Raw genomic sequence first — 144,179 nt, forward strand, 5'->3', positions numbered from 1 at the left:
CATTTGATTCATTGCAAAAATTAACGGTTTACATTTTAGCATTTTTATACTTTTTTGCAATTTTCAAACATGTCACCTTAATTATCTTTTCTAATTAGAATACGTGAAGTGATTACTAGTTAATTTCGGTATGGATTTTGACTTTGTCCATCATTTTCTTTTGAACATATGCATATTTAACCCTACTTTTTGGATATGTCTCAACTTATAACAGATTAGATCCAAAGCCCTAAATGTGTAAGTTCAGCTTTTGGTGTGTACCCAAAACCACACATGATTTGAAAACATGCTTTGGCATTTTAATAAAAAAATTAAATTAAAAAAAAATATGTCCGATCACTGTTTATCAAGAACATGTTTTCAAATATTAGAATGGTTTCTTGTTTCTATAACTACGTTCTTGATGTTCTTTTTTTTTTTTTGAAACTTTTGCTTTATTTTTTCCAACCAAAGGTTAGATTGGACTTGTTTTCTAATTGCATTCATAAACGCTTGGGCCTTGTGGTCAATCTATTTTCGAGATTTCATACCTTTATTTAGGTCAATTGTTATGTTTCTTCCGCATTCCAAAAGTCATACTTTCAATGTCATATGTAAGATATGTTATCTTCTAGCTCCGAAGTTTGATCGTTGTTTCTCAAAAGCGTGGTTTCAAAACATGGTTTATCTTTCAGTAAAAATATGACTTTGAGTTAGGTTAACAAATATTGGAATGAGTTTTTACACATTCATTATATATCCTGCAATATATTTTGAGTCTTGCGATGAAGTTATAATACACTATTATGTTTTGAATAGTATGATATAACTGTTGTTAATGGATATATTTTGATTTTTGCGATGAATCTTAGCCATGCTTAATATATATATACATACATATGCACTCATTACCTGGTCAGTTCCAAGATAACAAAGCCGGTTCCACGGTGTTAATGGCCAGTTCCAGGATGTCGCTGTTAGACAGTTTTGTATGCCTTTAGCTTCAATCTGATTTGATGTACTTTTGATATTTAGTGTAAATAAATAAAGTGCATGTTTGATTCATGTTGTTTGGTATAACTCTGTGTAAAACCCTAAAACTGGACACTTATAGAGACTCGTGTTAGTTTTAAATGTTCACAGCCATTGGATAAATCTGGGGAGATTTATCCTGCCAAGGCTGATACTGGTCTGCCACCAAGTGTTGGGATGGCCTAACTCGGCCACTAGGGTAAGACCCAAGGCACATGCAGTATGGGATTACTCGAATCCTTGAACCGGACCAGATTTCTAGTGTTGCCCTGGACCTTGGAGACAGATGGGCAAAACTGGAAAGTTACACCTGACCTCTAGACTCGATTATGATACTTCACTAGGTGTCAGATCAGGCTGTCTTTGATATGCCAATCAGTGAGATCCTTAGCATGGATCAAAACCTGGGTATATTGGGACAGTCTAGGAATTCATCTGAGTGGGTGATCATAGTGACAGGATCAGCCCCTTTGTCGGACAAAGGTAATGATCGGGAAGGCACTCTCTCTAATGGAAACCAAATTGCCGGCAGTTGATTTCAATCGTTGGAATTTTGTTTTGCAAAATTAATATACATATATATATTTGTACGGTTTCAAAATGTTTGCAAAAGGTTTTAATTCCCGAGATCCATGTGAGTGGAGAGTGCGGCAATGTTCTTCGCAACCGAGGGAGAGGTCCTCTCTTGTCGGGCAGTGCTTGATCATTAAGGGCTGAGAGGTTAAGTGTAAGACCATTTAGGATAGTACCTGATGGGCTAATCTTGCACCTGCCAAAAGTCCTTGGGTTTTTATAAGATGGTTTGGCCTAGGGACCACTTAATGTAAGTGTTGGGCCCATAGGGTCCATGTGATGGGCTCAGGGGTTCACTGAGTTTTTCAGTGAATTCGGCTAGGCCTTGTAATAAAGGCTGGGCCGAACCCATGTGGTTGGTGTGTAGATCAATGCTTGGGTCCCACGCCATACAAAGAAGCCCAACTGGACAGCAGATTGGAAACTAGTTAAGCAATGAACACTTAATGGGCCAAAAGCCCATTTCGAGCTAGGCTGATATGATCACCCATCTATGGGGCGGATCTGAGATTAATGTTAGCAAAAGGATTGGGCCTTTAACCTTATCCACTCTAGGAGACCAAATTCAAATCAGATTTGAATCTGGTAACCTCCTGATAAGATCAGGAGTAAACTAACTTAATCTGCAGATAGGATTAAGATCATTCCCTATCCAAATACTGATTTGGATTGAGATAACTCCAAATTAGGAGGTTTCTTAATCAAGAAGAAAAGAGGAAAAACCCTAAGAGAGAAATATCATATTTCGAACCAAGGGTTGTAGGCAAGAAAGCATCCTGCGAATTGATATTAGATCTCATTCAAACTCTAGAGAGAAGAGAAAGCAATTCAGCCATCTTCGTCCCAGGAGTTCTCCTCCAGCCGCCGCCATTCTTTCTAGCAAGATTCGATCTTTGAAGAAGAAAGAAAACAAGAAATCAATTCTTGACATCAGTCTTGCAGAAAAGACTGAAAAAGAATTAGTGCTCAGAGTTTCCAAAGGATTCTTGAGAAGGATCCAGTGTGTAGGACGCACTCTGCTGGTTCCGTTCCACCTACAGCTGTGTCATCTTCAGTAGGAGCGGATCTTGGTGTCCTCTTTGGGCGTGAACACCAACTTTGGGAGATACTGCTTCTCTGGATCAGGTATAATTCCTCCCTTCCCTTTTGGTTTAGATCTGGATCGATTATGGTTCAAGTAGGATCCTTGAATATTGTATTCTAAATTTAGGGAATACGATTCCTAGTTGGGAGAAGGTAGGAAAATTTTTTGAAATTTTCCCACCCATTCCGCAATCTTTATGGCGTCCATTAGATGGATCCTACTGTTCTTTCAGTAGTATCAAAACAGGTTCGAATCTTGAACCAAAAGAAAATCAAATCTGAACCTGCGCAGATGGACAAAAGATGTTCTGTCAAGATTTGCGCAGATTGTTTTCTTTATTTCAAGAAACTGTTTCTTGTTAAGGGCGATTGATCTGAAATTAATTTCTGTTAAATCCAAAATTTATTTAGAACTGTTCTTTATTTATTTTGATTTAATGGACTGTTCGAACCTGGAGATTGCAGTGTAGATTTGGCGCAGATGGTCTGCGCACCCTTTTTCTTTTTTATTCATTTATTTTATTCAATTCGGTCTATAAATAATTTTTTTTTATTTTCTAGACTGAATGTATAGGATTTGATCAAGAATGTAATTAATTAATAGAAATAGGATTTCTGTAATTTTTATTTTCTTGATTAAAGAAGAAGGAAGAAGAAGGCGACGCTGGAGATTTGCAGATGGAGAAATCGCTTTCTAAGATTTGTAGTTTGTGAAACTGCAACCTCAGTGATTAACCTATGTTTTGCAGGTGGTGCGAACAGTCCATATTTGATTTGTGATTGTCTAAAATTAAAATTGTTAGTTTCAGATCTTTCATGAATTAACTCTTGAATTGAAAATCAGTTTCGGACAATTTCGGACTAGATTGGACCAAAACTGTTTCGACCAAATCTAAGGTTCGAAGGGGACTGTTTTCAGTCCAATTTTTTCTCACACTTGTTGTTCCAAATATGATGTTCAATTACAGGGATTAATTCGGCCCACCTGTAAAGCCCAATTTAAAAAGGTTAAAACTACAAAAGCCCACTCTAGTGAGAAAGCTGTATGGGCCGAACTGCTGACTGCAATTCAGCCCATACACCTAGTCAACATTAATTGTTAATGTTATGGAATTTTAAATGGGCTGTTCAATGGGCTTTATAGCAGTTAATTGATTGGATCAATTCTTCCTTTACATGTGATGTTTGGATGTTCGATGTGCTGCAACCATGGGCCATAAGCACTTGGCCCATGATGACTCGTTAGTGGCTCTTGCGCACACCATGGCTGAATGCACATCATTGCCATGGTGTCCCTTAAGGTCATTGGATGACCCCTCCTAACTTGGTGGGCCCCACAACCCTGAAAAAAGATACATACGAAAACCCTAGCCACTTAACGCCCACCAGAAATCTGACTTTATGAAAGTCAGTGGGAGCCACTCTGGTTTGACCTAAAATTAGAACTAGGGCGTAATTTTGTTCCCTCCAGCAAATATGAGTGCATGTGATAGGGAGATCCATATGATGGACTCTCTAAAGGCCTTCCGTCATTAGCACAATGATAGGTCCTTCAGTAATGAGGAAATGCACCATAAAATTGGGCTATCCATTTGCTGTTGGATCTGTCAGAGTGTTTCATAAGATGATAGGGGCGTCATAGACCGATGTGGGAGGGGCTTCACCAGAAAATGGGAACTCTCTCACGGTACCTTGGCATAACCTGAATATGATGGGTGAGCACTCACTGGACAGAAAGGTTTACCTGAAAACGGCTCTGAACCATGTCTGACAGAGGCCAAAGGGAAACTCATTCGATGAGTGGACATGATCTGTCACAAAAGGTGGTGGGGTAATGCAGCTGAAACAGTTGGCCTCACGCACCTCATGTGATTTCCCAAATTTCCAGAGACATTTCGTTGTCTCCGTCACTGAGAGAGGAGGGAAATTTCAGAGATTAACAAATGGGAATGGAACATAGATTAAAAACCATATCTATGTAGGTAACATGAATCAAACTAAGGTTGTGGTCCAACGTCTTTGCTGTTTTATAAGAAAATGGCAAACGGTCAATTTGCAAAACTTTTAGACGATAACAAGCTTAAGGGCCCAAACTATGCAGACTGGTATGGAAATCTTATGCTGGTCCTAACTTCTAAAAAGTTAGATAAGGTAGTGAAAAATCCTGCCCCGGAGCGTCCGGGTGATAGGGCTTCTGAGGCCCATAGGAGGGACTACCAAGATTGGGAGGATAGGAACTCCCTAGCCCGCTGCTTTGTCATTGCCTCATTGGACAACTCAATACAGAGGCAGTTCGATCAGATCGAACTAGCCAAGGACATATTGGACAGTCTTAAGACAATGTATGAAGAGCAGAACCGTTCTACTCAACAGAAGGTCCTGAAACTGTTCATGACTGCACAGATGTCCAAAGGGCAGAAAGTTCAAGACCATTGTCTTCGGATGATGTGCTACATTAACGAACTCAAAGCCCTTGGATTCGGGGCTAGATCTTGGCACGCAAGTAGATGCCATCCTGAATTCTTTGCCCTCTTCCTTCAATGCGTTCACAATGAACTACAACATGAATAAGCTGAATGTCAGCATCTAGGAATTCAGCAATATGTTTGCAGAGGGCCGAGGGTCAACTCAAGAAGGATGAGCCTGTGGTTATGCTTGCTGAAGCTAACAAATCGGGCAAGAAAAAGAGAAAGGCAAAGAAGCCCTAAAAGAAAGCTGCCAAGCCTAAGAAGAAGAAGAACAACAAGGCATCTGATGTCTGTCACTTCTGCAAGCAGACCGGCCACTGGAAGAGGAACTGTCCTGCCAAACTGGAATCTAAGAAAGGTAACGTCGAAACTTGTATCATAGAAACTAACATGTTAGTTACTTCTGTGTCCTGATGTGTTGACTCCGGGGCTTCAACTCATGCGTGTAACTCACTGTAGGGGTTCAAAGTTAGCAGAAGATTGAGTGAAGGCAAAGTGACACTATTCTTGGGAACGACTGCAAGTGTTGCAGCTGCGGCAATAGGAACCGTAGAATTAGTCTTTAGAGAAGGAGTGTTTGTACATAAAGATTGTCTTTATGTACAAAACTTAAGAAGAAATTTAATTTCTGTTTCTAAACTGTGTACTGATAGATATACTATTTATTTTAATAATATGATTACTGTTAAATGGAATAACAAATTCAACGCATGCGGGGAACTGGAGAACGGTCTCTATGTTCTACATCCTTCTCTGGAAACTAACTTGACCGAAACTACGTCGGTCAAAAATCCCAAGAAAATGACTCGTGATACAGTAAATCCCACGTGCCTCTGGCATTACGGACTTGGCCATATCGGTGTTGACCAAATCACAAGACTGGTAAGGATGGTCCTTTGGATTTTCTAACCGTAGAAGATCTTCCCACTTGTGAACCTTGCCTCCAAGGTAAGATGACTAAGCGGCCATTTGACGGTAAACCTGAAAGATCTACATGCACACTTGACCTGATACATACTGATGTATGTGGTCCCCTGAGTGTTAGGACACGGAATCAATACGTGTATTTCATCACCTTTACAGATGATTTTTCACGATATGGTTACGTGTACCTAATGAGACACAAGTCTGAGTCTTTTGAAAAATTCAAAGAGTTCAGACAGGAAGTCGAGAAACAGTTAGGGAGAGAAATTAAGGCCCTTTGATCGGATCTAGGTGGCGAGTATCTCTCTGACAAATTCAAGGACTACTTAAAGGTCAATAGGATAGTGTCACAATTAGCTCCTCCTGCCACACCTGAACTCAACGGTGTTTCTGAGAGGAGGAATAGGACCTTGTTGGACATGGTCCGGTCACTTCACGTACGCTCAGAATTACCCACATCATTTTGGGGATATGCATTAGAGACTGCTATCTACGTGCTGAATCGGGTTCCAACCAAATCGGTTCCAAAGACTCCATATGAATTATGGACCGGGAGGAAGCCAAGTGTAAGACACTTGAAGATTTGGGGTTGTCCTGCTCACGTTAAAACGACGAGTGCGGACAAATTGGAATCCAAAACCAGTCGTTGCATATTTATAGGCTACCCAAAAGAATCGGTGGGTTATCTATTCTATGACCCAAGTGAGTAGAAAGTGTTCTGTAGTCGAAACGCCCAATTCTTAGAAACCGAATACATCCTGGACACCCATCGTCAGGAAATAGTTCTTGATGAGGAGAGCTCAGGAACAGCGGGAGATGTCTCACAAGTTCCAGGTAGTGACCAACCTAGAAGATCCACTCGGGTATCCAGGCCACCAGTCCGATATGGTTATGACCAGGATAGTTACCTGGTGGAAGCCTTGACTAGTGAGGAGGATCCCGTGACTTACACAGAAGCTATGTTAGACATAGATTCCCAGAAATGGGTGGAGACCATGAGATTTAAGATGGAATCGATGGAAACCAATGGAGTCTGGACTCTGGTAGATCCGCCCTTAGGGGTAAAAGCAATTGATTGCAAATGGATCTACAAGAGGAAGAAGGACCCCGATGACAGGATTGAGACCTACAAAGCTCGATTGGTGGCAAAAGGGTATACTCAGAAAAAAGGCATCGATTATGAGGAAACCTTTTCGCCCGTGGCCATGCTCAAATCCATTAGGATCCTACTAGCTGTAGCAGCGTACCATGACTACGAGATTTGGCAGATGGATGTCAAAATCGCGTTCCTGAATGGAGATCTTAGTGAAGATATCTACATGCAGCAGTCACAAGGCTTCATTGCTGCTGGTCAGGAACACATGGTATGTAAACTTAATAGATCCATATATGGACTTAAGCAGGCTTCTAGGAGTTGGAACATCCGTTTTGATTCAGCAGTCAAAACGTTTGACTTTGAGCAGAATCCGGATGAACCCTGTGTTTACAGGAAGTCCAGTGGGGATAAGATCACCTTTTTGGTGTTGTACGTGGACGATATCCTACTCATTGGGAATGATGTAGGAATGTTGACTTCGGTCAAGGTATGGCTATCATAGCAGTTCTCCATGAAAGATCTTGGAGAAGCTTCATACATACTGGGTCTTCGACTCTATAGAGATACATCGAAGCGGATAATTGGATTATCCCAGGCTGCTTACATTAACAAAATTGTCAAAAAATACAGCATGGAGAACTCCAAGAAAGGAAACGTTCCTTTCAGGCACGGAGTCACTCTCTCCAAGAAGATGTCTCCAAAGACTTCTGAGGAGATTGAGGGCATGAGAGATGTTCCCTATGCCTCAGCCGTAGGGAGCATCATGTATGCCATGCTGTGCACTTGCCCGAACATTGCTCAGGCAGTGAGTGTGGTAAGCAGATTCCAGGCCAACCCAGGGCAAGAGTATTGGACTGCTGTAAAGAACATACTCAAATACCTTCGAAGGACAAAAGAGTTTTGTCTGGTATTCAAGTTCTAGGGTATACTGATGCCGATTTCCAGTCGGATCCAGATGATAGAAAGTCTACATCTGGGTATGTTTTCACAATAGGATCATGTGCTGTTTGCTGGAAAAGTAGCAAACAGGGGTCCACTGCAGATTCCACAACCGAGGTCGAGTACATTGCCGCAAGTGAAACTGCCAAGGAAGCCGTGTGGTTGAAGAAATTCATACACGAATTGGGACTGATTCCGTCCAGCACATCACCCATCCCATTGTTGTGTGACAACAATTGAGCGATCGCCCAAGCAAAAGAACCTCGGGATCACTCGAAGTCAAAGCACATCGAGAGGAAGTACCATGTACTGCGGGAGATCGTTGGTAGAGGGGACGTCCTAATTCAAAAGGTAGCATCAGCAGATAATGTGGCAAACCCATTGACTAAGCCACTGACACAGAAGGTGTTTGAAAATCACGTGAAAAGTGTGGGACTCTGGCTTGTACCAGATTGGACCTAAGTGCAAGTGGGAGCTGTTAGACAATTTTGTATGCCCTTAGCTTCAATCCGATTTGATGTACTTTTGATATTTAGTGTAAATAAATAAAGTGCATGTTTGATTCATGTTGTTTGGTATAATTCTGTGTAAGACCCTAAAACTGGACACTTATAGAGACTCGTGTTAGTTTTAAATGTTCACAACCATTGGATAAGTCTGGGGAGATTTATCCTGCCAAGGTTGATACTGGTGTGTCACCAAGTGTTGGGATGGCCTGTCTCGGCCACCAGGGTATGACCCAAGGCACATGCAATATGGTATTACTCGAATCCTTGAACCGGACCAGATTTCCAGTATTTCCCTGGACCTTGGAGATAGATGGGCAAAACTAGAAAGTTACACCTGACCCCTACACTCGATTATGATACTTCACTAGGTGTCGGATCAGGTTGTCTTTCATATGCCAATCAGTGAGATCCTTAGCGTGGATCAAAACCTGGGTATGTTGGGACAGTCTGAGAATTCATCTGAGTGGGTGATCATAGTGACAGGATCAGCCCCTTTGTCGGACAAAGGTAATGATCGGGAAGGCACTCTCTCTAATGGAAACCAAACTGCCGGCAGTTGATTTCAATCGTTGGAATTTTGTTTTGCAAAATTAATATACATATATATATTTGTACGGTTTCAAAATGTTTGCAAAAGGTTTTAATTCCCGAGATCCATGTGAGTGGAGAGTGCAGCAATGTTCCTTGCAGCCGAGGGAGAGGTCCTCTCTTGTCGGGCAGTACTTGATCATTAAGAGCTGAGAGGTTAAGTGTAAGACCATTTAGGATAGTACTTGATGGGCTAATCTTGCACCTGCCCACAGTCCCTGGGTTTTTATAAGATGGCTTGGCCCAGGGACCACTTAATGTAAGTGTTGAGCCCATAGGGTCCATGTGATGGGCTCAGGGGTTCACTGAGCTTTTCAGTGAATTTGGTTGGGCCTTGTAATAAAGGCTGGGCCGAACCCATGTGGCTGGTGTGTTGATCAATGCTTGGGTCCCACGCCATACAAAGAAGCCCAACTGGGCAGCAGATTGGAAACTAGTTAAGCAATGAACACTTAATGGGCCAAAAGCCCATTTCGAGCTAGGCTGATATGATCATCCATCTATGGGGAGGATCTGAGATTAATGTTAGCAAAAGGATTGGGCCTTTAACCTTATCCACTCTGGGAGACCAAATTCAAATCAGATTTGAATCTGGTAACCTCCTGATAGATCAGGAGTAAACTAACTTAATCTGCAGATAGGATTAAGATCATTCCCTATCCAACTACTGATTTGGATTGGGATAACTCCTAATTAGGAGGTTTCCTAATCAAGAAGAAAAGAGGAAAAACCCTAAGAGAGAAATATCAGATTTCGAACCAAGGGTTGTAGGCAAGAAAGCATCCTGCGAATTGAGATTAGATCTCATTCAAACTCCAGAGAGAAGAGTAGCAATTCAGCCATCTTCGTCCCAGGAGTTCTCCTCCAGCCGCCGCCATTCTTTCTAGCAAGATTCGATCTTTGAAGAAGAAAGAAAACAAGAAATCAATTCTTGACATCAGTCTTGCAGAAAAGACTGAAAAAGAATTGGTGCTCTGAGTTTCCAAAGGATTTTTGTGAAGGATCCAGTGTGTAGGACGCACTTTGCTGGTTCCGTTCCACCTACAGCTGTGTCATCTTCAGCAAGAGCGGATCTTGGTGTCCTCTTTGGGCGTGAACACCAACTTTGCGAGATACTGCTTCTCTGGATCAGGTATAATTCCTCCCTTCCCTTTTGGTTCAGATCTAGTTCGATTATGGTTCAAGTAGGATCCTTGAGTATTGTATTCTAAATTTATGGAATACGATTCCCTGTTGGGAGAAGGTAGGAAAATTTTTTGAAATTCGCCCACCCATTCCGCAATCTTTATGGCGTCCATTAGATGGATCCTACCGTTCTTTCAGCCACATGCTCCATGCGAAGGCCCTAGCAACCCTAGGTGCACTCTCATTCCCTAGCCGATTCCACTATGTTGCATGCTCCATGCGAAGGCCCTAGCAACCCCAAGCGCACTCATTCCCTGGCCGGTTCCAGGATGTCGCAGCTGGTTCCACGATGTTGTCGCCGGTTCTACGATGCCGCATGCTCCATGCGAAGGCCCTAAAAACCCCAGGCGCACTCATTCCCTTGCCGGTTCCAGGATGTCGTGGCCGGTTCCGCGATGTCGTGGCCAGTTCCACAATACTACATGCTCCATGCAAAGGCCCTAGCAGCCCCATGCGCACTCATTCCCTGGCCAGTTCTAGGATGTCGCATGCTCCATGCGAAGGCCTTGGAAACCTTAGGCTTGCACTAATATTCCCTAGAAACCCTAGGAAGGCCCTGGCAACCCCTGACACACTCTTATGACCTGGCAACCCCAGGCTTGCATATACTGCTTGGCATCCCCAGGAAGGCCCTAGCAACCCGAGGAAAGCCTTGGCAGCCCCAGGCATGCTCACACATTCCCTGGCAGCCCCAGGGAGGCTTTGGCGACTTCATGTATGATCTTTCTCCTATCGATAAATACAAATGCTTTGCCTACTTATAAATGCAATGGTCTAAGTAGTAACAAAGTTAAGTCATCTCACGCATAAAGCTCAACTAGTATTCTCATACGATGACCAAAACCTTAGCACAAAGGCAACGGAGGTCTAAACCTCATAATTAACCATTAGGGATAGTTGATGTGATTGTGATAAAACTCTTACTTATAATTATTTATACTGGCTGAACCCCAACTGTATCACCCATGAAGGGCCTCGTCGTCTCAAGGCACGACAACCCTCGATCCTTGTGTAGGTAACAAAATTGCATTTCCCTACAAAGTAATTCAACTTCCCTTTCTATGAACATGTTATTTATATAATGTTATTTGGGATAACTCCTTCGCACTTGATAATATCTCAGATATCGAAATAACACTGTTCATTTTTTTCCTCTAACGATCTGCAATAAAGTTCACTATGCCTGTGCTAATGCTTGATTGCGATAGAGTCCAATAGGTGCCTGATACTAAAATACTTGAATTCTATTATTTCCGATGTTACCTAAACACTTGCAAAGTCCTTTCCAATGTTATTGGACAAATTGCAACCCTCTTTCTTCTCAATGACACTTAACACTTGCGCTGAGCCTCCAAACTAAGGAGCGCACACAATTTCCTTTTCTCTAGTGGTTCGCAATTAAAGGCCGATTATATTCGCAATGGTACTCGATTGCAATTAACTTCTAGGATACTTAAGAAAAGTACTTGTTGGTGACAGAGTTCACAAAACGCCCAACTTTAAATGATTGGATGTTTGTTACCATCCGACATTTGTACTGATATAAGTTGCGATAAAAATTCACAGACCACGCGACTTCCAAGCCACATTACACACAACTTTGTTCCTACAAACTAATATGCAATAAAGCTTTACTACAAACTCAAAAATTCTTTACAAGTGACGAAGTTCTCTTGAATGTCGTTGCAAAGGCTCTCTTATATAGAGCTCTAATGTAATAGGAAAACCTTCCTCTACGTTTAAGTTTGCTATGCTCTAGAACCTGAACTTAATACACCAAGACCGGTAGCCCTTCGGCATTGCGATAAAGAAACTAACATATAAATTAGTCAAGGTACTTAGGAGACACAATCGACACCAGCATAAGACAAGAATCACATCTTTCCTTTTTCACAAAAACAATTTACAGAATGAGTAACTGGGGATATTCATATGGCAGCCCAACCTTCATTTTAATTATATTCTCTAAACCTTGACCCCGCACCTTGAAGTCCATCAAATCCTTCACCTCCGCTGGCGACCACACTCATCAATGAGGGCTTCCAGCTTCTTAGTAGCCTTCGAGAGATTGGCCTTGACCACCTTAAGACGAAGGTCACACACACCTAGCAAACCTCGCTTAAATGTTTCTTGATAAAAGACATTCTATCAAGATACAGGGGACCTGAACATTAAAGTAACCAACTATTCATTTCACTTGTTTCATGATACAATGACTTCTATCAAAAAACGAGGGGGCTAAAGTACGGGAATTATTGAGCTTCACCTTACAAAATGCTCCTATGATTTTACCATCACTTACAGAAACATCGTACATGACCCAAATGACCTAGAAAACAAAGTACAAGTTGACACGACACTGTCAAAAAGACAAGCTGAATCACAGAATGAAAACCCCCGATTCCCATCCAAGGACATTACTAAGTTGATTACCATAATGCTTATTGACAAGTTCACACTCACTAAGCAGGGGTTTATCAACATACCCAAATAAATTTTTTTGTACACAAAGTTCGCACATCTCATCAAGAACAAGAACGATCACTAGACCTAACGTGAAAATATCAGGATACCACAATAACTACAATCTTGTTCCTCATCAATCCATCACAAAACCCCAAAGCAAACGCAATGACAAAAATGCATATTAGTTAGTTCCCACTTACCGATAAGCAGGGGAGCTAATGTAGGTACATAGTGGTCGATAAGACCATCAAAGTATAGAGGGTATCAAACCAATGTTACATGGATGCCTGCGATGAATCCATAATCCATCACACATTTGTGATGAGTTCATCGCAAATCTATGATGAATTCATACTCAAAACGGATTCGCGATGAACTTCAGACGTGTGCAGAGTTGTAATGAACCCGAAACCATTATAGAAACGCGGAGTTATAGTAGATCAGGAATAAATGTCGGTTACACGTGCGCATTTAAATTACGCATACGAGTTCAATGAAAGCACGCCTGCCAAGTGATGACGTCACCTGTGCCACGTCAGTATAAAAGAGTTACATACGAAGAGAATCCGAAAGGGAAAGGATTCTCTAACAATGCTCCCTTAATAGTTAAACAAAAGGAAAGATCTCCTTTCCTAATAGAAAATATCTTTCCTAAAAGACTCCTTTCTTTATAGCCTTGACTTCCTCTCTATAAAAGGGGAGAGCAATTCTTCCCCAAGGAGACAACACAAAAATAACTTTGATATAGGGTTTCTCACAAGGAGGCAACTCCCTTCTCTCCTCTCTTTCCCACGTCCCCTCTCTTTCCTGTCAGCATCTCCGGACCATCGAAGACAGACCATCCCCACATTGCCTGACCACCTCCTACTTACACCTGGGTTTGTTTAAGTTAGTGTGTTTAGAGTAGTAATAAGCTTGGTTCTTGTTGGTAAAAGTTATTATGTCTTGTTTTTGCTTTGAATTGTTTTAGGTTATTTAAGCGGGATTGTATGGATTGATTCAGGTTTATTGGTTTTATTTTACTTTGAGTAGGTCTAGTTTCATTTTTTAAAGGAGTTAAGTTGACTTCCTAGTTTATCATGGTATGCTAGTTTCGTTTAAGTTAGAATAGAGGGTTTAGTGTTCCATTAAACTTGGTTAATGGTTATGGATTTGATTAGTAATCGATTGGATAGTCAGGTCTTGGTTAGTTTTGGATATGGTGTAATTGGTTCTACCTAGGTTTGGCTAGACTCAGTTACATGGGATTTGATAGAATGCATTTAACTAACCATAGCTATATCGGATGTGTAACAGATTGGTTAAGCTATGTTGAGTTGGATTCATTTGTATTTCGACAGGTTTCAATAAAAGTGAGTACTCTAAAATTGTTAGCATCTAGTTGTAATTTTGTTGAGTTTGATTTAGCTTTGTCTTGATATGTAGGTCGGTTTGGGTAATCTTGGGTTATTTGGATTTACTTCAGTTATGTTTTGCTTTGATGGTTTTGACTTGGCCATGTCTCGATAGCTTTGATTGGATTTGTTAAATAAAGTAGATTATTTCTTGATAGGTTTCTCTTATGTCGGTTACTAAATGACAGATTAGGCCGACATTATGTGGTTTTGTAGGTTCTAATTTGGATTGGCAATTTTGGCTTTCATTTGCTCTGTTGTAATGGATTCAGTTGAGAGTGTTCTTTTAAAATTTTGGGAGTCATGATGGTTTGAGTGATTCTATGTGGTTTGAATAATTATGGTTTTGAAGGACGAAAATCTCTTTATAAGGTTTTTAGAAGACTAGGAGAGTTCGTTTCGAATAAGGACATTAATGCAACCAATGCGGATTAGTTTGAATCTATTTGTATGGGTTTCTTGGAACTTATAAGTCTAAGTGAGTGGATTTGAAGGGATGGGAGATCCAACATATGCATGGCCGAACCCTATAGGAAGGTTGGGCAAATTTTCAAAAATTTCTTTACTCTCGTCCGAGAATCGTATTTCCAATTTAGAAAACTGCATTTCCAAGGTTCGTTCTTGAAACCAAACCGGACCAAATCTGAAACCAAGATTAGGGAGAGGTATACCTGATACGGAATCCATGCAAAAATTGCTCCTCCCAACGCATGTGTTCACGCCCAAAGAGTGTACCAAATCTTCCCTCCACTAAAGATGACACAGCTTAAGATGAGGCAGGATCAGCAGGTAGTTCTTCACCAAGAACCTTTTATTCTTCAACAAGAATCGAATGGGGTAGTGAGCACAGAAACAATATAAAGATCAAATCTTGATTAGTTTCAAGAAATGGAGATCTAACAGGGTAGGGCAGCAAGAGCAAGGAAAGAAAGAACTGAAGGTAGAAACAATCAAACTGAGTTGTCTTCTGTGTTGTGTATTTTTTCAGATCCGCCCTGCTCTCTATTTATAGCCTTAAAGAGATGATCTCCTAATCTAATTAGGAGTCTCTTGATCCAAATCTTTATTTGGATCTGAACACTTTAAGTGATAAGAATAACCCCTAATCTTATCTACAGATCAAGATCAACTATTCCTAATCAAATTAGGAGTTCCCTGATCCAAATCTCTATTTAGATCTGAACTCTTTAAGTGGATTAGAGTTATCCTCTTATCCTTATCTACTGATCCATACCCAGATTCGCCCCTATTTAGTTAATCCAATTAACCTAGTTCGAAATGGGCTTTAGGCTCATTAAACTTTCAGGTCCACTTCCTTTTAATGCTGTCTAGCTTGGCTCTCTTTGTATGGCATGGAACCCTATCATTGATCTACACATCAGCCACATGGGTTCAGCCTATCCTCTTCTACAAGGCCTGGTCGAATTTACTGCTGAATACAGTGAACCCCTGAGTCCATCACCATGGGCTCTTGACAGGCCCAACATTTACAATAAATGGTCATTGGCTCCAGCCATTTTATGAAAGCGCAAGGACTGTGGGCAAATGCAAGATTAGCCCATCAAGTATAACCCTCAATGATCTTGCACTTAACCTCTCAATCCATAATGATCAAACACTGTCCGACAAGAAAGGACCTCTCCCTCAGCTGCAAGGTACACTACACTCTCTACTCACATGGATCCCGAGAATTAAAACCTTTTGCAAACAATTTGTGAAAACATAATAGTCGATTCTCTCTTTTTGAGTGTACCCTTTCGCCACAAGACGAGCCTTGTAGATCTCAACCTTACCATTGGAGCCCTTCTTCCTCTTATAGATCCATTTACAACCAATTGTTTTTAGCCCAGAGGGTAGATCTACTAGAGTCCAGACTCCATTGATCTCCATTGAGTCCATTTCAGCTCTCATGGCATCTACCCACTTCAATGAATCTATGTCCAAAATAACTTCCGTATAAGTCGCGGGATCATCACTGGTTGTAGCTTCCACCAAGTAACTTTCTTGGCCATAGCCGTAACGAACAGGAGGCCTGGATACCCGGATAGATCTCCTAGGTTGGTTATTATCTGGAGCTTGTGGAACATCTCCCACTACCCCTGAGCTCTCTTCATCAAAAACAACTTCTTGATGATGATTTTTCAGGACGTAATCTTCCACCAAGAAATGGGTATTTCGACTACAGAACACATTCTGCTCTCCTAGGTCATAGAATAAATACCCTATAGAGCCTTTGTGGTAACTTACAAATAAGCAACGACTGGTCTTAGATTCCAATTTGTCAACACTTGTTCTTTTAACATGTGTTGGACAACCCCAAATCTTCAAGTGTCTCACACTTGGTTTCCTCTAGTCCAAAGCTCACAGAGAGTCTTTGGAACGGATTTGGTTGGAACTCGGTTCAGTACGTATATCGCAGTCTCTAATGTGTATCCCCAAAATGATGTAGGTAATTCCGAGTGGGTGAGAAGTGATCAAACCATATTCAATAAAGTCTGGTTCCTCCTTTCTGACACACCGTTTAACTGTGGTGCAGCTGGAAGAGTTAGTTGTGTTACTAACCCATTTTCCTTTAAATAATCCCTGATTAGAGAGATATTCACCTCCTCGATCTGATTGAAGGGCCTTAATCACTCTAACTATTTCTCGACCTCTTGTCTGAACTCTTTAAACTTTTCAAAGAATTCAGACTTGTGTCTCATTAGGTACATATAACCATACCGTGAGTGATCGTCGGTAAATGTTATGAAATAAGCATGCTGGTTACGTGCCATAACATTTATGGAACCACATACATCAGTATGTATAAGGGTCAAACGTGCCTTTTGATCTTTCAGGCTTACCGATGAATGATCGTTTTGTCATCTTACCCTGAAGGCAAGGTTCACAAGTTGGAAGATCTTCTATAGTTAGAAAATCCAAAGGACCATCCTTTACCAACATTGTGATACAATCTATGTTAATGTGGCCAAGTCGGTAATGCCACAGGCATGTAGGATTAACTGTATCACGAGTTCTTTTCTTGGGAATATTATCCGATGTAGTTTTGGTTATGTTTGTTTCAAGAGAATGATGGAGAACATAGAGATCATTTTCAAGTTCTCCATATGCGATAAATTTGTTATTCCTTTTGATAGTAATCACATTACTAAAAAGAACAGAATAACTATCAACACATAGTTTTGAAACGGAAATCAACTTTCTTCTCAAATTGGGTACATAAAGGCAATCTTTTAATATAATAATCCACTCTGAAATACAATTCTATAGTTCTTATGGTTGTAGATACAACACTTGCAGAAATCCCCAAGTAAAGAATCACTTCTCCGTCACCCAGTATCCTGCTTGTCTTGAACCCATGTAAGCCCTGGAATCAATACACCAGGAAGCAAAAGTAACCAGCATATTGGTCTCTATAACAAAGGATTCAAAATTACCTTGTTTCTTAGTCTCCAAGTACTGAGGACAATTCCTCTTCTAGTGGTCGGTCTGCTTGCAGAAGTGACAAGCATCTGATGCCTTGTCCTTTTTCTACTTTTTAGGCTTGCTAGTTTTCTTCTGAGGTTTCTTCTTTGCCTTTCTCTTCTTCTTGCCCAATTTGCCACATTCAACAAGCATGGCCATGGGCTCATTCTTCTTTATCAGATCTTCAGCCCTCTACAACATATTGCTTTCCTGAAGTCTAACATATACATTGTTCATATTATAGTTCATTATGAACTGATTGAAGGAAGGAGACAATGAGTTTAGGATGGCATCAACTTTGGTGGCATAATCTAGCCCAAATCCAAGAGCCTTCAGTTCATTAATGTATCCCATCATCTTAAGACAATGGTCATGAACTAGTTGGTTCTTGGACATTTGAGTGGTCATAAATTGCTTTAAGACCTTTTGAAGAGTAGAAAGATTATGCTCTTCGTACATGGTCCTTAGACAATCCAAGATATCATTGAACATTTCAATCTGATCGAACTGTCATTGTATCTGATTGTCTAAGGACGCTATGATGTAACACCGGGCAAGAGAGTTTTTCTCCTCCAATTCTTGATATTCCCTCATGCAGGCCTTAAAAGCCTTATCACCCAAACGATCTGGAGCAGGGTTCTTAGCAACCTTGTCCAATTTCTCGGACGTTAGAACCAGCATAAGGTTACAAAACCAGTTAGCGTAATTTAGACCCTTAAGCTTATTATCATCCAACAATTTGGGGAATTGTCCATTTGCCATTTCTAATAAAAGGCAAAGCAAATATTAGTCCACACCTTGATTTGATTCATATTATCTACATAGAAATGACTTTTAATCTATGTTCCATTTCCATTTGTTCATCTTTGAGATTTCCCTCCAATCTCAGTAACGGAGACTACAAAATATCTCTAGAAATGTGGGAAACCACATACAGTGCATGGAACCAACTATTTCAGCTGCATAACCCCACCACCTTCTGTGAATGATCATATCCACTCATCTTATGAGCTTTCCCTTTGGCCTCTATCAGACAAGGTTCATTGCCATTTTAGGTTAAACATTTTCGTCCAGTAAATGCTTACCCATCATATTCCTGAACACCAAGGTACCATGAGAGAGTCTTCCATTTTATGATAGGCCCCTCCCACATCGGTCTATGACGCCCCTATCATCTTATGAAACAATCCAACAGATCCAACAGCAAATGGATAGCCCAATTATACGGTGCATCTCCTTACTGAATGACTCATCTTCATGCTAATGATGGAAGGCCTTTAGAGAGTTCACCATATGAATCTCCCTATCACATGCACCTATATTTCATTGGAGGGAACGAATAATTACGCCCTAGTTTTATTTAGGTCAAACCAAAGTGGCTTCCACTGACTTTCTCAAAGCCAGATTTAAATGGACCCTAAACGACTAAGGTTCCGCTCGGTTCCTCTTGGGGAGGAAACTGATATGGGGCCCATCAAGCAGGGAGAGCATCCAATGATCTTATGGACACCATGGCAATGATGTGCATTCAGCCATGATGTGCGAAAGAGCCACTATTGAATTAACGTGGGCCAAGTGCTTATGGCCCATGTATGTAGCACATCACACATCCATACATCACATGCATGAAACAAGTTGATTCAATTAATTAAAATATCTAAAAAACCCTAGATTAGTTAGGTTAAAAGGTATCATCCCATTAGAGCCCATAACACCATCACATAACATTATCTAGGTACATGGGTTGTACTACAAAAAGTAGTTTAGCCCATATAGCTAAATCTGGGCTAATGCAGTTTTAACATATTAAATCTGGGTTTTACAGAGGTGGGCCAAATTAAAACATGAAGTGGGCCATCAACCCTCTGGCCAAAATCGAATTTGGGTCAGAATAACCAACCCCATCGAACCAAGAATTTGGTCCAACTAGTTTGGACCAAATCTGGTGCAAATCGGCCCAAGTTTTGGTGTCTAGTTCAAGATTTAATTCAAGAATAATAATTTGAAAATTAAATTAAATCTAGATAATCAAATTATCAAGAAAATGAAATCAGAGGGTTGCACTGTGATTTTCTTGGACATCCTACAAACCTGCAAAGAAAAACTACTTGTATATTGTAGAATCAATATCTACAAAATCACAGATCACAGAACTTCTTTCTGCGAAATATTCTTGTCCTCCGTCGCACACTCCAGTAATCTCCAAATGAAAATAAAATAGAAAAACCTAATTTTTCTATTATTACATTATATTGAATTCCTATACAATGTCTAAAAATAAAAAATATATATATTTACAGACCAAATCAAATAGAAAATAAATAGCAGGGTGCGCAAATATTGGCCCCAGAAAGATTCGATCTCCATCACACGTGCAGCCCAAGAATTCAAAAACATTCATAGAACAATTCTATAAATATAACAAAATAATAAAGATTTATTTTCCAAACAATTCGCCCATAATTTGGTTCAAGACTTGAACCTGGCTCTGATACCACTGAAGGGATGGGAGATCCATCATATGGATTTTCCGAACCCTGCAGGAAGGTTGGGCGAAATTTCCAAAATTCCGTTACTTCCATCCGGGAATTGTATTCCCATTTTGGAAAACTGCATTTTCAAGGTTCGTTCTTGTAATTAAACTGGACCAAATTTGAAACCAAGATTAGGAAGAGGTATACCTGACACAGAATCCATGCAAAAATTGCTCCTCCCAACGTAGGTGTTCACGCTCAAAGAATGTAACAAATTCTCCCTCCACTAAAGATGACACAACTTAGGATAAGGCAGGATCAGTAGGTAGTTTTTCACCAAGAACCTTTGATTCTTCAGCAAGAATCGAATGGGGTAGTGAGCATAGCTTCAGAATTGTTTCTTCTAGCAAGAAACAATATCAAGATCAAATCATAGTCAGTTCCAAGAAATGGAGATCGAACAGGTTAGAGCAGCAAGAGCAGGGAGAGAAAGAACTAAAGGCAGAAACAGTCAAACTGAGTTGTCTTTTGTATTGTGTATTTTTTCAAATTTGCTCTACTCTCTATGATGATCTTCTCCTAATCTGATTAGGAGTCTCTTGATCCAAATTTTAATTTAAATCTGAAATCATTAAGTGATAAGGATAATCTCTTATCTTATCTGCATATCAAAATCAATTATTCCTAATCAAATTAGGAGTTCCAAGATCCAAATCTCTATTTCGATCTGGACTCTTTAAGTGGATAAGAGTTATTCTCTTATCCTTATCTGCTGATCCATACCCATATTCACCCATATTTAATTAATCTAATTAACATAGTTCGAAATGGGTTTTAGGCCCATTAAGCTTGCAGGCTTACTTCCTTTTAATGCTAGCTAGCTTGGCTCTCTTTGTATGGCGTGAAACCCTATAATTGATCTACACATCAGCCACATGGGTTCAGCCTAGCCTCTATTACAAAGCCTGGTAAAATTCATTCCATCAGAGAGAGTGCATTTCCCCGATCATTCACTTTGTCCGACAAAGGGGCTGATCCTGTCACTATGATCACCCACTCAGATGAATTCCTGAAATGTCCCAACATACCTAGGTTTTGACCCCCTCTAAGGATCTCACTGATTGACACATCAAAGACAGTCCAATCCAACACCTAGTGTAGTACCATAATTGAGTCTAAGGGTCAAGTGTAACATTCCAGTTTTGCCTATCTATCTCTAAGGTCTAGGGTAATACTAGAATTTGGTCTAGTTTAGGGTTTTAAGAAAAACCCACACTACATGTACCTCAGGTCTAACCCTAGCAGCTGAGACAAGCCACTCCAACCAACTTAGTGGCACATCAGTGTCAGCCTTGATAGGATAAATCTCCCTAGATTTATCCAACGGCTGTGAAGAATCTAAACTAACACGAGTCTCATAAGTATCGAGCTTATGGGTATTACATAGAAACACACCAATATAAAATGAATCTAATATATACTTTATTCATTTACAATAAATGTCATAATATACATCAAGTTGATTGGAGTTAAGGGCATACACTGTCTAACAGGATTTAGTTTATCTAGATATATTGAGTTCATTTAAGTTAAAATAGTAAGTTTAGACTTGTAATATGCTTCTTTCTTATTTGTTGAAATAAATATGTAAAGTTTTCGCTTTAATTTGTTTAAGTTATTTAAATGGGATTGTTTGGATTGATCCTAGTTTATTTGCTTTTATTTTGATTTTAATATGTTTATTTTAACCTTCTAAAGGAGTTGAGTTCATTTCCTAGTTTCTCTAAATATGTTGGGTTTGTTTAAGTTATTGAGTTTAGAGTAGTAATAAACTTGGTTCTTGTTCGTTAAAGTGATTTATCTTGTTTTTGCTTTGAATTGTTTTAGGTTATTTAGGTGGAATTGTTTGGATCGATCCAGGTTTATTGGTTTTATTTTACTTTGAGTACGTCTAGTTTCATTTTTTAAAGGAGTTTAGTTGAATTCCTAGTTTATCTAGGTATGCTAGTTTCGTTTAAGTTAGAATAAAGGGTCTAGTGTTCTATTAAGCTTGGTTAATGGTTATGGATTTGATTGGTGACCAATTGGATGGTCAGGGCTTGGTTAGTTTTGGATATGGTGTAATTAGTTCTACATGGGTTTGGCTAGACTCCGTTACATGGGATTTGATATTATGCATTTAATTAACCGTAGCTATATCAAATGTGTACTAGATTGGTTAAGCTATGCTGAGTTGGATTGTATCGGGAGAGGTTTCATTGAAAGTCGTACTCTGAAACTTTTAGCTTCTAGTTGAAATTTTATTGAGTTTCATTTAGTTTTGTCTTGATAGGTAGGTCAGTTTGGATAGTCTTGGATTGTTTGGATTGATTTAAGTTATGTTTTACTTTGATTGTTTTGATTTGACAATGTCTCAATAGCTTTGATTTGATTTGTTAAATAAAGTGTATTACTTCTTGCTAGGCTTCTCTTATGTCGGTTACTAAATGACAGATTGGGCCAACATTGTGTGGTTTTGTAGATTCTAATTTGGATTGGCCATGTTGGGTTTCATTTGTGCTCTGTTGTAAGATTCGGTTGGGAACGTTCTTTTAACATTTTGGGAGTCATGATGGTTTATAGGTTGTAGCTAATAATGTGATATCCTTTGCTTTTGGATAAGCCTTCAGTTTGAGTGATTCTAAGTGGTTTGAATAATTATGGCTTTGAATGACAAAAATCTCTTTATAAAGTTTTTATAAGACTAGGAGAGCTTGTTTGGCATAAGGACATTTATGCGGCTAGTAGGGATTGTTAGACGTGTATACCCTTAGCTCCAATCAGATTGATGTATTTTTTGACATTTATTGTAAATGAATAAAGTTCATGATTAATTCGTGTTATTATAGTGTGCTTCTGTCTAATACCCTTAAAATGGACACTTAAAATACTCATGTTAGTTTAGAATCTTCACAGCCGTTGGATAGACCTGGAGAGGTTTATCCTGTCAAGGCTGACACTAATGTGTTGCCAAGAAGGTTGGAGTGGTTTGTCTTAACTGCCAGGATGAGACTTGAAGCACATGTAGTGTAGATTTGATTGAAACTCTGAACCGAACCATTTTTCAGTTATGCCCAGGACCTTGGAGACTGATGGGCAAAACTGGAAAATTACACCTAACCCCTAAACTCGATTATGGTATTACACTAGGTGTTGGATTGGCTGTCTTTGATATGCCAATCAGTGAAATCCTTAGTGGGAGTCAAAACCTAGGTATGTTGGGGCAATTTGAGAATTCACCTGAGTGGGTGATCATAGTGACAGAATCAGCTATTTTGTCGAACAAAGTGAATGATTGAGGAATACACTCTCTCTGATGAAAACCTAAGCTACCAATAGTTGATTTCAAATTTGTTGATATTTGTTTTTGCAAAATATATATATATATATATATATATATATATTATAGTTTCACAAAATATTTGCAAAAGGTTTTAATTCCCGGGATCCATGTGAAAAGAGAGTACAATACTGTACCTTGTAGTCGAGGGAGAGGTCTTCTCTTGTCGGATAGTGTTTGATCATTATGGGTTAAGAGGTTAAGTGTAAAACCATTTAAGGCTTTTACTTAATGGGTTAATCTCACATAAGTCCATAGTCTTTGGGCCTTCATAAGGTGGCTGGACCCAGGGACCATATAATGTAAATGTTGGGTCTGCTAAGAGCCCATACTAATGAGATCAAAGGTTCACTGTCTTCAGTAGTGAATTCGACCAGGCCTGGTAACAAAGGTTGGGTTGAACCCATATGGCCTTTGTGAAGATCAATATTAGGGTCTCAAACCATACAAAGAGAGTCAAAGTAGCCAGCATTTAAAAGGGAAAGTGATCAATATGACTTAATGGGTCTAAAGCCCATTTTGAACTAAGTTTAAGTGATTTAATTAAATGGGGCAAATTTGATTTATAATCTGATTACGATCAGCAATATGATAAGATAAGTCTTATCTACTTAAGAGTTCAGATCCAAATATCATATTTGGATCAAGAAACTCCTTCCTAATTGGATTAGAAAGTTGGTCCTAAAAGTGTTATAAATAAAGGGGTGAATTCCTCAATAGGTGAATTCTTCTAATGCAGCTTTCTCCCTCATCTCTTGCCGCCCCTACCCAGTTCAATCTCCATTCTTGGAGCTGATCAATATTAGATTTTGATATTTTTTTCTTACTAAAAAAAACAATCTAAAGTCGTGCTCACACCCTATGTGATTCTTGCTGAAGAATTAGGGTTCTTGCTAAAGAACCTCCTTGTTGTTCCTGCCATACCATAAACGGTGTCATTTTCAGTGGAAGCGGGTTTTGGTGGCCTCTTTGAGCATGAACACATTGTGAGTTATTTACATTGATTCTATATCAGGTATATCCCTCTCCCTCTTTTAGTTTCAGATCTGGTCTAGTTTGTTTCAAGAACGAACATTAAAAAATGCAATTTTTCTAAATTAGGGAATACGATTCCCAGATGGGAGAGAAATTTTTTGAAAATTCGCCTAGCCACCCTACATGGTTCGACCATCCATTTGATGGATCTCCCATCCTTTCAGTGGTATCAAAGCTAAGGTTTTAAATCTTGAACCAAAATCAAACCTAATTTGAACATACGCAAATGAATAGAACCGGTTCTACACGATTTGCGTAGGGTGGCTAATATGGAATGATTTGAGCCAAGGTTTTAAATATCCCTTCTATGTTTATGTCTTGATTTGTGGGTTGTTCGTATGGTGAATATCGAAATATTTATTAGCGCCAAGAATTTGCGCACCCTAATGTATTATTCTATTCAATTCGATCTGTAAATAATTTTTTTTATTTTTACACGAAATGTATAGGATTTATTCTGATGTAAATTAATAGACAAAATAGGTTTTTCTATTTTTTTTCATTGGAAGAAATGCTGGTGCGCGTGGAGAAGACCCATTCGCAAATACAAGATCTGCAATCTGCGATTTGTAAAAAACGAACTTACAGACTACATCTTGCAGGATTGCAGCACTACGAACAACTCTCTGATAATTGTTTTGCTGATCTTAAATGTCTTTTTCGATAATAATTGATTTTCATATCAATTTCTTGAATTGGATCTTGCAATAGACACCAAAATCCTAAGTCGATTTGACCCAGATTGAACCAAACTGGTTAGACCAATTCTATGATTCAATTGAGTCTGTTCTCAGCCCTAAATTTTGATTATGGACCAAGGGTTTGATGGTCCATTACAAGATCTAATTCAGTCTAGCCCTGTAAAACCCAATTTTGTAAGTTGAAACTGCATTAGCCTAAATCAGCAAAAATGTTATATTAGCTGAATTGCTTTTTGCAATTTAGCTCATATACCTAGATAATGTTATATGATAATATTATGGGCTTTAATGAATTGATATTGATTTAACTTAATTAATTAAGTGTTTTACAATTGATATAATTGATTAGATCAACTATGTGATAATTTCATGCATGTAACGTATGATATGTGATGTGCTACGCACATGGGCCATAAACACTTGACCCATGTTCATTCGTTAGTAACTCTTTATGCACACCATGGCTGAATATACTTCCTGATGGGTCACACATCAGCTTTCTCACCAAGAGGAATCATACGTAACCCTAGCCGTTTAAGACCCATCTAAATTTGACTTTGAGAAAGTTAGTGGGAGTCACTTTGATTTGACCTAAATAAGAACTATGGCGTAATTACTTGTTCCCTCTAACAAAATATAAGTACATGTGATAGTGAGATTCATATAATGAACTCTCTAAACACTTTCCATCATTAGCATGAAAATGGGCTTATCAATAATGAGATGCACCACAAAATTGGGCTATACATTTGGTGATGAGTCTATAAATTGTTTCATAAGATGATAGGGAAGTCATAGACCGATGGAATAGCATTTACTGGACATAAATGTTTAACTTAAAACTACAATGAACCTTGTCTGGCTGAGGCCAAAGGAAAAGCTTATAAGATGTATGAATATGATCATTCACAAAATGTGGTGGGGTTATACAGCTGAAACAGTTGGATCCATGCACTGTATGTAATGTCCCACATTTCTAAAGACATAATCACGTCTCCGTCAATGAGATATGAGGGAAATCTCAAAGATAAACAAATAGAAATTGAATATAGATTATAAGTCATTTTTATGTAAATAACATAAATCGAATCAGGTTGTGAACTAATAATTTGCTTTACCTTTATCAGAAATGACAAACAGACAACTCGCCAAACTGTTGGACGACAATAAGCTTAAGGGCCCGAACTATGCTAACTGGTTTTGTAACCTTATGCTAGTTTTAACATCCGAGAAATTGGACAAGGTTGCTAAAATCCCTATTCCGAATCGTTCGCATGATAAGGTTTCTGAAACTTATAAGAAAGAATATAAAGAATGAGAATAAAAGAACTCTTGTCCGGTGCTACATCATAACCTCCCTCGACAATCCGATATAGAGACGGTTCAATCAAATCAAAGTATCCAACGATATCCTAGATAGTTTGAGAACAATATATGAAGAGTAGAATCGTTCTATACGACAAAATGTCCTAAAGTTGTTTATAACCGCTAAAATGATAGAGCCAAATGGTTCATGACCATTGCCTAAAGATGATGTGCTACATCAATGAACTGGAGGCTCTCGGGTCAGGGTTTGATCATGTCACCAATATTGATAACATCATAAACTCCTTACCTCCATCCTTAAATCATTTTATCATAAACTATAAGATGAATAAGATAAATGTTAGCCTTCAGAAACTCAGCAATATGTTGCAGAGGGCTAAAAAACTGATTAAGAACAAATCGATAGTCATACTTGTTAAAGATGGCAATTCGGGAAAGAAAAAGAAAAAGACAAAAGAAACCTCAAAAAAATGTTAACAAGGTTAAAAGGCAAAAGAATGACGACATTTGATGCATGTCACTTTTGCAAACAGATCGACCACTGAAAGAGTAATTGTCCTCAATATCTAAAAATAAAAAAGCAATATAATTTTGAATCTTATCATATAGACCAATTTGTTGGTTATTTCTAATTCCTGATGTATTGACACTAGGGCTTCTACTCATGCATGTAACACATTACAGATATTTAAGACATAGAAAACTTAGTGACGGAGAAGTTACTCTACTTAGGGACTTTTGCAAATCATTAGTAAAGATCTCATGACTTATACGAAAGCTACATTGGATATAGATTCATTTAAGTAGATACATGACATGAAAGATGAGATGGACTCAATTAAAACCAATAGAGTCTGAATTCTAGTAGATTCATCCCTGGAGTAAAAGTAATTAGTTGCAAATGAATATATAAGAGAAAAAAAAAGCCCCAATGGTAAGATTGAGACTTACAAGGCTCATCTTGTGGTGAAAATGTACACTCAAAAAGAGAAAATCGACTATGAAAAAACATTTTCGTCCGTGATCATACTTAAATCTATTAGGATCCTGCTATCTGTAACATCACACCATAACTACGATATTTAAAAAATGAATATCAAAACTGCATTCCTGAACGAAAATCTAACTAAAGATGAACTTGATTTCAAGTCTGATTCAATGCAAGATTTGAAACCAAATTTGCACAACCATATTCAAATCAGATTTGAAACCAAAATCAAATCAATCACATTTGATTTCGAATCTTGGTTTCAAATTTGGTGACATTTGAATCTGGTTTGATTCAGTTCTTCAATTCTTTTCAAAACTTTACCAAGAGAACTCTTTTCATTTGTTTTAAGATTTCTTTTTGACTCAAAAGAATCTTTTTTCCCAAATTAAGAAAGAAGACAAAAAAAGAAATGAAAACCTTTGGGCCAAGGAGATAGCAAATCATTATCTTAAGAAAAAAAAAGAATTAAAAAATCAAAAATTGGGTCTCAACTCTAAGAGGTATGATAAAAGAGAGCAAAATTATAAAAGTTGAAAACAGACAGGATGCTTCTAACAGTGGCAGAATTTTTGCAAATGAAAGTTCAACACAATCACCACTACAAAGCTACCCCTAAAAAATAACTGCTAGTTATTAGACCTATTCATGGGCCGAGCCAAGTCAGGCTTGGGCCAAGCTTTCATTCTGTATTAACATATTTTTCTAAGGCCCGAGCCCGAGCCCAAGACCGACCCAACCATCGGGCTTACAACTTAAGCCCGAAACCAACCCTCATAAAAAGCCCAAAGCCTAGGCCTAGGCCCGAGTCAAAAATTTAGCCCATGCTATTACTATTACTGAAGCGACTGAATAGAGAGAGAGAAATTATAAAGAAAAAAATAAAATATGTATAAATTATAAATATATATTTCAATAAATATTATAATATTTAAATATTTTATATAATATATAAAATACATATTATGTATTTTATAAAATATATAAAATGCTGAATTGGGTCGGATTGGCCTTTTTTGACAAATCCCAAGCCTGGCCCGAAACACAATCGAACTCATTGTGTTAGGCCCCCGATGTCAGGCTCGCGGGCCTAATTACATGACCAAGCCCGACCAACGTGCGGGTAAGCAAAACAAAAAAAAAAAGCAACAAACGAATTTATATCACAAACCAAATGATAAGATCTTAAAGATGATGAATTTGGGACGAGTAACTTTAATAAATATAAATGATACACACTAGTGCAAGTGATGTTTTAAAATAAGGTGTATCAAAAGAAAACAGGTTTTAACTTTCTTACATATATCGCCTGCGACCAAAGAGCATAGAAAAGATGAGAACCTTTTAATATTCCGGGCAGGGTAAGCAGTCATCCCCATTCCCCATGCAGATGAAATCAAATATTCCAAGCACTTGATAATTAGTGAACATCGAGTAGACAAAGCTAAAAGGCACAATTCACAACGCAGAGGGCACTAGAGTTTAACTTTAAAGACGCTCATTTTCTGGTTCGGTTCTTCACATCTCCTGCAGACCTTCCTCATCCTCATCCTCGTAATCGTCTTCCTCATCAGCAGTTGCATCCTGATACTGCTGGTACTCCGAGACAAGGTCATTCATGTTGCTTTCTGCTTCTGTGAACTCCATCTCATCCATGCCCTCACCAGTGTACCAGTGCAAGAAAGCCTTTCTCCTGAACATTGCCGTGAACTGATCGCTCACCCTCCTAAACATCTCCTGGATTGAAGTAGAATTTCCAATGAAGGTAGATGCCATTGACAGTCCCCTTGGTGGAATGTCACAGACACTAGACTTAACATTGTTTGGAATCCACTCCACAAAGTAGGACGAGTTCTTGTTTTGCACATTGATCATCTGCTCGTCCACTTCCTTAGTGCTCATCTTACCTCTGAACATAGCTGAGGCAGTAAGGTAGCGGCCATGGCGAGGGTCAGCAGCACACATCATGTTCTTGGCATCCCACATCTGTTGGGTCAACTCTGGGACAGTCAGAGCCCGATATTGTTGAGAACCTCGTGAGGTCAGGGGGGCAAATCCAACCATAAAGAAGTGGAGACGGGGGAATGGAATTAAGTTCACGGCAAGCTTCCTCAGATCAGAGTTCAGCTGCCCAGGGAACCTGAGACAGCAGGTAACACCACTCATGGTTGCAGAGATCAAATGGTTCAGATCACCAACTGAAAATCAGATACAAGGACAATAAACTACTGTTAACCATTGTAAACATGAAAAAAAAATTGAGAGAGAAAAACCTCACTTACAAAACAACGATTTCACTGTAACAAAACATCAATCATGGAAGAATATTTTTGACAGGACATCATGAAATTATTCCAATTCATCAAATAGAAGATAACTAACACCAAAAAAATGATTGAGACATTTTTTTTTATCTCAGTGATCTATTCAAGGAACAATTTGGTATGGATACGGTACCAACCACTGCGGTTAAAAGCTTAGAGATTGTCAAATTACTAGGCCTGAAGGTATTCTCGCAATACCAAATCATCTTCTATACCCTGAAGCCAACCAAACAGAAATAACTAGTGATATACAATTACGCCTGAAGGTCCCACCATCCATCAGTGGTTAAACCATGGTCAACATTAACATCATTCATGTAATACCAACGATTGAACGGTGATTTAACTCACAAAGATGAGAAATAACATTCGACAAAATACAAATTGAAAATAGAATACATAACAAGGACACGAAACAACAAATTTTAGCCAACGATTGGACGAAGAATCCATAATTGCGTCCTTTAGCCAAAGTCATCATCAAAATATAATATGATTCTCTTGTGGAAGTTAAGATACCACTTTTTAACGAAAAAAAAAAAGATGCCACTAAATTTCACCAACAAAATGGCGCAGCTAAGTGTAATAAGTTTCTTCATAGCTACTGAGGCAAAGAAGTACATGGTATAATAGATGACAGATGTGGACAAGGTACACTTAATCACTTACAGCTGGGAGTAGTAAGCTTGAGAGTCCTGAAGCAAATATCATACAAAGCTTCATTATCAAGAACCATGCACTCATCTGCGTTTTCAACGAGCTGATGAACAGAAAGGGTTGCATTGTATGGCTCAACCACTGTGTCCGAAACCTTTGGGGAGGGGAAGACAGAAAATGTGAGCATCATCCGGTCAGGGTACTCTTCCCTGATCTTTGAAATGAGCAAAGTACCCATGCCAGAACCAGTTCCTCCACCTAGAGAGTGACAAACTTGAAATCCTGTACAAGTTTAAAAGAATTAGAACAAAGAGCAAACAATAAGCAGAGTTTCATCTCCATGGTATAAAAAATCTTGATAGAAGCGAATTTAAAAGAACGAACCACATCCATCATAACAAGAGGGAAAAGTAAATGCGAAACTGAGAATAGGCTACTCTTAAACGCCAAAGAAAACGGCAGTTATCCAGTTTTTTTTCAAAATCATACATCCTAATCCCAGTGCGAAAAAAAGAGATATTTGACAAAAAATGGAAATTATAGTACCGAAAAGTCGGTAAGACTAAGAGCTTCGTAATCAGGTTTTCCCATTCGAAAGATAATATTGAAAAATGATGAAAACAAAACATCAAGGTACAATAAACAAAGGGGAAAAACAATGCAGTTCAGAGAGATAATCAACAGCAGGACAAGAAAAAATAATGAATCAAGCTTTTACCAGATCAAGACGAGTAAAATTCAATAGATGAAATAAAACCGCAGATGATTAGGTAATTATACCTTGAAGACAGTCACAGTTCTCAGCCTCCTTCCTCACGACATCAAGAACGGAATCGATAAGCTCCGCTCCCTCCGTGTAATGTCCCTTCGCCCAGTTGTTACCGGCACCAGATTGCCCAAAAACAAAATTATCGGGACGGAAGATCTGTCCGTAAGGGCCGGTTCGTACACTGTCCATGGTTCCGGGTTCCAGATCCATAAGCACCGCACGAGGGACGAACCTCCCGCAAGAAGCCTCGTTGTAGTAGACATTAACGCGCTCAAGCTGCAGATCGGATGTTCCAGTGTACCTACCGGTTGGATCTATGCCATGCTCATCGCAAACCACCTCCCAGAACTTCGACCCGATCTGGTTACCGCATTGTCCACCCTGAACATGTAGGATTTCTCTCATCTTTCCTGAAATCAAGAACCAAATTTCAAAAATTAGTGAAGAAATGAAAGCTTATGCACGAAATCTAATTGAAATGCTTCCGGCAATCTAAAGATCAGATTCGATATCAGCAATGCAATGCCAAGTAAGCTTTCAAAATTTGAGACCACCGCAAGAAATGAAGCGACGGAGTTGGGAGATTTACTTGTAACAAATGAGAAAAAATTTTCCGGTAAGACAGTCACTGAAGGATGGAACAACTTGAAGTTGAGGAGACGAGAAGTACAGAGTTTCCGGTGATACTCCGACGATCAAGCAGGAGAAAAGGAGCTCGATCAGAGGGGAGACGGGGATGAGAAATTAGAAAAAATAGAACCCTAGAAATATATACAGGTGAGTGAAGGACAACTCAGTATGATCAGACGGTCGGCATTCTTTCCCTCCTTTTCTTGTTGACCGTTTGATGCCGTTGGATGTTAAAATGGGACGGCGTAGATTCTCCTTCGAATGAATAGAAAAAACTGCTCTTGTTTTCAAAATTCGAGACTAGTGAACAAAGAAAATGAAAAATATTCTCTCCGTACAAATTGACTGAAATATCCTTGATTTGCTGATTTACAATCACTCGACGAATTCGCATCAGCGCCCCCACTCGCACCCTACAACCCATCCGAGCGGTGTATTGAGAACAACTCCCTAGGATGCAATTTTCCCCCCTTTTTCGATTTCGGTGGTGGTCCGCTCCTAACGCAGCAGGGATGGGGGATGATTTCCTCTCACGGAGTTGGGGATGGGCAAATTTTCATATCGTTAGTGAGGATCCCGATCGCCTATATTAATAAAAAATAAAAACAAAATATGGTTGGATATATTTGCATCTTTTCTAATAGAATTGTAAATTTTAATTATTTTATTTTTATTTTTTAAATAAAATAAAAAATAAAAACAAAATAGTTAACATTAGAAAAAAATCACGGGGAATGAGGATAATCTTGTCCACATTAGCGGGGACGGGGACAAAGACGGGTGTAGGTACATAGTGCTCGCTCAATCCCTCAGAGCATTGAAAACACTAGATTGATACCATATGGACGCTTGCAATCAGTCTGTAGCTCATCTTTCCTCTATGATGAACTCATAGTACATCACAGGTTTGTGATGAACCCATGGTTCATCACACGATTGCAAAAAACCCATGCTTAAGGCAAGCCCAAAAACAGACTTGAGTTGAGCCTGCGATGAGTTTTTATACGCTTTTAGTCCCGCAATGAACCCTGGATTGCTATGGAATCCCGGTTCATTAAGAACCAGGCCTAAATATTGATTGCACATGTAATTTCGAGCAAAGAGCGTGATAGGGTGCCACGTAGGCTTAATAAGAGGCTGCTCGCCAAGTAGTGACGTCTCTAGTGCCACGTTGGTTAAGTAAGGTGCAAAAGGCAGTAGCACACATGACCTATGAGGATCTTCGGATGAAAGGAAAGCCAATCCTCGAAGAGATCCCATAAAAACACATGGTGAAACCCTAACAATACTCCTTAATAACTCACAGTGAATCTAATATCCCCTTTCCTAGTAGAAAACAAACACTTTTGGCTCCTTCCTTGCAGGATCTTGGGATCTTCCCTATAAATGGAGGTTCTTCTCAAAATGAAAGGCATTCATTCAACCACTGATAGACCCATATCATTAGACTCCCTACTCAGTCGTCTCACCACTCTCCTTGCCCTAGCCTCCTGGTTGATTCCTTACCCCTAGTCTTGCTTTATCTTTCAAGGAGACCATAACCCCCAACCTGACCATCACCTTGCTTACAGTAGAATCTCAAGTACAGAGGATGGCCGCCCGAAGAATCAACCTTACACTAATCCCCAAAGAACATGACAACATCCTGGAGAATACCAAACTAAGGATTAAGAACCAATACGAGACAGAGATGGCCAATTAGGTTGATATCGAAATACTCTTGAAAAATGTGTACGAGTTCGAGGCCCATTTTAAGGCTCAATTTGAAAAAATCGAGCGAATGCAAGATGAAACAAGGAATGGTCTCCAAATCCTCCTCCGCTGATCGGCTCAGGTCGAGCAATCACCCTTTACTTCGGTTGCCACTCCCACGAGTGTCCCCACTCTCCATCACGCTTTCAATCCCTGATAGACAGTTTTGTATGCCCTTAGCTTCAATCCGATTTGATGTACTTTTGTTATTTAGTGGAAATAAATAAAGTGCATGTTTGATTCATGTTGTTTGGTTTAATTCTGTGTAAGACCCTAAAACTGGACACTTATAGAGACTCGTGTTAGTTTTAAATGTTCACAGCCATTGGATAAGTCTGGGGAGATTTATCCTGCCAAGGCTGATACTGGTGTGCCACCAAGTGTTGGGATGGCCTGTCTCGGCCACCAGGGTAAGACCCAAGGCACATGCAGTATGGGATTACTCGAATCCTTGAACCGGACCAGATTTCCAGTATTGCCCTGGACCTTGGAGATAGATGGGCAAAACTGGAAAGTTACACTTGACCCCTAGACTCGATTATGACACTTCACTAGGTGTCGGATCGGGCTGTCTTTGATATGCCAATCAGTGAGATCCTTAGATGGGGATCAAAACCTGGGTATAGCAAGAAATTATCCTGCAAACAGAGATTAGATCTCATACAGACTACAGAGAGAAGAGAAGCAATTCAGCCATCTTCGTCCCAGGAGTTCTCTTCCAGGCGCCGCCATTCCCTCTTGCAAGATTTGATCTTTGCAGCAATAGGGAGTCAAGAAATCAGTTATTGACATTAGTCTTGCGAAAAAGACTGAGAAAGATTCAGTGTTCAGAGTTTCCAGAGGATTCTTGCGAAGGATCTAGTGTGTAGGACGCACCCTACTGGTTCCGTTCCATCCACAGCTGTGTCATCTTCAGCAGGAGCGGATCTTGGTTTCTTCTTTGGGCATGAACACCAACTTTGGGAGATACTGCTTCTCCGGATCAGGTATATTCCTCCCTTTTGCTTTTTGGTTCAGATTTGGTTCGATTATGGTTCAAGTAGGATCCTTGAATATAGTATTCTAAATTTAGGGAATATGATTCCCAGTTGGGAGAAGGTAGGAAAATTTTTGAAATTCGCCCACCCATTCCGCAACCTTTTGGCGTCCATTAGATGGATCCAACCATTCTTTCAGTGGTATCAAAGCCACAGGTTCGAATTTTGAACCAAAAGAAAATTAGATCTGACCCTGCGCAGATGGATAGAAGATGTTCTGCCAAGATTTGCGTAGATTGCTTTCTTTTTTTTTCAAGAAATGGTTTCTTGTAAAGGGCGATTGATCTGAAATTAAATTTTGTTAAATCCAAATTTTATTTAGAATTGTTCTTTATTTATTTTGATTTAATAGACTATTCGAACCTGGAGATCGCAGTGCAGATTTGGCGCAGATAGTCTGCGTACCCTTTTTCATTTATTTCATTCAATTCGGTCTGTAAATATTTTTTTTTTATTTTCTAGACTGAATGTATAGGATTTGATCAAGAATGTAATTAATTAATAGAAATAGGATTTCTGTTATTTATTTTCTTGATTAAAGAAGAAGGAAGAAAATGGCGGCGCTGGAGATTTGCAGATGGAGAAATCGCTTCCTGCGATTTGCAGTTTGTGAAACTGCAACATTAGTGATTAACCTCTATTTTGCAGGTGGTGCGAACAGTCCATAATTGATTTGTGATTGTTTAAAATCAAGATTATTAATTTCAAATCTTTCATGAATTAATTCTTGAATTGAAAATCAGTTTCGGACCATTTCGGACTAGATTGGACCAAAACTGTTTGGACCGAATCTAGGGTTCGAAAGGGACTGTTTTTTAATCCATCTTTCTCACACTTGTTGTTCCAAATCTGATGTTCAATTATAGAGATTAATTCGGCCCACCTGTAAAGCCCAGTTTTAAAGGGTTAAAACTACAAAACCCACTATTACGAGAACAGCTGTATGGGCCGAACAGCTAACTGCGATTTAGCCCATACACCTAGTCGACATTAATTGTTAATGTTAAGTTTTTTTTTTAAATGGGCTATTAAAATGGGCTTTACAGCAGTTGATTGATTAGATCAATTCCTCCTTTACATGTGATGATTGGATGTTTGATGTGTTCCGACCATGGGCCATAAGCACTTAGCCCATGAAGACTCGTTAGTGGCTCTTGCGCACACCATGGCTGAATGCACATCATTGCCATGGTGTCCCTTAAGGTCATTGGATGACCCCTCCTTGCTTGGTGGGCTCCACAACCCTGAAAAGGGATGCGTACAGAACCCCTAGCCGATTAAGGCCCACAAGAAATCTGACTTTATGAAAGTCAGTGGCCACTCTAGTTTGACCTAAATTAGAACTATGGCGTAATCTCGTTCCCTCCAGCAAATATGAGTGCAGGTGATAGGGAGATCCATATGATGGACTCTTTAAAGGCCTTCCGTCATTAGCACAATGATGGGTCCTTCAGTAATGAGGAAACACACCATAAAATTGGGCTATTCATTTGCTGTTGGATCTGTCAGAGTGTTTCATAAGATGATAGGGGCATCATAGACCGATGTGGGAGGGGCTTCACCAGAAAATGGGAACTCTCTCACGGTACCTTGGCGTAACCTGAATATGAAGGGTGAGCACTCATTGGACAAAAAGGTTTACCTGAAAACGGCTCTAAACCTTGTCTGACAGAGGCCAAAGGGAAATTCATTCGATGAGTGGATATGATCCGTCACAAAAGGTGGTGGGGTTATGCAGCTGAAACAGTTGGCCTCACGCACCTCATGTGATTTCCCACATTTCTAGAGACATTCCGTCGTCTCCGTCACTGAGAGAGGAGGGAAATTTCAGAGATGAACAAATGGGAATGGAACATAGATTAAAAACCATATCTATGTAGGTAACATGAATCAAACTAAGGTTGTGGTCTAACGTCTTTGCTGTTTTATTAGAAAATGGAAAACAGTCAATTCACAAAACTTTTAGATGATAACAAGCTTAAGGGCCCAAACTATGCCGACTGGTATAGAAATCTTATGCTGGTCCTAACTTTTGAAAAGTTAGATAAGGTAGTGAAAAATCCTGCCCCGAAGCGTTCGGGTGATAGGGCTTCTGAGGCCCGTAGGAGGGACTACCCAGATTGGGAGAATAAGAACTCCCTAGCCCGCTGCTTTGTCATTGCCTCACTGGGCAACTCAATACAGAGGCAGTTCGATCAGATCGAACTAGCCAAGGACATATTGGACAGTCTTAAGACAATGTATGAAGAGCAGAACCGTTCTACTCGACAGAAGGTCCTGAAACTGTTCATGATCGCGCAGATGTCCAAAGGGCAGAAAGTTCATGACCATTGTCTTCAGATGATGTGCTACATTAACGAACTCGAAGCCCTTGGATTCGGGGTTAGATCTAGGCACGCAAGTAGATGCCATCTTGAATTCTTTGCCCTCTTCCTTCAATGCGTTCACAATGAACTACAACATGAATAAGCTGAATGTCAGCGTCCAGGACTCAGCAATATGTTGCAGAGGGCCGAGGATCAACTCAAGAAGGATGAGCCTGTGGTTATGCTTGCTGAAGCTAACAAATCGGGCAAGAAAAAGAGAAAGGCAAAAAAGCCCCAGAAGAAAGCTGCCAAGCCTAAGAAGCAGAAGAAGAACAAGGCATCTGATGTCTGTCACTTCTGCAAGCAGACCAGCCACTGGAAGAGGAACTGTCCTACCAACCTGGAATCTAAGAAAGGTAACGTCGAAACTTGTGTCATAGAAACTAGCATGTTAGTTACTTCTGTGTCCTGGTGTGTTGACTCTAGGGCTTCAACTCATGCGTGTAACTCACTGCGGGAGTTCAAAGTTAGCAGAAGATTGAGTGAAGGCGAAGTGACACTATTATTGGGAACGAGTACAAGTGTTGCAACTGCGGCAATAGGAACCGTAGAATTTGTATTTAGAGAAGGAGTGCTTGTACTTAAAGATTGTCTTTATGTACAGAACTTGAGAAGAAATTTAATTTCTGTTTCTAAGCTGTGTGCTGATGGATATACTGTTTATTTTAGTAATATGATTACTGTTAAACGGAATAACAAATTCATCGCATGTAGGGAACTGGAGAACGGTCTCTATGTTCTACATACTTCTCTGGAAACTAACTTAACCGAAACTACGTCGGTCGAAAATTCCAAGAAAAGGAATTGGGATACAGTAAATCCCACGTGCCTCTGGCATTACCGACTTGGCCATATTGGTGTTGACCGAATCACAAGGCTGGTTAAGCTTGGCCCTTTGGATTTTCTAACCGTAAAAAATCTTCCCACTTGTAAACCTTGCCTACAAGGTAAGATGACTAAGCAGCCATTTGACGGTAAGCCTGAAAGATCTGCAAGCACAGTTGACCTAATACATACTGATGTATGTGGTCCCCTGAGTGTTAGGACACGAAATCAACACATGTATTTCATCACCTTTACAGATGATTTTTCACGATATGGTTATGTGTACCTAATGAGACACAAGTCTGAGTCTTTTGAAAAGTTCAAAGAGTTCAGACAGGAAGTCGAGAAACTGTTAGGGAGAGAAGTTAAGGCCATTCGATCGGATCGAGGTGGCGAGTATCTCTCTGACGAATTCAGGAACTATTTGAAGGACAATGGGATAGTGTCACAACTAGTTCCTCCTGCTACTGCTCAACTCAACGGTGTTTCAGAGAGGAGGAATAGGACCTTGTTGGACATGGTCCGGTCACTTCTCGTACGCTCAGAATTACCCACATCCTTTTGGGGATACGCATTAGAGACTGCTATCTACGTGCTAAATTGGGTTCCAACCAAATCATTTCCGAAAACTCCATATGAACTTTGGACCAGAAGGAAGCCAAGTGTAAGACACTTGAAGATTTGGGGTTGTCCTACACACGTTAAAAGAACAAGTGCGGACAAGTTGGAATCTAAAACCAGTCGTTGGCTATTTATAGGCTACCCAAAAGATTCGGTGGGTTATCTATTCTATGACCGAAGTGAGCTGAAAGTGTTCTGCAGTCGAAACGCCCAATTCTTAGAAACCAAATACATCTTGGACACCCATCGTCAGGAAATAGTTTTTGATGAGGAGAGCTCAAGAGCAGTGGGAGATGTCCCACAAGTTCCAGGTAGTGACCAACCTAGAAGGTTCACCCGGGTATCCAGGCCACCAGTCCGTTATGGTTATGACCAGGATAGTTTCCTGGTGGAAGCCTTGACTAGTGAGGAGGATCCCGTAACTTACGCGGAGGCTATGTTAGACATAGATTCCCAGAAGTGGGTGGAGGTCATGAGAGCTGAGATGGACTCGATGGAGACCAATGGAGTCTGAACTCTAGTAGATCCGCTCTCCGGGGTAAAAGCAATTGGTTGCAAATGGATCTACAAGAGGAAGAAGGACCCCGATGGCAGCATTGAGACATACAAAGCTCGTTTGGTGGCGAAAGGGTATACTCAGAAAGAAGGCATCGATTATGAGGAAACCTTTTCGCCCATGGCCATGCTTAAATCCATTAGGATCATGCTAGCTGTAGTAGCGTACCATGACTACGAGATTTGGCAGATGGATGTCAAAACTGCATTCCTGAATGGAGATCTTAGTGAAGATATCTACATGCAGCAGCCGCAAGGCTTCATTGCTACTGGTCAGGAACACATGGTATGTAAACTCAATAGATCCATATATGGACTTAAGCAGGCTTCTAGGAGTTGGAACATCCGTTTTGATTCAGCCGTCAAAACGTTTGACTTTGAGCAGAATCCGGATGAGCCCTGTGTTTACAGGAAGTCTAGTGGGGATAAGATCATCTTTTTGGTGTTGTACGTGGACGATATCCTACTCATTGGGAATGATGTAGGAATGTTGAATTCGGTCAAAGTATGGCTGTCACAGCAGTTCTCCATGAAAGATTTTGGAGAATATTCATATATATTGGGTTTTCGACTCTATAGAGATAGATTGAAGCGGATAATTGGATTATCCCAGGCTGCTTATATTGACAAAATTGTCAAAAGATACTGATGTGGTGCAATCCGGGCACTCCTAGCTGGCGGCTGACTGGCTCCTCGCTGGCAACGACCGACACTTGAGAAGATGAAAGGAAGGATTCCCGGGGATTTGCTCGATGGGAATACTCCGATGCTTAAGTTAGTACTGTGTATGGGGAGTAAAGAGAGAAACGAAAGCTAAGAGTGGAGGTCGCGCTTTATCACTATATTCCCGAGATTAGAGGTCTCAAGAGAGCCTTTCTCTTCTGCCCTGGGGGGCTCTTATAGGAGTGCTCTTGCGAGATCGGGCATAATCGCCACTGGGTCCCTGCCACAGCCATTACCTGCCAGGGCTGCGCAGGTGGCTGTTGGGACGTACTCCTTACTTGGGCGAGTGACACGTCCCCAAAGTTCCAGGCACGCCTCCGCCTACTGAGAGACGTGGGCTCAGACTGTCAAAAGGACAGGGACTGCGCTGTCAGTTAAGGACGTGACCCAGTCTGATTTGTACGACCTATTAAATTGAAGCTTCCTGAAGAATGCTCGTGCGGCCCATTCGCGAGCTACTTTGCAACGAGCTTCGAATACTTCAGAAGTACCCTTAATTGGTCCTCGGAATATCCCTTGAGGTAGCTCGGGGAACTCGGAGCTCGCATTGTGGTGAGCCCCTCCTTTACCTCGCTTCCACGTAGCGGGCTGCTTTTATGGGCCTATCACTTAACAGTATTGGAACACGATGCTGAGCTGTCGCTTACGCTGAGTCGGCGTCCACGTGTCACCCTTTCATAGGTCGGGTCAAATCATCCTTCATCAATTGCCCCCCACTCCTCGGGCTAAGAGTGCCGCCTTAGCGCGGGGAGTTTATGAAGCACGATGGACTGATTTGACCGAAATTCAAAACTTGATCGACTGTCTTCAATAAATGTATTTGCGGGAATCAAGAGATCTTCTGACTTCTCTGACTTTTCGTGTTCCGAAAACGTGCTGAGGTGGCCTTTAATTCCGAATGTCGTGCTGTTGCGACTACCTTAATCGCGGAAGACGTGCCGCCAATCACCTTCGGTTTTTAGAAGGCGTGCGGTCAGGGCGCCCGCGGACCATTGGATCTGCTTTGATCCGGGCCATCGGTTTGAGAGGGCGAGGGCTATAAATGGGGAGCCCCCCCCTTTCGGCCCTACCTTCGTCCGCGCTATCTTGCTTTGGATTCTGAGGTCGCGTACTTCGCTTACTCTACTCAAGTTTGTCAATCCGCTTCGTTCCGTCTACTCTGGTGAGTCCCAATCGCCGTCAGTCGTGCTGCTGCGACTACCTTAATCGCGGAAGGCGTGCCGCCAATCACCTTCGGTTTTTAGAAGCCGTGCGGTCAAGGCGCCTGCGGACCATTGGATCTGCTTTGATCCGGGCCATCGGTTTGAGAGGGCAAGGGCTATAAATGGGGAGTCCCCCCTTTCGGCCCTACCTTCATCCACGCTATCTTGCTTTGGATTCTAAGGTCGCGTACTTCGCTTAGTCTACTCAAGTTTGTCAATCCGCTTCGTTCCGTCTACTCTGGTGAGTCCCAATCGCCGTCAGCCATGTCTAGGTACCCACGCCATACCTACCACAGGGATGATAGCCAAGATGGTGATGCTCCCTCGAGTTCGGGGGGAGCCTGGGAGCATATCCTGGAGGCTCGGGAGGCCTCTGGCGACATGGCATCCACTTCTAGAGGGAGGGAGCCCGATACCTTTGGCCCTTCTTTAATGATAGCGGAGAGACTCAGGTCTTTAATCCACTACTTTTGCCTTCCTGGGGACCTGGTTTACAGCCTCCCTGCTAGCAACTTTCCTTGGGAGCATGGTCCCAATGACATAGTGATTTTCCAGAAACAGCTCGAGGCTGGCCTGCGTCTTTCCATGCACCCCTTGATAGTAGAGGTGCTGAACCACTTCAACGTCACCATTGACCAGCTTCACCCTAACGCTGCTCGAAACATGGTTGGGACTATATCCCTATGTCACGAGTACTGCCTCCCCTTGGACCTTGATGTTTTCGCCTCTATCCTTTGTATAAAGAATGCTGCTCCTGGGGTTCCTCCGGAGAGGCGCTTTTACTACCTCTCCCCCCATCGCGGCTACAAGCTCTTATACGAGTTGTCGAATAAGATTCCCGCCTGGAAGCGGGACTACTTTGTGGTCCGTAACCCCGAGGGGTGGCCCTTTCCCACCTCTTGGAGGTGTGCTATCCAGGACCCGGGGGCCGAGCTGAACCCCGAGATTCGGAAAACGATGCTGTCTTGGGCGTCGGTAGGCTTCCTCTGCTCGGACTACTTGGCCGAGGAGAAGCTCATACAGGCAGGCTTTAGCTTGGGTAGGTTGGTCTTTTAGGTTGCGTAGCGTTTTGTGACTTGTGTACACATGCATTTTGCTTCCTATTGGACTAATATCTTGTGGTCTTTTGGCAGCCATCATGTCTAGTGCCGATTCGCACCGCCTACTCTCGGGCAGCCAGAGGCGCCAGGTGAAGAGGACGCGCCCCGACCGGACTCCTCCTTCGGGAAGCACTGAGTTCGGGTCTGCCGAGCCGGTCCTGCCTTCTCCACCCGAGGTCCCGATGCCCCTTCCTGAGGGGACTAGTGGGATCAACCCTAGGGGAAGCAAGCTCCCTCAACCGAGGGAGGTGCCCTTTAACCCCCTTCAGCCCCGACCTTACCCTCGATTCCCAGTGGGGAGCTGGAAGGGGGTAAATGATTATCTGGTAGCTCATCGAAGGAGTCGGAAGGCAATCACCAACGATGAAATTGCTCAGTGGGGAAATATGGAGCCCGGGGATCTCTCCGCATTCGCCTCTACTCACTGCATGATGGTAAGTGGCCCTTTTTTTTTTCCTTTTTTCTCTCTTGTTCTGCCCTTTTCCGCGGTCTTCTGATCTTTCATTTTCGCTGATAGGTAAACTCTGCCATCCATGCCATGGCTCTCCAGACACACATCCATCATGTCGACGCCCTCGACCAGCGTGTAGCCAACCAGAAGCTCCAGGTCGAGCTCGACCGGATCCGAGGTGAGCTCCATCACACCCGCAAGGGGAGCGAGTCTCAGGAGCTGCTCGTTCATGACCAGGAGGTTCAAATCGCTCGGCTTACTAAAGAGAGCGCACGCTATAGGGAGGAATCGTCGAGGATGGCGGGAGAGAGGGAGCTCCTCAGGCAACAGGTGCGGGAACTGGAGTCTACTCTTCTGAATCGGACCCGAAACTTTGACCAGATGATGGAGGCTGAGCGAGAGAAAGCAGTTTGGGATTTTAAAGACTCCCAGGAGTTCCATGACCTCTAGGCGGAGTATGGCTCGGGTTCGTACCGCTCAGGGTTCAAGCTTTGCTAGTGGCTGGTTCGGAAGAAGTTCTCCGGACTTAACCTCGACGGCATTACCATGAAGGGTCTGTCCCTTGAGACAGCAGACCAAGCAGACGAAGAGGAGCTCGACTCTTCGGAGGATGAGGAGGCGGATCCTTGAGGTGGCGTTTCTCTGGTCTTCTGTGGTTTCTAGGTGCCGTAAACCCTGTCTTTCACCAGTTTCTTCCTGTTGGGCAGTTGTGCCCCATGATGATCAAACCTTTCCCGAGCAGTTTAGCTCGGTTGCTGCACTTGTCATTTTCCTTTACTGCATTTGTTTGTTGTTTGTTGTTTTTCTTCTTTTTTCCTTTATTTTTTTATTTTTTTATTTTTATTTTGACAATGAAAGTCTCTCCCTTCTTCTGAGTATGATGAACTCCTTTTATTTTGCTAAAGCGATCTCATCATTTGGGTTATTGAAGTTACCTACCCAAAGTAGGGCTCTTCGGTAGGCATTCTCCCTATTGGTCACGTTTAGGGCCTTCGTGGCATACCGCGAAGCGATTACTACGTACGTCTTGACTAAGCATTGGTTTGTTATCCCTTAGTTCAACCGACGTTTCGAGAAGGGCTATGCTTCGTAGGGTTTGAACCCGAGCTGCTTACGCCTTTAATATTTCATACTTTGCCTTCGCTATTGAGGTAGCTATCTTTCTTCACGCCGAGGTCTTTGTTAGCTCGGTGTTTTGGCCCTTAGGCTTAGGGAGGGACCCATAGTCCGCTCTTGGATTCTCCCAAGCCGAAGTGGCGATTGGGGTCTTCTTGTGCCGAGGTCATTTTAGCTCGGTGTTTTGGCCCTTAGGCTTAGGGAGGGACCCGTAGTCCGCTCTTGGATTCTCCCAAGCCGAAGTGGCGATTGGGGTCTTCTTGTGCCGAGGTCATGTTAGCTCGGTGTTTTGGCCCTTCGGCTTTGGGAGTAGCTCGCGGCTTGCTCGCTTCTTACAGATAATATTGCCTCAAATTGACAATATTCCATGCTCGAGGTACTTATTTCCCTTCGAGGGTCTCGAGCTCGTATGTTCCTTCCCCGAGCACTCATTTCACTCGGTAAGGGCCTTCCCAGTTGGACCCGAGTTTTCCAGTGCCGGGTTCAGGTACCATAACTTTACGAAAGGCTAGGTTGCCAACACGGAGGTTCCGCTTCTTGACCCTAGCGTTGTAGTACCGAGCTACTCTCTGCTGGTAGGCTGCGGTCCTAATGTACGCGAGGTCCCTCACTTCGTCGAGTAGGTCGAAGTTGGTGCGTAGCTCATCTTCGTTTGTTTGGTCGCTGTATGCTTCCAGGAGCAACGTAGGTACTTTGATCTCCACGAGGATCACTGCTTCGGTGCCGTAGGTGAGATTGAAAGGTGTTTCTCTCGTGGCGGTTTTCTCCGTGGTCCGGTAGGCCCATAGAACACTGGGTAGTTCATCTGCCCACAATCATTTAGCTCGATTCAGCCGTAACTTTAGTCCGCGGAGGATGGCTCTGTTCATGACTTCTGCTTGACCATTTGCCTGAGGGTGCACGACTGAAGTAAAGTTTTGTTGAATCCCCATGTCTCGACACCAGTCTTGAAATTTGATGTCCTCGAACTGTTTGCCGTTGTCGGAGATCAATACCCGAGGTAATCCAAAGCGGCATACGATGTTCTTTCAAAAGAAGTTTTGGACGTTTCGGGCTGTTATTGCTACGAGGGGTTTGGCTTCTACCCATTTAGTAAAATAGTCCACTGCTACCACTAGGAACTTTCTTCCACCCGTTGCTGGCGGGAATGGCCCGAGTAGATCAATGCCCCACTGTGCAAAAGGCCACGGACTGGTGAGGTATTTGAGGTCGGCAGCGGGTTGGTGGTGAACATTGGCGTGTCTCTGGCATTTATCACATTTTCTAACGAGTTCAATGGCATCTGCCTTCATCGTTGGCCAGTAATACCCTTGTCGAAGTGCTTTCTGGGTGAGGGCCCTGCCCCCCAAGTGTCCGCCGCACAGACCTTCATGAATGTCGCAGAGTATGAGTTCAGCTTCGGTAAGTCGCAAGCAACGCAGGTAGGGGAGCATGTAGGATCTCCTGTATAGCCGCTCGTCTATTATGACATATTTGGCTGCTTGACGTTGCACCCTTCTGGCTGCATTGCGCTCTGCAGGGAGGGTCCCGTGCAACAAGAAGTTCATGAGTGGGTCAATCCAGCTCGGCTCTGCTTGAACGACGGGAGCGACCTCCTCTGCCCCCCTGAGAATGCTAGGCCGAGACAGGTCCTCTATGTATACGGTTCTCGTGGTGATGTCGCTAGTGCTGGCTAACTTGGACAGGGCATCGGCCTCGGCGTTCTCCGACCTAGGGATCTGTCTGATAAAGTGTGACTGAAAGTTGAGCAGGGCCTCTCTGACTTTGGCTAAGTATGCGACCATGGTCGGCTCGCGAGCTTCATACTCACTCGTGACCTGGTTGACCACGAGCTGTGAGTCACTGTAGATAATGATGTGCTTGGCTTTTACTTCTCTGGCTAAGGCTAGTCCGGCTATCAACGCCTCGTACTCTGCTTCATTGTTAGACGCCTCAAACTTGAAGCGTAGCGCGTACTCCAGTTTCATGCCGCTTGGGCCGTGCAGAACTATTCCAGCACCGTTGCCCTATTGGTTCGAGGAGCCATCTACTACTTCGCGGGGTTCGGACTCGACCGACCCGGGAGCTTCGGGCTCACCCGAGGTGGGAGCCTCGCGCTCAACCGGCTTGAGAACCTCGGAGCTGAATGTGCACTTGGCTATGAAATCTGCTAAGGCTTGGGCCTTAATGGCAGTTCGCGGCTTGTACTGGAGGTCGTACTCGCTGAGCTCAATGGCCCACTTCGTCAACCGACCGGAGACCTCGGGCTTAAGCAATACTTGCCTCAGAGGTTTGTCGGTAAGGACGATAACAGTATGAGCTTGGAAGTACGGACGGAGCTTCTGAGCTGCAATTATCAATGCGTATGCTAGCTTTTCCGTCTCTGGGTATCTTGTTTCTGCTCCCTGCAATACTTTACTAACATAATAGATGGGTCGTTGGACCCGATCTACTTCCTTTATTAGTACCGAACTGACCACCTCGTCACCTGCCGAGAGATAGAGTTCTAAAACACCGCCCTCGTCGGGCCGGGTTAGGGTCGGCACGCTAGTAAGGTATTCCTTGAGCTCGTCGAACACGAGCTGGCAATCTTGGGTCCACTCGAACCCTTTGCCCTTTATTGCCTTGAAGAACGGCAGGCAGTGGCCCGCCGACTTAGACATGAAACGGCTTAGGGTGGCTATGCGGCCATTCAACCTCTGAACCTCCTTCGGTTTCCGGGGTGGTTTCATGTCCAAGATGGCCTTAACCTTATCTAGGTTGGCTTCAATGCCGCGCCGGTTAACGATGTATCCTAGGAACTTACCCGAGGTTACACCGAACACACACTTGTTTGGATTCAATCTCATATTAAACTTACGCAAAATTTCAAAAACAGAATGCAAGTCTTGTATTAATTCATGTGAGAATTGGGTTTTGACGACCATATCATCTACATAGCATTCTACTTTTCTGCCGATTAACGGCGCAAACAATTTATTTACAAGCCTTTGAAAGGTTGCCCCTGCGTTTTTCAACCCGAAGGGCTTAACCTTGTAACAGTACAGACCGAATTCAGTGATGAAGGCAGTCTTTTCTTCGTCTGTCGGGTCCATCTTGATCTGGTTATAGCTCGAGTAGGCTATAACCATATTAAACTTACGCAAAATTTCAAAAACAGAATGCAAGTCTTGTATTAATTCATGTGAGAATTGGGTTTTGACGACCATATCATCTACATAGCATTCTACTTTTCTGCCGATTAACGGCGCAAACAATTTATTTACAAGCCTTTGAAAGGTTGCCCCTGCGTTTTTCAACCCGAAGGGCTTAAACTTGTAACAGTACAGACCGAATTCAGTGATGAAGGCAGTCTTTTCTTCGTCTGTCGGGTCCATCTTGATCTGGTTATAGCTCGAGTAGGCGTCCAAGAAACTTAGCAACACATGCCCTGAGGTCGCGTCCACCCTACGATCGATTCTGGGGTGCGGGAAGCAGCCTTTTGGGCAAGCCCGGTTCAGGTCGGTGTAGTCGACGCACATGTGCCACTTGCCGTTGGCCTTCTTTACCAGGACGGGGTTGGCTACCCAGCTCGGGTATTGGACTTCTCTTATGAAGTCCACTGCGAGAAGCTTCTCGACTTCCTCGTCGACCGCTTTCCATCGTTTCGGGGCTAAGTTGCGTTTCTTTTGTCTAATGGGCCTAACTACAGGATCAATGTTCAACTTGTGAGTTATGAGTTTGGGGTCTATGCCAGGCATTTCTGCCGCGGACCACGCAAAAATATCTAAATTTTGAAGTAAAAAACTTACCAGTTCGAATCGTAGGGACTCCTGGACGGCAGCGCCGATCTGGAGCGTCCGAGTTGGGTCTATTGTTGAGGTCGGGACCGTGACTGTTTCTTCCATGGGCGCAACTCATCCTTTGCCTTGCTCCATGGATCATTCCAGTTCAAGATCACCGGTCACCTTGGTCTTCCCCTTTAGGGCGGAAACGTAGCACTTGCGGGACTCGAGCTGGTCGCCCCGCGCTACCCCCACACCGAAGTCTATTGGGAACTTCATAGCTAAGTGGTAGGTGGAGACCACCGCCCGTAGGACGTGAGTGATGGGTCGACCTACTATGGCATTGTTGGGAGAGGGGGTCGCTACCACTAGGAAGTTGTGTTTGAACCTGACCACGCAAGGCCATGTGCCGATCTCTACAGGTACTGTTATTTTCCCAAGGGGACAGACTTCTTCTCCGCTGAAGCCTACCAAAGGAGTGCCTGCGGGCTTCAGGTCGCATCTCTGCAACTAGAGCTGGTCAAACACAGCTTTGAAGAGTATGTCGGCAGAGCTGCCCGAGTCGACGAGTATACACCTAACCTCAAAGTCGTTGATTCTCAGCTTTATTACGAGCGCATCACCGTGGGGGTAATGGACTCCTCGCGCATCGTCCTCTGTGAAGAAAATTGGCTCTTCTGTTCTCGGCCACTTTGGGGGGTTCTGCTCCTCCCGGGTGACCTCACGAACCGACATCCGAGCTGCCGCCGAAGTACAACCCGCGACAATTGAGTCTCCCACTATCATGTGAATGGTTCCTCGAACTGGCCTCTCCTCTGGAAGCTGCCTCTGCGGTTGTTCGGCCGGCCTGCTGCTGGACTCAGGGGCGTCTTTACCGTGCTCCCCTTGCCGACCTGTTCTATTACTGTTATTATTATTAATATTATTTTGTACAAAGTTTCTCAAATATCCGCGACGGATGAACTTCTCTATCTCGTCGCGAAGGTTTTTACAACTCTCAGTACTGTGACCGTGGTCCTTGTGGAAACTGCAATACAAACTCTTATTTCTTTCATTGGGATTCCCCCTCAGATGGCGGCCACTTCACGTACGGGGCGTCCTTGATTGCCATCAGAATTTCGGCCCGCTTCACGTTCAATGGAGTGTAGTCTGCCCGGTCTGGTGCAGGAGCCCGGAACAACTGACCCGGCTTTGCACCCCGGACTATTTCCTTTTTTCTTCGTGTGTCCTCTTGACTGGGAGGTTCCCCTTCTCTCTTCCTTTTTTCGGGTGCGCCCTCACCCTTCTGGTTGATCTCCTCTTCAGTGGCTATGAACTTATCCGCAAGGTTTTGGAACTCGGTTATGGTCGCGGGTTGGTTGACGATCATGTGCCACTTGAACTCCTTGTGCTTCACACCTTTCTTGGCCGCTGCTAGGTGTATAGCAGGGTCCAAGCGCGGTATCTGCATACAAGTGTCGTTGAACCACTTGATATAACTTCGGATGGACTCTCCCTCTCTTTGGGCTACGTTGAAGATGCTTTCTTCAGTCCGCGGGCACCGCTTGTTGGTGACAAAGTGGGACGTGAAGGCTTGTGCAAACTGCGCACAGCTTCTTATCGATCCAGGCGCCAAGTTCCGGTACCACATGCGTGTTGCTCCCTTGAAGGTAGTGGAGAAGGCCACGCACATGCATGACTCACTGGTTCGCGCCAGGTGCATCTGTGACTGAAAGGCGTCTACATGATCATTCGGGTCGAACGACCCGTCATACTTGTCAAGAGGGGGAAGCTTGAAATCCTTGGGCATTGGGACTGCCAAGAGTTCGGAGGATAGGGGGGACGGAACCGAGAGGAGTGGAGCCTTGGCTTCAGCCGAGCCTACCTCTTCTTTGCCCACGAGCTCGGGCAAATCATGGGTGACAGATCAGCGAGCTCGGTGGTGGCGTCTCTGCTTCTTGGTGGGCTCGACGTTAGTGCTGCTCACCTCCGCGCTGTCCAGAATGGTTTGCGCTGGGAGCAGCCCGGTCTGCTGGTGATGGCTGCGGACAGAAGGGGCCTGCTTAGAGTCTGCTGCCAGGATCTCGAACCAATTTTCGAGGATTGGGGTTCTGAACTTCGACTGTCGGGGCGACATTGACCTGCCTAGTCGGGGTCCCCCCGACCTATCCACCCGTGGCGAGATCGGGGTAGCTGGTCTCTCCCGTCTGTCAAGGGGGGAGGTCTAGTTTTTTGGGAGATTTTGGGGGACTTCTCCTCGGCCGGAGTGCTCACTCTGGCGGCGAGATCTAGCTTGCTGCGGGGCCAGGTGCTGAGGCTGGAGTTGAGGCTGTTGAAGCTGAGGTTGGGGCAGCTGGGGGAACTGCTGCTGGTACTGGTACTGGGAGACCTGGTGCAGCACGTGTTGTTGATAGAGCTGAAGTTGCTGGAACTGTTGCATTTGAGCCTGCATGGCCCTCATGCACTGCATCAGGTCCTCCAGCTGGTTCGGGCCGGTCGCTGGGGGCACAACCGAGGGTTTAGTGAACGTTGTTCCGACTGTAGCGGGGAGTGGGGCGATGACAGGTGCCATTATTAGAGGCACGTTCAAGCCGGGAATTTCGTCCGCTGAGAGGGGGACGGTGAACTGCCCGATACAGACAATAGGAGACTGAGGTTGCTCCCTGGAGTTACCCATTTCTATGCTTCGTCCGACGTTGCTAGGGGAAGCCATGAGCGCTGAGTTGGGTTTAAGGAAGAAGAAGTAACTGAGAATTTAAAGGGGAAGGCCTTTTGAAGCGATTCCCATAGATGGCGTCAAATGATGTGGCGCGATCCAGGCACTCCTAGCTGGCAGCTGACTGGCTCCTCGCTGGCAACGACCGGCACCTTAGAAGATGAAAGGAAGGATTCCCGGGGATTTGCCCGATGGGAATACTCCGATGCTTAAGTTAGTACTGTGTATGGGGAGTAAAGAGAGAAACAAAAGCGAAGAGTGGAGGTCGCGCTTTATCACTATATTCCCGAGATTAGAGGTCTCAAGAGAGCCTTTCTCTTCTACCCTGGGGGGCTCTTATAGGAGTGCTCTTGCAAGATCGGGCATAACCGTCACTAGGTCCCTGCCACAGCCGTTACCTGCCAGGGCTACGCAGGTGGCCGTTGGGACATACTCCTTACCCGGGCGAGTGACACGTCCCCAAAGTGACAGGCACGCCTCCGCCTACTGAGAGACGTGGGCGCAGACCATCGAAAGGACAGGGACTGTGCCGTCAGTTAAGGACGTGGCCCAGTCTGACTGATACGACCTATTAAATAGAAGCTTCCTGAATAATGCTTGTGCGGCCCATTCGCGAGCTACTTTGCAACGAGCTTCGAATACTTTAGAAGTACCCTTAATAGAATTGGTCCTTGGAATATTCCTTGAGGTTGCTCGGAGAACTCGGAGCTCGCATTGTGGCGAGCCCCTCCTTTACCTCGCTTCCACGTAGCGGGCTGCTTTATGGGCCTATCACTTAACCGTCTTGGAACATGATGCTGAGCTGTCGCTTACGCTGAGTCGGCGTCCACGTGTCGCCCTTTCATAGGTCGGGTCAAATCATCCTTCATCAGATACAGCATGGAGAACTTCAAGAAAGGAAACGTTCCTTTCAGGCACGGAGTCACTCTCTCCAAGAAGATGTCTCCCAAGACTTTTGAGGAGATTGAGGGCATGAGAGACGTTCCCTATGCCTCAGCCGTAGGGAGCATCATGTATGCCATGCTGTGCACTCGCCCAGACATTGCTCAGGCGGTGAGTGTGGTAAGTAGATTCCAGGCCAACCCAAGGCAGGAGCATTGGACTGCTGTGAAGAACATACTCAAATATCTTCGAAGGACAAAAGAGTTTTGTCTGGTATTCGATGGTAGTTCACTACAAGTTCTAGGGTATACCGATGCCGATTTCTAGTCGGATCTAGATGATAGAAAGTCTACATCTGGGTATGTTTTCACGATAGGATCGTGTGCTGTTTGCTGGAAAACCAGCAAACAGGGGTCCACTGCAGATTCCACAATCGAGGCCGAGTACATTGCCACAAGTGGAGCTGCCAAGGAAGCCGTGTGGATGAAGAAATTCATATACGAATTGGGAGTGATACCGTCCAGCACATCACCCATCCCATTGTTGTGTGACAACAATGGAGCGATCGCCCACGCTAAAGAGCCTTGGGCCCACTCGAGGTCAAAGCACATCGAGAGGAAGTACCACGTACTACGAGAGATCGTTGGTAGAGGGGACGTCCTAATTCAGAAGGTAGCATCAGCGGATAATGTGGCAGACCCATTGACTAAGCCACTAACACAGAAGGTGTTTGAAAAACACATGGAAAGTATGAGACTCCGGCTTGTACCAGATTGGACCTAAGTGCAAGTGGGAGCTGTTAGACAATTTTGTATGCCCTTAGCTTCAATCCGATTTGATGTACTTTTGTTATTTAGTGGAAATAAATAAAGTGCAAGTTTGATTCATGTTGTTTGGTTTAATTCTGTGTGAGACCCTAAAACTGGACACTTATACTAGTATGCCACCAAGTGTTGGGATGGCCTGTCTCGACCACCAGGGTAAGACCCAAGGAACATGCAGTATGGGAATACTCGAATCCTTGAACCGGACCAGATTTCCAGTATTGCCCTGGACCTTGGAGATAGATGGGCAAAACTGGAAAGTTACACCTGACCCCAAGACTCGATTATGATACTTCACTAGGTGTCGGATCGGGCTGTCTTTGATATGCCAATCAGTGAAATCCTTAGATGGGGATCAAAACCTGGGTATGTTGGGTCAGTCTAAGAATTCATCTGAGTGGGTGATCATAGTGACAGGATCAACCCCTTTGTCGGACAAAGGTAATGATCGGATATGCACTCTCTCTGATGGAAACCAAGCTGCCGGCAGTTGATTTTAATCGTTGGAATTTTGTTTTGCAAAATTAATATATTTATATATATATATGTACGGTTTCAAAATGTTTGCAAATGGTTTTAATTCCTGGGATCCATGTGAGTGGAGAGTGCGGCACTGTTCCTTGTAGCCGAGGGAGAGGTCCTCTCTTGTCGGGCAGTGCTTGATCATTAAGGGCTGAGAGGTTAAGTGTAAGACCATTTAGGATAATACCTGATGGGATAATCTTGCACCTGCCCACAATCCCTGGGATTTTATAAGATGGTTTGGCCCTGGGACCACTTAATGTAAGTGTTGGGCCCATAGGGTCCATGTGATGGACTCAGGGGGTCATTGAGTTTTTCAGTGAATTCGGCTGGGCCTTATAATAAAGGCTGGGCCGAACCCTTGTGGCTGGTGTATAGATCAATGTTTGAGTCCCACGCCATACAAAGAAGCCCAATTGGGCAGCAGATTGGAAACTAGTTAAACACTGAACACTTAATGGGCCAAAAGCCCATTTCGAGCTGGGCTGATATGATCACCCATCTATGGGGCGAATCTGAGATTAATGTTAGTAAAAGGATAGGGACTTTAACCTTATTCACTCTTGGTGACCAAATTCAAAACAGATTTGAATCCGGTAACCTCCTGATAAGATCAGGAGTAAGCTAACTTAATCTGCAGATAGGATTAAGATAATCCCCTATCCAAATACAGATTTGGATTGGGATAACTCCTAATTAGGAGGTTTCTTAATCAAGAAGAAAGGAGGAAAAACCCAAGAAAAATATATCAGATTCGAACAAGGGGTTTTTGATATAGCAAGAAATTATCCTGCAAACAGAGATTAGATCTCATACAGACTCCAGAGAGAAGAGAAGTAGTTCAGCCATCTTCGTCCCAAGAGTTCTCCTCCAGCCGCCGCCATTCCCTCTTGCAAGATTTGATCTTTGGAGCAATAGGGAGTCAAGAAATCAGTTCTTGACATTAGTCTTGCGAAAAAGACTGAGAAAGATTCAGTGTTCAGAGTTTCCAGAGGATTCTTGCGAAGGATCTAGTGTGTAGGACGCACCCTGCTGGTTCCGTTCCATCCACAGCTGTGTCATCTTCAGCAGGAGCGGATCTTGGTTTCTTTTTTGGGCGTGAACACCAACTTTGGGAGAAACTGCTTCTCCGGATCAGGTATATTCCTCCCTTTTGCTTTTTGGTTCAGATCTGGTTCGATTATGGTTCAAGTAGGATCCTTGAATATAGTATTCTAAATTTAGGGAATATGATTCCCAGTTGGGAGAAGGTAGGAAAATTTTTGAAATTCGCCCACCCATTCCGCAACCTTTTGGCGTCCATTAGATGGATCCAACCATTCTTTCAATCCCAACCCTGTCATACTAGAGTGGCTTGTTAGATCCAATCTCGTGCCCATGCAAACAGGATAGAACACTACAGGACATTCATGGATTCTTCCCCAAGCAGAGCCAGTAACAGAAGCCCCGCTCAGTCGGGACGAGTTAAGAGAGTATGTCCAGGGGCTGGTCGTGGAGAGCCTTAACCGAGCACAAGATTCAGCCGTCTTATAGAAGCCATACTCTGACCGAATCCTATGCAAGCCTTACCCCGCTGGTTACATTCCTCCACAATAATGGTTGCAATATGATGGGTAAAAGGGAAGCTCGCAAGAGTACATAAACAAGTTTGAAGATGTCCTAGGATCCTTCGCTCTTGATTGGGACCTCAAGGTCCATGAATTTTCAAAATCCCTAACTGGCTCGATGTATACCTGGTTCGTTAGCCTTACCTCTAGCAGTATCGACTCGTGGGGCGAACTATCAAAAAGATTCTTGTCAAAGTGGTTCACCCTAGAAAGAAAGATGACAATGGTGGATCTGAGAACCATAGAGCAGGGTTTGGGAGAAGACCTCTTGGCATATGTCATGAGGTTTCAAAAATTAACTCATTCTGTCTTTGACAAATAAGCTACGGAGAAAAGTTTTATCGAACAGTGCATACAAGGAATGTAGCCCGCCTACAGGATAGGTATTGAGAACATGGAAGTAGAGATGTTCAGTCAATTATGAAGGTGCGCGGAGACAACGACGCGCATGATCAAGACCACCTTAACGCAGTCTACACCATATGGAAGGAACGAAGCGATGCAGTTGATTGAAAGCCTCGAAACAATGGAGGACCCAAGAAGGGTCCCTACATGCTGCTCCAGGGAAGAGGAATGACCTACCGATCCCCCTCCCTTCCCCTGCACAAAAGAGGAGGTGATCATGTGGTGGGTGTCAAATCCAACCAAAGATAAAAGTCCTGTTTGAATTAAATATTTTTGTATATAGTGATGAGCAAGGTCGTCTCCACAGGGACTGGGTGGATTTGTTTCCAAGAGAACGAAGTAGGGGGGTTTGTTGTTGTAAAGACAAGGAAAATAAAATAAAATAAAATAAAAGAATGCAAGGATTAAATTAATGGAAGGCAGCTTCTGGTTGAAGGGATAAGTTCATCTTTGATTCTTACCATTTATCATCGATGCAAGGGTGAATTTATCTGCTTATGAATAAATTGGTTATAGCCATTAATAAGCTCTAACAGCCAATCTCTACTCAAATTCTCGGCAACCAAAACAAGCTCTTTGATTGCTTTTCTTATTAATAGACAGTCCTAAACAAGCTCTTAGGATTTAATCTATTAATAACATTAAGAGGGGAGAGACCCAATTCTGGTCAGCAAACACACAAGCTCGGATCGTTTAAACCAGATCATATATCCTCCTAACATAAATCGAAAACATGTCCATAATCAATTTATGTTATTTGCCACAATGATTAAACCGAACAATCATATACGAAATTGATGGTTTAATCGGCCATAGATTATTTTCATCGACTGAGCAAGGGATCCTCCTTGATTAATCAATAAAAATAATCCTCATAGGAAATCGCAGAAAACATATGAATACTCATAAACAATGAACTGAAATAAAAATCAATTAGATCTCACAATGTTATAGAATCAAGCTTCCCTAACCTTCAACCAGAAAATAAAAGCTTACGCACACTCCATGGGGAATTCACAGCTTCCAGATGAGAGGGGTGTATTCTGCTTCTTTCCTCCTTTGATTGCTGAATTCTTGTTTCCAAGATTGAGTGATGATTTCTTGCTAGTCCGCCCCCCTTTATATAGCCTTAGGAGAGGGTTGTCTCCAGCTCCTCTTAGGAGTTCTCTCTCCATTGGGAGTCCAATTCCCTAATGGGATAATGTTTAATTCAGATCTAATCTTATCCTTATCTCTAACTAGAAATTCTTAACTAAGATGGACTCTAAATCTTTCTTTCATTTTCTTTTTAGAAATACAACAAGAAGTTGAATCTAATAAAACTCTTTGATGATTCAGCCTCTATCTTAGCCGAATCCTACTAGGATCGATGGAATAGGCCCACTTCTTGCATGTTGAATTCTTATTGGGCTTTTTCAACGTGTTGGGCTTTGCTGCAAGCTGCCTTCAGCCCAAATCGTGATTTCACTATCATTTGCAGCTCAAATCGTGATATCCTACATAAAATACAATAAAACCTATTAATTAATATTTCAAACATAAAACATAATAAAATCTATAATTAGTTTACTAATTATGTAAGAAAAAATACAAATAATATGGAAATTCTGCACACTATCAAATCCCCCCCACACTTAAACCTTGTCCGTCCTCGGGCAAGACAAAACTTAAGCAAAAATGAACAAATTATCCTACCAAACTTTAAACTCAACTTTCCTTTATCTTTTTCCACAAATATTCTAGGTTAACTATTGCAAATTGTTAAATCAACACAACCAAGTCATACACGACTCATCCATCAATCAGTCCAATTTTTGCTAATACAAACCCAAGTAGTAAACTAGGGAAACATTTTTATCTTTTCTCTCTTTTTTCTCTTTTTTTATTTTTCTCTCCTTGATGGAAGTGAGTGCATTTTATGCTCCATCTCACTTTTAGGATTATTTGGTCACTAGGGTGAGGATGACATAGCTTAGGGTGAGACAGGATCAGCAAGTGGATTCTTCAGCAAGAACCCCAATTCTTTAGCAAGAATTGTGTAGGGATGTGAGCACAGCTTCAAGATTGTTTCTTCCACTAAGAAACTATATCAAGATCCAATCTTGATCACTCTAAGAGGTGGAGATCGAATGGGGTAGGGCGGAAAGAATAGAGAGAGAAAAATGAATGCAGAAAAATCAATTAAATTGTGTGTATTAATACAGTTCACCCTCCTCCTTTATATAGACCTTAAAGAGTTAATCTCCTAATTTGATGAGGAGTTTCTTGATCCAAATCTTTATTTGGATCTGGACTCTTTAAGTGATAAGGCCCTTATGTTATCTGCAGATCAGGATAAGCTTTTCCTAATCCAAATCTTTATTTGCATCTAGACCCTTTAAGTGGATAAGAGTAATCCTCTTATCCTTATTTGTTGATCCATACCCAAATTCGCCCCCTATTTAATTAATCCAATTAACCTAGTTCGAAATGGGTTTTAGGCCCATTAAGCTTTTAGGCTCACTTCCTTTTAATGGTGTCTAGCTTGGCTCTCTTTGTATGGCGTGGGACCCTATCATCGATCCCCACATAAGCCACATGGGTTCAGCCTAGCCTCTGTTACAAGGTTTGGCCGAATTCACTGCTGAATACAATGAACCCCTGAGTCCATCAGTATAGGCTCTTAATGGGCGCAACATTTACACTAAATGGTCATTGGGTCCAGCCATCTTATGAAGTTCCAAGGACTATGGGCAGATGTGAGATTAGCCCATTAGGTTTATTATCCCTAAATGGTTTTGCATTTAACCTCTCAGCCCATAATGATCAAACACTACCCGACAAGAAAGGACCTCTCCCTTCGCTATAAGACGAGCTTTATAGGATTCAACCTTCCCATCAGAGCCCTTTTTCCTCTTGTAGATCTATTGGCAATCAATTGCTTTCACCCCAGGGGTGGGTATACGAGAGTCCAGACCTTGTTGGTTTCCATTGAGTCCATCTTGGCTTTCATGGCATCTACCCACTTCAAGGAATCTATGTTCAACATAGCTTCCGTATAAGTTAAGGGATCTCCCTCACCGATCGTGGCTTCCATCAAGTAACTTTCTTGATCATAGTCGTAACGAACTGGAGGTCTAGAAACCCGGGTAGACCTTATAAGTTTGGAATTATCTAGAACCTGTGGAATATCTGTCACTACTCCTGGGCTCTCATCATCAAGAACAATTTCCTAACGATGATTATCTAGTATGTAATCTTCTTCTGAAAAGTAGGCATTTCGACTACAAAACACATTTTATTCTCTTGGGTCATAGAATAGGTATCTTATAGAGCTTTTGGGGTAGCCTACAAATAAGCAACGAATGGTCTTAGATTCCAATTTGTCAGCACTTGTTCTTTTAACATGTGCTGGACAACCCCAAATCTTCAAGTGTCTTACACTTGGTTTCTTACCGGTTCATAGATCATAAGGAGTCTTGAGAACGGATTTAGTTGGAACCCGATTTAACATGTAAATCACAATCTCCAATCCGTACCCCCAAAAGGATATAGGTAGTTCTGAGTGAACAAGGAGTGATCGGACCATATCTAATAGAGTTTGGTTTCTCCTCTCTAACACACCGTTTAGTTGTAGTGTAGCAGGAGGAGCTAGTTGTGATACAATCCCATTGTCCTTTAAGTAGTCCATGAATTCATCGGAGAGATATTCACCTCCTCGATCTGATCGAAGGGTTTTGATTTGTCTCCCCAGCTGTTTATCGACCTCTTGTCTGAACTCTTTGAACTTTTCAAAGGATTCAGACTTATGTCTCATTAGGTACACGTAACCATACCGAGAGTAATCATCAAAGAAATTTATGAAATAAACATGCTGGTTACGTGTCCTAACATTCATGGGACCACATACATCAATATATATACTACAAGAAAATTGACCATTGTCAACAGTCAAAAATTGTTTCTAATATAGGAAAAACTATTGCCAAATGTTTTACTTACAACTAAAAGCGCTATTGCTAGCGAAGCCGTTGTTAAAAGTGTTTTGCAACAATCAATTGTTGCGAAATGTAATTTTTCACAACAACCGATCCAATTGCTGGCAAAAATAATGTTTTGCAACAACCATTTACAAGTGTCACCAAACAAATTGTTTTAGCAACAATGTATAAAATTCTGTTACCTATATAACTTTTTAACAACAACCGATTATTTGTTGCCTAATGATACAATCCCTAACAATCATGTTAGCTGTTGCTAATTGTAAATTTGCAACGGTTGAAAAGTTGTATCTAACAATCATCGTAGGCTTGTATAAAATGTTATTGAATGGGCAACAATGCCCAAAGTTGCTTATACAACGATCAAGTTAATTGTTGCCAATTATAAATTAGCAACAACTGAACAATTGTTTCTTATAAATATTTATGGCAACAATTTTTATGAACTATTGTTGAATTACTAACAATCAAACACTTGTTACCTTAAGATTTCATACACAACAATGAAGTCAAGTGTTGCTAATTGTAAAGTAGACACAACTTAATAAATGTTTCTCATAAATATTTTAAGCAACAAACCATGTGAACTGTTGTTGAATTACATCCCAACTATATTTATACACAAATGTGTTAAATATATAATACAATTTTCGAACTTCTATCATAAATAATACAATTAACACATAGAAATTTGGTTCAATGTATCCACCCACATCTAAAGCTATGTCTTGGGTTAAGTAACCATTGTAATGAATTGGTTGAAAATGATGAATAGCTTGAGAGGTTGATTCCACATCTTGAAGAGCTCTAACTTTACTTTACATGTAACTGTCTTGTGATAGAATACTTGGAGCATGTCTCATTCCTTCAAAAAATAAAATATAATAAGTCAAAAAACAAAAGAAAATGAATCAAGCATCAAGTGACCCTTCTTGCAATTTGAATACAAATTAAAGTTATATCTATACAAAATTTACCTAAATAAAAAATCAAGCCTCATCATTGTTTTATATTGTAAAGGTATTTCCATCAAAGATGCTAGAGCAAACTCTACATCTTTTTTGTAAACTAGTATATTCTTCGACACGATTTCTGTAAAACTTACAAACTGAATAGGAAAAAACAATCATCCCTAATCAAATCACTCAAAAAACTATTAACTGGAGTATGACAAATTAACAAGGGATGAAAGCTTAAATTCCATAAACCATATGTACCACATACCTGGAAATTATCAAAGGCTCAAGCAAAGATGTTGTCATTAAATTCCCTCATCATGTCCCAAGGGCCATCTCCAACTCCAACTAGGATAATGGACAAGGGGTATTTGCTGCAAGAAAAAAAAAAAGAAAAAGAAAAGGGAATGTAAGTTTCCAAAGAGAATGACTAAAGGAAACATGCTATCACCTTGCTTCTACAATTACTTCTAGGGTTTTCTGCTCTTGTGGGCTTAGCAGTTCTTCTTTTGTATTGACACATCTTGTGACCTATGAACAAAGGACATTGAGGACTTAGCTGCCTTTCTCCTTTATCAGGCTGAAATATTTGAGACATTTCTTCAGCTTTTATGATTAAAACCTTGTTGTCATTGTTATTAAAATGAAAAAAATAGTTTTTTTTTCTATAAAAGAGGCATAAATAATAGCTGAAGAGTTTCCTCTTCTGATATGTTTGGTGCTGACTCCAAACTTGTGAAGGTGTTGATTCTTTCATCTCTAGTGACTCCAAACTTATTGCTTTATATATGTTTGGTGCTGACTCCTTTAGTTTCACTCTTCAGGACTTAGAGCAATGAGAAATGGTAATTCATCTTCACTCTTCAGCTTTGTAGTCTCAACCATTGATTCACTCTCTAGATCAATAATAGACTCATGACAATTTTAAATAGAAGACTACAAAAAGCTAGAGTTATCCAAAACTACAAGACAACAAAAATTCTGCCATGCAAATCAATGCTTTAAGAATCATATTGGATGGCTTGGTTGAACTAGGAAAACTAGGAACCAAACACCTCTTTGGTTCAACAGTTCTGATTAGTTTTGGTGGTTATGCATTTAAACTACCCGGATAAGGCATGAAAACCATGAACAAGACAGCTTTTTGGTTTGATGCCTTGTTCAATTCTCAAATCTTTGTTGCAAATATGCTCCTCCAGGTTACTTCTTCCATGTCTATATCTATCATTTTGTGGACAGTTCAACTAATGATTTCTCTCATCAGTTTGCATTTTTCCACTGATCACTTATCCATAACAATCTAAGGCCAAATCCTAATAGACATTTTTTTATTCTATAGAACATATACATCACCTTGGTATACTGCCACTGAAAGGGTTGCCCACATTGTCATTGCAGCCTAAAAAAATCCATTTATCTGATAGTTGGGGACAACCTGATTGGTATTGTCTAGAGTTTGTGGAAAACTAAAGAAATGGCTCCTTGATTGGTGAAGACCAGATCAAGACCAGTGAGGTGATGAAAAAATAGCAATGAAGTGATGATGTATCAAGCAAAATAAAAAAAGTAGTATATGAAGATCTTAAGATAATCTTGGAAAAGAAACTGTATAAATTCCAACAATGAAAAATGAACTTGGAAATTTCTTATGTAAGTTCCTAAAGAGTTCTCATCTCTTTCAAACAGTACTAAGCTCATTTCTTATGTAAGTTCCTTTAGAAATATCTCGATTATGTCTGAGATACAATACAGAGAGAATAAGATATTTCATAAAGTACTAAGCTCAGCACAGAATGTCAAAACCAAATGGTCTAGGAACAAGTTTGTTCATGTTCTTTCTGTTAGACAGTTTTGTATGCCCTTAGCTTCAATCATTTTGATGTACTTTTGTTATTTAGTGGAAATAAATAAAGTGCATGTTTGATTCATGTTGTTTGGTTTAATTCTGTGTAAAACCCTAAAACTGGACATTTGTAGAGACTCATGTTAGTTTTGAATGTTCACAGCCGTTGGATAAGTCTGGGGAGATTTATCCTGCCAAGGCTGATACTGGTGTGCCACCAAGTGTTGGGATGGCCTGTCTCAGCCATCAGGGTAAGACCCGAGGCACATACAGCATGGGATTACTTGAATCCTTGAACCGGACCAGATTTCCAGTCTTGCCCTGGACCTTGGAGATAGATGGGCAAAACTGGAAAGTTACACCTGACCCCTAGACTCGATTATGACACTTCACTAGGTGCTGGATCAGGCTGCCTTTGATATGCCAATCAGTGAGATCCTTAGTGGGGATCAAAACCTGGGTATGTTGGGGCAGTTTGAGAATTCATCTGAGTGGGTGGTCATAGTGACAGAATCGGCCACTTTGTCGGACAAAGGGTAATGATCGGGAATGCACTCTCTCTGATGGAAACCAAACTGCCGGCAGTTGATTTCAATCGTTGGAATTTTGTTTTTGCAAAATTAATATATTTACATATATATGTACGGTTTCAAAATGTTTGCAAATGGTTTTAATTCCCGGGATCCATGTGAGAGGAGAGTGCGGCACTGTTCCTTGCAGCCGAGGGAGAGGTCCTCTCTTGTCGGGCAGTGCTTGATCATTAAGGGCTGAGAGGTTAAGTGTAAGACCATTTAGGATAATACCTGATGGGCTAATCTTGCACCTGCCCACAGTCCCTGGGTTTTTATAAGATGGCTTGGCCCAGGGACCACTTAATGTAAGTGTTGGGCCCATAGGGTTCATACGATGGACTCAAGGGGTTCATTGAGATTTTCAGTGAATTTGGCTGGGCCTTGTATTAAAGGCTGGGCCGAACCCATGTGGCTGGTGTGTAGATCAATGCTTGGGTCCCACGCCATACAAAGAAGCCCAACTGGGCAGCAGACTGGAAACTAATTAAACACTGAATACTTAATGGGCCAAAAGCCCATTTCGAAGTGGGCTGATATGATCACCCATCAATGGGGCGAATTTGAGATTGAAGTTAGCAAAAAGGATTGGGCTCTTAGCCTTATCCACTCTTAGAGACCAAATTCAAATCAGATTTGAATCTGGTAACCTCCTGATAAGATCAGGAGTAAGCTAACTCTATCTGGGAAAGGGATTAAGATTATCCCCTATCCAAATACTGATTTGGATTGGGATAACTCCTAATTAGGAGATTTCTTAATCAAGAAGAAAAGAGAGGAGAATTTCGAATGTACCAAGAGGGAGAGAAATCAGATTTCGATCCCAGGGGTTTTGGTAAGCAAGAAGGGTTCCTGCGATTTGAGATTAGATCTCATACTCTCCAGAAAAGAAAACAGTTCAGCCCTTTCGTTTCTGGAGATCTCCTCCTGCCGCCGCCATCTGTATTGTTGCAAGATTCGATCTTTGCAGAAAAGAAAGTCAAGAAACCAGTTCTTGACATCAGTCTTGCAAGAAAGACTGAAAGAATTCAGTGTTTAGTACATCCAGGGGATTCTTGTGAAGGATCCAGTGTGTAGGACGCACCCTGCTGGTTCTGTTCCATCCACAGCTGTGTCATCTTCAGCAGGGACAGATCTTGGAGCATTCTTTGGGCGTGAACACCAACTTTGGGAGATACTGCTTCTCCGGATCAGGTATAATCCTCCCATTTATCTTTTGGTACAGATCTGGTTTGATTAGGGTTCAAGTAGATCCTTGAATATTGTATTCTAAATTCAGGGAATATGATTCCCAGTTGGGAGAAGGTAGGAAATTTTTGAAATTCGCCCCACCCATTCCGCAACCTTCATGGCGTCCATTAGATGGATCCTACCATTCTTTCACTTTCTTCCTCTTTTATTCAGAAAGCTCTTCATTAGATGACAAAGATAATAGGACATGTCATTAACGAAATTATTGCTCCATTATCTAGATGAAAAGGTAAATACAATCCGCAGCAATGAGTTTTAATCTGCTGTGCGCATTGCTGTATAGAGTAAATACCAATTAGTGAAGATGGCTGTACCTCCCATCTGTATGGCTCTAGACTTGTGCAAAAGTTAAAGGGATGATTTAAGTCCTTTGCACACAAGTCAGAGCTAATAAAACATGGGATGCACAGTTGTCCATTGCTGGCTGTATGCATTAGCAATGTGTCAAGTATTCTTTGCATGGCAGATCTGAACTTGGGAAGTTTTCTCCTCAAAGTTGAAATTTGAGTAATTTAGCTATTAGATTGCTTTTCCCTGCAAGCACTTTATTTGGTCTATGTAGCTTTGAAATATTGCCCATGGAAAAGGAGCAAAGAAAAGGGAAAGGGGAAGGTTGGCTTGTTTGTGAACACATCTTGTACATCTTTCACAAAAATTAATTTGTTTAATGTTTACACATACACTACAAGATCCATCCAACAATTCCAAATTCGGATATGATTGGTTGATAGGAAAATGTGACATGATTGTATTGAGATGCTTTAGGAAGATGGAAATATTCTTTGCACACCCAAGAAATTTGCAAGAAGAGAAGGTTTGTTGTTAGTTCGCATGGAATTTGTTATGTTTCTTGGATTTGTTGTTAGTTTGCAGGGTATTAGTGTTGATGAAGAGAAGGTAAAGGCAATAAGGGACTGTCCTACACCTAAGAATGCGAACGAGGTAAGAAGTTTTCATGGTTTAGCATGTTTTTATCGAAGGTTTGTTAAGGATTTTAGTTCTATTGCTGCACCTTTGAATGAACTTGTCAAAAAGAATGTTGTTTTTAAGTGGGATGAAGTGCATAATCGAGCGTTCAAAACTTTGAAAGATAAGCTAACTAATGCACCTTTGTTGTGTTCGCCTAACTTTCATAAAGCTTTTGAGGTAGAATGTGATGCATTTGGAATTGGAATAGGGGCTGTTTTGATGCAAGATTCCAAACCAATTGCTTATTTTAGTGAAAAGCTAAGTGGGGCAGCCTTGAATTATCCTACTTATGACAAGGAACTTTATGCATTAGTGATGACTCTTCAAACATGGCAGCATTACTTGTGGCCAAGGGAATTCATCATTCATTCTGATCATGAGAGCTTAAAGTTCTTGAAATCCCAAGGTAACCTTAATAAAAGGAATGGTAAGTGGCTGGAGTTCATAGAGATATTTTCTTATGTGCTCAGGTACAAACATGGAAATGAAAATGTTGTTGCTGATGCATTATCTAGGAGGTACGCATTACTTACATCTTTGCAAACTAAGTTACTTGGTTTTGAATTGATTAAGGATTTGTACGCTCATGATTCTGATTTCGGCCAAGTATGGAATGCATGTTATAAGTGTGCGCTTAATGATTTCTATAGGCATGAAGGATTTCTGTTTAAGAAAGATAAATCGTGTGTGTCTATTTGTTCTATTCGTGAGTTAATTGTTAGAGAAACTCATGGAGGCGACTTGATGGGGCACTTTGGTGTACAAAAGACTCTAGATATATTGCGTGAGCATTTTTATTGGCCTACTATGAAGCATGATGTACAATCTGTTTGTAATAAGTGCATTATGTGTAGGCAAGCAAAATCTAATATTAAACCGCATGGCTTGTATACCCCGTTACCAGTGCCTAACCAACCCTGGATTGATATTTTATGGATTTTGTTTTAGGGTTACCAATGTCTCAAAGTGGTAAGGACAGCATATTCATTGTTGTTGATCGGTTTAGTAAAATGGCTCATTTCATTGCTTGTTCTAAAACCAATGATGCAACACATATTGCTGACTTGTTCTTTAAAGAAGTTGTTTGTTTGCATGGTTTGCCTAAGACAATTGTTAGTGATAGAGATGTTAAGTTCTTAAGTCATTTTTGGCGCACTTTATGGAATAAATTAGGAACTAAACTCTTGTTTTCTACTGTTGCACATCTTCAAATGGATGGTCAAACTGAAGCAGTTAATAGGACACTTACTACTTTGTTGCGTGCTATCATTCAAAAGAATTTAAGGCAGTGGGAGAAGTGTTTGCCACATATTGGGTTTGCATATTACCGGTCTGTTAATTCTACTACTTGTTTTTCACCTTTTGAAGTTGTTTGTGGCTTTAATCCTTTAACTCCTATGGATATTTTACATTTGCCTACCAATGAACATGCTAATCTTGATGGTGAGAAAAATGTAGTTTTTGTAAAGGATTTACATGCCAAGGTTCAGGCTAACATTGAAAGGAAGAATGAGCAATATGCTAAGCAAGCTAATAAGGGGCATTTGAAGGTTGTTTTCGAACCTGGAGATTGGGTTTGGGTACACATGCGTAAGGAGAGGTTTCCTACACAAAGAAAATCAAAATTGCAGCCTAGGGGAGATGGGCCTTTTCAATTCTTGGAAAGAATCAATGATAACGCCTACAAGCTAGATTTGCCAAGCAACTATGGTAATGTTAGTGCGACTTTTAATGTTGCTGATTTATCTTTGTTTGATGTAGGTGATTCGATGACGAATCCTTTCGAGGAAGGAGGGAATAATGGAGATTGAGGTGTTGGCCAAATGGCTCAAGCTAATAGTCTCAAATATTCTCAAGATCCTTTGCAAGGAATCGGTGGTCCAATGACTAGGGCAAGGACAAAGAGGATGAAAGAGGCTCTACAAGGCTTCATCAAGAAAGTGCATGACAAAGAGGTTGTTCTAGAAGATTCTAAGACTGTTCTACCAGTTTCCAAAGCTTCACCAAAGATAATCACCTATCTTTATGTGCAAGACGATGTGCAAGGCTTAGAACACTTGAAGAACAAAGCTTGATGGGCTTGGCGCATGGACATGATAAGAAAAGGCCCAATTCGCATGCTAAGATGTATTGATGGGCTTGTTTTTATCTTGTTTTGTTTACTTTGACTTTTCTATGCTTAGTTGTCATTAGTTGTAGTCTTTTAGAAGGATTCCTATTTCAAAACAAATTTGTTTTCCTAAATCAAAGGGATCCTCATCAGTTAGGTGTTTCCTGATAAGATAATCAATAGTTAGGAGTTTCCTTATAAGATGATGATGTTTACATGCCTATATAAAGGCCACAACTATGTAAAACGAAAACCATCAATAATACAGTGGTATTTTCAGCAAGCTTAGCTTTGCCTTCTTGTGTTCTTGGTAGAATACAATATCTTGACTTATCAAGGGAGTGATCAACCTTTGTGGCATCTCCAAGATTGGATTCTTTAAGGACTTAGTTTCCTTAAGGTTCTAATCTGATCAACTACAACTTGTTTTCTAGCTTCTGGTGCGCATAACAACTTGATTCAAGAGTTCCTAGAGCAAGTCATCTAGTGGCTTCTTATCACTTGATGCAGCCATATACAAGGATTAGTTTTTCTTATACTTGAACGATAATGAACTCAAATAATCTTGTGTTTTAGAAAATTCTTATTACCTAGGCGACTAGGCACCCCACTGTCCGAGAATTTCCTACGCCTTGACAACTATGGCTCAACCTATATTTTAAGGTATTCACCATGCTTCCATGGATATGGCATTCCAACAATATCTCAAATCTCTATATTATGGACTTATCATTTTCAGATGAAGGTAATTGATGGAGAATAGCATGCATAGATCAACCTCCAATTTTGCATTGATCAGCATATCCTTGTTTGTTTTTAATGCTGATTAATGACCATCTGAATTCTTTGAAGTTAACAAAAATTGAATATGATGAAGGGTGATTTGGCACGACCTAGCAAGAAGGGGACACGTAGGTGCGATCTGATCGAGGGGTGACAACTCAGCCAAACAAGCCCAGTTCGCAACATTCGGAGCTCGGGTATTCAGCCATGTTGGCCCAAAAAACCACCTCGGTGTAGAGGCACCCCAACACCCAATCCAGTTCAGGACTAAAGAATCAAAGTGCCAAATCAGAGCTAATGAGCCGAAACGCCACATAACTAACTCCAAAGGCCTCCCCAACAGATCCCGAATTTCTCGAGATCACGATGAGCCAACAGATCTCGAATTTCCTGAGATCACGATGAGAACTCGTCCCGGCTCTGCCTGAATCCAAGGTAAATGATAAACCTTATGAACCCATTACTCTCATTCAGAAATGGAACAAACCTTATCTCCACAACCCGGAGATCCTGGAGCTCTTACGTAAGGCCCATGACTACTCTAGTATATAAAGACATGAATCCTCAAGGTAAAGGTACACATGATTACTCTACTCACTAGCACTCAAGCTCTCACGCATTTAGCTCGCATTCACAGCATAAGTATTAAGCATCATAGCGACCTCACCGGGTTAGCTACCCCAGTTTCTCTGGTCCACTATTTTGCAGATTGATCCAACTCGCCGCCCAATTGGAATTCGGATTGCCATCCAGCTAGGAGTAGCCAGATCGTGTTGTTATGGGCCCGCGTGTAGGATCTCGTCACGGGTTGGTCCACGGGGAGAAAGCCCTACTTTCCCTTGCGCCTTCCCTTGCGTGTAGACCCTATTGTGGAAAACCGAATGGGTGATTTGTCCAAGAGACCACCCAAACTCTCCGAATGGGTGATTTGTCCAAGAGACCACCCGAACTCTCCTCACTCTTCTCTTGACTGGAAAACTGAATGTCTTTACTTCAACTCGTAGCTCCTTAAATAGGAGATTACAGAAGGAAATTCCTTGTTGGATTCGGCTAGGCTAGGGTAATCCAATTCAAATTCAAACTCCTAATTACCTACTCCTAATGGTAACACAACTCTTATTTAAGAAGATAAGATAAGATAAGGATAAGGGATAAGGTATAAGGAATGGTGTAGCTGGCGGCGAGTTGGCGGGTAGAGCTGATGTGGTAAGATAAGTATGGACCCACCCTGATGAGCTGTCATGTGGGCCCCACCTTACTACTGCTGCCGGGCGGTGCGCGCATCTCGCAGTGCTGCTGTCGTGCGGTGCATGCTGCGCGCTGCCGGGCGGTGCATGCTGCGCGTTGCCGGGCGGTGCGTGCTGCCAGGCAGTGCATGCTGCGCGTTGTCGGGCAGTGCGTGCTGCTGTGCACGCTGCCGGGCGGTGTGTGCTGCGCGCTGTCGGGCGGTGCATGCTACTGTGCCGCGCTGCCAGGCAGTGCGTGCTGCTGCCTATGACTGCGCCGCAGTGCGCTGCCGGTCGGTGTGTCCATAACATCACACCCCTCCTGGAACTCTGCCAATGGATCAAACGGTTGCACACTATCTCTCTGTCCACCAACAGCATGAACAACAGGGACTGCCCCGTAGCTCAGTGCATAAAGCTGGTTCAGTCCACATGGCTCAAATCTAGAAGGCATGAGTAGGATGTCTGCACCAACAGTTATTCGATGGGCCATTTTCACAGAGAAACCAACCCAACCCCTAACTTTGTCATGGTGTTGACTCTCAAAATGTTTGAGAAGCTGTTCCCAGTCAGGTCTCCCAGTGCCCAACATGACTAGTTGCACATCCTGGTCCACCATCCAAGGAATGGACTCAGCAACGAGATCAACACCTTTCCGATGGTCAAGCCTGCCAATGAACCCAATCAGAGGAACATTCTCCCGAAGAGGAAGACCAAGCTCCCTTTGTAGAGCTGCTTTGCATTGAGGCTTGCCTGTCTAAAGAGTCTCTGCAGAGTAATTGGTGTAGCCATCCAATGCCAGGTAAACATCTAACTGTGGGTTCCCTTCGTTTGCATCAATCCCATTCACGATGCCCTTCAGCTTCCAATCAAACTCATTTATTACTTGGTTCAGAGCCCAACCACCCTCTTTAGTTTTCAGTTCCCAGGCGTAACCATGGCTTACAGTGACCACACGATCTGCTGCTCTCAGGCCAGCTGCAAGGACATTAGTGTTCCCCACCTCCTGGGTCATGTAGTTTGAAGTAGTTTTGTGGAAGATCCACATAACGAAAATCGCGTACTGGACCACGACCCCGGTGTGCTATGTTGTGGATCACAGGAACGCACCAGGTATACTTACAGAAGAGAACCTCAAGTGCAACCTTATAGAAGAGAACCATGCGTTTTAAAATATCCCCTTGGCCTCCCCCATATATATTTTTCTCAATATTGCGGAACATTGGGCTGTCCATGAACACAAAATCCATGCCATCAATATAAGCTTGAAAGAAAGTTACCTCCATATCCGGCCCATCCACCTTATATCTCTTGCGCACTCCTGTCTCTTGGGCTTCTGCATAGTTACCATCCCCGGCCAAAGGAGGAGACTTTACAGTTTCATCCTCCGTGTGCTGATTACGAAAGAATTGGTCGCAGCGGTACAGCCCTCCCAGTGGGTCGCCGCTGCCACTGTATGAGGAAAACTTCCAACGGCTATACTTGGGAATAACTACGGGTGTCGGGGCAGTGATCTGCTGTTCGCTGGATGCCTCTACCCAGTCTGGACGACGACTGTTTGTGTTGGCGATTTCCTCCGAACTCCTTTTTTTGTTGGAGAGGAATGCTTCCAGCAGGCGTCGCAGCTCCCGAACATCTTCCTTGACTTCATGAACCTCCATGTTGGTTTCTGCTAGCCTTTGTTTCAGTTCGTGGACCCTGGAAGATAGCTGCTCCATTTCACCCATGACGTTTGGCTCTGATACCAGAATGTTATGGGCCCGCGCGTAGGATCTCGTCACGGGTCGGTCCATGGGGAGAAAGCCCTTCTTTCCCTTGCGCCTTCCCTTGCGTGACCCTATTGTGGAAAACCGAATGGGTGATTTGTCCAAAAGACCACCCGAACTCTTCGAATGGGTGATTTGTCCAAGAGACCACCCGAACTCTCCTCACTCTTCTCTTGACTGGAAAACTGAATGTCTTACTTCAACTCGTAGCTCCTTAAATAGGAGATTACAGAAGGAAATTCCTTGTTGGATTCGGCTAGGCTAGGGTAATCCAACTCAAACTCAAACTCCTAATGGTAACACAACTCTTATTTAAGAAGATAAGATAAGATAAGGATAAGGATAAGGGATAAGGGATAAGGAATGGTGTAGCTGGCGGCAAGTTGGCGGGCAGAGCTGATGTGGTAAGATAAGTATGGACCCACACTGATGAGCTGTCATGTGGGCCCCGCCCTACTGCTGCTGCCGGGCGGTGCGCACGTCTCGCAATGCTGCTGCCGTGAGGTGCGTGCTGCCGTGCGGTGCGTGCTGCATCCTGTGCTGCTGCCATGTAGTGTGTGCTGCACACTGCCGGGCAGTGCGTGCTGCGTGCTGCCAGGCGGTGTGTGCTGCGCATTGTCGGGCGGTGTGTGCTGCTGTGCGCGCTACCGGGCGGTGTGTGCTGCTGTGCGCGCTACCGGGCGGTGCGTGCAGCGCGCTGCCGGGCGGTGCATGCTGCGCGCTGTCGAGCGGTGCGTGCTGCTGTGCGACGCTGTCGGGCGGTGCCGGCTGCTGTGCGTGTTGCTGCCTATGACTGCGCCGTAGTGCGCTGCGGATCGGTGTGTCCATAACACATGCACCATCAATTGGCATCGTCTGTGGGAAGCGATCGAAAGGTCATCCCTATCTCTTTACAGTTTCAAACTTAATCTCAACCTCAATGGCATCTTCCAGCCAGCCACACCGGAAAAAGCATCGAGATGAATGTCACCAGGGGGCAAGCCCAGCAATCAACCTTCCCCCAAGGTCCTACGGTATGCATTGGCCAGTTCACTATTCCGCTCACAACGTCTGGAGTCTTGTCGCTGTCTGCACCACCGAGCACCACGCAAGTGAGCATCCCACTTCTCCTAGTGGTAGGTGCAACTTTCTCTGAGCCATCCGTGGTTCCCCCAGAATCGGGCATTCCTAGTTTCATGACCTTGTTCAGTGCGTTTGGGCTATTCAAATCCAGATGCAGCAGGTCCAACAGTTCTAGCATTACCATCATTACTATTTGTACCAGCAGTATCAACACCAGTTCCCTCCACTACAGCCAAACCAGCAGTCGGTTCCACCTCGGCACCCAGGGCCCCATTAGGGCTAGAACCCAAATCGGCCTGAAATTAACCAGAACATCAACCGATCTCCCCATCGGGGCAAAGAGACCTCACAAGTACTGATTCCTCTTAGGAGTCAGGTTTCACCCCGTGGGAGGAGAGACGGTCAGCACACTCCTCCAGTCTCACAAGGAAATCTCAGAAACAGGTCCGGGGATAGTTAGCCCAATCCGCCTCAGTACTCACAACAAGAAAATGACGGCTCACGAGCAGATCAGCTTGGGGTTCGAGGTGAAAACTCGAGACAAGGCATCTCCATTCCTCTTGATAGCCAGTTTGAGCCCCACAACGTACAAAATCCAACAAGGAATCAGGATCTACCTCACGGCAAGGCTGAAGTACTAGACCAGACTGAAGTTGGCCAAGGACAGCCTGCCAGTGAAGCCAGGCCAGCAAGAAGAGCAAACCAAAGGAAAGGAAGAAGTGAGCTCGGTGGCTACAAAGACTGCGCCTTCACTACTTTGTCGGTCATCCCCTCTATCTCCAGAGCTCTTGGCAACTCCAATGCCAAAAGATTTTAAGATGCTCCCATTAGATGAGTATGACGGTTTGTTTGGCCCCAATGACCATGTGGACTCTTTCCAGTCTCAGATGCACCTAGCTAGGGCTGATGAGTCCTGCATGTGTGTGGCCTTCTCAACTACATTTAAGGGGGTAGTCCAAACTTGGTACCAAAATCTCGCGTCGGGCTCCATCAAAAGTTGGTCCCAATTTGCCAACTTGTTTACTGCACACTTCATTACTAGCAAGAAGTGTCCGAAATCGCAAGAAAGTCTTCTAAACGTGGTTTAGAGGGAAGGAGAATCAATCAGAAGCTATATTAAGCGCTTCAATGACACTTGCCTGTAGATACCGGACCTCGACCCGGTGGTGCAACTCACTACAACAAAGAAAGGAATCCCCCACAAAGGACGTCACCGAATTTCTTAAGTTAGCAGATTAGATCATCGATACCAAGGAGGAGATCAATCAAAAGATCGACAACCCACTGCTGGAGAAGAGGAAGAGAGAAAATGAAGGAATGAGTAATGGTGGACAGAAAAGGAAGAAAAGCAAGTCCTCGAGCAGGGGAAGAAGCAACTCAAGAAGCCGGTCCCCCTCGTGAACTCGCAAGTCAGGTCGGTGATCCAGGACCCCACCTGTGGAGAGAACGAGCTACACGTCTTTGAACGCTAAGCGATGAGAGATCTTAATGGTTATTAAGGACTCCTCATTCGTCAAATGGCCTCCCAGGCTAAGGGGAGACCCAGCAACAAGAAACCCAAATGTGTACTACCATTTTCACCAAGATCACGGACACAACACAAAGAATTGCAGGAATCTCTGCAACGAGATCGAGGAACTTATCTGCCGCAGATACCTGAAGAAATTCATCTTGCGATAAGAGAGGGAACAAATAGATTGGCAGGCAGATCGATAGGGGGACTAGAGGAGGAGTGGCCCCGAGGTCAACAGGTAGAATGAGTAACCACCACGATAGTTGCTAGAGGAAAGGCCGATCCGTAGGGTAATTAATATGATCACCGATGGGTCCATCATCACTGGATGTACATCAACAACTAGGAGGACCTCGGTCCGCGAGTTAGAGAATGATGCGTGCAGGATCCAGTACCCTCACGATGACGCCCTAGTGGTGAAGTTAAGAATTAATGACTACGAGGTAAAGCGTATCTTGGTAGACTCAAGCAGCTTGATAGATATACTCTTCTAGGAGACCTTCGACAAACTATAGTTACAACAGAGTGACCTGAAACCGGTAGATACTCCTTTGGTAGGGTTCATCAGCGAGGAGGTTCTTGGTAGTCGTGACTCCCTCTCCCTACAATGCCATAGTAGGTCGGCCCATCATGCATGTTCTACGTGCGATTGTATCCACTTACTATTTGGTGATGAAGTTCCCAACCGATTACGGAGTGGGAGTCGTGCGAGGTGACCAGCTCAAATCACACAAGTGCTATGTAACAGTCCTAAAAGGAAAAGCAAAGCTGGCAGAGGATGTCGAGCTTGAGCGACCAGTGGAGTACACCGACGAGCGAGCTACCTTGAAAGAGGAGACAGTCCACATAGTAGTCTCTGCTGCCAAACCGTCCAAGACTCTCCAGATCGGAGTCTCGATCAACGAACCACTCCGAACTCAGCTAGTAAGTTTCTTACTTCAAAATTTAGACATTTTTGCTTGGTCTGCGACAAAAATGCCTGGAATTGATTCGAACTCAGCTAGTAAGTTTATTACTTCAAAATTTAGACATTTTTGCTTGGTCTGTGATAGAAATGCCCGAAATTGATTCAAAAATTATAACTCACAAACTTAACACCGACCCCCTAGTCATGCCAGTAAGACAGAAGAAACGCAACCTCACCCCGAAACATTGGAGGGTAGTCAATGAAGAGGTTGGGAAGCTCTTCGCAGAAGACTTCATCAGGGAAGTCCATTACCCGAGCTGGGTGGCTAACTCGGTTGTGGTGAAAAAAGCCAATGGCAAGTGGCGCATGTGCGTCAATTACACCGACCTGAACAGAGCCTACCCGAAAGATTGCTTCCCACTACCCAAGATCGACCTCTTAGTGTACGCGACCTCAGGGTATGAGTTGCTGAGCTTCCTGGACACTTATTCCGGTTACAACCAGATTAGGATGGATCCTGCTGATGAAGAGAAGATCGCTTTCATAACTGAGCTCGGGTTATATTGTTACAAGGTCATGCTCTTCGGATTAAAAAATGCTAGGGCAACATTCCAACACCTTATAAATAAGATTTTTGAGCCGTTAATTGGCAATAAAGTAGAATGTTATGTTGATGACACGGTCGTGAAGACCCAATTTTTAAATTTTCTATTGAATGATTTAAAAGATGTTTTTCAAATTTTACGAAAACATAATATGAAGTTGAACCCGAACAAGTGCATCTTCGGAGTCACTTCGGGCAAATTTCTAGGCTATATAGTCAACCGACGTGGCATCAAGGCCAACCTAGACAAAATAAAAGCGATCTTAAATATGAAACCACACCGGAAAATAAAAGAGGTTCAGAGGTTGACTGGCCAGATAGCCGCCCTAAGCCGCTTCATGTCCAAATCGACAGGCCGGTGCTTACCCTTTTTTAAAGCTATAAAAAAGAGTAAGGACATCGAATGGACTGAAGAATGCCAGCTCGCTTTTGACAAGTTAAAAAGATACTTAGGTGCCGCCCCAGTTTTAACTCGACCTGAAGAAGAGAACGTGTTAAAGCTATACCTCTCTGCGAACAATGAAGTGATTAGTTCGGTACTGATTAAAGAAGTAGATCGGGTCCAATGACCCATCTACTATGTTAGCAAAATTTTGTAGGATGCAGAAACTAGATATCCAGAGATCAAGAAATTAGCATACGCACTAATCATAGCAGCCCAAAATCTTCGCCCGTACTTCTAGGCCCACACTATCGTCATTCTCACCAACAAACCCTTGAGGCAGATTCTTTTCAAGCCTGAGGTATCTGGGAGATTAATGAAGTGGTTCATCGAGTTGAGTGAATACGATATCCGGTATGAGCCTCGACCAGCAATCAAAGCTCAAGTCTTGGCCGATTTTGTAGCAGAATGCACATTCAGCACAGCGACCCCTGAGCTGACCGAGCTCGCTCACACGACAAGAGCTTCAACTAGTGCGGCACCAGTCCTAGTTAGAGTGGAACCAACCTGGGACGAGGAGCCTTGGATCCTCCACGTCGATGGCTCGTCCAACCAATAGGGAAGCGGTGTAGGACTGATACTGTACGACCCAAGCAAAGTGAAATTGGAATATGCTCTCCAGTTCGGATTCGAGGCATCGAACAACAAGGCAGAATATGAAGCGGTGGTCGCCAGGTTAACCTTAGCAAGGGAAATGAAAGCAAAGCACCTCATCGTATGCAGTGACTCACAACTAGTGGTCAACCAAGTCAGTGGTGATTATGAAGCCCGTGACCCCACTATGGCAGCTTACTTGGCCAAAGTTAGAGAGATCCCGTGCAGCTTCATCTCTTGCTTCATCAGACAAATTCTGAGGTCTGAGAACGCTGAGACCGATGCCTTGTCGCGACTAGCTAGCACAAGCAGCAACACCATGCGAATTGTGTATATAGAGGATTTACCTTGGCCCAGCATTCTCGAGGGGCAGAAGAGGTCACTCTCATAGCATAAGCGGAACCGAGCTAGATCGACCCACTCGTAAGTTATCTGCTCCACGGGACCCTACCTGCAGAATGCAATGCAGCCCGAAGGTTAGAGCACCAGTCAGCTAAGTGCGTCCTCATAGACGGACAACTGTACAGAAGATCTTTCACGCTCCCTTACCTGCGCTGCTTACGACCCTCAGAAGCTGAGCATGTATTCTACGAAACCCATGAAGGCTTGTGCGGTAGACACTTGGGGGGTAGAGCTCTCACACAGAAAGTGCTAAGGCAAGGCTATTATTGGCCCACGATGAAGGCAGATGCACTCGAGCTCGTCAAAAAGTGTGACAGGTGTCAGAGACATGCCAACATTCACCATCAACCTGCTGCTGATTTGAAATATCTCACCAGCCCGTGACCCTTTGCGGAGTGGGGAATCAACATCCTTGGTCCTTTCCCGCCAGCAACAGGGTAGAGGAGGTTCTTGGCTGTAGCAGTAGATTATTTTACGAAGTGGGTGAAAGCCGAACCCTTGGCAACGATCACAGCCCGCAACATACAGAATTTCTTCTGGAAAAGCATAGTATGTCGCTTCGGACTACCTCGAGTGCTGATATCCGACAATAGGAAGCAGTTCAAAGATGTTAAGTTTCAAAACTAGTGTTCCAAAATGGGAATTCAACAGAATTTTACCTTGGTGGCACACCCCCAGGCGAACGGGCAAGCAGAAGTAACTAACAGAGCGATACTTCGCGGATTGAAAGCTCGCTTAGCTCGAGCCAAGGGATTGTGGGTGGACGAACTGCCCAGTGTCCTTTGGGCCTACCAAACTACTATTAAGACTGTGACGGGTGAAGCCCCTTTCAACCTCACATATGGGTATAGAAGCGGTGATCCCGACGGAAATAGAGATGCCTACATTACGGTTGGAGGCTTATGATGAGGAAACGAACGATGACGAGCTCCGTACCAACCTAGACTTGCTAGAGGAGGTAAGAGACCTGGCTTACATTCAAACCGTAGCTTACCAAGAAAGAGTAGCTCGGTACTATAACGCCCGGGTAAGAAAATGACACTTCCGCGTCGGCGACCTAGTTCTTCAAAAGGTTATGGTACCTGAGCCCGGCATAGGTAAGCTTAGACTGAATTGTGAAGGTCCGTACCGTGTAAAGCAGGTATTCGGGGAACACACATATGAGATCGAAACTTTGGAAGGGAAGCAGATGTTAAACAGTTGTATGCCCTTAGCTTCAATCAGAATTATGTACATCATGAATTTATTGTAAATGAATAAAGTGTTAGACAGTTTTGTATGCCCTTAGCTTCAATCAGAATGATGTACTTTATGAGTTTATTGTAAATGAATAAAAGTGCATATTTGATTCATGTTCCCTTGGTATGTTTCTGTGTAATACCCTTAAACTGGACACTTAATGAAACTCGTGTTAGTTTAGACTCTTCACAGCCAGTGGGTCGGTCTGGGGAGACCTATCCTGACAAGGCTGACACTGTGGTGCCACCAAATCGGTTGGGGTGGCCTGTCTTAGCTGCCAGGGTGAGACCCTAGGCACATACAGTGTAAGATTAATTGAATCTATGAACTGGACCAGATTTCTAGTATTGCCCTGGACCTTGGAGATTGATGGGCAAAACTGGAAAGTTACACCCGACCCCTAGACTCAATTATGATACTGCACTAGGTGTCGGATTGGGCTGTCTTTGATATACCAATCAGTGAGATCCTTAGCGGGGGTCAAAACCTGGGTATGTTGGGATAGTCCGAGAATTCATCTGAGTGGGTGATCATAGTGACAGGATCAGCTCCTTTGTCGGACAAAGGTAATGATCGGGGATGCACTCTCACTGATGAAAACCAAGACTACCAGCAGCCGATTTCAACCGTTGAGATTTGTTTTGCAAAGTATATTTTATATGAGATATAAAAGTATATATATGGTTTCTAAAATGTTTGCAAGAAGGTTTTAATTCTCGGGATCCATATAAACAGAGAGTGCAACACTGTTCCTTGCAGCCGAGGGAGAGGTCCTCTCTTGTCGGACAGTGTATGATCATTATGGGCTGAGAGGTTAAGTGTAAGACCATTGAGGATAATACCTGATGGGCTAATCTTGCATCTGCCTACAGTCCCTAGGTGTTACAAGGTGGCTTGGCCTAGGGACCGCTTAGGGTAAGTGTTGGGCCCATAGAGCCCATTCGATGGGTTTCAGGGGGTGCACTGTCTTTAATAGTGTATTCGGCCAGGCCTTGTAACAAAGGCTGGGTCGAACCCATGTGGCTGATGTGTAGATCAATGCTTGGGTCCCACGCCATACAAGGAAGCCCAACTGGGCAACAGTTAGGAAGGATAAGTGAGCACATAAGCTTAATGGGCCTAAAGCCCATTTCGAATTGGGCTATTCATTTAGTTAATTAAAGGGGCCAATTCTGAGATGGATTAGCAGATAGGATAGGGTCTTGACCCTATCCACTCAGAGAGTCCAGATCTAAATGTGATTCAGATCTAGAAACCTCCTAATGAGATTAGGAGAAAGCTAACCTAATCTGGAGATTGGATAAGCTGCTCCTAATATGATTTGGATAAGCTGCTCCTAATTGGATTAGGAGCTGATCTTTTAGGTTAACAAGAGAATGAGGGGGCGGCAGCTTTTAGAGGAGACACACACCACATTAGATTTTCTTAAGTGCTGAAATCAATAAGAGAGAATTCTGCACCCTACGAATACTCTCTTGCCGCCTCCCTGCTCTTGCCGCCCTGTTTGCCAGTTCGATCTCCAGTTGTGGAAGTAGTCAGGATTGGATCTTGACATCAGTTCTTTGAGAAAGGTTTGAAAAGAAGCTGTGCTCACGTACCATCCTGCTGATTCTTGCGAAGGACAGAGTTCTTGGAGAAGAACACTGTTGATTCTGCTCCATCCTGCACTGCGCCATCTTCAGTGGGAGCAGTTTTTGGATCCTTCCTTGGGCGCGAACACCTCCATTGGGAGATACTACTTCTCCGTATCAGGTATAATCCTCTCATACTCCTTTTGGTTCATATCTGATTCAGTTTAAGGTTCAAGAATGACCCTTGAAAATATGATTTTCTAAATAGGGAATGTGATTCCCAGTTGAAGGGAGAAAAAAATTTTTGAAATTCGCCCCTTATTCCGCAATCTTTGGGTGTCCATGGAATGGATCTCTCATCCCTTCAGTGGTATCAGAGCCATGGTTCAAATCTTGAACCAGTTTGTTTCAGATCTGAACCTGCGCAAATGGGCAGAAGGTGTTCTACCCAATTTGCGCAGATATGGGTTTTGGGAAATTTGTTCCCAAACTTAATGGGCAAATAATCTGAAATTAATTTTACATGAATCTGATTATTATTTAGAATTGTTCTTTATGATTTTCTTGATTTATGGGTTGTTCGTACAAGAGGAGATCGAATTCTTGGTTTGCGTAGGGAACCTGCGATTTTGCAGTTCTTGAATTGTTTATGGTCTGTAAATATATTTTTTTTATTTTCTAGACTCAATGTATAGGTATTCGATCTGATGTAATTATTAATAGAAATAGGATTTCTATTTATTTTATTTTGGATCGAAGATGGCGGCGCAGAAAAGGAGATTTCGCAGAGAAGGAGATTTCGCAGATGGGAGAATCGCTATCTGCGATTTGCAGTTTTTGAAACTACATTCTGTGATCTAACCTCTGTTTTGCAGGATGGATTGTGCGAACAGCCCTGATTACTGATTCTTATTTTTCTTTTATCAGTATTTAATTTCAGATTATTTTCTTGAATTGAAGATTTGATTAAAGATCAAACCCTAGACCCATTCGAACCAAGATTGGTTCAAATAGTTTGAATTGAATCTAGGGTTTAATCAAGGCTGAAAGTCAGCCCTAATTTTCCCACTAATGAGCCTAAGGATTGGTGTTTAATTAAATGGTTAATTCGGCCCAACCTGTAAAGGCCCAGTTTTAAAAGGTTAAAACTGCTAAAAGCCCACTTGACATTTAAAGCTATATGGGTTGAACCATTCGGCCCATATACCTAGATAATATTAATAGTTAATATTATGGATTTAAAATGGGCTTCAAATGGGCCTTACAGATGATTAATTCACTGATCAATTTTATCCCTGCATGTGATGTATGGATGTGTGATGTGCTACGTATATGGGCCATAAGTACTTGGCCCATGCTCAATCGACAGTGGCTCTTGCGCACACCATGGCTGAATGCACATCATTGCCATGGTATCCCTTTTGGTCATTGGATGACCTCCCTCAGTGGTGGGCCCCACACCACATCAAGAGGTTACATGCGGAACCCTAGCCGATTCAGGCCCACCAAAATCTAGCTTTATGAAAGTCAGTGGGAGCCACTTTGGTTTGACCTAAAATAAGAACTAGGGCGTAATTAACTGTTCCCTTCGGCTAATATGAGTGCATGTGATAGGGAGATTCATATGATGAACTCTCTAAAGGCCTTCCATCATTAGCATGAGGATGAGTCCTTCAGTAATGAGGAAACGCACCAGAAAATGGGCTATCCATTTGCTGTTGGGCTTGTCTAAGTGTTTCATAAGATGATAGGGGCGTCATAGACCGATGTGGGAGGGGCTTCACCAGAAAATGGAAACTCTCTCACGGTACCTTGGCGTTCACGAATATGATGGGCAAGCACTCACTGGACAGAAAAGTTTACCTGAAAACGGCTTTGAACCTTGTCTGATAGAGACCAAAAGGAAAACTCATGTGATGAGTGGATATGATCCTTCACAGAAAGGTGGTGGGGTTATGCAGCTGAAACAGTTGGCTCCATGCACCCTATGTGATTTCCCACATTTCCAGAGACAACCCGTAGTCTCCGTCACTGAGAAATGAGGGAAATCTCATAGACGAATAAATGGAAATGGATCATAGATTAAAATCCATATTTATGAAATGAACATGAATCAAATTAGGTTGTGGACTGATGTTTGCTCTTTTATCAGAAAATGGCAAACGAATCTTTTGCAAAACTGCTTGATGACAACAAGTTGAAGGGCCCAAACTATGCTGACTGGTATAGGAACCTTATGCTGGTCCTAGCTTCTGAAAAGCTGGACAAAGTGGCAAAGAATCCTGCCCCGGAGCGTCCGGGTGATGGGGCTTCGAAGGCCCGAAGGAGAGACTATCAAGAATAGGAGGAGAAAAACTCCCTTGCCCGGTGTTACATCATTGCCTCCTTGGACAACCCGATACAGAAGCAGTTCGGTCAGATCGAACTTGCCAAAGACATATTGGTCAGTCTCAGGACAATGTATGAAGAGCAGAATCGTTCTACTTGACAAAAGGTCTTGAAACAGTTCATGACCGCACAAATGTCCAAGGGTCAACAAGTTCACGACCATTGTCGGATGATGGGATACATCAACGAACTGGAGGCTCTTGGATCCGGGCTGGACCTTGCAACCCAGATAGATGTTATCCTTAACTCTTTGCCTCCTTCCTTTAATCCGTTCATCATGAACTACAACATGAACAAGCTGAATGTCAGCTTGCAAGAGCTCAGCAATATGTTGCAAAGAGCTGAAGAACTGATTAGAAAGGATGAGCCTGTAGCCATGCTTGTTGAAGCTGGCAAGACAGGCAAGAGAAAGAGGAAGGCAAAGAAGCCTCAGAAGAAAGCCACTAAGAGCAAGAAGCAGAAGAAAGACAAAGCATCGGATGCCTGTCACTTCTGCAAGAAGACCGGCCATTGGAAAAGGAATTGTCCTGCCTACCTGAAATCCAAGAAATGTAACTTTGAAACTTGTATTATAGAAACCAATTTGTTGGTAGCTTCTGCGTCCTGGTGTATTGACTCAGGGGCTTCAACTCATACGCGTAACTCACTGCAGGGGTTCAAGGTAAGCAGAAGGCTGAGCGAAGGAGAAGTCACACTCTACTTGGGGACTACTGCAACTGTTGCAGCCGCGGCCATAGGAACCGTGGAGTTATTTTTTAGAGAATGAATAATTGTACTAAAAGATTGTCTTTATGTACAAAATTTAAGGAGAAATTTGATTTCTGTCTCAAAATTGTGTGCAGATGGTTATTCTGTCTTCTTTAGTAATACAATTACTATTAAAAGAAACAACAGATTCATCGCATACGGGAAATTGGAGAATGGTCTCTATGTTCTACATCCTTCTCTAGAAACTAACATAATCGAAACTATATCGGCTCAAATCCCCAAGAAGAGAGCCCGTGATACAGTTAATCCCACGTGTCTATGGCATTACCGACTTGGCCACATCGGTGTTGACCGAATCACAAGGTTGGTAAAGGATGGTCCTTTGGATTTTCTAACTGTAGAAGATCTTCCCACTTGTGAGCCTTGCCTACAAGGCAAGATGACGAAACGGCCATTTAACGGGAAGCCTAAAAGATGTACAGGCACACTTGACCTAATACATACTGATGTATGTGGTCCCCTAAGTGTTAGGACACGAAATCAACACGTGCATTTCATCACCTTCATAGATGATTTTTCACGATATGGTTACGTGTACCTAATGAGACACAAGTCTGAATCCTTTGAAAAGTTCAAAGAGTTTAGACAAGAGGTCGAGAAACAGTTAGGGAGAGAAATTAAAGCCCTCCGATCAGATCGAGGTGGCGAGTATATCTCTGACGAATTCAGGGACTACTTAAAGGACAATGGGATAGTATCAAAATTAGCTCCTCCTGCTACACCACAACTTAACGGTGTTTCAGAGAGGAGGAATAGGACCTTATTGGATATGGTCCGGTCACTTCTCATACACTCAAAGTTACCCACATCCTTTTGGGGTTACGCATTAGAGACTGCGATTTATGTGCTGAATCAGGTTCCAACCAAATCGGTTCCGAATACTCCATATGAACTTTGGACCGGAAAGAAACCAAGTGTTAGACACTTGAAGATTTGGGGTTGTTCAGCACACGTTAAAAGAACGAGTGCAGACAAGTTGGAATCCAAGACCAACCATTGCCTATTTGTAGGCTACCCAAAAGGCTCTGTAAGTTATCTATTCTATGACCCAAGTGAGCAGAAAGTGTTCTGCAGTCGAAATGCGCAATTCTTGGAAACCACACCCATCATCAGAAAATTGTTCTTGATGAGAAGAGCTCAGGAGTAGTGGGAGATGTCCCACAAGTTCCAAGTAGTGACCAACCTAGAAGATCCACTCGGGTATCCAGGCCACCAGTCCGTTATGGTTATGACCAGGATAGTTACCTGGTAGAAACCTTGACTAGTAAGGAGGATCCTGTGACTTACGCGGAAGCTATGCTGGACATAGATTCCCAAAAGTTGGTGGAGGCCATGAAAACAGAGATGGACTCAATGGAGACCAATGGAGTCTGGACTCTAGTAGATCCGCCCTCCGGGGTGAAAGCAATCGGTTGCAAATGGATTTACAAGAGGAAGAAGGGCCCCGATGGTAAGGTTGAGACCTTCAAAGCTCACCTGGTGGCGAAAGGGTACACTCAGAATGGAGATTTGGCAGCATACCATGATTATGAGGAAACCTTTTCGCCTGTGGCCATGCTTAAATCCATTAGGATCCTGCTAGCTGTAGCAGCATACCATGATTATGAGATTTGGCAGATGGATGTCAAAACTGCATTCCTGAATGGAGATCTTACTGAAGATATCTATATGCAGCAGCCGCAAGGCCTCATTGCTGCAGGACAGGAAAACATGGTATGTAAACTTAACAGATCCACCTATGGACTTAAGCAAGCTTCTAGAAGTTGGAACATCCGTTTTAATTCTACTGTCAAATCGTTTGACTTCGAGCAGAATGTTAACTACGGTGAAAGTATGGCATTCACAGCAATTCTCCATGAAAGATCTTGGAGAAAGCCTCCTATATACTGGGTCTTCGACTCTATAGAGATAGATCGAAGCGGATAATAGGATTATCCCAATCTGCTTACATTGACAAAATAGTCAAGAGATACAGCATGGAAAACTCCAAAAAAGGAAATGTTTCTTTCAGGCACGGAGTCACTCTCTCCAAGAAGATGTCTCCCAAGACTTCTGAGGAGATTGATGGCATGAAAGACGTTCCTTATTCCTCAGTCGTAGGGAGCATCACGTATGCCATGCTGTGCACTCGTCCTGACATAGCTCAGGCAGTGAGTGTAGTAAGCAGATTTCAGGCCAACCCAGGGCAGGAGCATTGGACTGCTGTGAAAAACATACTTAAGTACCTTCGAAGGACAAAAGAGTTTTGTCTAGTATTCAACGGTAGCTCACTACAGATCCAAGGGTATACAGATGCCGATTTCCAGTCAGACCCAGATGATAGAAAGTCTACATCTTGATATGTTTTCACGATAGGATCGTGTGCTGTTTGCTGGAAAAGCAGCAAACAAGGGTCCACTGCAGACTCCACGACTGAGGCCGAGTACATTGCCGCAAGTGAGGCCGAGTACACCTCCATTGGGAGATACTACTTCTCCGTATCATGTATAATTCTCTCCTCCTTTTGGTTCAGATCTGATTCAGTTTAAGGTTCAAGAATGATCCTTGAAAATATGATTTTCTAAATAGGGAATGTGATTCCCAATTGAAGGGAGAAAAAAATTTTTGAAATTCGCCCCTTATTCTGCAATCTTTGGGTGTCCATGGGATAGATCTCTCATCCCTTCAAAAAGTACACATTTGATTCATGTTCCTGTGGTGTGTTTCTATATAATACCCTTAAAATGGACACTTAATGAGACTTGTGTTAGTTTAGAATGTTCACAGCCATTGGGTAAGTCTGGGGAGATTTATCCTGCCGAGGCTGACACTGGTGTGTGGCCAACTGTTGGGGTGGCTTGTCTCAGCTACCAGGGTGAGACCCGAAGCACATGTAGTGTAGGATTAATAGAACCTTTGAACCGGACCAGATTTCCAGTATTGCCCTGGACCTTGGAGATAGATGAGCAAAACTGGAAAATTACACCTAACCCCTGGACCTTGGAAATAGATGACCATTGAGGATAATACCTGATGGGCTAATCTTGCATCTGCCCACGGTCCCTGGGTGTTACAAAGTGGCTTGGCCTAGGGACCACTTAGGGTAAGTGTTGGGCCCATAGAGCCCATAAGATGGGTTTCAGGGGGTGCACTGTCCATAACAGTGTATTCGGCCAAGCCTTGTAACAAAGGCTGGGCTGAACCCATGTGGTTGATGTGTAGATCAATGTTTGGGTCCCACGTCATACAAGAAAGCCCAACTGGGCAGCAGTTTGGAAGGCTAAGTGAGTACATAACCTTAAATGGGCCTTAAGCCCATTTCGAACTGGGCTGATTTGATCAGTCAATTAAAAAAAAAGGGGCGAATTCTGATAAGGATCAGCTGATAGGATTGGGCCTAGACCCTATCCACTTAGAGAGTCCAAGATCTAAATGAGATTTAGATCTGGAAGCCTCCTAATTAGATTAGGAGATGGCTGATCTGATCTGCAGATAAGATAAGGGTTATCCCTTATCACTTAAAGGGACTTCTAATCCAAATATGATTTGGATTAGCAAATCCAAATGGGATTAGGAGCTGTTAGTGATTGATGTTCAATTTTCTTCAGAGCTAAAAATCACAAGAAGAGAAATTTCTGCACCCTACGAATTCTCTCTTGCCGCCTCCTTCCTGTCGCCGCCAACATCTTCAGTTCGATCTCCAGTTCTTGGGAGAAATCAAGATCTGATCTTGATTCCAATCTTTTGGGAAAAGATTGGCTGGAGCTGTACTCACAAGCCGTCCAGTTGATTTTTGCGAAGGGTCAAGTTCTTTTGGAAGAATTTTGCTAATTCTGCTCCATCCTGCACTGCGCCATCTTCAGTGGGAGCAGATTTTGGATCCTTCATTGGGCGTGAACACCTCTATTGGGAGTTGTTGCCTCTCTGTATCAGGTACATCCTCCCTCCTACTCTTTTTGGTTCAGATCTGGTTTGGTTCTTGATTCAAGATTGATCCTTGAAAAACATGTTTTCCTAAATATAGGGAATTCGATTCCCTGCAAAGATGGGAGAAATTTTTGAAATTCGCCCTATCCATTCTACAAGACTTGGGCATCCATGTGATGGATATTCCATCCCTTCAGTGGTATTAGAGCCATGGTTCAAATCTTGAATCAATTTAATTTAGATCTGAACCTGCACAAATGGGCAGAAGGTGTTCTACTCGATTTGCGCAGATATGGGTTTTGAGAAATTTGTTCCCAAAATTAATGAGCGAATAATCTGAAATTAATTTTATATAAATCTGACTATTGTCTAGAATAGTTCTTTATGATTTTCTTGATTTATGGGCTGTTCGTACAAGAGGAGATCGAATTCTTGGTTTGCATAGGGAACCTGCAAGATTTGCAGTTTCTTGAGTTATTCATTACATTTGGTCTATAAATAATTTTTTTATTTTTAGACTCAATGTATTAGGTATTCGATTTGATGTAATTATAATAGAAATTAGGTTTTCTATTTATTTTATTTTTGGATTGAAGTTGGCGGCGCAAGGAAGGAGATTTTGCAGATGGGACATTCGCTACCTGCGATTTGCAGTTTATGAAACTGCATTCTGTGATCTAACCTCTATTTTGCAGGATGGATTGTACGAACAACCCTGGATTGACTGATTCTTGTTTTCTTTTATCAGTTCTTTGATTTCAGATTATTTTCTTGAATTAAAGATTTAATTAAAAATCAAACCCTAGACCCATTCAAACCAAGATTTGTTCAAATTGTTTGGTCCGAATCTGGGGTTCGATTAAGGCTGTATATCAGCCCTAATTTTTGTTTAGTGGGCCGAAGGATTGATAATTAATTGGATATTTAATTCGGCCCAACCTGTAAGGCTCAGTTTTAAATTGTTAAAACTGCCAAAAGCCCACATCAAAAGAACAAGCTATATGGGCCGAACTGGGTAACCCTAATTCAGCCCATATACCTAGATGATATTAATTGTTAATATTATGGACTAAAATGGGCTTCAAATGGGCTTTTACAGAAAATTAATTGATTGGATCAATTCCTCCCTGCATGTGATGTATGGATGTGTGATGTGCTGCGTTCATGGGCCATAAGTGCTTGGCCCATGCAGATTCGCTAGTGGCTCTTGCACACACCATGGCCAAGGTGTCCCTCCTGGTCATTGGATGACCTCCCTCAATGGTGGGCCCCACACCTCCTAAAGAGGTTACGTGCGGAACCCTGGCCGATTTAGGCCCACCGAAATCTGGCTTTATGAAAGTCAGTGGGAGCCACTTTGGTTTGACCTAAAATAAACTAGGGCATAATTCTTTTTCCCTCCAATAAATATGAGTGCACGTGATAGGGAGATTCATGTGATGAACTCTCTAAAGGCCTTCCATCATTAGCATGAGGATGGGTTATTCAGTAATGAGGAAACGCACCAGAAAATGGGCTATCCATTTGCTGTTGGGCTTGTCTAAGTGTTTCATAAGATGATAGGGGCGTCATAGACCGATGTGGGAGGGGCTTCACCAGATAATGGGAACTCTCTCACGGTACCTTGGCGTTCACGAATATGATGGGTGAGCACTCACTGGACAGAAATGTTTACCTGAAAACGGCTCTAAACCTTGTCTGACAGAGCCAAAGGGAAAACTCATATGATTAGTGGATATGATCCTTCACAGAAAGGTGGTGGGGTTTTGCAGCTGAAACAGTTGGCTCCATGCACCCAACGTGGTTTCCCACATTTCCAGAGACAAGTCGCTGTCTCCGTCCCTAAGCAGGAGGGAAAACTCAGAGATGAACAAATGGGAATGGAACATAGATTAAAATCCATATCTGTGATTTGAACATGAATCAAATAAGGTTGTGGACTGATATTTGCTGTTTTATCAAAAAATGGCAAACGGACAATTTGCAAAGCTTCTTGACGTCAACAAGCTTAAGGGCCCAAACTATGCCGACTGGTACCGTAACCTAATGTTGGTTTTAACATCTAAAAAAATGGACAAGGTAGTCAAGTCTCCTGCCCCGGAACGTCCAGGTGATAGGGCTTCTGAAGCCCGTAGGAGAGAATTCCAAGATTGGGAGGATAAAAACTCCCTAGCCCGCTACTATGTCGTTGCTTCTTTGGACAACTCAATACAGAGGCAGTTCGATCAGATCGAACTCGCTAAAGACATATTGGACAATCTGAAAACAATGTACGAAGAGCAGAACCGTTCTACTCGGTAAAAGGTCTTGAAAATGTTCATGATAGCTCAGATGTCCAAGGGGCAGAAAATTCACGACCATTGTCTTCAGATGATGGGATACATTAACGAGTTGGAAGCCCTTGGATCCGGGCTAGATCTTGGCACTCAAGTAGATGCCATTCTGAACTCCTTGCCCTCTTCCTTCAATGGGTTCATATTAAACTACAATATGAACAAGCTGAATGTCAGCGTCCAAGAGCTGAGCAATATGTTGCAAAGGGCCGAGGACTTACTTAAGATGAATGAGCCTGTGGTGATGCTTGTTAAAGCTAACAAAACGGGCAAGAAAAAGAGGAAGGCAAAGAAGTCTCAGAAGAAGACTACCAAGCCCAAGAAGCAGAAGAAGGACAGGACAGCAGATGCATGTCACTTTTGCAAACAAATCGGCCACTGGAAGAGGAACTGTCCTCAGTACCTAGAATCCAAGAAAGGTAATTTCGAATCTTGTGTCATAGAAACTAACTTATTGGTGGATTCTGCGTCCTGGTGTATTGACTCTGGGGCTTCAACTCATGCATCTAACTCACTGCAGGGGTTCAAGGTAAAAAGAAGGCTGAATGATGGAGAAGTGATGCTCTACTTGGGGACTTCTGCAAGTGTTGCAGCTATGGCAATAGGCACCGTAGAATTAAAATTTAGAGAAGGAAATATTGTACTTAAAGATTGTCTTTTTGTGCAAAATCTAAGAAGAAATTTGATTTCTGTCTCAAAACTGTGTACGGATGGATATTTTGTCTTTTTCAGTAATACGATTACTATTAAAAGAAATAATAAATTCATCGCATATAGGGAACTAGAGAACGGTCTCTATGTTCTACATCATTCTCTAGAAACTAATATAGCCGAAACTACATCGACTGAAATCCCCAAGAAAAGAGCACGTCATACAGTTAATCCCACGTGCCTGTGGCATTACCGACATTGGCCATATCGGTTTTGACCGAATCACAAGAGTGGTAAAGGATGGTCCTTTGGATTTTCTAACTGTAGAAGATCTTCCCACTTGTGAGCCTTGCCTTCAGGGTAAGATGACAAAGAGGCCATTTAACGGTAAGCCCGAAACATACTGATGTATGTTTGACCTTATACATACTGATGTATGTGGTCCCCTGAGTGTTAGGACCCGTAACCAACACGTGTATTTCATTACATTCACCGATGACTATTCTCGATATGGTTATGTGTACCTAATGAGACATAAGTCTGAATCCTTTGAAAAGTTCAAAGAGTTCAGACAAAAGGTCAAGAAACAATTAGGGAGAGAATACCTGATGGGCTAATCTTGCATCTGCCCACGATCCCTGGGTGTTACAAAGTGGCTTGGCCTAGGGACCACTTAGGGTAAGTGTTGGGCCCATAGAGCTCATAAGATGGGTTTCAGGGGGTGCACTGTCCATAACAGTGTATTCGGCCAGGCCTTGTAACAAAGGCTGGGCTGAACCCATGTGGTTGATGTGTAGATCAATGTTTGGGTCCCACGCCATACAAGGAAGCCCAACTGGGCAGCAATTTGGAAGGCTAAGTGAGTACATAACCTTAAATGGGCCTTAAGCCCATTTCGAACTGGGCTGATTTGATCAGTCAATTAAAAAAAAAAAAGGGGGCGAATTCTGATATGGATCAGCTGATAGGATTGGGCCTAGACCCTATCCACTTAGAGAGTCCAAGATCTAAATGAGATTTAGATCTGGAAGCCTCCTAATTAGATTAGGAGATGGCTGATCTGATTTGCAGATAAGATAAGGTTTATCCCTTATCACTTAAAGGGACTTCTAATCCAAATATGATTTGGATTAGCAACTCCTAATGGGATTAGGAGCTGATCCCTTTAAGATTATGAAAGGAGAAAGGGGTGGCAACTGTTAGTGATTGATGTTCAATTTTCTTCAGAGCTGAAAATCACAAGAAGAGAGATTTCTACACCCTGCAAATTCTCTCTTGCCGCCTCCTTCCTGCCGCTGCCATCATCTTCAGTTCGATCTCCAGTTCTTGGGAGAAATCAAGATCTGATCTTGATTCCAATCTTTTGGGAAAAGATTGGTTGGAGCTGTACTCACAAGCCGTCCAGTTGATTCTTGCGAAAGGTCAAGTTCTTTTGGAAGAACATTGCTGATTCTGCTCCATCCTGCACTGCGCCATTTTCAGTGGGAGCAGATTTTGGATCCTTCCTTGGGCGTGAACACCTCCATTGGGAGATATTGCTTCTCTGTATTAGGTACATCCTCCCTCCTACTCCTTTTGGTTCTTGATTCAAGATTGATCCTTAAAAAATATGTTTTTCTAAATATAGGGAATTCGATTCCCTGCAAAGATGGGAGAAATTTTTGAAATTCGCCCTATCCATTCCACAAGACTTGGGCGTCCATGTGATGGATATCCCATCCCTTCAGCAGATACCTCGAGCATGGAATATTGATAACCTAAGAAGGTAATACTTAAGACCTCCAAACTGGTTGAAAAAGATGACCAACTGGAGAGAGGACTGCGATTCACTCCTAGAAGCATAAGGGCTATGGCGCTAAGCCGACAGAAGATCTCGGCACTACGACAAGTCCTAATCGCCTCTTCGGCATAGGCAGACCAGTCATAGTTACCTCTTTGGCATAGGTAGACAAGTCCTACTTGCCTCTTCAGCATAGGCAGACAAGTCCTAGTTGCCTTTTCGGCATGGCAGACAAGTCTTACTCGCCTATGGGGCATAGATAGCTCAAGTGCGAACCCTACGGTGTTTAATTCACCTCGGTGTACAACAACAATCCCACCTGGGGTTAGGCTCGTTAGCTCGACACTAAGGAATAACCAACATTTAAGCCAGTAGCCTGTGCACAAATAGGTCAGGAATATACCCTACAGTGTCTGCCCACCTCGACGTACAATGATATAAGGTTATTTGTACTTGGAGTCCAGCTCGGCAGCTCGAGAGCAACCTATACTTAGGAAAAGTTCGCTATTATTTGGTTTAGTTCGCCAGCTCGGGAGTAATCTACACTTAGAAAAAATTTTGCATGCAAAGATTGCAAAACACTTGTATTTAATTAATATAGAGCTTCGAGTACAAAAAAAAAAGAGAGAAACTACTACACCGAGCTCGGAGGCCCGGGATATACATTGTATGTAGGGGGGTCCAAGAAAAGAGGCATTCAATCACTTCGGGGCTCTTCATCCTTATTGGAGACTTTGGCAAGAGGATCTATCAACATACGGTCCTCACCAGCACCGGTCTCCTCTTCCTCGTCAAGCAAGTCATCATCACTCTCCGCTTTAGAGTTTGGATCTTTGGCAGCTTCGGTGGCCATCTCCTTAGTGATCTTCGATGTGGTTATGGCGATGCAGTCGAGGTGGGGAAATTCATGTTGGGTCAACCACCTGCTGAGTTTGAATCCCTTGCGGTAACCCGCTGTCCCTCCCTCGACCAGCCTTTCCCAAAGCTCTACTGACTTGTATTCCTCAACAGCCTTGACCTTGGCCTCCTCCATAGGCAGACAAGTCGTAGTTACCTCTTCGGGATAGGTAGACAAGTCCTAGTTGCCTCTTTGGCATAAGCAGACAAGTCCTATTTGCCTCTTCGGCATAGGCAGACAAGTCTTACTCGCCTATGGGGCATAGATAGCTCGGGTGCAAACCCTACGGTGTTTAATTCACCTCAGTGTACAACAACAATCCCACCTGGGGTTAGGCTCGTTAGCTCGACACTAAGGAATAACCAAAATTTAAGCCAGTAGCCTGTGCACAAATAGGTCAGGAATATACCCTACAGTGTCTACCCACCTCGACGTACAATGATATAAGGTTATTCCTACTTGGAGTCCAGCTCGTTAGCTCGGTAGCTTGAGAGCAACCTATACTTAGGAAAAAGTTCACTATTATTTGGTTTAGTTCGCCAGCTCGGGAGTAATCTACACTTAGAAAAAATTTTGCATGCAAAGATTGCAAAACACTTGTAATTCATTAATATAGAGCTTCGAGTACAAAAAAAAAGAGAGAGAAACTACTACACCGAGCTCGGAGGCCCGGGATATACATTGTATGTAGGGGGGTCCAAGAAAAGAGGCATTCAATCACTTCGGGGCTCTTCATCCTTATTGGAGACTTCGGCAGGAGAATCTATCTCCATACGGTCCTCACCAGCACCGGTTTCCTCTTCCTCGTCGAGCAAGTCATCATCACTCTCCGCTTTGGAGTTCGGATCTTTGGCAGCTTCGGTGGCCATCTCCTTAGTGATCTTCGATGTGGTTATGGCGATGCGGTCGAGGTGGGGAAATTCATGTTGGGTCAACCACCTGCTGAGTTTGAATCCCTTGCGGTAACCCGCTGTCCCTCCCTCGACTAACCTTTCCCGAAGCTCTACTGACTTGTATTCCTTAACAGCCTTGACCTTGGCCTCCTCCATCGCTTGAAGCAGTAGCTCGGTTCGTTCCTTTACGTGGGCTTCGAGGTTCTCAAGCTCCATTTTCAATGCCATTTCACGCTCCTCGAGCTCTTTCTTCTCTGAGATCAGCAGAGTTAACAACTCCTTCTTAGCTCGTGCATCATTCTTTAGTTGGTTGATTTCGTTGCGTGCTAAGTTTAGTTCAGCGTGGGCATTTCAAGAAGACTCCTCGGCTTCGAGAGCCCGCTTCAGGTTCACCTTGGATTGATACGCCAAGGTGTGGATGGAGGAGTTCAACTGCCAAGAGAAGAAAACGAGTATCAATATACAAAAAATCCAAGTACGAGACAATTTGGAAGACAAGATCAAGCACGTACCACCATACAGTGTGTAGCCGCACGGGCCCCGAGTTGAGCGACTGGAAGGTCGACCCAACGAGCGACCTCTTTAGTGAACACCGCATCCTTGCTCTTGAGAAGGCCAAACTTTGGAGTCAAAATGCTCCGAAATGGAGCATCGCTGCCCGAAGAAGTGGCGGTCACTAGGACAGGCTCTGAAGACGTAGCCTCCTCGGGCATACGGGGTGGGGTGGGCTTGCCTGAGTCCTCCTCGACCAGGTCGATCACGGGAGGCTGCTCGGCAGTTAGTTGGTGCTCGGACTCAGGAACAACAGCCTCAGTTGTGGCTGCTTCACTCTCAATGCGAGCCTTTTTAGAGGCTCTCTTCTTCTTATTCCCCTTCTTCATGCTCCCAAAGAGCTCATCAGTAGGGATGTCATCCATGGCAGTTGCAGTGAAAACAAGCTAAGTCAGATATAGTACCAAAGTAAAATGAATAGAAAAAGTATAGTAAACATCGACCTACAAGGAGGACTCAGGCCGGCCTGCACAAGCTTCTCCTCAGTCTCGAAGTCTTCGAACATCAGGCTGAGCTCTGCCCATGATCGGACCTCCTCCCTTGTCTTCAGGTCCAGTCTAACGCTAGGGTCTTGAATGGCTGCCCTCCAATGAGTTGGGAAGGGCCACCCCTCGGTGTTGTGGACCACGAAGTAGCGCCTCTTCCAAGTTGGGACCTTATTAGGAAGCTCGTGCAATAGTTTGTATCTAGGACGAGGTGACAAGTAGTAAGTTTGCCTGTGCTCGGGCAGAACACATGATGAATTTTCATGAAAAGAATTGAAGAAAATACGTCGAGGTTAAGGGGAAGGTTGTAATCATGAAAAAGAGAAATGGTCCCTACGATGTTACAGATAGAGTTCGGGTGTAGTTGATCTATGGTAATGTTAAAAAATCTAATGATATCGATTATAAGGGGGTGAAGTGGAAGACGCAGACCAGCTACGAGTTGTTCCTCGAAGATCATGATCTCGTTGTGATCATGATCCCAAGGAAAGTTGCCTATGGGGATGCTATATACAAGGTCGTTAGGGAGTCTGTATCGGGCTAATAAGGCTAGGAGCCTGTGCGCCGTCATTATTGACGGGCCGAAGTTGTCTGGCATCTGACCTCGATGTGAGGTAGAAGCCGAGTTACCAGAGGCCTCTCGCTCTCGCCGAGGTGAGTCCACCTCGAGCGGATTGAGGACCGCGGTCTATCCCAAAGTGACCACCTCGGTAGGACAGGGATCCACAGTCTGAGCCGAGGTACCCACATTGGCCCCAGCGGACTCACCGCTCCCGTCTAAAAGACTATCTAAGCTAAGGCTAGACATATTAAAGGAAGGGACAATGGAATCAAAAGGAAAAAGCAAAGACAGACTCACTGAAAGGAAGACCGAAGAAAAGAAGGTGACCTCGGACCCAGAAAAGGCTGATACTGAACTGGAAAACTTGAGCGCGACCTCAAAGATTGCGGATTTGTAGACTTGTGGCAAGGAAAATGAGCCCTTTGGCCTCTATTTATAGCTACTATATTTGGGAATCAATGGTCAAGATCAACACGATCCGACGGCTCCCAAGGAAACCAGTTGCACGCCCCCCGAGGTTGAAATCGATTTAGCACGTGTTTTGACGTCCGCGGAGTCTATAAATAGTGTGACATCCGCGCGTGGATGAGACGTGACCTGGGTCAGTTCATGGTTGGGACAGGTTGTTGAATAGGCCCAACCATCGGTTTGCCCTTCAAGTTGTCAAGACTTCGTGCCAAATCCACCTGGACTCATCATGAACTCCCCGCACCGGGTTGACACCCCTGGCACGAGGAGTAGGGGGCAATTGATGAATGGTGATTTGGCACGACATAGCAAGAAGGAGACACGTAGGCACGATCTGATCGAGGGGTGACAACTCAACCAAACAAGCCCAGTTCGCAACATTTGGAGCTCGGGTATTCAGCCACCTCGGCCCAAACAACCACCTCGGTGTAGAGGCACCCCGACACCTAATCCAGTTTGGGACTAAAGAATCGAAGTGCCAGATCAGAGCTAATGATCCGAAATGCCACATAACCGACTCCAAAGGCCTCCCCAACAGATCCCGAATTTCTCGAGATCACGATGAGCCAACAGATCCCGAATTTCCCGAGATCACGATGAGAACTCATCCCGGCTCCGCCTGAATGAGAGGTAAACGATAAACCTTATCAACCCATTATTCTCCTTCAAAAATGGAACAAACCTTATCTCCACAACCCAGAGATCCCAGAGCTCTTTCGTAAGGCCCACAACTACTCCAGTATATAAAGACATGAAACCTCAAGGCAAATGTACACGTGATTACTCTACTCACTAGCACTCAAGCTCTCAAGCATTCAGCTCACATTCATAGCATAAGTACTGATGTAAGCATTAGAGTGACCTTGCCGGGTTAGCTACCCCGGGTTCTCTGATCCACTGTTTTGTAGATTGATCCAACTTGCCACCCAATTGGAATTCGGAGCGCCATCCAGCTAGGAGTAGCCAGATTGTGCACCATCAGAATCCATTTTTGTAAGAGTAATTTGATTTCTTTTGCTATTTTCTGAAATGTACTACTAATATGATTGTTGAATAATTCTAGATCCCCTAACATGCTAAAGTTGTTGCAAGATGCAAATGGAATAGAGATAACCTGAGCTTTCAATTTGATAAGCAAATTATCAACAGCTGAGTTTGTATATGATGTCAGCAAAATAGATGCACCTCTCATTAGCAATGCCTTCACAGCATTAACCATAGTGGATGTCTTGCCTGTTCCAGGCATTCCAAGAATAAGAGCATAATCCTTTGCTGTAAGTATCTGCAGGTATAAAAGTATATAGTAAGTGACACAAAAAAACCTGGTTACCTATTTTCATTTTTTCCATTTTTTCCAATGCAAGGGAGAGTGACAATTAACCTTTTGGATGGCTCTTCGCTGATCATTGTTTAATCTTTTCTCCGACCGCACATAAGATATTGCAGGATCCTGACTGAATTTATCAAACCTAGGTGCCCGAAAGGAATCAGCTAAAAAACTATTAAGCAGTGGTTATCATCCCCACATGGTAAACTTCAAAAGTACAGGTGTAGAACTACCCAGAACTTTAGAAATCTAAAATCTAGATGTGGCAATATATTCACCTCAAGATCAACAATCATCTTCCTTAGGTGATGAGAACTTTGTGCACTTTGGGAAAACAGTTGCATGAGATTGAATCTACATGTGAAACACCACCAGTGGCATAACCATCCATCCAAAACACTAAGCACAAGGTTTGGTCCATTTGAGTTTTTTAAGAGCTATTTTCTAGTTTGTCAGTGTTGTAGGAATAGGATTAAAATAGTTTAACAAATCACATTGGAGAAATTTTAGAATTTAAAGAAATTGAAGCTGCAGGTTTGTCGCTTTTATTGCAGCCTACATTTTAAGGGTTAAAGCTTGTCCATTTGACTTGGTTTTAGTGTAAACGGATAGGTCTCTTAATCACTTAATCCAGGAGACCAAGATCCATTTGATTTGGGTGCAATTGGGTTATTGCAAGGTCAAAGACAAATAAAATAGTAAGAAGGCATGCATATGCTAGCTTACATGAATGTTAATAGTTAATACAGGTGATCTAGACTTATATGACCATAAAATCATGTGATTGAAGGGAGCATGTTTTCTTAATGGGAAACTACAAAAGCCTACCAATTGATATGTAGAATTCTGTAGAATGAAGAATTTGTACCTAATGATAGATAGTACAAACATTGAGGTGGCGACAACTTCTGCATGTGTTTGGACTCTACAATAGAAGTAAGATAAAATTAAACCAATCATGCCAAGTGATTTAAGTAAAATTTAATTCCAGTATTTCAATAAGTTCATGCCTGCAACATTGGAGGTAATTGTTGTATTATTGATGCCTTCAAAATATCATTGGCAAGTTCATTTCGGCGCATGATTAGCCCAAGCAAGTCAGATCTTTGAACCGCAATTCCCTTGACAAAACATGTAAAAGTAAAGTAATTTGTATGCACATATTATCGGTTAAACCCCACATGGTTAAAGTATTTGGTGTTAAAAACTGTAACATCAATCAAAAAATATAGTTGATTATACCTGTGTCTGATCTATACGGAGATAGTAAAGAAGACCAGAATCAATATGTTTCAGGCATCTGAAAAATAAGAGAAATACGACACACAAGAAATCAGAAATCGAATAAAGAAAATTGTCTAAACAGAGATAAAACAAAAAAGGAAGAATCTGTTAGCAACTTGTTCCCGTTGCCGGGGAGAGAGACGACAATTCCCCCGAGCTATAGTGAAGATGTCACTGCTCACAGGGGGCGGCTACCACAAGGGAAGCAATGAACAAGAATTTTTCTGAAAACAGACGTGTTTATTCATTACTACTGCAAGGCTTTTATAGACCTCATGGGTCTTTACATCCAGATAGCCGTATAACGGCAATAATTGATAATGAAGCAGAATCGTAACCGACTCTGTCAAGCATGAGACACGTCAGCAATTCGGTTTTGCCCACTGACAGTCAAGTCGTGGGAGGAAGGATTCTCAGGTGGTGGTATGGTGATTCGTATCATCCCCCATCGTTGGAGGCAACCTTGTCCTCAAGGCTTAGTGCTAGCAAACTTCTTACGAAGATCAGCCCATCGTTCCCAGGTGGCATCAGTTGGTGTCATCCCTTCCCATTGGATCAGAACTTCGGGATTTGGTTTGTTTCCTCTCTTGATAATTCTCCGATCCAGTATGGCCTCCGGGTGGGGAAGAAGAGATCCATCGGATGACAGAGGTGGTAGTGTGGTTCGGGTCTGGTGATGGGACCTGAGTTTCTTCTTTAACTGAGATACATGGAAAACTGGGTGAACCCTGCATCCTGTAGGTAAATTCAGCCGGTAGGCTACCTTGCCAATCCTCTTGATGAAGGGTGATTTGGCCCGACCTCATAACAGGGGGACACGTGGACGTGACCTAACTAATAGATGATACCTCAGCATGACTAGTCCGTAACAGAACGACTTTGGGTACCTAGCTACCCCGAGGTAAAGTTATCTCGAGACAAGGTCACCTCGAAATGAGACCGCCTCGACACCAGATCGCAACAAGCACACCTCGAGGCCAAGTCACCCCGGTACTCAATCCAGTTCGAGACTTAAAGACGTCAGCTCGGGGATACCGATTTGCCACTATGTGGTGATACCGAAAATCCCTCCGACGGTTCCCGAACTCCATGGGATCACGCCGCATAACAGCTAGCATTATCTCCCCGTCCGATTCGGGCAGAAGTGATGAACCTTATTAGTTGGTAGCGTTATCCCCCAATTAACGCGGAAACGGATCTCATCGTGACGAGGATCCCGGAACCACTCCGCGAAACCTGCGAGGACTCCATTATATAAAGGCTCCACCCCCCGGGGGTGCAAAGTACGCGTAATTTTCTTGCTCTCTAGCTCTCTGCATTCAAAAGCTTTTAGCTCACAACCAAGTACTGACTTAAGCATCGGAGCGACCTCACCGGGTAAGCAACCCCGGGTTCTCTGATTCACCTTTTGCAGATCGACCTAGTCCGCCGTCTACTGGAAGCCAGATCACATCCAGCAGGGATCAGTCAGATTGCGCAACATCAATTGGCGCCGTCTGTGGGAAACGCTGCGAGAAGCCTCTTTCCACTACACAAACTCAGATCCATGGCATCCTCCAGCAACGCCGGACAGACTAATGAGATGAATGTCTTTGGGGGGCAACCTCAGATCCCGTCCATTTGCATCTGTGGCTGGGGTCCCGACACTGACCGTGCCTCAAGCAATTGTGCCAGTGAACGCCCCACTCCCTCCTGTAGTGGGTGCAACCTTTGCTGAACCATTTGTGGTTCCCCCTGGGATTGGACATCATCAGCTTGATGACTTGGTACACTGCGTGCAGGCTATTCAAGCCCAATTGCAATAGGTTCAGCAATTTCAACACTACCAGCAACAGGTTTTGCACCACTTTTACCAGCAACAGTACCAGCAGCAGTTCCCTCCGCTACAGCTGAATCAATAGCTGGTTCCACCTCGGCATCCGGTAGCTCAACAGTGTAAGACTCATCGTCAGAACACTCGCCCTCCTCGTCGGGGAGAGACTTCCCAGGTTCCACAGCCCCTTGAGAGTCAGGTCTCGTCCCGCGGTAGGAGGGACAAACATATTACTTCTCCTGCTTCGCAGCACGTGAACAGGTCGTGAGATACTCAGCTCGCCAGAGTTGTTTCACCTCGGTTCTCGCATCATGAAGGTTCGCTTGCAGGGAACCGGTTTGGGGTTCTGACCGCGAACTCTAGGCAAGGCCCCTCGGTTCACGACAGCCAACATCAGCAGTCCAAACCACTCTGTGCTAGAACATTGCCTACAGAGTACACTAAGGAGCGAGCTACACCAACGGAAGAGATGGTTCACATTTTGGTCTCAGCAAAAGATCTAGCCAGAACTCTCTAGATTGGGGCATCGATCGAGGAACCACTCCGTTCTCAGTTGGTAAGCTTTTTAATTAAAAATCTAGATATATTTGCATGGTCCACAGTAGAGATGCCCGGCATAGATTCAAAAATAATTACTCACAAGTTAAACACTGATCCTGTAGTCAGGCCCGTTAGATAGAAGAAACGCAACCTCGCCCTGGAGCGACGGAGGATAGTCGACGAGGAGGTCGGGAAGCTCCTTTCAGTCGATTTCATCAAGGAGGTCCATTACCCGAGCTGGGTAGCTAACCCAGTTCTGGTAAAAAAGGCCAACGTTAAATGGCACATGTGCGTCGATTATACCGACCAGAATCAGGCTTGCCCAAAGGACTGTTTCCCACTGCCTAAAATCGACCGTCTAGTGGATACAACCTCAGGGCACGAGTTGTTGAGCTTTCTAGACGCATACTCAGGATACAACCAGATTAAGATGAACCCTGCCAATGAAGAAAAAATGACATTTATTACTGAGCTCGGCCTGTATTGCTATAAGGTCATGCCCATCGGACTAAAAAATGCCAGGGTGACTTTTTAAAGACTTGTAAATAGGATTTTTGAGCCGTTGATTGGCAACAAGGTCGAGTGTTATGTAGATGATATGGTCGTTAAGACCCAATTTTCAAAATTTTTAATAAATGGTTTACGATGTGTTTTTGAAATTTTGTGCAAGTATAACATGAAACTAAATCCTAACAAGTGTCTTCGGTGTCACCTCGGGTAAATTCCTGGGCTACATAGTGAACCGATGTGGCATCGAAGCTAACCCCAACAAAATAAAGGCCATCCTAGATATGAGGCCACCTCGCAAATTAAAGGAAGTTCAGAGGCTGAACGGTCGTATAGCCACTCTGAGCCGCTTCATGTCTAAGTCGGCAGATCGCTGCCTGCCTTTCTTCAAGGCTATTAAGAAAAGTAAAGACTTCGAGTGGACCACAAAGTGCCAGTTCGCCTTTGATGAGCTGAAAAAATACCTAGTTAGTATCTCGGTTTTGACCCGACCCGAGGAAGGGGATATTTTAAAGCTGTACCTCTCCGCGAGTGATGAGGTAGTCAGCTCGGTACTGATAAAAGAGGTAGATCGAGTCCAACGAACCATCTACTATGTTAGCAAGGTTTTGTAGGATGTCGAAACAAGGTACCCGGAGAACGAGAAACTGGCGTACGCGTTGGTTATGGCAGCTCGGAAGCTTCGTCCCTACTTCCAAGCCCACACCGTCGTTGTCCTCACGAATAAACCTCTGAGGCAAATCCTACTCAAGCCCGAGGTCTCTGGCAGACTGACAAAGTGGGCCATCGAACTCAGCAAGTATGACATCCGGTACGAAACTCGGACGACAATTAAGGCTCAAGCCTTAGCTGACTTCGTGGCAGAATGCACGTTTAGCACTGCGATCCCCGAATTAGACGAGCTCGGGCATGTGGATGAAGCTTCAACCAGTGCGACACCAGTCCCAGTCAGAGTAAGGCCGACCTGGGACGAGGAGCCCTGGATCCTCCACGTTGATGACTCATCTAATCAACAAGGAAGCGGAGCGGGCATAATTCTGTACAGACCAAGCGGGGTGAAACTGGAATACACATTCTGGTTTGGATTTGCAACATCTAACAACGAAGCGGAGTACGAAGCGTTGACAGCCGGGCTCACCTTAGCCAAAGAAGTAAAAGCCAAACACCTCGTCATCTGTAGTGATTCCTAACTCGTGGTCAACCAAGTCATTATCGATTATGAAGCTCGCGACCCCACCATGGTTGCTTATCTAGCCAAGGTCAGGAAAGGCAGCTTCCATTCCTATTTCATCAGGCAAATTCCAAGGTCCGAGAACACTAAGTGTTAAACAGTTGTATGCCCTTAGCTTCAATCAGAATGATGTACTTTATGAGTTTATTGTAAATGAATAAAAATACATATTTGATTCATGTTCCCTTGGTATGTTTCTGTGTAATACCCTTAAACTGGACGCTTAATGAGACTCGTGTTAGTTTAGAATGTTCACAGCCGGTGGGTCGGTCTGGGGAGACCTATCCTGACAAGGCTGACACTGCGGTGCCACCAAGTCGGTTGGAGTGGCCTGTCTCAGCTGCCAGGGTGAGACCCTAGGCACATACAGTGTAGGATTAATTGAATCTTTGAACTGGACCAGATTTCCAGTATTGCCCTAGACCTTGGAGATTGATGGGCAAAACTGGAAAGTTACACCCGACCCCTAGAATCGATTATGATACTGCACTAGGTGTCGGATTGGGCTATCTTTGATGTACCAATCAGTGAGATCCTTAGCGGGGGTCAAAACCTGGGTATGTTGGGACAGTCCGAGAATTCATCTGAGTGGGTGATCATAGTGACAGGATCAGCCCCTTTGTCGGACAAAGGTAATGATCGGGGATGCACTCTCACTGATGGAAACCAAGACTGCCAGCAGCCGATTTCAACTGTTGATATTTGTTTTGCAAAATATATTTTATATAAGATATAAAAGTATATATATATGGTTTCTAAATTGTTTGCAAGAAGGTTTTAATTCCCGGGATCCATATGAGTGGAGAGTGCAACACTGTTCCTACAGCCGAGGGAGAGGTCCTCTCTTGTCGGGCAGTGTATGATTATTATGGGCTGAGAGGTTAAGTGTAAGACCATTGAGGATAACACCTGATGGGCTAATCTTGCATCTGCCCACAGTCCCTGGGTGTTACAAGGTGGCTTGGCCCAGGGACCACTTAGTGTAAGTGTTGGGCCCATAGATCCCATTTGATGGGTTTCAGGGGGTACACTGTCTTCAGCAGTGCATTCGGCCAGGCCTTGTAACAAAGGCTGGGCTGAACCCATGTGGCTGATGTGTAGATCAATTCTTGGGTCCCACACCATACAAGGAAGCCCAACTGGGCAGCAGTTTGGAGGCTTTTTGAGTACATAACCTTAAATGGGCCTTAAGCCCATTTCGAACTGGGCTGATTTGATCAGTCATTTAAAGGGGGCGAATTCTAAAGTGGGTCAGCTAAAAGGATTGGGCTTAGACCCTATCCACTCAGAGAGTCCAAGATCTAAATAAGATTTAGATCTGGAAACCTCATAATTAGATTAGGAGACAACTGATCTGATCTGCAGATAAGATAAGGATTATCCCTTATCACTAAGGGACCTCTAACCCAAATATGATTTGGATTAGCAACTCCTAATCTAATTAGGAGCTGAACCCTTTAAGATTATAAAAAGGGAAGGGGGCGGCAGCCTTGAAGAACACAACAACATCAATAGCATTCTTCTCTTTGAAAAAGAGAGATTGAGAGATTTCCTGCATACTGCGAATTCTCTCCTGCCGCCACCTTCCTGCCATTGCCATTCCTTCAGTTCGATCTCTAGTTCTTGGGAGCAATCAAGATTTGATCTTGATCTCAATCTTTTGGGAAAAGATTGGTTGGAACTGTACTCACAAGCCGTCCAGTTGATTCTTGCGAAGGGTCAAGTTCTTTTGAAGAACATTGCTGATTCTGCTCCATCCTTCACTGCGCCATCTTCAGTGGGAGCAGATTTTGGATCCTTCCTTGGGCGTGAACACCTCCATTGGGAGATAGTATTTCTCCGTATCAGGTATAATCCTCTCCCACTCCTTTTGGTTCAGATCTGGTTCAATTTATGGTTCAAGATTGATCCTTGAAAATATGATTTTCTAAATAGGGAATACGATTCCCAGTTGAAGGGAGAGATAAAATTTTTGAAATTCGCCCCTTATTCCGCAATCTTTGGGCGTCCATAGGATGGATCTCTCATCCCTTCAGATATAGCGTAATTGATCTTTTAATAAGCGAGAGACATCCTTCCATGTAAGAGCAGTTTACGCTTAAAAAAATAACAAAGCAATAGAAAAATCCGATGAGAGTGCGAAGTGTTGTGCTTTCAAGTGCACGGCAGTGTCTTGTATGATTTAGCATGATTAATATGATATCTTGGGTTATTATTTTCCTTTGTGCTGAATGATAGGGAATTTTAACACATTAACAAAAACATCAAAGGTTATGAGATTGCTGGACATGCTGCCATATGCTTAGAAATGCAGGAGAACCTATCATCAAGATTCTTGTTGTCAAGGTTTTTTCTTTCCTCTTCCTTTTTTTTATTTTTTTTTGTGTTGTGTTGCATTTTGACTAACAAAAATGTGTGTTATTCTACGGCTCAAATAGTTACTTGCTACAAATTAGGAGAACAACAAGATTTATGCTATGCGATGACGCGAAACAATGTTAATTTCTTCAACACAAGGGGCGTTGGTCTCATGAAGGACTTTAATGTCGTAAGGGACTTTAGTGTCGCGAGGGACTTTGAAATAGACTTAACTCAAATGAATGATTTTAATCCAATGATTTTCAAATCTAATGCGTGAGAAGTCACGATGCAATTAGCAAAGGTCATGCTATGCCATGATGCAACTATCCACAAAACTTCGATATTTTGCCACGAGGAACTTTGGTGCCATGAAGGACTTTAATGCCATAATGGACTTTGGTGCCGTGAGGGAGTTTGAAACGGACATAACTCAGATGAATGATTTTAATCAAATGATTTTCAAATCTAATGCGCAATAAGACGCGATGCAATTAGCAAATGTCATGCTATTACGTTACGAAATTATCCACAAAACTTCGATATTCTGCCACAAGGGACTTTGGTGCCATGAAGGATTTTAATGCCATAACAGACTTTAAGTGCCATGAGGGATTTTGATGCCACAAGGGACTTTGTAATAGATATAACTCATATTAATGATTTTAACAAATGACTTTCAAATCTAATGCGCGATAAATCACAATACAATTAGCAAATGCCATGCTATGCCATGATACAATTATCCACAAAACTTCGATATTCTGCCACGAGGGACTTTGGTGCCATGAAGGACTTTAATGCCATAACAGACTTTGGTGCCACAAGGAACTTTGATGCCACGAGCAAATTTGAAACAAATTTGATTCATATGAATGATTTTAACAAATGATTTTCAAATCTGATGTGCAATAAGCTGCAATGCAATTATAAAATGTCATGTTATGGCATGATGCAATTTTCCACAAAACTTTGATATTCTGCCACAAGGGGCTTTGGTGCCATGAAGGGCTTTGATGCCGTAACGAATTTTAATGTCATAAGGGACTTTGATACTGATATAATTCAAATGAATGACTTTAACAAATGATTTTCAAATCTAATGCGCGATAAGTCGCGATGTAATTATCAAAAGTCATGCTATGCCATGATGCAATTATGCATAAAACTTCGAAATTCTACCACAAGGGACTTTGGTGCCATGAAGGACTTTAATGCCATAACGGACTTTGGTGCCATAAGGGACTTTGATGCCACAAGGGACTTTGAAATAGATTTAAGTCATATAAATGATTTTTAAATCTAATGTGCGATAAGCCACGATGCAATTATCCATAAAACTTCGATAAATTGCCACAAGGGACTTTGGTGCCATGAAGGACTTTAATGTCGTAACAGTCTTTGGTGCTACAAGGGACTCTGAAACAGATTTAACTCATATGAATGATTTTAACAAATGATCTTCAAATCTAATGTGCGATAAACTGTGATGCAATTATCAAAGGTCATGCTATGCCATGATGCAATTATTCACGAAGCTTCGATATTCTTCCATGAGAGACTTTGGTGTCGTGAGGGACTTTAATGTTGTAACGAACTTTAGTGCCACAAGGGACTTTGATGCCATGAGTGACTTTGAAACAAATTTAACTCATACTCAAACATTGATTTCTATGCCATATGGTGGGATATGATGTGATTATTTAGAAGCTGGATGATTTAAAAAGCATGGTATGATTAACCAAAAAATGAACTTTATCATGTAATGACTTTCAAATGGAATTTTTAAACAACCAATCAATTAAGAAAACAAAATGCATTCGTTTTCTTGTAAACAAACTGAGGTGTGATTGAAAACCCAATGCAATGGAGACAATATGCAAAATGTCAAATTCAGATGATTCAAAGCAATGAATTCTCAAAGATAGTTGAATTGGGGAATTTTCCAAGCTTGGATAAGAGACAAAGTAGCCACCTCCGCCTTGGAATGGACTGATCAACATGTTTCAAATTTTAAAGACATAAACATTGGATATGCAATGATTGCTGATCAAATATTCACAATGAGAAACCCCCATCGGAAGGGGGGGGTTACCCCTAGTTTGGATCATTTGAGAAGGATAACTCAGGAAAAAGATAACTGCTCAAATTTTGCACAAAGAGGATTATGACTCCTCAAAGTAGGTGCTAATCACAAGTTTCAAAAGAGGGATGTAGCTAAATTTGCTTAAATTGGGCTGATTGACCCTCTTGCCGCACTCCAAATGATTGATCATTTCACTTCTTTGGTATTTAACTTTTGATGAAGAGATCTTTTTTTACCATTTTGCCCCTAGTATTTAGAGGATCACTAGACTCAACTTTTTTTCTCTCTTTCTTTTGTCTCTCCTTTTTTTTTGCCAGCCCACTTAGCTCTGTCTAGTGCTAGTTACCAATTTCTCAAGAATCGATGAGGACTTCTAACTAGGATGAAATGTGGCCTAGGACAATAGTTCTGAAACAATGGATAAAAGGCTCAAGAAACTTAAATTATGATGGATATCGGATGCTTGAATCCATATTTTGGGCTTTACTCAAGATTATGCTTTCGCTCTCATTTTTCTTGAATTAAACACTCTTATAATAAAAAATTAAACAAATTGCTCTTCATGTCTTTAAATACTATGTGTTATACACCTGGGTGATCAAGGAGGGCTTTATTATATGACAAAATGTAAATGGGTAAGGTTAAAACAAAAACCAAGAACGGATGTCACTATGGAACAATATCTCATTGGTTTGATCATCACATCTACCCCAATTTTTCTTGTTTGCTTCTCTCTTCATTCTTAGTAGCAATTGGTTGCCCCAGTTCTTCTTTGATGCCTCATTTTCCTTTTCTATTCTCTTTCTTTTTTTTTTCATTTTTACTTTCCTCGATAATTTATTCTTCTTGTTTCTTTTTCTTTCAAAAAGCTTGTTGAGATTCACAAAATTAAACATATGACATCCGCCTCATAGGAGGGTGTATTTGAAGGGATGGTTCCAAAAAAGGTTCAAAGGGATAACTAGCGAAATGAATACTAAAGAGGGTTTGACGAAAAGGGATAAAGCAATCGACCGAAAGAGGGCCTCCCATCATTTCTCCATCAAATGCATAACCAATAAAGAATATCTATATACTGAGCACAATTTGAGTTCCAATGATTTAGGGATAGTTATGTTATTTGACACCTTCAAGACTTGAATGTTCTGAGATTACTCGAATGATAGCGATTTTTTTCTTTTTCTTCTTTTTTTTTTCTTTTCTTTTCTTTTCCTTTCCTTTTTTTTTCAATTTTTTCCTAGCCCTTGGGAAAGAAGCATCCTAGGAACTTGATTGGTTTAACAAAGAAGAAGGTCTAATAAAATCAGCTCAATGGGCTAACTAGCGATGTTATCAATGATCGGGACATCTAGGGAATAACGGTTGATAATGGCCTCCAGTCCTTTCCTAGATTCATCAGTAAAGCACTAGTTTTAATATGATGCCCTCATTCTATGCTGGCTTAGGAAATAGATTAAATAGAGTGCATACCCCATCGTAATGAAGTCAACCTTATGACTGACCCAATTTGAGCTATCAATGATGGATTTATCTGTGGATGCGCTTGAGTATGGACACTGCTATAGGATTAATAGGATTACCCTCCCTCCTTAGACATTTCTAGTGATGAGTCTTCGATTAATGATCATTTTTTTACAAAGTTATGTCTTTGAGGCCTATCTTGAGCCTACAATGCAATCTTGCTGAGGGAAGTGGCTACTTTATCTCTCTCCCATGCTGGAAAGTCTCCTTATTAAAACCTATTGTTTATTCCAAGCAAAAGGCCAAACAATGAAATGAAACGACTAAGCAAAACTTCCATTAATATGCAATATGAGTTGCACAATGACCCAGTTCATTTTCAAACTATCAAAAACAAAAGGAATAACTAAAAAGAAAGTCCTAATGCAACAAAACAAAACTGGAGATATCTTCTAATGAATCAGTTTCTTGGGCATGGGTAGTGCTATATCTGGCATTTCCCTGGTGAGATCGAATACATCCCCATCGATGAGATCTTGAATAGTGAACTTCAACTTGTTGTGTGTCCTGGCCCTTGATGGTAGCCACAATGAACATTTTCATCATATGTCTTTGGCTTGGGTTCCGGAGATGGTCTTCATTTCAATGGCCGGAGGTATCCCTTTGAAATAAGGAAAGGTAATAACTGGGCATGAGAGCACAGTAGCTGGGTAAGAACCCTTTTCTCCTTCTTCTAAGATGGCTAGCCAATTTGACTTACCTGGGCCGGAGCGAGGGATACCATGTGTGATGTTGGCTTAGGTAATGAAGATGCATGAGGCAAAGCTGTTGGAGGTGAGATCAATATGATTGTAGATTCATTAGGTGAAAATCCTTGAATGGCTGGTTTAGAAGATGAGGATACTGGTTGAGGTGGTGGTCTAAAGGTTGTGGAAGCGAGTACAGATGTCGCGAGGGCTGGAAGGGACAATGATACACCTAATGAGGGGATATGTGATGGGTTTGCCCCAGCTTGAGATAATAGTCGATCCATCTTAGAATCCAAGGCCTTCATCATTTGTTTGAGCTCTTCAAACTCTTGGTGGGTTCATTAATGGGAATAAACATTTTTCTGAACAAAACATCATGCCAGAGAAGCTGAAATTATTATGCAAAATGCAAAATGGATGGAAAAGGAGATGATGAAAAGATGATTTCATGATGAAGCCTTCGTTAAGTACAATTGCAATTCAAGAATTATGTCACTTCTACTATTTTCATTAGAGAGCATTGGCAGCATGTCCAGAACATTATCCTCATTCGATTATTTCTTTCTTACATTCCCCTTGGAGCATCAAACCTCGAAGCATAGATACCACACGCATGAAATGTGAAGAAAAACTCTATGTATATGTGTGTGTGCCATTGGTAGAGTGAATGACATTCAAGAAAACATGCTATAAATGGCATGCTATAAACATCCAGGAGGCAACCTAGGGTTGTTCAATAGGTATGACGAAGTCTAGGATCGAAAGGTTAGATAAAAGGAAAGATGATTAATTGCCACTTCATTTGATTAAGAGACCTCATTTTTATTTTATTATTCTAGTTGCACCCAAGCGCCATTGCCCAAGCTGCCTACATACCCCTCGTGAGGGATTAGACTGAGTGTAGTTTGGGTTATTTACAATTTCAAATATAGTCAAGAGGAAAAAAGAGCATAAAAAACAAAAGATCAAAACTTGTGGTATATCGCTAAGGCTAAAAGATTCCACTGTCGATAAGATTTTGTATTGCAAGCCGGAGAGGAACACACTGGTCAGTAGGATGTCCAGTTTTCTGATGATAATCACAGAATTTATTCAATCTAAACCCTTGAGGGAGTGGTTTTGGAATGTAGGTTGCTCTTACATCTGGTTTTGGTTGAAGTGGAACCAAATATCCTTCTTGTGCCAATTGAGGAAGTAACTGAGAAAGTGGCATTGGGAGCGGAGTAAACTTTTTCATAACCCATCTATCTAATTGAGAGGGAGGAACAGGACGCTTACGACTCGAAGGTCTAACTTGTTGATAAGCAGCTTGTACTTCATTCACTTCCTGAGATGGTGGAGGGCCTGTAGTCATTACGTGGCTTACTGATTGAAAATCACGCTCAATTATCTTCTCAACGGTGACTATGCCCTTAAAATACTTAAAATCATGATACTTCAAGAATGTAGAGAAAGGTGGCTCTAAAGTCCTTAGATACAATTCGATCATTTCTTCCAAAGGAATGGGGAGTCTTCAACTGAGCAACAATAGATCTCCATTGGTGCACATATTCTGCAAAACTTTCTTCGAGTGTCTTTTGCATGCCTTTTAATGTCCCTCTTGTTGGAGCCAAATCTATGCCATAATCAAACCACTAGAGAAAAGTTGTAGACACTTGATTCCATGTCTTCTTCTTATCTACCTCAAGTGATGCAAACCATGCTAGTGCTTCACCCTCCAAACTCTATTGGAAAGGCTGAACAAGGACTCCCTCATCTGCCCCGAGTTCAAACATCTCTCCATAGTATATGTTCAAATGCACCCTAGGACAACTTCTTCCACCATACTTCTCAAATTCTAGGATTTAACACATTTTGGCAATTCTAATCCTAGGTATAAGCACAATTTATTGAAATCTGGTGCAGGAGAGGACTGAATGTGCTTTAACTCCTTTAAATCTTTCTTCAACTTAGCTACATCTTCACATTTGGGTACTATGCTCAGTGGCAATGCTATGCTTACTGAATGGTAATGTTGATCACCTGTCTCAATGTACGATTCCCTGGGATTCTTTGATCTTAATAACATGATGTACTCCAAATCCGATGTCTTAACCTTCTTGGAACTAGATGCCATGGTCCTAAGGAAACTCTTTGATTCAGAAATGCAATTGGTAATTTTCTTCTTTTTTCTTTTTTTTCTGCATGTTTTGTTGTTCTTTTTTACTCATTTTGGTTTTTATTAAAAATTGGACAACTAAAAGGGAAAGAGAAAACTACTAAGGGCTATGTAGTGGAAGGTCTTACCTATGGCCGCTAAGGAGGGATATGTACAATGCAAAATGTATGTGAAAACCATGCAATGCCAACAAAATATCAAGAAAACAACGGCAAAACCAGCCTGCCCCTAGTTCGAAACTAGATGGGGTGAACACTTGGGCAAATAAAGAAATACGCATGAAGTTGGGAGTGGGTTGACCACTTACGAAGTGGGTAGGCTGCTATGGACTGGTTATCTAATTAAAGAATCCAAGGGTACTAATGGAAGAGTGAGTGTTAAGGAGCCGAGTATGATGGATGTTGGTTTATTAGATTCCAGTTGCATTAGAATGGGAATGAGAAAAATAGGGATGATAAGGAGAAGTAGTTTAGGATGGTGGCTCAAGATTGCTCTATGGCCAGAAAAGCTACTAATGCCTTCATAGCCGACTAAGTTGAAGGAAATGTAAAATGCAATACGATGCAAACGAAGTGGACCTCTATCGTGAAATGCAGAAAAATTAGGGAAATGCTTCTAAAACAAAGCAAAAACTGAGGAAAAACCTGATTAAGATTAAAACATTTACATTAAGGAGTTTAATTTGATTACCTCTAATTTGAGAGGAAAAACCCATATTATTATTTTTTTTTAATTTTGACTTTAAGAAAAAATGCAATCAATCATTAACAACTAGCACACATGTTTCATCAAAGCATACAAAGGGAAACTTTGTTATTTTACTTAACCTATTTACATTACCTTTCTTTGTTATTTTCTGCTCTCTTTTTTCATCTTTTTTTCTGATTTTTTCTGATTTTATTATTTTTTATTAGTTACATTTTGCACTTTTTCTCTCTTCTCTTTTTTTTTTTACTTTTTATTATTTTTTTCTTTCAATTTCTTGAAGCACTATATGAGATTTTCTCTTGATATTAATTCCAACTTGTTTGAAAATTATTGTTCATTATATTATGGGGAATCTCTCTTATTCTCCTATTCATTATTTTCCTCTCTTTGAGTCCTTGTCCTTTTCTTCTCTTCTTCTTTTTTTTCCTTTATATTTTTTTATTTATTTACTTGACCTCTTTCTTTTTTTGATTTATATATCTTTTTATTATTACCTTATTACCTTATAAATTTATTGATGTTTTTTTAGTTTTTATAATTTTATCTCACATCCTATTTCTCCTTTTTCTATTTTCCTTTTTTTCTTTCTTTTGAATTTTGGCTTTCTTTTTTTTTTGTATTTTGATTTTCCCCTTTTTTGTATTTTTTATATTTCAAATTTTTCCTTTTCTTATTTTTCTTGCATTTTTATTTCTTATTTTTTTTATTTTCCCTTTTTCTTTTTGTATTTTGTGTTTTATCTATCGACTTTCAGTATGTTTTCATTTTTATTTAATTTTGGACTTTTGTCTTACTTTTATTAAAATAATTTTTGACATTCTATTTTGTTTTTCTTTTTTTTTTACTTTTTTCTCTTTCTTTCTTTTTTGTTTCATGTTATCACTATATACAAATCCCACATTTTACAACTTAGTTATTACTTATCTATTATCTCTCTCTTTTTTTATTATTTTTTTACTATTTGATTAATCTGAGCTGATTATATTTGTTTTTTTTATTTATTTTAAATTTTTTTTGTCTTTTTGTTTTTGTTTTTTTTTCTTGTTTTTAGATCTTTAATTCTTGGTTATTTATTTATATATTTGTTCTATAATTATTTTCTTTAACTACCCTAAAGAAATATTCAGAATTTCTCATATTTACATGATTTTTGTTTATTATTCATTTATTATTTCTTTTTCTTTCTTCGTTTTTCTCTTTTCTTCTTTTTTATTTCTATTCCTTTTACTTTTTCTTTTTCTTCTACTTTTGCTGAATTTTTTGAACTTCTTATTTGATTCTTTTTATTTCATTTTTCTAACACATCACTTTATTTTTGTATTTTTCAGAAATTTGTTTTTGTTTCTTTTTTATGTTTTTTTTTATTTTATTTTTCTTTTTTTCTCCCTTTCATTTTTTTTTCTCTTTTTCTTCTTTCTCTCTCTCTCTCTTTTTTTTTTGCTTTTGTGTTTCTATTTTTGCTGATTTTAAATCTCTTATTTGACTTTTTTAATATTTCACACATTTGTAATCTTTTGTTTTGAATTATGATAGTTTTTTTTGCTTTTTATTTTATTTTTTGACACTTTACTTCATTTTGGATTTTTCATATTTTCTTTTTCTTTACATTTTTTATATATTTTTTTTCTTTTGAATTTTCCTACTTAAAAACTTCCCTTTTAGTTTTCTCTCTTTGAATTTTCTTGGACTTATTATTATACTTTTTTTTTACTTTTTTATTGGAAATTTTGGTTATTTTATTTTTTCTCTTTTCCTTAATTTTATTTTTTCTCTTTCTCTTCTTTAATTTTTTGGATTTTAATTTTCATTTTCATATATTTCTGTTTAACTAAACCTTACTGCCCCTTTTGTATTTAATTTTTTTTTACTTTTTTTCTTTTTTTTATGTTTTACTTTGTTTGACTCTTGATTTTTTATTTGTTTTGACCTTTTTTATCCTTTTTTTATATTTTTTATTTTGTGTTATCATTTGATGTGGGTCCCACAAGGGGCATGCAAACAAGCAATGTTGAGGTGGTCGGCACCTTAGCTGACTAAGCTAACACATGTGTATTACGTGGAATGTGATGCATGAGGTTGGAGTGTGACACCTAGATCAATAGTTGATGTCACCAATCTGCAAACCTCCACCCATATGGGCTTCTCAGGTTCATGATTGGTTGAGAGCTTTCCACCGGCCTCACTGAGTTCCTAGTCCAGATGGCCCAAGTGTATCAGATTCTTTCCTAATAGGAAGGTGGGATGCTAAATCTAAATGCAAGATGATGTGCACAGAGTGTGCATGAGCAGATAAAGAAATAACAAACATAAAGCAATAACAAACTATTAAATAAACATCAAGAAAGCAGTTATTATTCTAATAGAAGGAAAACAACACAAAAGTATGCAATATATACAAAAATGGCAATTAAGCCAAACAGGCCCCACCTATGGTCCAAGAACTTCCCAATGGAGTCACCAATCCGTGAGCATCGAAAAATAGGCTCACTTGCCATTTGGGCTAGAAATGGAGTGCCGCCCATCAAATTAGGGAATGGAGGTGATGAAACCTCTGAGAATGATTTTTAAAATGCTTTGTTTTAATGGTGACTCCAAAGCCCAAGGCACCGACTAAACCAATCCAGGTAAGACTCGAATGGGAGAGGGAAGGGGTTAGGCACCCCTCTCTTGGGTCCAATAGGTGGGGCCCATATGGGGTAACAAAAGTGCTAACCAATATGATAATATTGACCAAACATCAAAACAAGCCAATACAAAAAGGAATCTACTTTATCAATTTTCATTATTTTCTATTTATGTATATTTTTTATTTTTTCTTATTTGTCTTACTTTTTCTATTTTTTTTATTAATTAATTAATCATTTATTTTGTTTTTTTTTCTTATGAAACCCTATTTGTAAACTTTTTTTAATCATTGTTACCTATATTTTATTTATTTATTTATTCTTTTATCTTTTGTATTTTTTTTTTGTTTTCTTATATTTCTAATCTATCAAACTAAGTATCCCGCACCAGTGATAAAGACTCACCATTACAGATTTCTAGCCTCCTATTTTATTCTTTCCTTTTTGGTTGTTATTTTTTTATTATCATATTTATTTATTGTTATAATTTTTTTTTTGGTTTATTTTGCCTGCTTAACCCAAGTGTTGCTATTAACAGTCCTCCTCAGACCCCGGTATCATTGATGTCGAATAATCAAAACAAACTTGGTGTCTCTCATTTTAAGAGAAAAAAAAAAAACAACCATCCATTCAGTCAAATAAGACAATAAGAAATTTACGCATTCAATTATAAACTCATCAAAACAGAACATCATAAAATCTAGAATACCAATAAAAGACTATGACGAAATGGGATTAACATTGAGGATTCGACAGAGATTGGTTCAACAATTATTTCACCACCAGCTCTGGTAACCTCCTGAGATTCCGATTAAGCCATCACAAAGCATAGGAAAATGAAACAAGATAACAGAAAAAGAAAAAAATAAGAATAAGGATAAAGCACAGAAGAAACATTAAGAGATTTCAATTACCTGGTTGGGTTTTTTCCTGAACCTGGAAGCTGCAAAGGGAAGATTTTGTCTCTTTCAGACAGAGAGTCTAGAAACAACGACGGGGACCGAAATTGAACTTGAGAGATCAGTAGTGAAGTGCGATTTGAACAGGGCACCATAATCCTAATGATGATAGCTATGAATGATTGTGATCGGACATGGATCTGCTTCAATCGAATTGAAAAGTTGCCACCGCCTCTGTTCACCGTTGTTTCAAGAAAGGAAGACTGTGAAGTATCCTTTTTGGGTAAAAAAATAGAAGAAGAAGGAGAAGAATATATATGTGTAGAGAGAGAAAGCGAGAGAGAGATTAGAGATGGGACGGGCAGATCTACCGCCACTGGACGTTACAGCGGCGGAGACAAAACAGAGGGAGGGAGAAAATGGGGGAAGAGGGAGAAGGGAAAACGATGTGAGGGAGGAGTGGGAGAGAGGCAGGCAATAAGAAAGAAGCTAGGAGGGGTCTCCACTACTCTGCTTCAGTTCGGATTTGAGAGGAAGGGGACGATGAATAATGGATGTTGGGTGGTCTGAGGAAGAAGAAGAAGAAGAAGAAGAAGAAGAAGACGAATGAGTGTGAGAGAGAGAGAGAGAAAGAGTTATTGAGATGGGGTGCCAACGCTAGTTGATTCAAATCGCCGTTACAAATGGTTGCAGCGGCTGTGATAGGACAGAGGAAGAAGAAAGGGGAGATACGGGAAGAAGAAGATGAAGAAAAACGAGGAGAAGTCTAAGAGAGTGAAAGAGGGAGGTTTGTTGCCACTGTTCGCCACTCTACTGCCGCTGCTTCTTTGTTTGAACAGGGGAAGAAGAGGAACAGTGGATTAGCGGCCCCCCTTCTTTCTTGAAGATAGGTTAATGTTTTATATCAGGGCTAAGGGGCATTTTTATAATTTTTGGGGAAAATGGGCATTTTGGTGATTTTCGACAAAATGGGTCAAACCAAGTTCAAGGGGGTTGAACCGGGGTTCTATATGGGTGGCTGAGATTTTGGGTCAAAGATGGAGGGTTAGATGGGTCTGACTACAAAGGGGGTTTGTGTCTATGGGTCAACGAAATTGATCGAAACGAAATCTTTTTAGATGAAAGAGTAAATGAGGGCGTTTTAGGCTGAGATTTCACAGGGTAGGGTTTTCGGACATTCCGAGTTGATTGGTGGGGTCAAATTGGCTTGACTAAGCCCGGATTGGGCAGATCTGGAAAGGGTTTGATTTAATTAATCTAGGGTCTCGAAATAGAATCTTTGTGTGATGAAAGGGAAAATAAAGCCACTTTTGGGTGAAATTTCTTAGGGTAGGGTTTTTGGTTAGTCTAAGATGATTGGTAAAATCAGATGGAGCCAACTGGGCCCGGATCAGGCAGATTTGTAATCCGATTAATCTAGAACTTTGAAATAGAATCTTGGTATGATTGAGTGTAAATTGAGGTGTTTTGGGCTGGAATTTCATATGTAGGGGTTTTTCGATATTCTAGGGTGATTGGAAAAGTTTGATTGGTTTAGGTTTGGATCAAGTGGATATGGGTTGTGGGTGCGAGAATGGTCGAAATAGAATCTTTGTTTGATGGACGAATGAACGAAGGAATCTTGAGTTCAAATTTCATGGGTAGGGGTTTTGAGATGTTCTGGGTTTGATGGTTGTGTCTGATCTAATGGTTTAGGTGTAAGAGAGGGTCGATCGGGGCAATCAGATAGGTATTAGGTAGGTTTAACGGTGGATCTAAGGGCTTTCGGGGTGAAATTTGGGTGTTTTGGAGAGGTCAGAAGGGTATGATCGAGTGTTTGGGGTGAATTGGAGGTTCTGGCAATGGACCGAGCAAAAATCGGGTGCTGACAAAGTTGTACCAATGTGAGTGTGAAGCCCCTTGTGTCAGGCTGAGGTCTACACTCAGTGCACGGCGTCAGGTGATGGTGTAGGGATTTATAGCGTGTCATATTCGTGAAGGGATGGGAGATCCATTATATGGATAGCCGAGCCATGCAGAGTGGCTGGGTGAAATTTCAAAAATTTCTTTCTCCCATTCTGGAATCCTATTTCCTAATTTAAAAAACTGCATTTTCATGGTTCGTTCTTGAAACAAACCGGACCAGATTTGAAAACCAAAATTAAGCAAGTAGGGAAATACCTGATAAGGAATAATAGTAACTTCCAACGTAGGTGTTCACGCCCAAAGAGTTGACCAAAACTCACCTCCATTGAAGATGATACAGCTTGTGGTGAGGCAGGATCAACAGGATGGTTCTTCAGCAAGAACCCTGATTCTTCAGCAAGAACTATTCTTGATCAGATCCAAGAATGGAAATCGAAGTGTGTAGGGGCGTGATAACTCTGTATTTTGATACCTTAAGGACATCATTTTAGACCTTAGAATAGTCAAAATGTACCATTTTCCCAGTTAAATTCAATATTGTGACATCTGAGAGTCACTATGCAAATCTTGGGAAAACTGGGGAAGTTTCAGGGCAGAAATGCAATTTTTGAGAAGCTGGTGTGAATTCTAGCTAAGAGAGGGGGTGTTTCTGTGAAAAACTGAGCACAGGAGGGTGCCTCCTATCTACTAAACCTAGAATTGCGCCCCTCCTACTGTATTAGTATACTCCCCTCTCCTTAGCAAACCCTAGGGTGCCTCCCCACTCATTCTTTTCACCTTTAACAAACCCTAGCTGCCCCTAACTGCTAAATCCTCACCTTCCATTCCTTTTAATCTCCACCCTCCATTCTAGGATGCCCTCTCTTTTGCATTCTAACCCTAGGACGCTACTCACTCCTTTTAATCTCCACCTTTCAGCCCTAGGTGCCTAAATCTCCACCATCCAATCTTAGGAGTCCAAATCTCGGCCATACATAATATTGGACGCCCTCTCCTTCTCTTCTCATCCTTAGGATCACCTTAGAACAATCCTAACCCTCCATTCTTAACCCTAGGGCACCCATATTTCTGACAAAACCCAACTGCCGCCCCCCTCTTTCTCTCTAATCCCAATTGTGACCACCCTTCTCTTTAAAAAGGACCTAAGGGCCCTGGAGAAGGGGTTGGTCAATTCACCTAGTTCACAAGGGTAAGGTTTCTTGAGATGTTCAATGGTAGAGGAAGAGGAGAATGCTTAGGAAAGAGGAGGGTTCCTGCTTGCACTTCGCCTAGCCACTATTGCCACCTCTGGATACGGATCCTAACCAGTTTCCCATAGTTTTAGATTTACTTTTTACGCGTGTTTTTATTTTTCGTTCTTAAATTTCCAGTTTTTATTTTATTTCTACAATTTATTTTTATCAAATTTAATTTTTGTCTTCCTTTCTACAGATCTAAAATTCGGCCAAGTAAGATAGAAGGCCTAGTTGGAGGAGTTCGAGGGTCAAAGGATAGATCCGGAGACTGCTACCTCTAACTGAGTTGCAAATTTTTTTATTTAGTTTTTTTTATTTATGTTGTTTATTCATTTTTCTGCAATTTTTACTTTCAGCATTGTTAGAATTTTATTTTAATGGATTCTAGTTCATTTAATTAAATGTTGTATTTCTACAATCTCAAGTCTTGGTATTTTGTCTCGATTGAAGTGCATAACAATTTTTCCCTTGCTTCCCTGTGGATACGACCCCTTTCTCACCACTAACTGCATTTTGTAGTTATTTTGAGAATTAGAAAATTTATAAATATTGAAACTGGTGTTCCGAAGTGGTTAATGACACGCTTCCGAACATACCAAGTTTTTGGCGCCGTTGCCGGGGAAGCAAAGGAGAAAAAATTTTTATTTGCTTTGTTTAGATCTATTTCATTTTTTTTATTTTCGTTTGATTCCTTGATCTGTAATCTAATTTTAATTATTGTTTCTGTTTGATTTTGCAGGACGTAATAGAAAAATGTGGGGTACCGAAGCATTGCCGGACTATTGAAGAAAAGAGAAGAGAAGATAAGAGAAATAGGGATTGCGATTCAGGTGTAGTCGTCCCAATTTAATCCTGTTTTTTTTGTTTTTATTTTCGAATTCTTTTTGGTAAAGTAGTGTTTTCGAATTCTTAGTTAATTATTTTTATTTCGTGATAGATTCGATTTTTTTTTGTTTTATTCTTAGATATATATTTTATTTATTTATTTCTGGGTTCGAATTGGGTTTTTCATTTTTTGTTTCTAGAATCAATCACTCCTATAACTTTTTGTTTCTTCTATCTTTATCTTTTAGTACTATGTGCATTGTTTCCTTAGTTACTGCTTTTTTATTTTTCTTTTTTGTTTTTATCAATTTCTGTGTTCTTTTAAGTTCTGAATTAGTAGGTGTGAGTTATTTTTTTTCTTAGACCTAGTTTTTATCTTTGTTTTAATTTCTTGAGTGAACTAGGTTTCTGTTTAGGATTGTTAGGTTTTGTTTTTTCTTTATTTTCAGATTAGAAACTCATTTCATTTCTTGGATTTTTATTGATACATACTCGTATTTTTTTTTATTTTCTGTTTAATCTTTAGAGTAGTGAACTCCCTTCTTAATCTTCATTTCTGTAGTATTAATTTTTTGCAAAATTATTTCCTTTATTTTTCTGTTTTTTGTGATTATTTGATGCTTTACTTAATTGCCCCTTTAATTAATTAGTTATTTAATTGAGAAATTAATTGTTAATTAAGAAATTATTCAAAATTTTGAATTTGAGTTTATATTTCAAAATTTGAATTTGAATTTGAATTTGAATCTGAATTTGAATTTGAATTTGAATTTGAATTTAAATTTCAAAATTTAAATTTCGTATTTCGAATTTCAAAAAAATTAATATTTTAAATTTTTTTGCATTTGCATTCCAGCATTTAGGGTTTGATATGCTCTAGAGCATGCATCATAAAGGATTATTTAATTGCTGAAATCATCTTGTTAGTTGTTAATGTGTTAGGGTTTCACTGCTGAATTGCATATTAAAGATAAATGTTCATGCATTGTAATTAGTTGCATTTATTTTGTTTATTGTGTTTTTTCGTTAATCCATTTAAAGGCAATCCAATTTAAATAAGATAAGGTGGGGATTTCATCACTCTTCCTTGGCCCAAAAATCACCACCCTTTCACGTGCGGTTCACCCTAAACCTTAATTTAAAATTTGGATAGCAAGATCCTTTAGGAGGAGGCCACATTTGGTTCAAAAGTGTGCTGAATTTTAGATAAGCTTGTAATTACTTTCCATAACTGGTGGTTGGTGTCTAAGGAAAGAGGTTAACCGGCTAAGCCTAAGCGGGTTTTGTGGTTACTTAATTAGGTCCTTGAGAGAGCAAGGGGAGCCTCCCGCATCCCCACCTCTTACTTGACTAACCAAAGGAAGTGGTGTAATTCCAAGTGAACCTAAGAGGATTCACATTGGTTGAATCACTAGTTTAGGAAACCATAGGTTAGCCCCTAGGTCATGTGTGAAATGGTTGCATTTTTTTATAAAAAAAATTTAAAATTCAAATTTGAATTTAAATTTCAAATTTCAAATAAAAAACAAAAAAAAAATTAAAAAAATTCAAATTTGAGTTTAAATTTTAGAATTTAAATTTCAAAATCTAAATTTGAAATTGAAATTCAAAATTAAAATTTCAAATTTAAAGAAAGAAGAAAAAGGGACTTTTGAGTCGTATGTTGAGAAGGAGATCTCTGAGGAGAGAAATAGTAGAACCCATACTTGAGATAAAGAGATACCTCCATCACTAGCAACACAAGCAAATGGCCGGGATCGATGATGAACAACCCAAAATGCTGAAGGAGTATTTCACTTCGACCCAGTATAACCCTTCATCCTGTATACAGTTGCCAGATACCCAAGCCTTGCAGTATGAGATTAAATAAAGCATAATCCAGATGTTCCCCTCTTTCTACGGGAACCCGAGTGAGGACCCATACAAACACATAGATGAGTTTCTAGAAATCTGTTCCATTGTGAGGATTCAAAACTTTAATGATGATGCCCTTAGATTAACTCTTTTCCCTCTCTCCTTGAAAGACAAGGCCAAGCACTAGTTGGGAACTATAGGGAGACCTATTAGAACTTGGGCAGAAGTGCAGCAAGAATTCCTTAAAAAGTTCTACCCTATAAGACGAACCAACACCATGAGAAGAGGCATAACTGGATTCACCCAAACACCGGGTGGACAAATTCACAAGTCTTGGAAGAGAATGAAAGAGTTGTTGAGAAAGTGCCCACACCATGGCCTATCCAAGTGGCAAAATGTCCAAGCCTTCTATGAAGGTTTGACTGATCAATACAGGCAAATGGTAGATGCATCCTATGGGGGGCATTTATGAGTAAAAGTGAGGATGAAGCATATGCTCTTTTCGAAACATTGAGTGAAAATTCCATCAACAATGCATCATTATATTCCTATGAGAGGTTAGTGGGACCCTTAAAGAGGGTAGGGCTCTACGAAGTCAGGAATTGTATAGAGCCCGAGGCAAGAATGGATCTGAATGCAATCACTAGAAAATTGGACAAGGTAGATCTTCTAGCCCAAAAGCTTGATCAATTCTTCACCTATAACCAGCAACTGGGCCCATCTACACCTTATCCTGAAGTTTGTTCCATTTGTGCCAGCCCGGCCTACCAAGTTGATGATTGTCCAACGGCGGGCCAATTTCTGCCATTTTCCAAGAACAAGTTCAGGTAGCCTAGAGTTTCTCGAGACCTAACAATGACCCATTTTCAAACACTTACAACCCTGGGTGGAGAAATCACCTTAACTTTTCTTGGAGGACACATCAACCTAACACACAGCCCTAGCAGTACCATCCATCTAACTCCATGGCCCAGCAATTTCAAAGGCCCCAAGTGCAATTCCAACAGACTTACCCTAGGAACCAGCCGGTGCAACCTTATCAGGTTTACCCATAACCTCCTCAAACCAGTATAGTTGATGACAAATTCATGCAGCTTTAGTAGCTGATTCTAACTCAACAGTAGTCCATTACTAGATTAGAGAGCCAAATAGGATAGCTAGTTGAAGCCAATACGAGGAGAGATGTAGGACAACTACCGAGTCAACCGGTTGCGAATCCTAGAAATCTGCCACCGGGTTTTCCTCCACAGAAGATTCAACCACCTCCTAAGAACCCTCAGTTTGAAAATGCCAAGGCTATTACGACCTTAAGGAGTGGGAGGATTTTAGAGGACCCGTATGAGAAAAAGATATTTGAAAACATCAGTGAAGAAGAAAATGAGCAAGAAGACCATAAGTTGGAGGGTGAGAAAGAAAAAGGAAAGGAAAATTTAGAAGAAGAACCTATAGTGAATCAACTTGTAGTTCCCTTTCCAACCGCACTCATAGTCGGGCCGTTATGAAAGATGAAAGAGACTTGCAACGAGGAGATCAGGGAGTTATTCAAGCAAGAACATATTAAAATCCCTTTCCTCGACGAGATCCAACTTGTCCCGGCGTACGCCAAATTCTTGAAAGAGTTGTGCACTCAAAAGAGGGAGACACAACCAGTGCTACAAAAAGTGATGCTCTTGGCAGATGTTAGTGTGGTTCTCCTAAACCAACTCCCCCGAAAAATGAAAGACCCTAGTGCTCCTTTAATAAGCTGTGTCATCTCTAGAATCACTTTTGATCGGCCCCTATTAGATCTTGGGGCCAATGTAAATCTGCTCCCCTCTATCATTTATGAAAGGATCGGTGAGTTAAAACCTACCTCGGTAATTCTGCAACTTGCTGATCGGTCAATCAAAACTCCTCAAAGTGTTATTGAGGACGTCATTGTCAGGGTAGAGGATTGTTACTTCCCAGTGGATTTTATCATCTTAGACATGACCGAATCGAGGAATTGATCCATAACCCGATAATCTTAGGATGTCAATTTCTAGCAACATTCAATGCAAACATCAACTGTAAATCGGGAGAAATGAAAATTTCATTTGTGGAGTAGAAAGTTCAATTAAATGTATTTAGTGCCACTAAGTATCCAAACCTAGGGGAAGATGAGTTCAAGGTAGATATAGTGAATGGTCTTTTGGATGCCCTGTCTACCCCTTGATTAGCCCAATCTGAGCCATGTATGCGTAAAGAAGAAAGTGAGTCTGGGAGTGTAGATGAGAGAAATGTGTGAATGCATCTGGCTGAAGATGTTAAACTTAGCGCTGGTTGGGAGGCAATCCAACATAGTTGTTTTTAGGAATTAGAGTTTTTGGTTTCTTTTCTTGATTCGAGACCAGTTGACAGACCTTGAACCCCTTGGGAAAACCCTCTTGATTGCTCCCTTTGGCCCAAGACCCTTTTATACCAATTTAGTTATGCCATTGGGGACAATAGAATTTAAGTTGGGGGGTGAGGAAAGAGAGAAAATTTAAAAAAAAAATGAGAGAAAAATTTTGAGAAGCTAAGCTTTTAAATTTGTAGAATTAAAATTTCATTAAAAAATTTAAAATCTTTTTTCATTAAAAGAGATTCTCGAACAGAAAAAGTTGAGGAAATTGATAAAAGAATATTAAATTTTGTAGAAATTGGTAGCAAGTGACAGGAGTTAAATTGGTTTCATTTGAATATTATCAAAACCATTTAGAAATTGAAAATACTCACAAGTTTGCCCTTATAAAGAAAAGAAGAGAAAGATTGAGAAATTAGACCAAAATTCTTCAAATTGTTTGAGACAATGGATTACCTTGAACAATGTTTAAAAAAAAAGAATAAAAGGTCAATGGACACTTTCGACTTAGTAACCGGGTCTCTTCACATAAGTCAAGTGTCGAGATTCGTGTCAAACAGAAAAGGGAATGCCAAAGACAATCACCTAACACTTAGTAACCGGGTCTCTTCAACTAAGGCAAGTGTCGAGATTCGCGTTAAATGGTGGAAGGTAGCAATAAAAATGTGTGTTCATATCAAGTTTAGGGGTAGAAATCCATTGTCAGAAATGATAAGAAGAATACCTACCTGATTTTAAAAATCAATCTTAGCTTATCGAGATAGTTTGCAAATGGAAGGGTATATAAGATTTTTAAGCCAAGTTTCGGTAATATTCAAAGTAAGACAATTTTACCCCTTAAGCCCAATTCAAATCTATATAGAGTTTGAGAATTATGGAATCATGGTGCTTGACTAATTCTATTAGGGATGATCTTGAGATGGGAAGGATCTCTATGATCAGTGTAATTTTAAGGCTACATTGCTAAGGGACTACTAATGGTTAAGTTGGGGGGTGTGATAACTCTATATTTTGATGCCTTAAGGGCATCATTTTAGGGGTATTTTAGACATTAGAATAGTCAAAATGTGCCCTTTTCCCAGTTAAATTCAATATTGTGACCTCTGAGGATCCCTATGCAAATCCTGGGAAAACTAGGAAAGTTGCAGGGCAAAATTATAGTTTTTGGGAAGATGGTGTGAATTCCAGCTGAGAGAGGGGGTGTTTCTATGAAAAACTGAGCATAGGAGGGCGCCTCCTATCTACTAAACTCAGAATGGCACCCCTCTTACTGTATTAGCATACTCCCCTCTCCTTGGCAAACCCTAGGGCCCCTCCCCACTCATTCTTTTCACCTCTAACAAATCCTAACATACTCCCCTCTCATTGGCAAATCCTCTCTTTAGCATTCTAACCCTAGGGCACCACCCACTCCTTTTAATCTCCACCTTTTAGCCCTAGGCGCCTAAATCTCCACCATCCAATCTTAGGAGCCCAAATTTTAGCCATACATAATATTGGGCGCCCTCTCCTTCTCTTCTCAGCCTTAGGATCACCTTGGAACAATCCTAGGGAGCCCATATTTCTGCAAAAACCGAGCTGCCGCCCCCCTCTTTCTCTCTAATCCTAGTTGTGACCACCCTTCTCTATAAAAAGGACCCCAAGGGCCCTAGAGAAGGGGTTGGTCAATTCACCCGGTTCACAAGGCTAAGGTTTCTTGAGGAGTTCAAGGGTTGTAGAAGGGAAGGACGCCCAGATCTTGTCAAGAGGAGTTCCTGCAAGCAATCTAGCCAATTTACAACTACCGCCACTGGATTTGATCAACCATCCCTTTTGTTTTCTTTATTTTCTTTTAGGTTGGATTCTGCCCCCAAGTAAGACGGAAGGCTGTTCTTCAAAAGTTCAAGGGTAGAGGAAGAGGAGAACGCCCAGGCAAGAGGAGGGGTTCTTGCTTGCAATTTGCCTAGCTACTACTACCACCTTTGGATCCGAATCCCAACCAGTTTCCCATAGTTTTAGATTTACTTTTTACGCATGTTTTTATTTTCTATTCTTTAATTTCTAATTTTTATTTTATTTTTGAAATTTATTTTTATCAAATCTAATTTTTGTCTTCCTTTCTGTAGATCTGAAATTCGGCCAAGTAAAACGGGAGGGCCAGCTCGAGGAGTTCGAAGGTCAAAGGATAAATCCAGAGACTGCTACCTTTGACCGAGTTGCATATTTTTTTATTTCTGTTATTTATTTATTTATCTACAATTTTTACTTTCAACATCGTTAGAATTTTATTTTAATGGATTCTAGTTCAGTTAATTAAATTTTGTTTTTCTACAATCTCAAATCTTGTTATTTTATTCGGATTGAAGTGTGTAACAATTTTTCCCTCACTTCCCTGTGGATACGACCCCTTTCTCACCACTAACTGTGTTTTGAAGTTATTTTGAGAATAAAAAATTTTATAAATATTGAAACTGGTGTTCCAATGGTTAATGACACGCTTCCGGACACAACAGGGCGATAAGAACTGGGGAAGAATTCTGCAGATTTCTAAGTGTGTTTAAACTGGTGAATTCGCCCCTATTTATGACCTTCTTTGGATCAGCTTCCTAATCCAATTAGGAAAGGGTTTCTTGATCCAAATCTGATATTTGGATCTGGATGTTTAAATGGATAAGACTTATCTGGTCCTTTAGCTAATCCTGATTAGGTTATAAGTCAAATTCACCCCATTTAATTAAAACACTTAAGCCTAGTTCGAAATGGGCTTTAGGCCCATTTATTCACAAAGCTCACTTTCCCTTTAAATGCTGGCTAGCTTGGCTCTCTTTGTATGGCATGGGACCCTAGCATTGACCTACACATTAGCCACATGGGTTCAGCCCAACCTCTGTTACAAGGTTTGGCCGAATTCTTTGCAGAACACAATGAATCCCTGAGTCCATCAGTATGGGCTCTTAATGGGCCCAAGATTTACACTAAATGGTCATTGGGTCTAGCCACCTTATGAAGGCTGAAGGACTATGGGCAGATGCAAGATTAGCCCATCAGGTATTACCCTCAATGGTCTTACACTTAACCTCTCAACCCATAATGATCAAACACTGCCCGACAAGAGAGGACCTCTCCCTTGGTTGCAAGGTACAGTGTTTCACTCTCGACTCACATGGATCCCGGGAGTTAAAACCTTTATGCAAGCATTTTGTCAAACCAAATTATATATGTATATTTCTATATAAATATATTTTGCAAAACAAATTTCAACAAATTTGAAATCAACTGCCGACAGTTTAGGTTTCCATCAGAGAGAGTGCATTCCCCGATCATTCACTTTGTCCGACAAAGGGGCTGATCCTGTCACTATGATCACTCACTTAGGTGAATTCTCAGACTGTCCCAACATACTCAGGTTTTGACCCCCTCTAAGGATCTCACTAATTGGCATATCAACGACGGCCCAATCCAACACCTAGTGTAGTACCATAATCGAGTCTAGGGGTCAAGTGTAGCATTCCAGTTTTTCCCATCTATCTCTAAGGTCCTAGGCAATACTGGAATTTGGTCCAGTTCAGGGTTTCAAGAAAACCCAGACTGCATGTACCTCAGGTCTCACCTTGGCAGCTAAGACAAGCCACCCCAACCCACTTGGTAGCACATCACTGTCAGCCTTAGCAGGATAAATCTCCCCAGATCTATCCAACAGCTGTGAAGATTCTAAACTAACACGAGTCTCATAAGTGTCCAGTTTAAGGGTATTAAACAGAAGCATACCAAAATAACATGAATTAATTATGCACTTTATTCATTTAAATTAAATGACAATAAGTAAATCAATCTGATTGGAGCTTAGGGCATACACTATCTAACAACTCCCACTTGCACTTAGGTCCAATCGGGTACAAGCCTTAGTCCCAAACTGTCAATGTGTTTTTCAAACACTTTCTGTGTTAGTGGCTTAGTCAATGAGGTCTGCCACATTCTCTGCTGATGCCACCTTCTAGCAATAATCTCCCGTAGATCCAATATTGTCACACAATAGTGGAATGGGTGATGTGCCAAATTCCTAATTCCAGAATGAACAACTTCATTCATTAGGCAACCTCATTTACGACAATGTGCTTGGCTTGGGTTGTGGACTATTTTTCTTACTACATAGGACCCCATCATGAAGATGTAACTAGATGTAGACATTCTATCATCTATGTTTGACTGGAAGTTGGTATCAGTATACCCTACAATTTGTAGTGAACTACCATCGAATACCAGACAAAATTGTTTTTGTCCTTCGAAGGTATTTTAGTATATTTTTCACAGCTGTCCAATGCTGCTGACCTGGGTTAGATTGAAACCTACTTACCACACACACTGCCTGAGCAATGTCAGGCCGAGTGCACAGCATGGCATACATGATGCTCCCTACGGGTGAGGCATAGGGAACCTCTCTCATGCCCTCAATCTCCTCGAGAGTATTGGAAGACATACCCTTAGAGAAAGTGACTCCGTGCCTGAAAGGAATATTTCCTTTCTTGGAGTTCTCCATGCTGTATCTTTTAACGATTTTGTCAATGTATGTAGACTGGGATAATCCTATTATCATGTTCGATCCATCTCTATAGAATCAAAGACCCAAGATGTAGGAGGCTTCTCTAAGATCTTTTAGGGAGAATTGCTTTGAAAGCCACAATTTCACTGTAGTTAATATCCTTACATCATTCCCAATGAGTAGGATGTCATCTATATATAGAACCAAGAATGTAACCTTATCTCCCCCACTGTCTCCCTGTAAACACAAGCTCATTCGGATTCTATTCAAAATCAAACTGTTTGACAGTAGAGTCAAACCGGATGTTCTAGCTCCTAAAAGCTTGCTTAAGTCCATATATGGATCGATTAAGTTTACATACCATGTGTTATTGACCTGCAGCTATGAAACCTTGCGGTTGCTGCATATAGATATTTTTAGTAAGATTTCCATTTAGGAATGCGGTTTTAAAATCCATTTACCAAATCTCATAATCATGAAACGTTGCTATAGCTAACAAGATCCTAATAGACTTAAGCATGACTACTGGCGAAAAGGTTTCCTTATAGTCGATTCTCACTTTCTGAGTGTACCCTTTCGCCACAAGACGGGCATTATAGGTCTAAACATTACCATCTAGGCCCTTCTTCCTCTTGTAAATCCACTTGCAACCAATTGTTTTCACCCCAGGGGGCGTGTTTATAAGAGTCTAGACCTTGTTGGTTTCCATCGAGTCCATCTCGGCATTTATGGCGTCTACCCACTTCAAGGAATCTATGTCCAACATAGCTTCCGTATAAGTCACGAGATCTTCCTCTCTGGTCATGGCTTCCACCAAGTAACTTTCTTGGTTATATCCGTAACAAACTGGAGGCCTACATACCCGGGTGGACCCTCTAGGTTGGTTATTTTCTAGAGCTTATGGGACATCTCCCACTACCCCTGAGCTCTCCTCATCAAGAACAACTTCCTGATGATGAATGTTCAGGATGTAATCCTCTTCCAAGAAATGGGCATTTTGACTACAAAACACCTTTTGCTCTTTTAGGTCATAGAATAAATATCCTACATAGCCTTTGGGGTAGCCTACAAATAGGCAACAACTGGTCTTGGATTCCAATTTGTCTGCACTTGTTCTTTTAGCATGTGTTGGACAACCCCAAATGTTCAAGTATCTTACACTTGGTTTCTTACTGGTCCATAGTTCATATGGAGTCTTAGGAACGGATTTAGTTGGAACCGGGTTTAGCACGTATATTGCAGTCTCTAATGTGTATCTCCAAAAGGATGTAGATAGTTCTGAGTGTACGAGAAGTGATCATACCATATCCAATAGAGTTTGTTCCCTCCTCTCTGTCACACCAATTAATTGTGGTGTAGCAGGAGGAGCTAAGTGTGAAACAATCCCATTGTCCCTTAAGTAGTCCCTAAATTCATCGGAGAGATATTCTCCTCCTCGATCTGATTGAAGGGCTTTGATCTGTCTCTCCAACTATTTCTCGACTTCTTGCTTGAACTCTTTGAACATTTCAAAGGATTCAGACTTATGTCTCATTAGGTACACGTAACCATACCGTGAATGATCATCGGTAAATGTTATGAAATAAACGTGCTGGTTACATGTCCTAACATTCAGGGGACCATATACATCAGTATGTATTAGCTCAAGCGTGCCTGTAGATCTTTTTAGCTTACCTGTAAATGGCCGTTTCATCATCTTACCCTAAAGGCAAGGTTCACAGGTTGGAAGATCTTCTACAGTTAGAAAATCAAAAGGACTATCATTTTCCAACATTGTAATATGATTTATGTTAATGTGGCCAAGTTAGTAATGCCATAGGCACGTGGTATTAACTATTTCACGTGTTCTCTTCTTGGGGATTATTTTCGCCGTAGTTTTGATTATGTTTGTTTCCAAAGAAGGATGGAGAACATAGAGACCATTCTCGAGTTCTCCGTAAGTGAGGAATTTGTTATTCCATTTGATAGTAATCACATTACTGAATAAAATAGAATAACCATCCAAACACAACTTTAAGACAGAAATCAAATTTGTTCTTAAGTTTAGTATATAAATACAATCTTTAAGTACAATGATTCCATCTTTGAAAACTAATTCTAAAGTTCCCATGGCTATAGATACAACTATTGCAGAAGTCCCTAAGTAGAGCGTAACTTCTTCGTCACTCAATCTTCTGCTTGTCTTGAACCCTTGCAATGTGTTACCTGCATGAGTTGAAGCCCCGGAGTTAATACAGTAGGAAGCAGAAGTGACCAACAAATTGGTCTCTATGACAAAAGGTTCAAAATTACCTTGTTTCTTGGTCTCTAGGTATTGAGGACAATTCCTCTTCCAGTGACCGGTTTGTTTGTACAAGTGACAGGCATCTGAAGTCTTGTCCTTCTTTTGCTTTTTAGGCTTGCTACCCTTCTTCTGAGGCTTCCTTTTCACCTTCTGCTTTTTCTTGCCCGAATTTCCACCACCAACAACCATGGCTATCGCTTATCATTCTTTATTAGTTCTTCAGCCCTCTGCAATAAATTGCTGAGTTCCTAAAGGCTAACATTTAATTTGTTCATGTTGTAGTTCATGATGAACTAATTGAATGAGGAAGGCACGGAATTTAAGATGGCATCAATTTTTGTGTCTTGATCAAGCCCTGAACTGAGAGCCTCCAGTTCATTAATATAACCCATCATCCTTAGACAATGGTCATGAACCTATTGGTTCTCAGTCATTTTTGCGGTCATAAACAACTTTAAGACCTTCTGTCGAGTAGAACAATTTTGCTCTTCATAAATGGTCCTTAGACTATCCATGATATCCTTGGACACTTTGATATGATCAAATAGTCTCTATATTGGATTATCTAAGGAGGCTATGATATAACACCGAACAAGAGAATTTTTCTATTGTCGTTCTTGATACTCTCCTACGGGCCTCAGAAGTCCTATCACCCGGATGATCCGGAGCAGGGTTCTTATAAACCTTGTCCAATTTCTCGGACATTAATACTAACATAAGGTTACGAAACCAATCAGCATAGTTTGGGCCCATAAGCTTGTTGTCGTCCAACAATTTGGTGAATTGTCCGTTTGCCATTTCTGATAAAGGGAAAATAGATTATTAGTCCACAACCTAAATTGATTCATGCTAATTAAATAGAAATAGCTTTTAATCTTTGTTCCATTCTCATTTGTTCATCTATGAGATTTCCCTCCTATCTCAGTGACAGAGACGCGATTATATCTCTAGAAATGTGGGAAATCACATATAGTGCATGGAGCCAACTGTTTCAGCTGCAGAACCCCACCACCTTCTGTTTAGGATCATATCTACTCATTTTATGAGGTTCCCTTTGGCCTTAGTCAGATATGGTTTATTGCCATTTTAGGTTAAACCTTTCTGTCCAGTAAGTGCTTACCCATCATATTCGTGAACACCAAGTTACCTTGAGAGAGTCTTCCAATTTAGAATAGGCCCCTCTCACATCAGTCTATGATGCCCCTATCATCTTATGAAACAATCCAACAAACCCAACAACAAATGGATAGCCCAATTTTATTGTGCGTCTCCTCATTACTGATGGATTCATCTTCATGCTAATGATGGAAGGCCTTTAGAGAGTTCATCATATGAATCTCCCTATGACATGCACTTATATTTTGCTGGAGGGAATGAGTAATTATGCCCTAGTTCTTATTTAAGTCAAAGCAAAGTGGCTCCCATTGACTTTCTCAAAGTCATATTTAGAAGGGCCCTAAACAAGCTAGGGTTCCGCATGATTCCTCTAGAGAGGAAGCCGATGTGGCACCCATCAAGAAAGGAGACCATCCAATGATCTTAAGGACACCATGGCAATGATGTGCATTCAACCATGGTGTGCAAAAGAGCCACTATCGAATTAACATGGGCAAAGTGCTTATGACCCATGTACGTAGCACATAACACATCATACATCACATTCATGAAACAATCACATAATTGATCCAATCAATTAAATCATCTGTAAAACCCTAATTAACATTATCAGCTCCTTATACTCCATAATATTATCAAATAACATTATCTAGGTATATGGGCTTAACTGCAAAAGGCAGTTCAGCCCATATAGAAATTATGCTGAAATGGGCTAAAGCAATTTTAATTCATTAGAACTGGGTTTTATAGGGGTGGGACGAATTGCATCTTGTGATGGGCCATTAAACGCTTGGCCCATAACCAAATTTGGGTCAGAAAACTAGCCCCATCGAACCATGGGTTTGATCCAATCAGATTGGACCAAACCTATCTCAAATTCGGCCTAAGGTTTGGTGTCCAAAACAATGTGCAATTTCAAGAAAATGATTTGAAAATTAATTACAGCCGAAAAATACATTCAAGATCAGCAAGAAAATAAATCAAAGTGTTGTAGTGTGATGTTCTTGGACAATCTGGAAACCTACAAAACAAAGTTTAATCGCAGGTAGCAAATTCAGTGTCTACAAAATGCAGATTGCAGATCTTGTATCTGCGAAATGTTTTCTTCTCCTCCATGCGAACCTGCACTTCTTCCAATGAAAAAAATAGAAAACCCTAATATTCTATTAATTACATCAGATCAAATCCTATACATTTTGTCTAAAAATAAAAAAAAAAATATTTACGTACCAAAATAATAGAATAGAAAAATGCAGGGTGCGAAAATCTTGGCACCATTAAAGATTTTGATCTCCATCACACATACAACCCACACATCCACAAAATAATAACAGGGCCATTCCAAAATTAAATCAAAATAATAAAAAATTAATTTTCAGATCATACGCCCCATTACTGAGAACCAAATTCCTAGAAAACAACAATCTACACAAATCAGGTAGAACTGATTATGCCTATTTGCGCAAGTTCAAATAAGGTACGATTTGTTCAAAAATTAAACCATGGCTCTGATACCACTAAAGGGATGGGAGATCCATCATATGGATGGCCAAACCATGCAGAGTGGCTGGGTGAAATTTCAAAAATTTCTTTCTCCCTTCTAGGAATCCTATTCTCTAATGTAGAAAATTGCATTTTCAAGGTTTGTTCTTGAAACAAATCGGACAAGATCTAAAATCAAAACTAAGCAAGTAGGGAAATACCTCATACATAAATATAGTAGCACCCAACATAGGTGTTCACGCCCAAAGAGTTGACCAAAAACCGCCTCCACTGAAGATGACACATCTTAAGGTGAGGCAGGATTAGCAGGATGGTTCTTCAACAAGAACCCTAATTCTTCAGCAAGAATCGATTAAGGGGCTGGTGAGCACGACTTTAAATTGTTTCTTCTAGCAGAAGCAATATCATGAACTATTATTGATCTGATCCAAGGATGGAGATCGAACTGGGTAGGGGCGGCAAGAACTGGGGAAGAATTCTACAAATTTCTAAGTGTGTTTAAACTGGTGAATTCACCCCCTATTTATAGCCTTCTTTGGATCAGCTTCCTAATCTAATTAGGAAAGAGTTCCTTGATCCAAATCTGATATTTAGATCTGGACTCTTAAATGGATCAGACTTATCTTATACTTTAGCTAATCCTAATCAGGTTACAAGTCAAATTCACCCCATTCAATTAAAACACTTAAGCCCGATTCGAAATGGGCTTTAGGCTCATTTAGTTACATAGCTCACTTTCCCTTTAAATGCTAGCTAGCTTGACTCTCTTTGTATGGCATGGGACCCTAGCATTGATCTACACATCACCCACATGGGTTCAGCCCAGCCTTTGTTACAAGACCTGGCCGAATTCACTACTGAGCACTGTGAACCCCTGAGTCCATTAGTATGGGCTCTTAATGGGCCCAACATTTACACTAAATGATCCTTGGGTCCAGCCACCTTATGAAGGCCCAAGGATTGTGGGTAGATGCAAGATTAGCCCATCAAGTATTACCCCCAATGGTCTTACACTTAACCCAATCCAACACCTAGTGTAGTATCATAATCGAGCGTAGGGGTCAGGTGTAACTTTCCAGTTTTGCCAATCTATCTCCAAGGTCCAGGGCAATACTGGAAATCTGGTCTGGTTCAGAGGTTCTATTAATCCTACACTACATGTGTTTCGGGTCTCACCCTGGTAGCTGAGACAAGCCACCCCAAAAGTTGGCCGCACATCAGTGTCAGCCTTGGCAGGATAAATCTCCCCAGACTTACCCAATGACTGTGAACATTCTAAACTAACACAAGTTTCATTAAGTGTCCAGTTTAAGGGTATTACACAGAAACACACCACAAGAACATGAATCAAATGTGTACTTTATTCATTTACAATAAATTCATAATGTACATAATTTTGATTGAAGCTAAGGGCATACAATAAATTCATTTACAATATTTCATTCTCTAAATTTTAATTCTACGGTGCCTATTGTCGTAGCTGCAACGTTTGCAGAAGTCCCAAAGTAGAGCATCACTTCTCCATCATTCAGCCTTCTGCTTACCTTGAACCCTTGCAGAAGTCCCCAAGTAGAGTATCACGTAGGGTGCATGGAGCCAACTGTTTCAGCTACAAAACCCCACTACCTTTTTGTGAAGGATCATATCCACACATCACATGAGTTTTCCCTTTGGCCTCTGTCAAACAAGGTTCAGAGCCGTTTTCAGGTAAACCTTTCTGTCCAGTAAGTGCTCACCCATCATATTCGTGAACGCCAAGGTACCGTGAGAGAGTTCCCATTTTCTGGTGAAGCCCCTTCCACATCGGTCTATGATGCCCCTATCATCTTATGAAACACTTAGACAAGCCCAACAGCAAATGGATAGCCCATTTTCTGGTGCGCTTCCTCATTCCTAAAGGACCCATCCTCATACTAATGATGGAAGGCCTTTAGAGAGTTCATCACATGAATCTCCCTATCACGTGCACTCATATTTACTGGAGGGAACAAGAATTACGCCCAAGTTTATTTCAGGTCAAACCGAAGTGGCTCCCACTGACTTTCATAAAGCTAGATTTTGGTGGGCCTAAATTGTTTAGGGTTCCGCACGTAACCTCTTCAGGAAGTGTGGGGCCCACCATTGAGGGAGGTCATCCAATGACCAAAAGGGACACCATGGCAATGATGTGCATTCAGCAATGGTGTGCGCAAGAGCCACTATCGAATCTGCATGGGCCAAGCACTTATGACCCATGAACGTAGCACATCACACATCCATACATCACATGCAGAGAGGAATTGATCCAATCAATTAATTATCTGTAAAAGCCCATTTGAAGCCCATTTTAATCCATAATATTAACAATTAATATCATCTAGGTATATGGGCTGAATCAGGGTTACCCAGTTCGGCCCATATAGCTTGTTCTTTTATAGTGGGCTTTTGGTAGTTTTAACAATTTAAAACTGGGCCTTACAGGTTGGGCCGAATTAAATATCCAATTAATTATCAATCCTTAGGCCCATATGAACAAAAATTAGGGCTGATATACAGCCTTAATCGAACCCTAGAATCGGTCCAAACAATTTGAACCAATCTTGGTTTGAATGGCTCTAGGGTTTGATTTTTAATTAAATCTTTAATTCAAGAAAATAATCTGAAATTAAAGAACTGATAAAAGAAAACAAGAATCAATCAATCCAGGGTTGTTCGTACAATCCATCCTGCAAAACAGAAGTTAGATCACAGAATGCAGTTTCACAAACTGCAAATCGCAGGTAGCGAATGTCCCATCTGCGAAATCTCCTTCCTTGCGCCGCCATCTTCGATCCAAAAATAAAATAAATAGAAAACCTAATTTCTGTTATATTTACATCAGATCGAATACCAAACACATTGAGTCTAACAATAAAAAAATATTTACAGACCAAATGTAATGAATAAATCAAGAAACTGCAAATCTTGCAGGTTCCCAGCACAAACCAAGAACTTGATCTCCTCTTGTACGAACAACCCATAAATCAAGAAAATCATAAAGAACTATTCTAAACAATAATCAGATTTATATAAAATTAATTTCAGATTATTCGCCCATTAATTTTGGGAACAAATTTCCCAAAACCCATATCTGCGCAAATCGGGTAGAACACCTTCTGCCCATTTGCACAGGTTCAGATCTGAATTAAATTGATTCAAGATTTGAACCTGGCTCTGATACCACTGAAGGGATGGGATATCCATGACATGGACGCCCAAGTCTTGCGGAATGGATAGGGGCGAATTTCAAAAATTTCTTCCTTCTTTACAGGGAATCGAATTCCCTATATTTGAAAAACATGTTTTTCAAAGATCAATCTTGAATCAAGAACCAAACCAGATCAGAACCAAAAGGAGTAGGAGGGAGGATGTACCAGATACAGAGAAGCAATATCTCCCAATGGAGGTGTTCACGCCCAAGGAAGGATCCAAAATCTGCTCCCACTGAAGATGGCGCAGTGCAGGATGGAGCAGAATCAGTAATGTTCTTCCAAAAAAACTTGACCATTCACAAGAATCAACTGGACGGCTTGTGAGTACAGCTCCAACCAATCTTTTCCCAAAAGATTGGAATCAAGATCAGATCTTGATTTCTCCCAAGAACTAGAGATCGAACTGAAGGTGATGGCGGAGGCAAGAGAGAATTTGCAGGGTGCAGAAAGCTCTCTTCTTGTGATTTTCAGCTCTGAAGAGAATTGAACATCAATCACTAACTGTGTATCGCCCCTTCCTTTCTTTCATAATCTAAAAGGGATCAGCTCCTAATCCCATTAGGAGTTGCTAATCCAAATCATATTTGGATTAGAAATCCCTTTTAAGTGATAAGGGATAACCCTTATCTTATCTGCAGATCAGATCAGCCATCTCCTAATCTAATTAGGAGGCTTCCAGATCTAAATCTCATTTAGATCTTGGACTCTCTAAGTGGACAGAGTCTAGGCCCAATCCTATCAGCTGATCCATCTTAGAATTTGCCCCTTTAAGTGACTGATCAAATCAGCCCAGTTCGAAATGGGCTTAAGGCCCATTTAAGGTTATGTACTCACTTAGTCTTCCAAACTGCTGCCCAGTTGGGCTTCCTTGTATGGCGTGGGACCCAAGCATTGATCTACACATCAGCCACATGGGTTCAGCCCAGCCTTTGGTACAAGGCCTGGCCGAATACACTGTTGTGGACAGTGCACCCCGTGAAACCCATCTTGTGGGCTCTATGGTCCCAACACTTACCCTAAGTGGTCCTTGGGCCAAGCCACCTTGTAACACCCAGGGACTGTGGGCAGATGCAAGATTAGCCCATTTGGTATTATCCTCAATGGTCTTATACTTAACCTCTCAGCCCATAACGATCAAACACTGCCCGACAAGGGAGGACCTCTCCCTCGACTGCAAGGAACAGTGTTGCACTCTCCGCTTACATGGATCCCGGGAATTAAAACCTTTTGCAAATCATTTCGAAATCATAACATATATATCTTTATATATAAATATATTTTGCAAAAACAAAATCTCAACAATTGAAATCGGCTGCCGGCAGTCTTGGTTTCCATTAGAGAGAGTGCATCCCCGATCATTACCTTTGTCCGACAAAGGGGCTGATCCTGTCACTATGATCACCTACTCAGATGAATTCTCGGACTGTCCCAACATACCCAAGTTTTGACCCTCGCTAAGGATCTCATTTATTGGTACATCAAAAATAGCCCAATCCAACACCTAGTGTAGTATCATAATCGAGTCTAGGGGTTAGGTGTAACTTTCCAGTTTTGCCCATCTATTTCCAAGGTCCAAGGCAATACTGGAAATCTGGTCCGGTTTAGAGGTTCTATTAATCCTAAACTGCATGTGCTTCGGGTCTCACCCTGGTAGCTGAGACAAGCCACCCCAACAGTTGGCCGCACATCAGTGTCAGCCTTGGCAGGATAAATCTCCCCAGACTTACCCAATGGCTGTGAACATTCTAAACTAACACAAGTCTCATTAAGTGTCCAGTTTAAGGGTATTGCACAGAAACACACCACAGGAACATGAATCAAATGTGTACATTATTCATTTACAATAAATTCATAATGTACATAATTCTGATTGAAGCTAAGGGCATACAACTGTCTAACAACGAGTCTCATAAGTGTCCAATTTAAGAGTATTACACAGAAACACACCAAAATAACATGAATCAATTATGCACTTTATTCATTTACAATAAATGACAATAAGTACATCAATCTGATTGGAGCAAAAGGCATGCACTGTCTAACAGCTTAGCACCTTATGGAAATCAGACAAGTCATTGGGCGAATGGCTACGTGGTAGTTATCATTTTCGATTTCTTACCCATCATTCCACAATCAATGCGTTTGATTCACGCGTGTGCCACGGACCTGGTATATGATTCCTTAAGTTGATGGTTGATGACGTGGCCATTCGTTTGAATTAATGCATAGTTTCATCCCGCTTTCAAAGGGCATAATTGTAATTTTCTCTAGTTTTCTTTTTCATGAAGCTTTGGTTGGGATTCCCTACTTGTGCCTGATCATCTTCCCCAACACCGTTTGTCATTCCCATCACGTAAGAACTATTTATAAAAGGATGGTGAACCACATGAATCTCCACTTTGTCTTCTTCTTCTTGCCTGTTTGTTTCACTTTCTTTGTTTCTTTGTTTGCCTATCGTTCCTTTCTCTATTAACTTTCTTGTTGCCCGTCATACCCTTGTTTGTTCGTCATGGCTCCTCTCTAGAAGAAAGGGGAGAAGGGGACGGATTGTCCTTTCCTCGATTTCGTTAGTGAGGTAGACACAAGAGAACTACTGCTGGAGAGGGAAACAACTATAGCAGCTGAAGGGGAACAGGGTTTCTAGCCTCTGGTACCGGTTTTGAGGGGTGTGAAGGGTATATTTGACCCCATCTGTGGCCTAGAGTTGTTGTGTTTATGTGGACGACCGAACCCATCAGTGTCCTATAAGTGTTAGGAGTCTAAGATCGATAGCTGAAAGTCCCCCAATAGCTATACTACTTGGGCAGAGTATATCCTTAAAAACCCCATGTATTGTAGGATACTGCAGGATTCCAGTCTACTTAGATTTGTGGATTGTTACATGAATCTCACTGGCAGGGAGGGAGTGAAGTATGTGGGTCATTTGTTGGAGCATTGTGTTGTCACACCCACACCTTCATGGGGGTGTTTGACAGATTCGGTCCGCATAGAATACAAAACCGGGCCTGAAGTCGGAGCAAATTCGCAGCCAGGCCCATTTCACAGCTGAAACCCAACTCGCAGAAGAGCCTTGTACCAGCCCAAGTTCTTAAAGCAGCCCAACTTGAAATCAAGAGCCAAGTGCCCCAATTACGAATGTAACCTCTAGAAAGAGAGTCTTATTAGATTTAAATTCTTGAATGTAATCCTATCAAGATAAGAAGATTGGACTAGATCACTAGATAAGAGATAGGATAAGATTAGTTCAAAATAGATTAGGACTTTCTAATTTGAAGTTAATCTCCTAAAAGGAGTTGGAAAACAGCCCTCTCCCTCTGCTATATAAAGAGGAGGGGCGGACCAGCTCTAGCATCACTCACTCCAAGATCCAAGAGATCACCAAGCAGCTCAAGAAACTCAAGAGAGTAGTTCGGCCATGGAGAAGCAGAGCATGGAGGTTTCGCAGATCATGAGCAACTAAGCTTCTTTTCCTAATTCAAGGGGGTAGGTTTGATTGTGCCATTGTGAGGTTCTGTAGTTAATTTATTTTCTTGCTTTTTAATTCAAGTATTCATTGGTTCTTGTGTACATTTTTATTGGATATTAATGTTAATTAGTCTGACAAACTGAATTTATGTTGATTTTCCTACTGCTATCCATGATTTCGGTGATTCGTAATTGTCACGAATAGTGGTACAAGTAGCAATTAGGTTAATATCTTTTTGGGTCAATTGTTCGTGACAGCCTTTGACCAATGTATTGACATGGTTTAACCTAAAAGGAATCGATGGAACAAGATTCAATAATTGCAGCTATTGTTGTTTTGGTTTAACTATTTTAACAAATCTTAATGCTATCACCGGTTAATATGGAACGCTATCATACCTAGTTGAGTGGTGATAAGTGTTGATCGAATGCTGGGTTTGGTCAATTGAATTAGGAAAACACAAGGTTTATTATGGCTATCCTAATAAATCTAAGGTTAAATGCTTGAATTGCGAGATTTCTAGGGAAACCTATGATCGATGGTCAATCGGCTAAACCGAACCCCTGAACCAGAATTCGGTAAGACTGATTTCTTTTTGATTATTGAGTTTGCTATTGCTTTCTTATTCTTTTAATTTTAGTTATTTTATTTTCCCACTCAGTTATATTATTCATTCGGCTGAGAAATTACTGTTAGCTCCCTGTGGGATTCGACCTAGTACCACTTTCACTGCAAATATCTTATTGTGGGACTAGTACTAATTTTGAGGGCTTCGACAAACCCGTCAGTGGGGTCGAATATACTACTATTCAAAAGGTAATGATGAACAAAATCCATATAAGACTAGTTTTAATGAGAAAATGCTCAAGGATATAAAGTTTGTGCTCGAAATATGTATATTTATCAATGCGAGGAAAAATATGTTTTAAGAGAAAACAAGAATGATGACCGTGTGCAAAACAAAGGAAATGAATAAATGAGCTTACAAATGACAAATGAATTTAAATATAGAAGGCGATTAGATGAAATGGGGGAGCCGCCTGTGGATTCTCAAGGTGCTCCTTCCTTTGCCTTGGTGGTTGCTGCTGCCGTGAATTCTTTTCCTGCTATTCCTGATCCACCGACGGTGGATATTCCTTTGAAAGTACCTTTGATCAAATGGGGAGAACCGACAGTGCTGTTCTCAGAAGAAGATATTGAGATATCTATCTCCCCTCTCCAATTTGCTTTCGGTGGAAAATGTTCATATGGTCGTCCTTCCCTAGCGGAGATCGGGGAATTTCTGGTAGGTACTTTTAGACTCCAAAAAGCCATTGTGGTCACTGCATTAGATCTGAGACATGTGCTTCTTATATTTGAAAGTGAGGAGGAATACCTTAGGGTTTGGCCAAGAGTCATTGTAGTATAGTGGTGAGTATTCTCGCCTGTGACACTAGTCGTTGTAGTATAGCAGGCGACTCCAAAAAGCCGAGAGTCGTTGTAGTATAGTCGTTCCCCGGCAACGGCACCAAAAACTTGACAGGTCCTTGTGACACTAGCAAGTGCACTAGCCGTTCAAGTAATAAAGAGATGAGTAGAGTATTGTTGCTACGAGGATTTAGGAAGCAACTACTTATACTAAATTGGTTAGTTCTTATCTACTTAACAAAACATTACAACTTTATTCAAATCCAAAATCCTAAGCTACAATCTACCTAAGAAGCATTGGCTCAAATACCTTGCATTCAAGATGAAAGAGTAAGCTAAAAATCCAAATTCATGATTCAGCAATCAACCTTCTTAACTCATTCGAATAAGACATGATTCAGCCTTGGCTTGGTGAAACACCAAGGCAATGAACATCCTCTTTCAAGTGCATGTTCATCTTATGCAAGAATGATGATTCTTATATTTCTATCAAGAATCTAATCATTCATGCATTTAATCAAACATTTCAAGGGCATCAATTCAGATTTGAATTGATCACCAACTGAATTGTGCAAGTTATCTCTAACCTTGCTTGCAATTCAGTTCTTGAATAACAGATCTGAATTTGTAGAGTCTCTCTCAAGCACTCTAGAAATTCCAAGAGTTAGATCAAATCGATCAGGCTGAAATTCCAAGAGTCTTTCTCAAGCAATTCAGTCCTTACAAATCTCAGATCTGAAATTTCAGATCTAGATTTTTAAGAGATCAGTTCAGCCAATCTGATTTACAATTCATACTTTATTCAAGAAACAACAAGATTAGATCTAGTCTATTCGAATGCTTCAAAGAACTTATTACAATCTGAATTTTACAGCATTTGATTACAACAAGATGGAATGAAAGAAAGGAAGAGAAATTTCATGAATTGAAGCTGAATTCGAACTCAAGAAAACACAAATTAAGTAGAAATAGAACAGAGAATCTCTCAATCATGCTTTCCCCCAATTCAAACTCACCTTCTTCTCTCTTGATTTCTTGGATCTCTTCAGCCCTTCTCCTTCTTGCGCCTAGCTCCTTCTCCTCTCCTCTTCTCTTCTCTTCTCTTCAAGAATTTCGAACCCAAGGGGAGAGCCTTGAACTCCAGCAAATAAACACTCTCCCCCTTCAAGAGGCCTCCTTAAATAGGCATTCAAGGAGCCTAGGATGCTGCCACCTCACCCCTCTCTTGAATCTTCTAGAATAGATTGCTCTTCTCTCTTCTTCTTGAAACCTCTAGAAGTTGCCGCCCCTTTCTCCCTTTGGGCTGCACTTTGTGCTGCAACTAAGCTGAGTTTTGAACATATTTTGGTTGTACTCTAGGCTGCTTTGGGGCTGAAAATGGGCTCCTCTTTGCTGGGCCGAATTTAGCTTGCTTTCTAGGCTCTCTTTGGGTTCCCCCAAAGAGTGTAGCATGGGCTACATGGGCCGGTTGCTCCTCCATTGCTCTCTTGGATGGGTGGGCAAAAATGATTAAATTTTGGCTCTCTTTTCTTGCTTTATGCCTTTTTTTTCTTGAGTTGGTTTCCCCTAAATTCTTTCTCAAAATCAAGCTAAGATAGGGTGAAATCCAATCAAACCGGCATAAAATTCATACAAAAACTGCATAAATTGTAAGTAAACCATGTATTCATCAATTATCAAGGATTTTTTGCTAAGATTTCTAAAATGGACTCCTGGGTTGGAGTTAGGTTGGGAACCGTCAGTGGTTCCTCTTTGGATTTCTCTACCAATGTTGCCGATTAATTTGTACAATGACAAGTACCTGCGATCAATTACGCAGGTAGCAGGAAGGGTGCTAAGAGTTGATCCGGCTACTGCTCGTTTGATCAGAACAACCATGGCTATGGTTTGCGTGAGGTGGATCTGCTGAAAGAAAACCCTGGTCGTGTTTGGGTTGGGCTTGGCAAGGAAGGTTTCTGGCAGAAAATTGTTTATGAGAACCTCCCCAAATATTGCACCTTCTGCTTCAAGCATGGTCATGGTGAGGGGGAATGCAAAATAAAACTAAAGAGAAATTCGAAATCTGTGGGAGAAGTCGCCAAGTCTAAACCCACTTCAGCTAAAATGCCTGGTAATCCTGAAGCACCCAAAAAAATACAAACTGTGAAGCAGGTTTACCAGGAGGTTTGAAGAACCCCAGCACTGGTACTAGAAGCTATAGTGATAGAAAACACAGATACAAAAGAGATCCAAGATCAACAACCTGAAATCCCAGAACAACTGACATTACCTACAGAGGGGGTGCGGATGTCTTTTGCTTCTAAAGATGATATCAGTTTGAAGCCTATTCGGCCAGTCAGTCTGGAGATTATTTCTTTCTCGTCTAGGCATCCTGACAAGATTTGGAGTCTAGAGGAGCTACAACAATTCAAGTTGGAATTGGGTGAGAGACTTTCTCATAGGGGGAACAACACTGGCCTCAGTTCTGATGCCAAGTTGCTCAATAAAATTACTAAGAGAGCTCAAAATTCTTCCTACGCCTTATCTGAGGACAAAACCAGGCTAGAAGTGGAAGCAAACTGGACACAGGTGGTTCGCAAGAAAAGGCCTCAGAAAAAATATGTTCAGAGTGAGAACAGACCAGTTACCAGATTGCAGACTGGCCAAGGTATGACTACTTCTAAATGTTCTCAATGAATGGTCTTTTTTGGAATATTAGAGGGATTGCAAATGATCCCTCTACCACTTGTCTGAAAAAACTTTGTAAACTACATAAGTTAGGGGTAGTAGCAGCCTCTGAAGCCATGATTGGGGATGATAGACTTTCCCAGATTTCTAGGAGACTTAATATGACTGGTTTTATGGTGAATATCAGTAGCAAAATTATTATTTTTTGGAATATTCTTTTCTCTGTATAGTTGATTGATGACTGTGATCAAATCCGATCGGTGAAATTCACCACCACTGCCAATGAGAGTTTCATTCTTTCTGTAGTTTATGCCAAATGTGATCGACTGGAAAGAATGTCTCTTTGGGACAGAATTCAGAATTTAGCCTCTAGTATTTCTGAACCTTGGTTGTTAGCTGGAGATTTTAATGTGATTACTTGTAGAGAGGAGAAAGCGGGGGGAAGAAATCTTGATGTGTCTACAATGGAGGATTTTGTGGATGTAAAAATGTTGTAGGACTGGTTGATTTGGGTTTCTCTGGAAGCCGATTTACTTGGTACAATAACAGAGAGGGCTTGGATTGTGTTTGGGCTCGTCTAGATCGAGTACTGGTTAACTCAAGTTGGGCACAATCCTTCCCTTTGAATCCTGTGACTCATCTTAATCGCACCTGTTCAAACCACTGCCCTCTAATTTTTACTATAGAGGAGGAAAGACAGACAGGTCCTAAACCTTTCCGGTTTCAGCAGATGTGGCTCTCTCATCACTCTTTTCACATGATGGTTAGGGACTGTTGGACTGAGGAGGTTCATGCCAATACATTGATGAGTTTATTTCTTAAACTACATAAATTAAGGAGTAAACTCAAGCAATGGAACTGAGAGGTCTTTGGGATTGTTCATCAGGCTATCAAGGAGGTAGAAGACAGGGTCCAACTGACTGAATTGAATCACTTACAGATGAAGTCTACAGCTAGCCTCACGGAGTTAAGAGAGGAGAGGAAGAAACTTCATGAAGTTCACAAACAGGAGGAAATTTTCTGGAGGCAGAAATCGAGAATTAAATGGTTGAAAGAGGGGGATAGAAACTCAAAATTTTTTCATATGTTTGTTAAGATGAACCGAATGCGGAGCAGAATTAGCAAGATTAAAAATTCCACAGGTGATTGGATTTCTGACCCGGAGGAGTTAAAATAAGGTGCTATAAACTTTTTTGTAGTGTTCTCTCAGAGGAAGGAGCAGTTGGTGATGAGGAATTGCTGGATATCATTCTGTGTGTGGTAAATCAAGAAGACAATGCCAATCTTTTGGTCGTACCTTCTAAGATAGAAATTAAAGAGGTGGTCCATGCCATGGACAGAGACAGTGCACCGGTGCCGGATGGTTTTACAGGACATTTTTTTGTCTCGTGCGGGGACATTGTTGGAGAAGATATCGTAGGGGTTGTCCAGTTCTTTTTTAATGGTGGCCAGCTTCTGGTGAGTTACACTTCCTCCTTTATTTCTTTGATACCAAAAGGCAAGGTCCCTGAGAGTTTCATGGATTTTCGTCCCATCAGCTTAGGAAATTTCTGCTACAAACTTATTGCAAAGATCTTTACTAAAAGACTGGAGGGTATTTTACCTAAGTTAATTTCACTAGAGCAAGGTGCTTTTATTCAGGGGTAAAACATCATGGATAATGTAGCTTTGGTAGAGGAAATGGTAATAGATATTGATAGAAAGGTTGTGGGGGGAAATGTTGTGCTGAAACTGGATATGGCCAAAGCTTACGATCGGCTGAATTGGGACTTCCTCTTCAAAGTCCTGAGATAATTCAGTTTTAGTGAACATTGGATTGATTTGATTAGAAAAATGGTTGTGAATTGCTGGATTTCAGTTCTTTGGAATGGAGGAGTCACAAGATTTTTTCAGTCCACTAGAGGCTTGCGGCAAGGGGATCCCCTTTCGCTGTATTTGTTTATCATTGCAGAGGAGGTACTCAACAGAAACATGTCCAAGTTGGGCGTACAGTATCTTGCAAATGCTTATGTGACTCACAGGGACTGCCCTCCTATCACCCACAACCTCTATGCTGATGACACCATTATCTTCACACGAGGGTCCAAGCAGGTGTTAGTGAAAGTAATGCCAATAATCCGAAGGTACAAAGAATGTTTGGGTCAATTGGTGAACAAGGCGAAGAGCTATTTTTTCACTTC

At 41.6% G+C, this 144,179-nt stretch overlaps 2 protein-coding genes across 6 annotated transcripts; both read right to left on the reverse strand.

Moving 5' to 3' along the window:
- Positions 1-28,796: 28,796 nt before the first annotated feature.
- On the reverse strand, positions 28,797-32,097 carry LOC104587798 (tubulin beta-4 chain-like). The gene is made up of 4 exons (XM_010245521.3): positions 31,944-32,097; positions 31,366-31,764; positions 30,598-30,867; positions 28,797-29,802 (listed from the first exon to the last, which is right to left on the reverse strand). The coding sequence occupies exons 2-4, from the start codon at positions 31,757-31,759 to the stop codon at positions 29,123-29,125; spliced, it is 1,344 nt and encodes a 447-aa protein (XP_010243823.1). The 5' UTR covers positions 31,760-31,764; positions 31,944-32,097; the 3' UTR covers positions 28,797-29,122.
- Positions 32,098-58,934: 26,837 nt separating this feature from the next.
- On the reverse strand, positions 58,935-114,501 carry LOC104587801 (DNA replication ATP-dependent helicase/nuclease JHS1-like). Of its 5 annotated transcripts, none has more exons than XR_016082877.1 (9): positions 113,642-114,501; positions 96,451-96,508; positions 96,219-96,329; positions 96,077-96,133; positions 95,487-95,562; positions 95,263-95,350; positions 95,067-95,163; positions 59,615-59,720; positions 58,935-59,255 (listed from the first exon to the last, which is right to left on the reverse strand). XR_016082877.1 is itself a non-coding variant. In XM_088898949.1 (8 exons), the coding sequence occupies exons 4-7, from the start codon at positions 96,097-96,099 to the stop codon at positions 59,652-59,654; spliced, it is 348 nt and encodes a 115-aa protein (XP_088755075.1). In that variant the 5' UTR covers positions 96,100-96,133; positions 96,219-96,329; positions 96,451-96,508; positions 113,642-114,501; the 3' UTR covers positions 58,935-59,255; positions 59,615-59,651. The 5 variants fall into 5 exon arrangements, 1 of the variants encoding a protein (XP_088755075.1); XR_002022145.2 differs by having other exon boundaries at positions 94,996-95,163; XR_016082879.1 differs by lacking the exon at positions 95,487-95,562.
- Between the last annotated feature and the right edge of the window lie 29,678 nt (positions 114,502-144,179).

Source organism: Nelumbo nucifera, chromosome 2 (genome assembly GCF_055504915.1).
Source record: "Nelumbo nucifera cultivar China Antique chromosome 2, China Antique-T2T, whole genome shotgun sequence".
Classification (NCBI taxonomy): domain Eukaryota; kingdom Viridiplantae; phylum Streptophyta; class Magnoliopsida; order Proteales; family Nelumbonaceae; genus Nelumbo; species Nelumbo nucifera.

What these genes read in the sequence shown, in the direction of transcription:
- LOC104587798 (XM_010245521.3), bottom strand. Translation starts at nt 31,759, where the DNA reads ATGAGAGAAATCCTACATGTTCAGGGTGGACAATGCGGTAACCAGATC. An exon ending in GAACTGTGACTGTCTTCAAG is followed by an intron (nt 30,868 to 31,365) that starts GTATAATTACCT and finishes AAACTTGTACAG; the next exon opens with GATTTCAAGTTTGTCACTCT. An exon ending in CAAGCTTACTACTCCCAGCT is followed by an intron (nt 29,803 to 30,597) that starts GTAAGTGATTAA and finishes TCTGATTTTCAG; the next exon opens with TTGGTGATCTGAACCATTTG.
- LOC104587801 (XM_088898949.1), bottom strand. Translation starts at nt 96,099, where the DNA reads ATGTTTGTACTATCTATCATTAG. An exon ending in AGCGAAGAGCCATCCAAAAG is followed by an intron (nt 95,164 to 95,262) that starts GTTAATTGTCAC and finishes TTATACCTGCAG; the next exon opens with ATACTTACAGCAAAGGATTA. An exon ending in TTATCAAATTGAAAGCTCAG is followed by an intron (nt 59,721 to 94,995) that starts GTTATCTCTATT and finishes TTTTTCTTGCAG; the next exon opens with CAAATACCCCTTGTCCATTA.